General features: G+C 48.7%; 2 protein-coding genes across 7 annotated transcripts; one reads left to right on the top strand and one right to left on the bottom strand.

The window, feature by feature from the left end:
• The first annotated feature begins 53,672 nt into the window (after positions 1-53,672).
• On the top strand, positions 53,673-68,869 carry ETV4 (ETS variant transcription factor 4). Of its 5 annotated transcripts, none has more exons than XM_012786654.2 (13): positions 53,673-53,846; positions 54,364-54,474; positions 54,663-54,756; positions 54,976-55,023; positions 61,840-61,893; positions 63,093-63,219; positions 63,676-63,837; positions 64,061-64,329; positions 66,573-66,632; positions 66,805-66,873; positions 67,094-67,266; positions 67,589-67,690; positions 67,985-68,869. In XM_012786654.2, the coding sequence occupies exons 2-13, from the start codon at positions 54,415-54,417 to the stop codon at positions 68,207-68,209; spliced, it is 1,443 nt and encodes a 480-aa protein (XP_012642108.2). In that variant the 5' UTR covers positions 53,673-53,846; positions 54,364-54,414; the 3' UTR covers positions 68,210-68,869. The 5 variants fall into 5 exon arrangements, with proteins under 5 accessions (XP_012642108.2, XP_012642106.2, XP_012642110.2 ...); XM_012786652.2 differs by having other exon boundaries at positions 66,573-66,647; XM_012786656.2 differs by lacking the exon at positions 54,364-54,474 and having other exon boundaries at positions 53,674-53,846; positions 66,573-66,647.
• A 1,076-nt stretch (positions 68,870-69,945) lies between these two features.
• On the bottom strand, positions 69,946-103,087 carry DHX8 (DEAH-box helicase 8). 2 transcript variants are annotated; one of them, XM_075994587.1, is made up of 23 exons: positions 102,828-103,087; positions 99,577-99,662; positions 98,933-99,005; positions 98,460-98,545; positions 97,025-97,134; positions 96,239-96,604; positions 95,007-95,151; positions 94,713-94,916; positions 93,936-94,023; positions 92,657-92,754; positions 91,348-91,495; positions 88,771-88,952; positions 87,309-87,503; positions 86,171-86,356; positions 85,838-86,048; positions 85,292-85,473; positions 81,200-81,340; positions 77,717-77,872; positions 75,657-75,794; positions 74,838-74,966; positions 74,462-74,658; positions 73,813-73,992; positions 69,946-70,227 (listed from the first exon to the last, which is right to left on the bottom strand). In XM_075994587.1, exons 1-23 carry the CDS (start codon positions 102,973-102,975, stop codon positions 70,125-70,127), a joined length of 3,552 nt encoding a protein of 1,183 aa, XP_075850702.1. In that variant the 5' UTR covers positions 102,976-103,087; the 3' UTR covers positions 69,946-70,124. The 2 variants fall into 2 exon arrangements, with proteins under 2 accessions (XP_075850702.1, XP_012642105.2); XM_012786651.3 differs by lacking the exon at positions 69,946-70,227 and adding an exon at positions 72,102-72,731 and having other exon boundaries at positions 102,828-103,080.
• Between the last annotated feature and the right edge of the window lie 3,580 nt (positions 103,088-106,667).

The following is a 106,667-nucleotide window of genomic DNA, read 5'->3' as shown; positions in this document are numbered from 1 at the left end:
CAGGTGAGGGGAGGAGCAGCCTCTTTGGAGATGTTCCCGGGAGGGCCCAGGGGGCTGCACTCTCTTAGAACGTCTCATGGTGGCACTCAGCCCATCACCACGGCTCACCAGCCCACTCTCCCTTCATTCTGTCACCCCACAGCTCTGCCCCAGGGCAGGGGACCTCCCCCAGGACCCCATTTTTCCTCCCCAGAATGACCAACCCATGAAAGATCTAAAGCAGGAAAGACCAGACACAACTACACCTTCCCAGCCGCGGCAAGGTGCCTTGCAGGTGGCCTGCCAAGCAGCAAGGTCCCCTCCAGGAGCAGGGACCAAGTACTAAGGCTGTGTTTCTTCTGTGAGAGGGTGGGGAGGCCTGGTCCCCTTAAAACACTTTTTCATCCTCGGCCACTCCCCCTCACCCATGTCTTCCCCAAAAGGCCTGAGCAGAAGATATGACCAGGGCTGAGTAAGCTATTGGGGGCCCTGAGACCACTGCCGGGGGGTGGGGGTAGGGGCTGCCGAGGACTACAAGGCCAAGGGACCCTTCAGCCAGGACCAGGCTCTTTCTACTCAGAATTTGTGGCCCTTCTGGGGGTCGTGGCGCAGGATGCGGCACCTTCATCCCTCAAATCCCCTGCATGTCCCCCGACAGATCTCTGTGGAGCAGATGCCAGCGGTGGGGAGGAGGACACAATGCCCCTCTTTGTTGGGGGGATCCGGCCGGCAGTCAGGGGAGGAAATTAGACAGCCCTCCTGACAGTGGGCTCCGTCTGGGGTGTCTGTGAAATATGGGCCAGAGGGGCTCCTTCCCGAGACTGGCTCACGGCTGCAGGCCACCCCCACCCGCCCGCTGCTTTGGGCAGAGAGGACACTGCGTGTTTGGAGAGGAATGATATACGGCTCCCAGCTTCCTTCCCTCCTCTCCTGAGGGGTTTAAGGGAGCCCTGAGCTTGGGGAACTCACGGCTGCTCCTTGGAGGTGTGCATGGATGTGCATGAGTGTGTACACGTGGATGTGTGTGCCTGTGTGTACACACATGTATGGGCCTGTGGGTGTTGTGTTGTGTGTTTGCTGTGTTTGTGTGTATCTGCTCATCCCATGGCCAGAGGAGAGGTTTCAAAACATTGGCCACAGCCGGGTGTGGTGGCTCACGCCTGTAATCCTAGCACTCTGGGAGGCCGAGGCGGGTGGATGGCTCAAGGTCAGGAGTTCGAAACCAGCCTGAGCAACAGCGAGACCCCGTCTCTACTATAAATACAAAGAAATTAATTGGCCAACTAATATATATAGAAAAAATTAGCCAGGCATGGTGGCTCATGCCTGTAGTCCCAGCTACTCAGGAGGCTGAGGCAGCAGGATCGCTTGAGCCCAGGAGTGTGAGGTTGCTGTGAGCTAGGCTGACACCACGGCACTCACTCTAGCCTGGGCGACAAAGCGAGACTCTGTCTCAAAAAAAAAACACAAAACATTGGCCAAACCAACAAAAGGTTGGCCAAAGTGGCTCCCTTTTTAGTACCCTGCCTTTGCTCAGACCAGGCTGATGGCTCTTAGCATCCAGGGCCTAAACAAAATTACTTACAAAGTCGCAGGGGAGGGCAATGGGAGGGAGCACCCTGTCTACTGAATCCACCCTCCCAGCACCTGCCTCACAAGGTAGGAATTGCTGTCCAGACAAGGACATCTCCCATGGCCCGGAGCCTCCTAATCCAGCCGCAGCCTGCGGGGCCTTCAGTGGCCCCTGAACCATTTGTCTTCGAGAAGGAAAGGAGAGGATGTTCCCACCCACCCACCTCCTGTGCGGCCAGCCAGGCCTCCACATCTGGGCTGCAGCTGGCTGCTAGGCTGCCCTTCCAGGCCTGCTCTCTCCAAATGACAAGAAGACAGAGAGCTGTTGGCAGAGGCCTCCGGAAAACACCTTAACCCCCCAGCAAGCTGGAAGCCAGAAAAGATCAGCCTCAGTTTCCACATCTGTGAACAAGAGCCAAACCCTGCCTTCTGAAAGGTCTGTTGGGAGAGTTAAAGAATACAAAGTGTGGAAATACTCTGTATGCTCTAATGGGCTGTCCAGGGGTTGGGGACCGATATTTTTAACAACAGAGCCACCAAAGTCTTTTCAATATTGTTGTCCACCATAACCTGTTGAGGTGGGCAGGTAATCTTATGCCCATTATACAGATGAGGAAAGCAAGGCTCTGAGAGTGGAAGGAACTGTCCAAGGTCACACAACTACTACTCTGTGTTGGAAATGATGGCGCCTTGCATCCCGTCATCAGAGCTGTTGTGTGGGACTCACTCTAGAGCCCTCTCTGGTGAGCCAGGCCGATCAGCAACACTGAGCATCACCTGAGATGGGGACTGGACTAGGTGTGAAGTCACACGCACTGGAGCCCAGAGCTCAAGCTAATTATTGCCACGTCCTGACCAGTTTCTGACACTTGAGTACTTCCCTTCCTCTTCCCCTGTCTGCCCAAGGAGCTAGATCTTTGGAGCAAGAGCCCATGCTTCGCCTCTCTGTCGCTCTGTGTCCTTTGTCCCCTGAAGTCTCATCTGGGAAAGAATCCTGCCCAGGAAGAGCAGAGGGCTAACTCCCAGGAAGGTGTTATTTGGTACAGTGGGAAGAATCTGGCTATTAGGGTCAAACAGACCTGGTCTGAATCGTGGCTCCACCTCTTCCTAGTGTGGAAGCTTAGCCAAGCCACACTTTCTGAGCCTCAGTTTCCTCATCTGAACTGGACTCATCCACAACTCTGAGCTGCTGTGAAGATTAAATGAGCTAATATATGTGGAAGAGCCCAGCCCCAGGCCTGGAGCTCAGTCAGTACCCAGGGAGAGGGGGCTGCTGTTCTCTTGCCCCCACCGGGGAAGAAGTGATACATGAGAGACAGAAGATCAGCAAGTCCGGGGTAGAAGGCAGGCAGGGCCTCCCTGGCTCTGGCCAGGAAAAGGAATGAAGCTTCGGTGAGACAAAGACGTCTGACAAACGGCTGAGAGTCACTGGGGAAACCAGAGAATGAATGGGTATTTCCTTCTTCCTATCCTATGAACAAACATCCAGCTCCTTTGACCTGTGGGGAAACTGAGTCCCAGAGAGAAGGGACTGATTCAAGAAAGGAACTAAGGCCAGGGAGATAACCTGCTCCTCTCAATTGAGATCAGAAGATGAACAGGAGCGGGGCTGCACCAGAGACAGGGCCACAGCCTGGGCTCCTGCCCTCTGTCCTGGGCCTGATGGCCTCAACACAGGTCCGATCTGCCAGCAGAAGCCAACTGGCCAGCCCTGGCGGTCCCTATCTGTCTAGACTGCTTGCTGGCCCATCCTGCCAAAAGGCTCGACTCAAAGGGGGGCTAGGGTGGGCAGGATGGCCTTGGAGGTCCCCGACAGCTCCGGATGTCTGCGCACAGAGTCTGTGGAAGACTGAGAGGTGTTGTCTCTGCAGAAAAGCCGTCGGACATTTCCGTGTGACGGTGACACAAACCATGCCTTCCTCCATAATCACCCTTCACTGCAGCGCTGGCTCAGGGCAGACAGCCTGCCGTGCATGGACTTTATTTTTAAATCCTTCTTGCTTTTTTTTTTATATCCCTGTGAATGCCTGAACTCCCAGGCAGAGGAAAGCACTCAAGTCTGTCCTTGAGTGTGCTGGTGGTGATGTGATGTCCCAGACGGGACCCTCCGAGCTCTGCGGCAGGAACAAACCCCCCGCTGATGTAATTTAAAAGAATAACCTCCCAATTTTCTCATCTCCCTTTGCTGGATACACCTTATCAAATGACAGGAGAAGCCAATGTTTGGTTAAATGGTTCAGAGGTTAATACTCAACAGATGGAAGAATTTTTTTCTTTTTTTTTTTTTACCCTTCCAGGCGATCTGGTCTGCTCCTCTTACAGGATACAGGAGACTTTGGGCAGAGGGGAAGGAGACGGGAGAAGCCCAGGGACATTCTTCCATCACACCCTTGTGGCAGCCACTGACCCAGCCACCGATGGCCTCAGGGTCTCGGCTCTGTCCTCAGCCTCCAAAGAACCATACCGTGAGACAGGGCCAGCCAGGACTGGCTGCATTTGGGCAGGTAGAACCCGTCCACCCTGAGAGCTACCTCTGTGCACGAGGCTGTCTGCAGGCACTGGGCAGCGTGCAAAGGGCAGAATAAAGGGAAGGACAACAATACAAGTGAAAAATCTCAAAATCTCTCTCCATGGTTTGGGCAAATTATTGAGTTTCCCTGAAATTCTATTTCTTTATTCATAAAACGAAATGTAATAATTTATGTGACAAGGCTGTCGGGGAGATGTAAACAGGCTTCTTTTGGGAAACTAGACATTCACCTACTGCCGGTTTCACCCCAGATTGCTGCCAGCGGCAAAGAGGAAAAGGACGTTGTCCCTGGAAAGATCAAGCTTTCCCAGTCTTAAGCCAGTGATCAATTTGGCATCGCAAATTGCAGAACCATATGACGGGCTTCCCAGCGAGAGGCAATATGCAGTCCCCCGCATGGCCCAGAAGTGTGCTTGCCAAAAGTGGCAACTAACCCAACTCAAGTCTTCAGATCTAATTTCCGGTTTACAAGAAGGGCAGGGGAAGGGGGAGCGAGTTAACTGAGATAAGGAAACAACAGACAATTCCTATAGGATGCCTGGCCCAGTCTCTCAAAAAAAATCAGTGTCTAAAAAATAAAGAAACATGACAATCAAAAATATTGTGAGATTCTTAATAGAATTCTGGGTTTTTCTTTTATGGAGGAGAAATTCATATAATATACAACTAACCATTTTAAAGTGAAAGATTCAGTGGCATTTTGTACATTCACAATGTTGTGCAACCACCATCTTTCTCCAGCTTTGAGACTTTTCCATCACGCCAGAACATTCCATATCCTCACTCCCCATTCCTCCCTTCCCCCACCATCTGGCAATCACTAATCTGTTTTCTATCTTTAGGGATTTGCCTATTCTGGACATTTCATATAAAAAGAATAATAAAACATGTGACGTTTTGTAGCTAGCTTCTTTCACTTAGCACGTTTTTGAGGTTCAGCCACTTAGTGGCATGTATTACTACTTCATTCCATTTTGTAGCAAATAATATTCCACTGTGTTCATACACCACAACTAGTCTATCCATTAATCTGTTAGTGAACATTTGGGTTGCTTTTACTTTTTTTGTCTATTATGAATGATGCTGCTATAAATATTCATGTACAAGTTTCTGTGTGGACATATGTTTTGTTTGTCTTGGGTATACACCTAGAAGTGGAATTGTTGGGTCATATGGTAATTCTATGTTTATCATTGTGAGGAACCACCAAACTGTTTTCCAAAGCAGCTGTTCCACTTTACCTTCCCACCAGCAATGTATGAGGGTCCCTATTAATATTTCTCCTATCCTTGCCAACTTCTGTCATTTTCCATCTTTTAGAAATTATAGCCATCTTAGTGGTCATGAGGTGGTATCTCATTGTGGTTTGATTTTCATTTATTTTTTGAGACAGGCTCTCTCTCTCTGTCACCCAGGCTGGAGTGCAGTGGCGCCATCATAGCTCACTGCAACCTCGAACTCCTGGGCTCAAGCCATCCTCCTGCCTCGGCCTCGCAAAGTACTAGGATTATAGGCCTGAGCCACCGTGACCAGCCTGATTTGCATGTTTTTAATGAACAATGACGTAAAACATCTTTTCATGTTCTTGCTGCCCATTCGTATACGTTTGGAAAAATGTCTATTCAGGTTCACTGCCCATTTTTTAATTGGGTTGTCTTTTTATTGTTGAGCTGTAAGAACTCTATATATTCTAAATACTGAACCCTTATCAGATACATGATTTGCAAACATGTCCTCCCACCCTGCAGATTGTCTTTTCACTTTCTTGATAATGTCCTTTGATGCACAAAGTTTTTAATTTTCACAATGTCTAATTTATCTAAAATGTTTTTGTTGCTTGTGCTTTCAGTGTCAAATCTAAGAATCTATTGCCAAATCCAAGGTCACGGAGATTTATCCCTATGTTTTCTTCTGTTTTAGCTCTTTTATTTAGGTTGTTTATCCTTTTGAGTTAATTTTTGTACATGGAGTAAAGCAAAAGTCCAGCCTAATTCCATTGAATTGTACATTTTATATGGGTGGATTATATGAAATGTGAGTTATATTGCCATAAGCTGTTAAAACAAAAAACAAAAACATTCCAAGTTCACGGGCTGTACACGGACAGCAGGCTGGGTTGGCCTGGGAGCTGTAGCTTGCTAACCACTGGCCTAGATAGGAAAGATTTAGCCTAACAGGATCTGATGCACTGCATAATAAGTAAACAGTGCTCCTAGAGTCACAGCCTGAGGGGTGGGGGGTAGGTGGGGAGGAGATGAAAGGAAAGGTCTAGAGGGGCAACATGAGGACAGGCCAAGGCCAGTGCTAGATAGAGCTAGCTAGGGAGGCCAGGGATGACTAATGAATGTCTAGGTCAAGTTCAGCAAACTATGGTCCACTGGCCAAATCCGATCTATCACCTGTTTTTGTAAGGCCTGTGAGCTAAGAATGGTTTTTACAGAGAAACGTTTGCAATCAATTTGATAACAGGGAACACCAACTTTGAACCCCAATTAAGCAAAATGTTATCCTCTCCCCAGAATAATTCCATTTTTGTCTTTAGTAGACCCGTATTACAAAAAAGTACTTGATTATGATAATGATGATGTTTTTAATTTTGTTAATAAAAATTCTGTGAAAGGTTGTTTTTTCTATTGTTATATCAGTCTATACATAATACCCTTGATTTCATTCTTGGCCCACAAAGCCTAAAATATTTACTATTTGGCCCTTTCCAAAAAAAGCTTGCTGACTCCTGGCCTAACAATAATTGATATTCAAATCCAAGTGGCCCTTGCTTGGAAACCTTGTATTACCTCAAATCCAGAGTGCAAGACTATAAAACACACACCAGCCCTGTGATGGCAGAGTCCTGGGTTGGTGGGCAGCCTGTCACTTTCCCTGAATATTCTAGAGGAAGGTGGCTCTGGAGACAGGAGGGAACAGGGCTGAATCCTTCTGTGACCTAAATGGAGCCACACAGGGACAGGCAGTCACTACTCCACCAGGAGGTCAACCTGAGGGAAGGAAGTGTGTTGCTCACCTTTGTTTCTACAGCATGCCCACCCTGGCACATAGTGGGTATCTAACAAACATTTGATGAATGAATAAATCAATCATTAGACATAATTGACCTGAGTGAAAAGGTTGCTCAGATGGTGATTCCAACTAACCTCTGAGATGTGCTCCCAGCCACTAAAAAGTTTTAGCAGCATTGCCCAAACCATGTTCCTCAAGAATTAAAAGGTGGAAAAAAAAGTATTTTGAGGATATATTTAGAAAATGTTGTTTCATGAACCCTTTTCCTGGACAGTCCCAATATACACTGCTCAGAAGTCCTACACCTCTAGCTGTTCAGAGTACAGGGACCTGGGACTCTGTTTCTCAGATTTCCAACCAAACTACCTTCACTGAGCCCTCACGCATCTCCCCACAGGTTCCCAAGACTTTGGAGATCCCGGCAGTAACAATCAGGTCAGCTCTGAGGTGCCCAAGGCTGGAAGGTTGGCCTGTCTCCGTTCCATTGGCTCCATCTTCCCTCAACCCACAGACTTTTGTTGTGTATTATCTCCTTTCTGGTCTCCTTATTCTTGTGGGTTTATACCTTTAAAAGAAAATTCTATTGTTTTGGTGGGATTTTGTTTGGGGAAGGAGCAAAAGCAGATGTGGGTGTGTTCCTTGGCCCTCTTTAAAGGGAAGGAAAGCAGGGATCTGAGCAGGTCGCCCAGGTGGCAGGACCTGCTGGGGACAGAGAAGGAGAAGTAAAGCAGAGAGTTGAGAGCACACAACCTGCCAGGCTTCCTGGAAGTGCAAGGAACCCGGAAACACGTGGGACCCGGAAGCACTTGGGAGCGGAAATACGCGGCAGCGCCAGGTCCGGCTGATTGGCCGAGAGCTTCGCTAGGATGTGGGAAAGCAAAAATGTCGAGTATGGAAACAATCCATCCCTCAAGGAGCTGAGATAAGTGGATGGTTGGGGGAAAAAAAGTGGTGGGTAGACATGAGAGAGAGAAGCACAGGGGACTGACTATACGAGCCCCAGGAGGATGTCCAGCCAGTGTGTGTGTACGGCAGATCGCTCGGGCCCTGGGTGGCGGAAGGGCCCCGGGCCCACAGCACTGGAGTCTGGGAGGCCGCTTAGGCAGCTGTTGCAAAATCCAGTGGGAGACGCTGAGGACTACACGAGGATCACTGGGGACAGAGTCAAGGAGGAGAAATCAGTGGCGTGTGGGCCAGGGAGGAGGGAAGGGGAGGGGCCTCGTGGAAGCCTCCCAGGTTTCCAGCGCTGTTGGCTCCTGGAGAGGGAATGGATTATCCCTTCCTGCTCCCACCACCCCCACACCCCCACACCTTCACCCCCAGTCCAAAGCGCCTGATGACCCCCCCAGACCGTGAAAAGAGTGTGTGGGCCCCCCTACCTGCCCCACCATCCCTCCTCCAACTGATTGCCCGGAGTCCCCTGGGAAGAGAGCGAAGGAGATGAAATCATGGAACAAAGGGGATTAGAGCCGCATTTCTTCCCTTCTCTAGCATGGAAACTCTGTTTGTTGGGAGAGGGGAGCTTTGGGAAGGGGGGCCTGATGAGGTTATGGTTTTGAAATAGGAGCTGTCAGGAACCGCCAATCTGACAAGCAACAGGTTCTCATTTTTCTTTCTTCTAAGTAGGCGCCCTTCTTGGTTGCTCCAGTTTAGAGTCCCCTCTGCTGGGGTTAGTCTGTCCTATCATGTGCCCCCTCCCACCTGGCTGACCACCTGGCAAGGCACACAGGGGAGGAAGGTACCACCTCCTAAAGGGGAAAGGGTCCCCACAGCAGGCAGGGGATCAGGGGAGTAGGAAGAGCCAGATGTGGGGTTGGAGGATTTGGTTTCATGTCCAAGTTCTGCCTCCTTCCCACCTATGCAAACCCAGGCAAGTGTCATGGCCTCCCTGAGCCCCAGAGCCTTCATTTGTAAGTGAAAATGATCGTACCCAGCTCATGGGATTACTACTGCAGCTACATGAGGTTGTGCCTGTGGGGGGATAAAAGGGGATTTGAAAACCAGGCCAATCCCTAACAATTGCAAGGCCTTGGGGCAAGAGATGGAGGTCCACCTACATATGTCTAAATACTTAGGAGCTAAAAAATCAAGTTTAATAAACTTTTAAATAAAATATTTTATCCTCCAACCTTGACAAATATTCTATCATAACAACATGGAAAGCCAGGTTGGAATTTGGAGTTCCTGGACTTCTTGGAGTTCAACGTGGAACATCCTGGATGGGGAGAGGCCAGCCTTTGGCCCTTACCCATGGCCCATTCCCCCCTTCCTTTCCCACCACCAGCTCCAGCCTGCACAGCAAGGGCTTCATGCAGATGCATGAGGATGCCCCAGCCTTAATGCCTGTCCTCCACATACACACCCCACCCCAAACAGCTGTGGGCCCAGAGGTGCATACACCTCGGGCCCCTGGGAAGGATGGATTTTGGGAAGGAACCCGTGCAGATCCTGGAAGAGGACTCAGGGCCACCAGGGCAGGAAATTCCAGGGTCCCAGGTATGCCCAGCACGCAGTAGAGGGGGATGCTGGCTCCAGGTGGGCACAGCCCCTTGGCCCTGTGGACTCCTCACCCCATGGAGAGGGGCGTGGCTGGAGGAAGCCAGGGCAGGGCCTGTGAAGCTGGACAGGACACTTGGTCAGGGCCTCTCTTGCCTGGCCTAAGGCAGTAGGTTCCATACAAACTACAAAGTGACATTGAACAAGAGGGATTGTTACTCTCTCCCCAAGGTTTTGGTATTTCTTTCCTTACTCTTTCTCTGATTCTCCACTCCTCTCTTTTCAATTTTCCTTAGGAAGAATTTGGGGATAATGTACACACCAGGCAGTCAGAGAAGTGGGAGAGTAGATGTCTTTGGGGACAGATGAACCAGGATGCCAGGAACTCTTGGGTACAATCCAAGGCCTCTGCAGGAGCTGCTAAGCGTCTCTCTTCCCACATCTCTGGAAGGCTTAGGAACTTGTTATTTATTGTCTGAAAACAGAGCATCCTTAGAGCCTGAGACATGAGCAAGGCCAAGACCCTGGGGGGTGGGGGGGTGCTGCAAGCACTCACCAAGCACGATGAAAAATGTGGTGCTGGACGAGGAGATTTGGGGAGACACGGGCGCCCACCTGGACAAGAGATCCAGGCCAAGGCTGAGCTTAAAGGCGTCCTGTCCCATGCCCCACGCGGGGTGAGGCTGCACACCCAGGCCCCGGTGAGCCTGAAGTCCAGGGAAAAAGGCTGCAGCAAGCTAGGCAGACAGCACTGGAGTCTGGGCCAAGAATTGAGAACCAAGTGCCTGGGCCTGGCCAAAGGGTGGTGACATTCTGGGAAAGAAGAGCATGAACTAATCCTAGCTACCTGCTGTTTGAGCTCAGGAAGAGTCCTTCCCTTCTCTGAGCCTCAATGTCCTCATCTGTAAAATGGGGATAATGGTGTTTTAATTATCAAAGCATTTACTATGTTCAGCACTGCACCTGGAATGAGAAAGGGATCGGTGAGTGTTAGCCATGTGATTATTACTATGGTCACGGTGCCTGGAATATGTCAGTCAAATACTAGTTGAACTAATACAGATCATGTTCCAATTATGAGCCTTGGTTTCCTAATCCGAGAATTTCTTTTATTCTTTAAAAACATTTTGCTGTCAATGCCTGGAGTTCCCTAGACACAAATCGTAGCTAACACCTGCAGAGCACTTTGTGGGGGGCCTGGCACTGTGCAAGACACTTCCCACGATGATCCCATTTCATCCCCAGCATCCCCGTGGAGGGGCCTTCTATTACTATTATGCCCTATTGGGCTGAGAAGGAGCCCGAGACACGGGGCGGTTAGGGAATATACCTCATGTCACAACAGCAGGGCCCAGGCAAGCTGGCTCCAAAGTCCACATCTATCTTCCTCCCTGTCCAGATGTGGAGTGAGCCCCTGCTGCAGCAACCAGCCAGCATTTTGACAGAGCCCCCCAGGCAGTTCGGCCAGCTCGCTGGTTCATCTGATGTTCCCCCACCAAACTGACCAGTCATAGGTCCAAATTAGTCATCTTGGCCTTTGAGTCAATGAGCCTTCCTCGACTCGTTTAGACTTCCTTACAGTGACACAGTCCCTCCAGCTCTGGATTTCAAAGAACCAGTGATAGACAATCCTCATTTTGAATTAAAATGGAAAAACGGCCATTCCTGAGATCATTTACATCTTAACCCGGGACATGGACCCACCTCGTCCCGTGGAGCACTTGTGCTTACGTGGTGACATACACAGGCCTGGGATTGTTATCCCATTTCACAGATGAGGAAACCCGGCTGGGGGCAGAGGGGTGGAGGCAGTTGCCTGGGATCACACAACCTTGCTGGCAGTGGAGGCAGAAGCAGGATTTGAACACAGGCCTCCCAATGCACCGTCCTGTGTACACCCTGCTGTCTGGACTCGTTTTGTTAGTAACACCCTCTGCAGGGCCCCTGAGCCCCTGGCCACTTGGGACATCACCACAAAGGACGGGAAAGGCCGCAGACCATTTGGCGGGGAGTCCCCCATTTGCTCTGCCTTTTGGCACAGCTCTGCGAGGCTACATTAAGTGTTCTTTTCCGAGTTGTTTGTGGGCAGGAGAAGCCTCAAAATTGCAATGAACAGAGGCACCTGGCTCCCCGGGGACAGTTTCTGAGTCCATCTCCCCACCTTGTTTATTTGTAAAATGGGAACACAGACACAACTGGTGTATGTTTTACATTAAACCAAGTAGGAGCTTGTGGCATTTCTGTCTGCACTTGAGACATGTTTATACTGCTGGGTCCATTATGAATCTGTTTAATATCCTTCGAATTCTCCGAGTCCTTCCATCCCCGCAGCCAGGAAGTGGGTAATGTGCACACAGGGAAGAAATTTCCAGGTGCTCAGACCTTTAGGTAAATGAGGACTCTTTTTTTTTTTTTTTTCTTTTCCTTTCTTTAAAGAGGGGGAAAGCCTGTTGCAAAAAAAATATTAAATTCTTCCCGTTTAAAATGGTTTTTCCAATGATCCTTTCCTTGTAGGAAATTGCTTAGGTCCTAAAGAGATGTTAAAGGAGCCACCAGCTCTGGGGGCCTGGGGCTGGTAAGAATAGCATCCCTTTGGCCGGGAGAGTCTGGGATGGGGACGAGACGAGTGACCCTCCAGGGGCTGAGAAAGACATCAGAGGATCTGTAGCCAGGAGCAGCTCAAGGTCACCGAGGGCTGCCGTGTCTGCTGGGGGCTCCTGGGAGCCAGCGTCAGGCTAATCCTGCTGGATGGGAACAGGCTTCCCCCAGGAGCGCTGGCAGGAATAGCGCCCTGATTGCTGGCAGAACAGAGAGGTATTATTTTAAGGAGAAAAATGAGATTCCTGTTATTGCTTTATTCCTCCTGCAGAAATGTTGGTGTGACCCAGCCAGGGCCAAGATGAGAGGCAGTCAGTGCCAACAGAGGGTGAGCTCATCTCATGTGGGGATGTGCGGTGATTCCAGCAAGGCACAGTGTGGAAAAAAAGCTCCATGCTCAGGATCCCAAACCCCCGTCAAAGCAGAACCCTGGGACCCTCTCCTCTCCTCCGTCTATCAGCTAGTCTGTCTGTCACTGCCCTTCTCAATCACATCCTTTCTCCCTTACCTGAGTCCACTCTATCCCTCTATCTTCTTGTGTCTCTGACCAAACATGCCCCTTCAACACCCTTGAGCACCAATGGTGTTTTTATTCGGAGACCACATGAAGGAAGAAGCCCAGGCTTTGGAGTCAAAAAAACCTGGGTTCAAATCCCAGCCCTACCATTTACTGGCTGCTGGATGAGGGTCTTCGCCTCTCTAAGCTTTTCCTGTCTCATCTGTTACCATATTATTTTGCAGCTAGATGAGAAAGCAAATGGGAAAATACCTGGCACATAGTACATGCTCATTTAATATTTCCTTCCTCCTTTGTTTCCTTTGTGGAAGCAAAGGATATTGTATAATTAAGGAATTGTGAGACTTTGGAATTTACAAATAAATTCCCACAGGACTCTGGAAAATATGGGGTCACAGGTTATTTGTTGGAGTCATCACCAGGTCCCTGGGAATGGATGGGGTTGACACAAGCCACTCTGAACTGGGTCCAGAATGAGGAAGAAGGGTTGCAGGGAGCCAGGGGGAAATTTCCTTGTCTTGGCCAAGAAAAAAACAGCATAGCCAGGAGCCCAGGACAAAGAGGGCAGGAAATACCAGGATCTGGGTTAGAGAGAAGCATCTTAGAGTTGGTGTTACAGCTAAGTGTTACAGCAGGTGGTCCCGAGGACAAACCAAGTGGCACACAGAGCGTCGGAGAGTCAAAGGAGCCCACCAGCGACTAAACTTTGACTCTCTGACTCTCCGACGCTCCGTGTGCCCCTCAATTTGTCCTCGGGACCACCCACTGTCACACTTGCTGTAACGTTGGGGAGCAAGAAACTCCTTAAAGTGGCCCCAAAGATGCACTCACTGGAAATTCTAAAAGGTGAAGCTGAAAGGTGCAGAATCCATGGACTAAGTCACCTGTGGTAGGACACAGAGCTCCGCTGGCATTTTGGCTGCCTCAGGCAAGGGCCTGAAACATAACTGCAACCAGCTTTGACTTTCCATCTATGAATCACGACAGAGGTGTTATTAACAGGCCCTCTGGAAGCTTCCTATGGAAGGGCCAAATACCTTTGTTTCTGTGTCATGCAGGGGTGCATGTGCTATCAGTATTTTTTAATTGTACTAATATTTTAAATGTTGTCACCTTCTGCAATTGTTGTTTTAAATTTCGTATTCTCTAAATTTCCAACCCCCTGGGCAAAATCCCAAATCAGACCACCCTAGTCATAGCCTTGGTAGGTGAGGTATCTGTGATATAAACTTGATTGGTTTCTGCTTCATTTCTTGGGTTTTATTTTTTCTTTGACTACTGTTGTGAATTTTTTTTTTAATCCATCCTGTCTCAATTTTACTAAGAAAAATCAAGTAAAGGGATGTGGGTCCACACTTTGGTGAAAGGGTGGACCAGGGGCCTCCCAGGGCCAGGGTAGGGAAGGCAATGGGGTAGCAAGCAAGTGACTTTCTGTGGGCTAAGGTACAGGCCAAGATGCTGGAACAAATGGAAATACGGCACAGAAAAGGATTTTATTTTTTTCTCAACATGGGGCAGGCAGGCGACAAGGCAAACTCCAAGAGCTTGTGTAAACGCCCAGAAGCCTTCCATTGTGTGGCTCTGTCATCCCTAGAGGACATCCTCATCTTCATGGCCGAGGCCACCGCCCCATCCAGGTGAGCGCACTTTCCAGCCCAAGACAAAGAGGAAGGAGAGGAGGGCAAGCAGCTTCCTCACACAGCTGTCACCAGACGGTGTCTGCAGTGTTTCTGCAGCAGCCCATTGGCCACAACTTAATCACATGACCACACGAAGCTGCAAAGGAGGCTGGGAAATGGGGAAATGTGCCCATCTAAACCCTTGGGTGTTCTGTTACTAAAAAGAAGAAAGGGGCAATGGATAATGGGGACAATTGTCACTTTGTGCCATAAATGCCAAGAGGAAAGTGATATCAGGACCACAAGTAGCACTCTGGGACCAGCCGCCACTCTTCTAGAGATTCTCACTGGAAGAATTAAGGAGGTTCTGGGCTTTAAGAGAAGCTGTGGTTGGCTGTTCTTCAGCTTTTCCCTCTCACTTACCTGTGACCTTGGGGCAGGAAAGTGGGTGGAATATATTTCCCCACCCCAGCAGTATCGAGGTTGGCCATGTGGCCAGTTTGGGACAATGAGATGTGAGCAGTTCCAAGCCAAAGCCGAAAGGGGCACCACATGTTTTCTTCTCTTGTCATTCACCATGAGAAGGACATGTCCCAAATAGCAGCCCAAGAAAATGAAGAGGCACCTGGCATATATCTGAACATAAGTGTAGAGCCAAGTAGTTGTTGTCAGGAATAAATGACACGATGCCTAGCCTGTCACAGAGGCTCAACAAAAGGTAGTCCCACCCCCTTTCCACCACTTTATAGGAAATCCTATTTTTAAACAACTGGAGAGATTGCTATTTAAATACATTCTGCTCTGATTGGGTAAGTTTTTCAGTAATCATTCCTGAATCTCAAATGCCTGCAAGTTCAAATGCCAGGAAATGAGAGGCTCTTAGAGTTGGAAGTACCTTAGAAGGCACACAGTCAAGCTTGCCACCCAAAGCAGAACCTTCTCCACCACTTCTCCTACAGGGAAGCAGCTTCTGCTTGGATACAGCCAGTGACAGGGAGCTCACTACCTACCCAGGCAGTTCTTTCCATTATTGGCAGTTCTAATGGACCACAGCAGCTGAATGGGCCTCCATGCCATGTTTCACTGATGAGTCCTCCCCTCTGTGTCCACAATCCACATGTTCTTGGATAGGCACCTCTTCTTGATTAACAGCATGTCTATCCTCTGTCCTCACCTCCCATCTCCTAGTCCTTTCTGCTGTCCTGTGGTAGGCAGCCTCTTAGGAGGCCCACACAGCCCGTGTAATCCCTTCCCTGTGTGTGGGCTGGACCTGGTGACCAAGAAAATGAAGAAGCACATGGCGCTGTGGTTACCAAATCTTGTGACTTCCATCTTGCTCACTCTCTCTTCCTCTCCCTCGGAGCCCTCACTCTGGGGGAGTCCAGCTGCCAGGTGAGACCCTGGGCAGAGGACCCAGCTAAGCCACACCCAGATTCCTGACCCACATTAACTGTGAGATAATAAATGTTTGGGATTTTTCTTTAAGCCACAGCAATTGATAACTAACACAGTACCCAACATCGCAGTTCCTTCAGCCTCCATTTATTTGTGGATCCTTCCCATTGTTTCTCTGCACACACTCCAGTATATCAATGTCCCTCTTAAAATATAGTGCCCGGAATGGATCGCAACACTCTAGATGCAGTCACACGCCAGAACCATTTCCTCCCAGGTGATGGACATTGGCCATTATTCTCGCCCAAGATGCCATTAGCGTTTCAATGGACACATCTCACAGATGATTCATTTTAACCTTGTGACTGACTAAAACCCCTAGGCCTATGTCCCATGAACTGCAAGGAAAGCCTAGTCACCCACCATTGTGTACTCGTGCTGTTCATTTCTTAAATGTAGAATTTTACAGTCGCTCTGGAAAACAGCCAATCTTCCTGTCCCGCCCAGGTGGGGATCCTGTGGGCTCAATCCTGCCTCCACTCTGCTCATTTACCCTCCCAGCGCTGGGCCACCTGCCCACGTGCTCAAGCATCTCCCAGGCCTGCTCCTCTTGTTGATTAAAATGATCAGCAAATACAGAAGCTTCTCGGCCTTGTGGCTAAGATCAAGGTCAGAAGCTGCTCTCAAGGGTCTCAAAAAGTCAGGAAACCCACACTGACTGAGACTCATTAATGCCTATCACTTTGCCAGGTGTTTTTATGTAGGATATGCATCTCATTCTCAGCACAACCCTACAGAGAAGTCACTCTTTGCAGATGAAGAGACTGAGGCTCAGAGAGGAAAAATAATTGTCATTTATTCCAAGGAAATAAGTTTTTATTTTATTATTTTTTTTTTGGGGGGGGGGAGACAGAGTCTCACTTTGTTGCCCAGGCTAGAGTGAGTGCCATGGCGTCAGCCTAGCTCACAGGAACCTCAAACTCCTGGGCTCAAGCAATCCTCCTGCCTCAGCCTCCCGAGTAGCTGGGACTACAGGCATGTGCCACCATGCCCGGCTAATTTTTTTCTATATATGTTAGTTGGCCAATTAATTTCTTTGTGTTTATAGTAGAGACGGGGTCTCGCTCTTACTCAGGCTGGTTTTGAACTCCTGACCTCGAGCAATCCACCCGCCTGGGCCTCCCAGAGTGCTAGGATTACAGGCGTGAGCCACCTCGCCCGGCTGGAAATAATTTTTTAAAAGAAAAAAAGCTGGAATCAGGATGCGATTCCTCACTGTGTTGGTGATACTAATCAGATACAACCTCAAAGTACACCTGTGACTCTGGGCAAATAACTTGCCCATTCTGAGCCTCAGTTTTCTCACCTTTGATATAACACCCGTCTCACAAGTTTTAGGGGAGATTTGATGAGAACACACAGGCAGCGTGCCTGGTACAGTGCCCGACACACAGAAAGCCAGCAGTCAACAGAAGGCATTCTTAGCTAACTCAGCTTTGTGTAAGCAAGCGGTAAAACCTCATGGAGGGAATACCAACAGAGTGGTGTCGTTGAAAGGCTTCAGGCTTAATATCTAGCTCTGCCTCTCGTTTATTGTGTAAACTTGGCCCAAATGCCCACCTAGCTCACGTGAGGGCCAGGCACAGTCGTGTGAAGCACAGGGCATATGTTGGTAACTCTCATCACTGGACTTCTAGGCTGTGGACGATTAGCGTCACTACCATAGCAATGGACACCTTCTCGCTGTAGTGCTTTTCTTCTTTTGAATTATTTTCTTGGGACAAATTCAAAATCCTTTCTCCAACCCTTTCTGCAGTTGTCAGATCCAAGAAAAGCAGGTAGCAGTAAATCCTGCAGCAGCTGAGGCCCAGGGCCGAGCGTGACAGCTCCCCTGCTAGGAGCGGCCTACACGGGGATGACCCGCAGCTGCTCGTTCTAGCTGAGGCCCATGTGCCAGAGATGACGTCATCAGGAAGGACAGGTCCTCAGCAGTGGGGGCTGCTGGAGCAGGGATAGCAGGAGACTTTATTCTCTTGGGACTGCGACCTCATCCAGAGTGGAGGAGGACGGGTACAAATGCAGAATGCCAGGCTTGCCCAGTAGTCCTCTGAGGATAGTCCAGAAAATTCCCGTGGGAGTGTATGTACCACCTCTCAGAGTAGAGCTAGAGGGGCCTGAGCGTTGGGGGGAGCCTCAGTCCTGGGATCTGTTATGTGAGAGGAAGTACACAGATGAGTGTGGTGGGAAAAAGCAAAGACCAGAAGAGGTAGCATCCAAGACCGGGGCTCTCCACTGCGTGGGTTTCAGAATTGTACGCAATATTTTGTGTGTATAATCCAGACGTCAGCTAAGACACCCAATCCTTTGAGTTCAAATAAAATCAGCACCTACCCCATCCCACGTGCATGCCCCAACCCCCAGGGATCCCGGGATCTGGCTAATGACTTCCCTGGTTATCACTGCTCCCCCATTTCCCAAGGTAATTCAGTTTGTGAATCATCCTGCCACCCTGCAGGTACTACTCATGTTCTGCTCTGGGTTGACCCAGACAGAAATCTGTCCCTCTCCATGACTTCATTCTGAAAAAAGAAAAAAAAAATCACTCAAGGCTGGGTGCGGTGGCTCATGCCTGTAATCCTAGCACTCTGGGAGGACGAGGTGGGTGGATCACTCAAGGTCAGGAGTCTGAGACCAACCTGAGCAAGAGCGAGACCCCGTCTCTACTAAAATAGAAAGACATTAATTGGCCAACTAACATATATAGAAAAAAATTAGCCAGGCATTGTGGTGCATGCCTGTAGTCCCAGCTACTTGGGAGGCTGAGGCAGAAGGATCGCTTGAGCCCAGGACTTTGAGGTTCCTGTGAGCTAAGCTGATGCCACGGCACTCTAGCCTGGGCAATACAGTGAGACTGTGTCTCAAAAAAAAAAAAAAAAAAAAAAAAGAAATCACTCAAACACAAGTATGTTGCAGACTTTCATTTTGTTCTTGATGTTGTTGCATTTGTGTGTGTTACATGCTTGTATTTTATCTGCCCACTTGTCCCTTTCACCATCTGGTAAAAACAGAGCTGCCTTTCTCCAATTCCATGTTTCTGGAAGTGTTGCCACATACAGTATCCCAGCCCACCCAGCCATGGGAGTAAGCACCTGATCCAGGCTGGCCCAATCCAGTTATGGTACCCCGTTCCCGAGGCTGGGGTCACTAGGCTGGTATGCAGTAGGCCTGAGCCTGCTGGGCCCCTCTTCTCAATCGAGTGGAAGAGGCCTCTCCACAGGGAAGGAGACTGAAGTCAAGACCAAAAGAAGTCAAGCCAAGAGAGAGAGGGGGACAAGAAGAGAGGTGTCCTTTGAGTCCCTGGATCCACTTGAGCCAAGTGGTGGGAGCTGCCACCACGTGAACAGTGCCCCTTTGAGTTGTGTGACTCAGTAGGACCATGACTTCACTGGCAACTTCCCTATTAGGCAAGCCAACAGATTCCATCTCCCGTGCTTTCTTTTTTAAGAAATTTGAGTCGAAGCTGGGTGTGATGCATGGGTGTAATACATGGACACTTGTAGTCCCAGCTTCTTGGGAGGCTGAAGCAGGAGGATCGCTTGAGCCCAGGAGTTCGAGGCTGGCTACAATGAGCTATGATCACGCCACTGCATCCAGTCTGGGTGACAGAGCAAGACCTCATCTCTAAAAAAAGAAAAAGAAAAGAAAAATTTGAGTTGAGATTCAAGCACTCCCTACCAGAAGACTAAATACAAGAGGGGGTTTCCATCTACTCTACCTGATGACCCCCAAACTTTTAGCCAGGTCTGCAACACAGTTTCTGCAAAGTGAAGTCGTGAAGAAAAGCCGATTTCTGTCTGGGTCAGCCCAGAGCAGAGCAAGGGCAGTGCCTGCAAGGTGGGGAGATGATCCACGGAGTGAACCACTCTTTTATGCAGAGCAGCATGTGCCTCCCTTGGTTCTGCTCCCACCTTTCGTACCCCGACCTGGGGCCCGTAGCCCTGTGCAGTCATTTTCCCAAACAAAGACAGTTTCACTCAAAATGGATCTGGGTGCTCAAATAGTTGCATTTTCATACTGTGAGTATATATTTTTCCTATGTGTATTTTTCTGAGGAGAGGATTGGTAGCTTTCATCAGATTCTCCAAGAGTTCCATGACTCAGAGAACAAGATAGAAGAAAGGAACGGGACGCGAGCGGGGCAGGGCGAGGCCCTGCTGCTAGAGCAGGACACGCGCTGCCAGAGGGGAGCTGGCGCCAGTCGCTAAAGGGCAGATCACAGACTGTTCCAGCCAGAAGGGTCCTCAGAGGTAGGTGTTCAGGCATTTTCAGCCTCGGCACCCTTTTGTTCAAACAAAATCTTACAGGAAACCCCAATCTGTGAAACACACTAAAGGGAAGTGGGCAGGAGGAGAGCGACCTTGACCAGCCAAGACCCCTGGGAAGCCCCAAGGAGGGTTTTGTGAGATCCTTACGACTCCTCGGTGTACACTTTGGAAAAATCCCTGATCCAGCCTCATCAACTCGTTTTACAGAGGAGAAACTGAGGCCCACAAAGAAGTGAGTTGCTCTCACTCGTGTTGCCCAGTGAGTGGTGACATCACTGAGGCTAGAACACAAGACTCCCCAGGATCTGGTGACCAGGCTTGTGCTCTTCTTCCTGCCTAGGCACAGGTAAAAACCTTCCTCTCAGCCAGGCGTGGTAGCTCACGCCTGTAATCCTAGCACTCTGGGAGGCCCAGGCGGACGGATTGCTCAAGGTCAGGAGTTCGAAACCAGCCTGAGCAAGAGTGAGACCCCATCTCTACTATAAATACAAAGAAATTAATTGGCCAACTAATATATATATATAGAAAAAATTTAGCTGGGTATGGTGGCGCATGCCTGTAGTCCCAGCTACTTGGGAGGCTGAGGCAGAAGGATTGCTTGAGCCCAGGAGTTTGAGGTTGCTGTGAGCTAGGCTGACGCCATGGCACTCACTCCAGCCTGGGCAACAAAGTGAGTCTGTCTCAAAAACAAAACAAACAAAAAGAAAACCTTCCTCTCTGCCCACAAAGCCCAGGTGCTCCGTCCCTCCCACAGCCCACAGGCAGGGCCAACCAGCCCCATAAAACGCCAGCCCTATGACCCTGCTGACCTTTCTGGGCAGGATCTGGGAACCCCCCAACCCAGGAGAGAGTTTGGAGAAGCCAGCGCTAGCAACGCCGATGGAGGCTGTGTGTCTCCTCTCTCGGGCCCAAGAGGAGCCCGCGTGATCCCGGGGCCCCAGGGAACAAGATCTGCTCGGGGCAGAGTCCCAAGATGTCTCACTTTACAAGGATGGAATTTCACGACTTGTGTATTTTAATTAAATTTTTATTTTTATGGAATTTTAGCAAAAGTTTCCCCAACTCCTGCAGCTTGCTCATTGTTATTAAAAACCGTGACAAGATGAGAGAGAGAGAAAAAAAAAACGACGCTGTCCAAGTGGCCAAAATGAGGCCATATTTTAGGAAAGGTCTGACCGCACTGAACACTTGAAACCCACCCCCCTCCGCCTTCCGACACTGATCCCGCCCCCGCGACTTCACAGATCAGATTTTAAGTCTCTGGCTTATTGCTTTCTGAGCCTCCTGGGGCTTATAGGATTATTCTGGATTTAATCCTTTAATAATTTTTCCTCCCTCCTGTCTGAGGTCTGGTTTTCAGCTGCAATCAGCCTGGGTGAAGCAGCCTGCTTCCAGCCCGGATGGCCTCCCCTTTCGGACTGCTGTCCTCTGTCACTATAAGAAAATTAAGGCAGGGATCTGTAGAAAGCTGACCACTTTTACAAAGATAAAGCTTAAAGTCTTTGTTCTGAAGCTCTGGTGTGCCTGAAGCCTAGCATATGTTATTCTGTTTATCCCTTACTGGGGCCTTGGAAGTGAGGGTTATTATCCCCATTTTACAGAAGGAGAAAGTGAGGCTCAATGGCAATAAATAACATGCTCAAGTCGACACAGGTGATCTGAAGCCTCTCCAGCTGGAATGCGAAGGCCCTGCCCTCTGAGCTGCCTGGCTCTTCCCTCCTCCACCCCAGCCAGTTATCCTGTTTCAGAAATGCACATATGCTGGCCCAGCTTCAGACCTATTGATTCAGAAACTGGGAGCAGGGGCCCAGCCATCTGTGTTTGAACAAACACTCCAGGTGGCTGGGATGCAGCCTACTGTTTGAGAATCAGTGAGCAGTAGGAACACAGAAGAGACAGTGGTCCTTAACCCTGAACGGAGTGATCAAGGAAGGCTTCCTGGAGGAAGACGCTCCTGCGGTGAATCCTCCAGTAGGAGGAGCTTGACGAAGAGGTAAAAAGATGTCCCAGGTGGATGAAGCTGTGTGTGCAAGAGCACAGGGGATGAGGAGTTTTCAAAGAACCATGGGGGTGGGGTGCAGGGGTGGAGTTGGCAGGCAAGTGGCTAGAGATGAGGAAAGAGGCTGGAAAAAGAGACAGAAGGAATTAAAGATTTCAGAGTTTCTGAGAGAAGGAAGGTGAGAGTGTGCATGTGCGGTGCACCCCACTGAGCCAGCAAGGACAGATACTCCAGCCTCCTGGGGTGGGGGGAGCCGGGAAGCCCCCCATCTCCACCAGCAACTCCGTGGGTTAACCGGAGCGCATGACTTCATGTGTTATGGCTGCAAAGGCCCGGGGGAGGCCAAATCCGGTGTTTGTATTGAAATTAATTGGGGGCTCCGTGCATGATGGAGGCTTTGAGGAATGCACAGCCCCCCCGCATATGATCCCGCCAACAATGGTGTCACTTACGACCACCGCGGCCCCCAGCGGCCCACATCTGCGCGTCCACAGCCCTTCTCGATGAAATAATAATCGTAGACAGATACGAATATTTAAAATACAAAGCAGATACCTGTAGGGACTGACGATTTGGAGGACTCAGACAAGCACCCCAGAGCTATTTTTAGCCTAGGAGCCCCCATTTTGCCAGGGCAGCAGCTTGTCAATCAGGAACATCCCTCTGCTCCCCCCAGCCCTGATTTATGATGATTCAGAGGGGAGATGCTGCCAGGAACGGGCTGGGGCCAGGAAAATTTCATCTGTCTGGAATCCGACAGGAAAAAAGAGGCCTGGAAATTTCAGAGGAAGCTGGGATCTGGGCCGGTTACAGCGCCTCTGTTTGTGTGCGCTCAGCTGGCTCCTGTTAGCGAGTTAAGGGTCCGCTGAGGAAAAGCCGCCCCGGCCAGGTTTTTCCATCAGTGCACAACCTTGAGCTTGATCCCCAGGCAGCCGCTGCTCCTGCGACCTCCGACCCCAAACAACAGAAGCCTTCACCAGGTTTCCCCCCAACCCCAGCCCCCTAGCCCCGGGCTGTATCTTAAATCAACATCTTGGTATTTTTCTCTTTTTCTGACTACGAAAAATGATAGCAAAGTGATTCTATCTTTTTTGTTGTTTGTTTAACCAGACATTTAGCACGCTCAAGAAGCAGGGTTCGATATGAAAGCTAATTAATGCAATTTAGTTTTAATTTCCTCCCCTGGAATGGCCCAGCTCTCCAAAGGCGGCCCTCTCGCCCGTCCTCTGTGGTGCTGGGCCGCCAGGAACCCTCGATCTTCAAACCTGATGCTATGAGCTCCCACCCCAAGCCAGGGATTAGGGCTGTGCTTACAATATTGCTGCATGGCGAATCCTAAAGGGGCAAATGATGATGGAGTTCAGATCACACTACCCCAAAATATGGCAGCTTGGCATTTAAGGAAATAGCAAAAGCAGAAAGGTCTCTTTGACTTTCTCCCTCCACTCTCCCCTGAAGCAGGCCATAAAAGAACTCTCTGAGCTTCCTCTAAAGTAGAGCATGAGACCGCATTCCAAAGGGGTCCTCTGTATACCCAGAGGAGAGGAACGAAGACACAGAAACGAATCTGAACAAACAGGCCCCCTAAGCTCCCTCCAGATGGTCACCATTGGATCACACCCCCTGTGCCCAATCACACTCCTACGTGACTCTCCACTCCTCATCAAACCTAAGCATAAACATACAGTTTTCCCTGTTTCTTTGGGTCTTCATTTCATTTATGAAGGCTCCCATGTCACATAAAACTTATTAAATAAATTTGTATGCTCGTCTCTTGTTAATCTATCTTTTGTTAGAGGGGTCTCAAGCCATGAACCTTATAATGGGCAATGTGTCCTTTCCATTCATTCATTCGTTTACTTGGTGCCTATTTTGTGGGGTGAGTGGGATGGGAGCAGGGATGCAGAATGGGCATGATCTGCCCTCGGGGAGCTCGCAGTTTGGTGGGGACACAGACCTGTAAGTAAATGTAACCACAGTCGTGGGGACAAACGGGATAACGGAGGGAAGCAGAGAGGAGTCACGCAGCGCAGAGAAGACTCTCGGGCTGGTTCCAAGGCAGAGGAGGGAGGAAAAGACATCCAAGGGAAGGAACTGTGTGTATAAAGACAGAGAAGCAGGAAAGAAAAGGGACAACCCTGCACACAAGGGCTCTGGTGTGACTGGAGCGTAGGATCTGAGGCTGGTCCCGCTCGAGAAAGCAGTTGGTTCTGTTAAAGAAAAAATTATTCATGACGTTTATTAGACAATACTAACATAATAATACATAACAAATAAAAGGAAGATTTTTTCAAGGGGGGATACCATACAGGGGTTCTGCAGTAGGGGAGAAAGATCGGGCTCCATCAACTCTGAAGACAACGAGGACAAGTGGGGATTTATAGTAAAGGAGCAGAGTGGGGTCAGTGGATGGAAAATTACTAAGTGGAGACACCCAGGCTAGGGGCTTCTTGCTGAAGGAAGGCCAAGGTGATGATATCAAGGGTAGGGGATGAGAAATTTGATCAGAAATCAAGGATGTGGGGAATTTTTGCCAAAGAACTCAGCAGGATTCTTGCTACGACTGGACTAGATGGTCCAAGGACAGAGCCCAAGGTCAAGGCGAAGTCAGAGAGGACCCAGAGAAGCCTGATTGGAGGTTGGCCAAGGCAAAGTCTGTCAGTTCAGGGCGCTGGGACTTTGTGCCAAGGACACTGGAGAGTTGAACTGGAGGACACTGAGATGAGATGTGTACTTTGTCCAGGTGACCCTGGTGACACTGTGGGAGCTGGGACGGGAAGGGGTGAGGCTGGAGGTGGGGGGGGTAGTCAGAGGAGAGAGCAGGGGCCAACAGCAGGGCCGTGGGGATACAGAGGAGGGCAGGGTTTAGAAGATAATGAAAAGCCCGATCCTGGCTGGGCGCGGTGGCTCACCCCTGTAATCCTAGCACCCTGGGAGACCGAGGCGGGCAGATCACTCAAGGTCAGGAGTTCAAAACCAGCCTGAACAAGAGCGAACTTCAACATATTCTGCAGAGGATGGGTGCTGGTGGACCAATTGAGCTCAGGAGTTCGAGACCAGCCTGAGCAAAAGCGAGACCCCCATCTCTACAAAACGTAGAGAAAGTAGCCAGGTGTCAGGCGTCATGGTACATGCACCTGTAGTCCCAGCTACTTGGGAGGCTGAGGCAAGAGGATCACTTGAGCCCAGGAGTTGGAGGTTGCAGTGACCTAGGCTGATGCCACGGCACTCTAGTCAGGGTGACAGAGACTAGCTTAAAAAAAAAAGTTCTGGGGAAGGGGGAAGAAGTGTAACGTGGGACAGGCAGAGTCCAAAGTGAGGAGGTTTTACAAGGTGGGAGAGAGTTGAGTAGGGTTTTGGGGTCAAGAGGGAGGAGGCAGTGGAAAGAGAGGTGAGATCCTGCCTTGGCCACACGGGAGCACTGTGCTCAGACCCCAATCCACAGAGGGCCTTGGTTAAACTAGTGGTTTCAAATACAGCACCTGTTTCCCATGTGGTGCTTGGGTTCCCTGGTCAGACCCCCAAAGCCCCAAACCCATAATCTACCAGAAGCACAGTGCAAACCATGCATGGGAAACACGCTATTTGTTCCAGCTCAGAGACCTGGGCCATCTCACCATCTTAAACATACTGGAGGGTGGGAACCAGCCCCAGGGGGGCAATACAGACTGATATTCTGGCTCATTTATCTGCAAGGAACAGAAACCCACTTAAGTCACCTCAAGGAAAAGGGAGTTTGCGGCAAGGATATACGTAGTCAGTGGTCTAGAACCAGAAGGAAAATGGGAAAGCCACTGGGAAGGCTGGTGGCATTTGGCCCGTCTCGTGGCCACTCTGCTTCTCTCTGGGCATCTGTCCCATTGTTCTCCTCTCTCTGCCAACCAGCTTCCTCCACTCTGTTTTCTCACCGCCCTTGTCCCTTTGGCTGGTGGGAGGTTCGGCTTTTCATCCTTAACCTCATGGAACCCCCGTCAGCCACTCTCCCAGCTGGGTCCGGCTGGTCTCCCAGGGAGATTCAAGACAGGGATCTGGTTCAGGGCAGGGCTTTGGGTCACCAGCCAGGGCACCATTGGCCATCCTTGGGTCAAGTGCCCACCCTGGCCCAATGATCAGGGGCAGTGAGCAGGGACCCTGTTTAGCCCCACACTTCCTACAGAGGCTGGGAGGGGTAGGCAGACCCCCAAGGCATGTCAGGTGACATAAACCTGTGCTCCTTTCTCAACCTGCTGCCTGACCACGTGGTCTGAATTGGGGCATTGACAGGAGATGGGAAATGATAAGGTCTCAAACCACCATTAAAGGGTTCTTGAGGCAACGACCACCTACTACACCTACTACAGACCTTCGAGGTGACCACATGAAGGCCAGGAAGTGAGTCTGCACCAGAGGATTATGAAGGAGATGGCTCCCATCCTGAGATGGGAGGGCTCAGCTGGCTGTGTGTTGACAGTCCCCTGCCGTGCTGGCTGTGCTGTGCTCTGCCTCTGCCTGGCCTCCCCCTCCAATAAATACAAGGCCTGGGGAGAGCTGGGGTGGAAACCTGAGGGTGTGTCCTGGACCTCTGACCTCAGGCCTACCCAGCAGGGTGTCCTGTCTCCAGAAGGGTGGAAAGGTCACACTGGCTTCTCCATCCTCAGTCCCCTCCTGCCGCCCCTCACACCTGCAGCTAACGCCTCACTTTAACAGCCAGCCTACAGAGGCCTCTCCTAGATGTCACTGGCTATCTTTCCAAAAATAGGAGAAATTCCAAAACCCAATTCCAAGTGCTGTCCCTCCCACACCCTCCCACCCTGCCCACCTCTTGGGTCAGAATTAGAAACCAGCAAGGGCGGAAGATGACATCCGTAGACGTTGTTCAGAGACCTGCAAACCAGAAGGGCAGCTGGTCTGCGGAGGGGGCCAAAGAGCAGGGACCTTAACTGACCCCTAGCCCCACCTGCCCTTGGCTTCTTTCTCCTCCAGCCCTTTCGCCCTCCAAAGACTTAGCTCCACAGGAAGATCCTGTCTTCCTTAAAGCCAGGTGGAATGTTCGCCTCTGTTATTAACAGAACATCCGGTAACATTTTAATTGAAAATTTAACTCTAGTTATTCCAGTTTACCAGGAACACAAGCAAAATCAAGATCAACTGTGATGTTGTAAATAGATAAACACACATGAAACAATAAATATGCAAATAGAAAAAGACAGAAGACTGGGGCCCCTGAACAAAGGGACCCCAGGACATTTATCCCACTCACAGCTTCAACACCATGTTTCTGCCTCCCTGGGGACCCCAGGCTACTACCTGGAGAACCTCCTAACCCCCAAACCTTCCCCAAGCATACCTCCTTCCCCACCACCCTTCCACTGTTCCTGGCCCTACTCTAGCCCAGTGATGGCTGTTTCTTGCTCACATCAGACCTGCAGTCAGAGATTTTAATGTGAATACACAAAATGACCAGAGACTGTCCTTCCAAACTGGCACTTCACTCCCCACAGGGCACATGGCAGTGTGCAAGAGAGTCCAAGAAGCCACAATAAATAAACATGGTGACAATATTTTACCAGAATGTTTGGTAGGAGGACCTTTGTTCTTACATGAAAACCGCTCTGCAAGGAAGATAGGATACAAGGCAGAAAGCAACACTTGCATGAATTTTAAATAAACCACCGTCTTCAAAATCATGTGGGCTAAATATTATATACAATGTGGGTTCCAGGATTAGATCCTGGAACAGAACAAAGATATTAATGGAAAAACTAGCAGGATCCAAAACGAAGACTGGAGCTTAATTACTAATGATGCACTGATGTTAATTTCTCAGTTTTGACAGAAGTATCATGGTTACATAAGATTTTTAAATGGGGGGAAATTGGGTAAAGGGTATACAAGAACTCTGTACTGTCGTTGCAGCTTTTCTGTAATTCTAATATTTCAAAATTAAAGGTTTATTTGAAAAAAAAAAAAAAGCATGTGGCTGTTTCTGGCTTCCCGCTCCCCAGTGACAGAGTGCATGATCCTGTCCCCTCTGTCAGGGTACCTTAGGTAGCAACCACTGGGAGCCCCACAAAGATGAGCTGGGACCAGAGGCTGGTGTGCGGTCCCGGGAAAGTCAGAGCCAGCCCAGATACAAGGTGATCAGTCTGCAAAACCACAGACAACACAGAGCTAAGCCCTGGAATTCCAGATCATTCCAGATCTACAGGTCATTTGTTCATTCAATAAGTATTTGTCATAGCACAGGCGGAGCACCATGCTGGGCGGCCATGAGAATAGATGTGGGGGAAGAGGGCTGCAGGTGAGAGACACAGAGTCTCCTCCCTTAAGGAGGAGCTGGTGAGCTCCTCACGCAGGAAATGCTGGGTGGGGACACCCATGAAGCCTGCCAGGAGTGATCAGGGAAGGCTTCACAGAGGAGGTGGTATCAGGCCCAGCAACTGGAGTCCAGGGGCTCCTCAGGACCCAAAGGGAGACACACCTGATTCTCTGGCTCAGGCAGCTGGAGGGAGGAGCTGAGAAAAGGGAGGGCCATGCTCTTAGCAAATATCAAGTGCTGTGGGCATCATAAAATCATCATCATCATCACCATCACACTCTGATGGCTCAGTGGGAGGCCCGGGGCTCTGAAGGGAGCCCAGGGTGAGGGGAGAACAGGCCTGGAGGAGGCAGTTGCCCCGGGCAGGACAGCCTGGAGTTGCTTCCCTGTAGCTGCTGCTAGCAGCCATGGGGGCAGGGGCATGTTGACACAGCTGGGGAAGAAAGGCTTTGTCCCCGCCTCATTAATCACTCCTGCACAGGAGCTCCAAGGGAGGGGACCCCCAGGGGCCCTGGGCTAGCTCTCAGGGGCTCCTAGGGGCAGAGAGAGGGGGCCTGGCCTCAGGCCCAGGAGCCAAGGGAAGGTCGGAAGAGGGCAGGGTGGCACGGAAAGAGGCTGCCCAGGCCCTAGGGACCAACAGGCCAGGGGATTTCCCAGCCCGGATGTTTGTCGTGGAGCAGAACCTTCCTGCCCAGAGCTCAAAGCTTCCAGCAGGCGCTGATAACCCCCTCTACCAGGAAGGTCCCGGGACAGGCTTATTTTTTTTTTCTTTCTCACATGCAGGCAAGCCAGTGTCAGCTGCTGGCCATGCCGTTCCTGACCCTCCTTAAACCCTGCCTGGGCCTCGTGTGTGTGTGTGTGTGTGTGTGTGTGTGTGTGTGTGTGTGTGTGTGTGTGTAACTCACAAGATAATCTGGAGGCATCAAGGGGAGGATGGGAAGCAGGGGAACAGTTTCTTCCTCCCTTGCTTAAGATCCACTCCTCAAACACTTACAAACTCCCACTATGGGCCGAACACTGTTCTAGGTGCCTGGGGACAGAGAAGAACAAAGAAAGAGTGGCTGGGGGGCCAGGGTGGTGTCTCACGCCTGTAATCCTAGCACTCTGGGAGGGCCAGGCGGAGGGATAGCTCCAGGTCAGGAGTTCAAAACCAGCCTGAGCAAGAGCAAGACCCAGTCTCTACTATAAATAGAAAGAAATTAATTGGCCAACTAATATATATAGAAAAAATTAGCCGGGCATGGTGGCACATGCCTGTAGTCCCAGCTACTCGGGAGGCTGAGGCAGGAGGATTGCTTGAGCCCAAGAGTGTGAGGTTGCTGTGAGCTAGGCTGACGCCATGGCACTCACTCTAGCCTGGGCAACAAAGCAAGACTCTGTCTCAAAAAAAAAAAAGAGTAGCTGGGAAGGCCAACGCATAGAGCCCAGACCAGAGTTCCAGAAATGCCTTCTGTGGGCATCCTCTTCCTCTCTCCCAGCCCCGATCTGCACCTGTGGCCCAAGGTGGGCTGGCAGCTGGAGGGCAAGCAGGACACCCCTGGATTGATCGCCTGTCTGTTCAGAAAGAAGGCAGTTCCAGGCAGCTCCCTCCCAGTTTAATCTTAAACCCTCTAGACTAACAGGTGGCCCAGGGGCCTCTTCGACCTCCCCCACCACCTGGGGGGTTGGCGCCCCTCTGCCCCTCCCTCTCTCATTTCCTCACTCCTTTCTCTGTTCCCTCCTGCATTCTCTTTCATTCTTTTTCCTCCTTTCTTCCCTCTCCTCCCTCCTCCCCACCCCCTGTCCTCTCTCCCACTCCCCCCTCCCCTTCTTCCTGTCTCACATTTTCCTGCCCAGGAATCAGACCCCAGACAGTACCTAGGAAGTCTGCGGCCTTGCCTAATAGAACCGTAATAGTCCTCAGGGAGGCGCGATAATGACATCCTCCTTAAATAAAAGGACTTAATGGAGATTTCCCAAATTTGAAAACCACATTTCCACTAGCAACCCATTCAGCAAGCGAGTGCTCTGGAAAGGAACTCGTGGGAAGCTGTGGTGGGGAGGGGGCAACGCGGGAGGAGGGGAGGAGTCTGCGCAAAGAATGTTCTGTGCATCGGGACTTTCCCATGGTGGCAGGACAAAGAACTGGGCTGGGGACACAAATCACAGAGTGGGGGCAAGCCCCCAAAGAGCGGACGCTCAGAATCAGGACATCCTGGGTGACCCTGGGTGAGTTCCTTCACCCCTCTGAGCCTCAGCTGCCTCCGCTGGGCGTGGGGCATTAGCACTTACCTAGGTCCTAACGAGTAGCAGACGCCCTGAATCAGCAGCAGCTGGCCCAGCTCCTTAGCAAACACAGCTGGACAGGTGTGCTCCCGGCACAGACCGCCCACCGCCCTTCACCCTGCACTTAGGAAGTACCAGACTATTGCTGGGGTGTGGGAGGGGGGACAGTGGTGTTCTCATTGCCTCTGTCACTAGGATACTAGTAATCCATAGGTGCAGGGTGTATAGTCCAATCTTGGTACTCTGGGATCCCACAGTTTATCTCAGGTAATGATGTATTTTGGGGGTCCATTGGCACCTCTGAAAATGGAGATGTGAAAACTGAACCGAGGGCTCTCAAGCCCTTGCCCACCCGCCCCGTGTCCTGCCCTCCCCCACTGCAGCTGAAGGACAGAATGTTGGAAAGAGCAGGGTGGCAGGTGGCAAGTGGCTGGCACGAATGAATCCTTTAGGGTCCCCGATCATAGACACAGCTCTGCCACCAACTCGCTCTGTGATCTTGGGCAAAACTCTTCCCCCTCTGAGCCTCCATTTCCTGAGGTGTAGAATCATGGGATTAGGTGAACTCTAAGAGTATTCCCATTCTAAACAGAATTAAAACTGGGGGGAAAATTCTTCCCCCCGGGCCCCTTAGCAGCGGAGGAAGGGTGTGCTTGCCAACACTGCCACCTTGTGGCAGCAACACACAACTCCCAGCCAAGGCCTCTGGTCAAAGCCCACAGGGCCCTCAGTATTGGGGTACCCTGACCCCACCCCATTCCACAACTGAAAGGCATGCCTATCAGCAGGGAGGCTCAGTTTCAAAAAATCTCTCTCTCCCAGCTTGTTACATGGCATATTCATTTTTTTGCAAATAAGATCCTATCTTGGAAGAGAAAAAGAACTACCGTTTCCAAGCCCCTATTTTGTGCCATAATAAATCTGCTTTATGTACATAGTCTTGTTTGATCCTGAAAAAAACCATGTGAGGGAGATATCATTGGCCCTCATTTTACAGATGAAGACATTAGAGCTCAGAGAGGTGGGACTTGCCTAAAGTCACATAGCTCAGACTTGCCTAAACTCACACAGCGAGGAGGAGATGACCCTAAATCTCTGAGAAAGCTCACCTGACTCCAAGGTCCAGGCTGCCTTCCCAAGAATGGTGGTTCTCTTTCCTCAGCTATGTCAGACTCATGCTCACAGGCATCTTAAGTTAAGGGGGCCACTAAGTTATAGGGGACGAGGGACAGAGGTCTCTGAGGAATACCCCTGCCCCACTCCCGGGACAGGAGTGACGGACACTCACCCAAAGCTCTGGGCTCACCAAACAAACTTAGGGCATGTCAGAAGCTTTCCGAATGTTCCCTGAAATGCCGAAGAGAAACCACCAGATCCTGAGGAAGCCATGACCCCATGACCCCATGACTCAGAGGAACCAGGAACTCAACTCCTGTGTCTGTGGCATATTTGTCAATTTATTCTGTGACCGCTAGTAGGAACCTCCCTGCAAACTCCCCAAGGCCATGACCAGTCTGAGGTGGCAAATGAAGACAGAGACCCATCTGGTTCTCATACTCTCAGAAAAAGTGTGGTTCCCCCCCTGATGCGTTCCTATGCCATGGGAACAGGACACGGCCCACTCCAAAAATCGTATTTTCATAAAGTTGCCTATAAGTGACCTCCACAAACACATCAGCACATCTTCCACAACCCCTGTCAAATGTAACTGCCCCGGTGCCCATCACAGCTGACGTGCCATAAGCACTGCACGCATGGGTAGGACACCAGCAAGGACAGAGCCGCAAGGATGATCTCTAGCCCCAGTCTGGGGATAGGGTCGTGATCGTCTCATCCAGCAATCGTGCCTGATTCTTGTGAGCTTTGTGACCTCTTGAGGCATGCACACCCACCTGTCAGCCCTGGAAATGTCCCAAAGAGACCAGGAAACTGCCAATATCTCCCCTAAGCCCTCTGGCATAAATACTATGGCTCTAAAACTTTGCCTCTTCCAAAATGAGACTGTAAAACTCAAAGGTTCAACAATAGCAATAATAATAACATGGAATAGGAGGACAGAGAGTTAACCAGCAAAAGGCTCTGTCCAAAGGCCAATGAAAGAAGGAAAGACACAGCCAAGGTCTTGTTCCTCTGTCCCAAGCCAGTCCCTGCTGCGCTCACTCCCATTCCATATAAACATGCCCCCTTTTAAACTTTCATATTTATTCACGATGCATCAGCATGCCCAGATGTCCTTTACTTAAGACGTTGCCACTGTCTGTTGATACAATGGTGACGATCATTAACAGCAGCCTTGGCTGTGTGGGACACGCTCAGCCGCTGCGCAAGACACAGACTAGCAACGTGGCGCTGACGGTGATGGCGGGCGTGGGACTGGGGCCGGGCGGGCTGTGCAGCTCCTCCAGAACCAGCACGCACCATTCTCAGAGCTGTCCCTCTTGCCTATATGCCCCCAAGTGTTTCTGGGTTAACACAGCTTTACCCTGAAAGCCACCAGCCCACCACACTGTCTCTTGTGCCTGGCCCTACTTGATGGCAGCAAACTGGAAGAGCACTTTACCTTATCCCAGAGGGGGGCAGTTTTCGTTTCCTTATAAACTTTAGAGGAATGACGCCCGCTAACTGGCAGGGTGGTGTCAAGAGGCCTGGCCTAGGGTGAGGCCAGAGCAGGTGTTGTAACTGGAGGGGCAGAGACCTCCAGCTCGTTACCATGTGTGGCTGGAGAGGTGTCATCTCTGGCCAGCACCTGTAGACAGAGTTTCAGACCGGCCCCACCTGCTGACTACGTGGGGGGGAACACATGTGCCCCAAAGCGCTGGCTTGCAAACAGGCAGGCAGCACAAAGAAATCTACATAGCATGTGCTCCTCGATACTGTCTGGGGAGACCCAGAGGCCGAGCAAAGCCGCAGAAGCTCCAGGCTCCGCTGCCAACTGAGTTGGGGCAGAGGCAATCGAGCCTTGAGAGGGTTAAAAACCTGCTCCCGGATGCATGGCTCCGTTCCAAAGGGTCTCCGTTAACACCAGAGGTCTCCTGATATCTCACTCTCTTTAATAGATTTTTCCCATTGACGTCTCAGTTTATTGACTATCATTTCCTTTTCTGCAGGGGAGCTATTTTCTGGGTCACTGATCCAACCAACTTAAAAGGGGTTGCATTGATTAGGTTTTATTGGTGGTGACTTGCACAGAGATGGGCTGACTTGCTCCTACCTGCTAACAGCTCCTTTGTTTCCCCCTCCCAGCCCCCACGCACTCTGTTGACTTATGGGAGGGACGAAGTTGGAGCACTAAGGTGGTGGGCTTTATGGAGTGATGGGGAACTTCTGGCTGCATTGCCTCCAGCTCTCTGTGGAATTAGGGTAAAGTCCACACACACACACAAAAAAAAAAAATACCAAAAAAAAACCCAGAATGAATGTTAGCAGAGCTTGAGTAAAGACAGAAGCAAATCCAGAAAGCCACCCATTCATTTAGTGAGCATTTACTAAGCACTCGCCATGACTTACTATGTGGGATAATCACAGCACCTTAGTGACATCTGCAGATTGCAAAACTCCTTTGAATTGATTATCTCATTTGAGCTCGCCACACTGAGTGATACATAGGATGATTATTATCCCCTCTTCACCGATGAGGGAAGCAAAGAGAAGAAGCAAAGAGAAGAAACTTGCCCTAAATCACACAGCTAGTGGCAAACTCAAAAATTGACATCTAGGGTTGTCCAACTCCAGATTCCCTCTGCTCCTTTGCTGAGAGCTCGAGGGGCTACCAAAAGGAATGAAGCGAAATTCATATTTAATGTAAGCATACAATTACTTACGTATGCGCAAGGCATGTGGCACTAATTGACATGCGGGGAAGGGGAGGAGAGTAGAACTGGAGAGGAAGGGGGAGGCATCTAGTTCAAGCCCCCACAACTTTTAGGTGAGAAAAAGTGAGTCCTACATAATGTACTCAAGGTCAAACAGCATTCACACACTCATTCATTTATTCATTCCATGTGCAGGGCCCTTGTTCTCTCTGCAGCTTAAGAGGCTCCCGCAGAGGAACAGCCAGTTGCCTGCAGAAACATTCATTGTATAGAGATAGCATCTGTCTACACAGCCTTTGATCCTTCTCTCGGTCACTGATCTAACCTTTTTCCCTCCCCGCAGGCCCTCCCAACCCGGCCCCTTACCATTTGCAGAGCAGCCCATTTCTGGCCAGAACCCAGGAGCTCCCAAAGTCCCCGACTTGGTCTTGCTTCCACATTGGAATGCCCCTTGGGTCTCTCCTTTCACCCTGATCTTGTGTTGCTCGAGACTGAGGTAGACTTTGTCTTAAGGGACAGCCACCACTACCCAGACCCCTTCTGGAAAGCAAAGTGCCAAGGTGAACAAGAATCAATTGCTAGAACTTAATTCACCCCAAGAGTTGGGCTGGGGAGCGTGCATTTGCATGGGTGAATATTTGTGTGATGGCGTTAGCACATGAAGGGCGAGATGGTGAGGGACGGTGTGCACGTCTGTGTCTGCGTTTGCAGCTTTGGAGTTCATTCCAGTCCATTCTCCTGTTTGTGTGGTCATCCACGCATTTAGCAAGCTTCCATTCGCCCAGCATCTCCTATGTGGCAAGGCTTGCACTGGGATCCGGTGACTCAGAGATGAACAAGAAACAGTCTCTACCCAGGAGAAACTCAGGGCTGAATGTGGGAGAAATACACATGTGCAAAGAATTACGGCTCAGTGTGGTAAGCACCATAGTCAAGATTTTTGCAAGGGAGAGGAGATGGGAAAGCATGTCATAAAACACAGTGTCTGAGCTGGGGACATCATAAGGACAAATAAGGGTTCACCAAGTAGGCCAAGGGTGAAGGAGGATGTTCCAAGCAGTAGAAAGAAACATGCAGGGGCATGGTGTGCTCTTGGCACTGGAACAATCAAGTTCAAGGGAGGGGGAGAGAGGTGCCCGCCTGCTGTGGGCGGGGTCTGCTGCTGAAGGCTGGGACAGGACAGCTCAGTTAGCAGGGGCAAGCAGGGTGACAAAGGGTGGAAGGAGAGGAATGTTCTTTCTCAGATCTGGCCAACAATACCTTGTCCTTCGGGCTACAGTAACTCTAGGCCTGAGTGTGAAACGCGCTCCCTTGGAGAGAAGTTCTCTCCCAACTCTGGCTTCAGCAATGAATTTCAACCTTCCACACCTCTCTCTCCTCCACTCTCCCCTTCAGGCCTCTATAATGCAAAATCTGTGTTTTGCTCCTTCTGAATGAGACAATTAAATCATCTGAATCAAATAAATTAAGTAAATTTCATCTCCAAGGCAGAAAGCTTGGCACGTTTCAGAGAATTCCAGCAAATTCTCCAGAAACAGAGAGAGGGGGCCTGAGATCCACCCAAATGAGCAGCGGCTAAAAGGGTCGGCCAGTTACCAGAACCCATTTTCTCTGCATAAATCTGCAGCAGTCCGGGGCCACGCGTGTTACAGAAACACATAAAGGCTGTTCACCGGGGGAGCAGCAGGGAGTGTGTGCCAGACACTCGCACCAAAGAGACGCATCCCAGCACCCCCACCACGCCACACGCTACACACTATGCCCACACGGGCCCCTGAGAAGTCCCAAATCCAAACTCCAAAGGGAGAGGAAAGTTTCTGGGCCCTGTTTTAAGATTCTCACACACACACACACACACACACACACACACACTCAGATACAATCATACGCACTTGTATATACACATATCATGCACACATATACACAGTCACATCCGTGCACGGGTATACACACTCACAGGCCCACTCACCTGTACATACACACGTCCACACGTCTACACACTCACACACCTCACACTCACAAACACAATCACAGCCACGTATACATACGCACAGCTCACACGCCATGTACGCTCACTCGATGCATACACAAATATCTCACACAGTCACTCACGTATACTTCCCATTCACAAACACACTCATTCATACACCCCCCACTCCCACACTCCCACAAGCCCCATGGCTCGCACATGCGCACAAACATCTCACACACGCCACACATATACGCTCTCCCACATACATTTACACACATACACTTACACATTTTCTGTGTTCCAGGGAAGCAAAACTAACAAGCTGCAAGGTGTGCATGGGTGAGAGGACCGTCTGTCTCACCTGCAAGGCTTGTCATAGTGTCCTTTGCCGCCCAGCAGAGCAACAGAGCCTGGGTGACATCATCTCTGCATTCCTGTTCCCGAAACTAAAAGTTAACGCCAAAAGTTCACTGTTTTTACCAAGATAGCTTTGGAGTTATTTTTTATGTACATTTCACTGGAGTAGAACATCTGCCCAGAAACGTGTCCAGCGAAGGTCTGATGCCTTTTCACAGAGGTCACGCCTAGGACAAGAAGCAGAGAATTTCCTCTACCCCAGAAGCCCGCACGTGCCTCCTTCAGGGGTATCCTCTCCCCTGAGTTCTAACACAGACTAGCTTCGCCTGCTTTTGAACTTTCTATAAGTGGAACCAGAAGTTCACTTGGATGCCCCGTAATGACACCCACATAAAGAAATTCATCCCACTGATGCTGCAGGACAAGGGGAGACGAGGAAGCAGGAGTGCAGAGGAGCGTTTGTCTATCTGCATGGACAGAGATGAGAAGGCTTTGGAAAGTAGCAACTCACTCGCGGGTCCTCTGACCCATCAGGCCAGACAAGTCACCCAGCGGAAAGCTGCAAGACTTCTTGCTGCAAGCCATGGGCCTTGGAAAAGAGGACACTGAGTACAATCAGACTCTTCCATCTTTGAGCATGTGTTCCAAGTGCGTTGAGACTCAGGAAATCAGGGCCAGAGTCCCAGCTCTGCCCCTAGATTCCTGGTGACCCTGGGTAAGTCACTTCACCCCGCTGCTCCTCTGCCCCTAAGTCTGTACAGTGGGGGTGTGAGTGACAGTAGGACAATAGCAGAGCTCTCTTGAGCACTGCTCCAGCTCATTCACCCTCTGGGGCTGGGGGTCAGCAAACTGGCCCCCACCTGTTTGCATATAGCCTGCAAGCTAAGAATCATTCTTACATCTTAAATGATTTGAAAAAAATTTTTAAATAACACTTGGTAATACATGAAAATTATGTGATATCCAAAAGTCAGGATTCATAAATAAAGCTTTGTTAGAACACAGCCATGCTCATTCATTTACATCTATGGCTGCTTCCGGAGCAGCTGTGACAGGGACCTTATGACCCACAAAGGCTAAAATATTTACTATGTGGCCCTTTACAGAAAAAGGTGGCCGACCCCTGCTCTGCAGCGTGCTGTGACTCCCCCCTCACCTTGGCACTCTTTTTATCTTCCCCATGGCTGAGATACAGAGGTTAAGTAACCTGCCAGGGGGACCCAACTGCGGGTGGTAGCAGGCAGGCTAGTTCCTGTCCGCTCCCTGGGGAACTGCCCTCCCTAGGTGACGTGCTCTGAGGCATTGGGCATGGCATTGCTTTGCAAACTGCAAACAAATGTGAGATCCGTGCCTCCCTTGGCAGGCATCAATGACTGAATCTACACTCGTGCCTCAGACCAAAACACCCAACACACCGCACACGCCACATCCAGCCCCAAGACCTTCTGATGTGATTACCGATTTTCTCCAAACTTCGAGTTTGGAAGCAGAGGCTTGAGTTAACCATTAATACTCTCCATTCATGGCCTGTTGTCATAACCAATCTGTGGGTTTGGTTTTTCATTCATTCATAATTCATTCATTCCCTTTTATCCCCATACTGTATTTCCATAGGTCAGTGTCTATCTTCCTGTTTGCGGAGTTCTTGCAGTGTGGGTAGCTACTTCTGAGGCCTGTGGGTTTGATTTACATCAATGGTATCGTGTTAACATCTCCTTGTTTCCTACTTTTTTCCCCTCCACATCATTTTTTGCTCTTTCCTTTTTAGGTATAACACATAACATGTGTAACATGCACAGACAGTAAGTATAAAACTCAGTTTTTTACCCATGCACACCTGTGTGACCAGCATGCAGACAAAAATATAGAACATTGGCCGGGTACGGTGGCTCACACTGTAATCCTAGCACTCCGAGTGGCTGAGGCTGGAGGATAATTTGAGCTCAGGAGTTCAAGATCAACCAGCCTGAGCAAAAGTGAGACCCTGTCTCTACCAAAAAAAAAAAAAAAAAAATAGAAAGAAATTAGCTGGACAACTAAAAATATATAGAAAAAATTAGCTGGGCATGGTGGCACATGCCTGTAGTCCCAGCTACTCAGCAGGCTGAGGCAAGAGGATTGTTTGAGCCCAGGAGTTTGAGGTTGCTGTGAGCTAGGCTGACGCCACAGCACTCTAGCCCAGGCAACAGAGCAAAACTCTGACTCAAAAAAATATATATATGGAACATTTCTAGCACCCCAGAAAGTTTCCCTTGTGCCCCTTCCCAGTCAATAAACTGTCCCCTTCCCCTGCCAGAGGTCACCACTATTCCAGCTACTGTTACCACCCATTAGTTGAGTTTGGTCCTAAACGTCATCTACATGGACTCTCTCAGTGGGTCTTTCACATCTTGCTTCTTTTGCTAAGCTTATCTGGGAGATTCCCCTATATCGTTGTGAGTAGCCGTAGCTTGGGTTTTTGCTGCTGTGTAGCACGAAGTTTATAAGATCTACCCACGTGGCTGTGTGCACATCCAGTCTGCTGCTTCTTGCTGCTGCCTGGTGCTCTGTGGTGCATCCATTTGACTTTTCCACTCTCCCAGCGAGGGACACCCAGGGTATCTACAATGAGGCTGTCATGATCATATCATCTTCATCCATGTCCCCTTATGGAGCTATGTGCACATATCACTGGAAATATCCGGGAATGGAATTGCCTGGGCACAGGGAATTGACTGTGCCCCAGCAATTGACAAACTGCTGAAATTGACAAACTCCCTCCCTGACTACCACAGCAAAAGGAGCAGGGAGAAGGGAGGAAGAGCTGCTCTGGTGGTCCTGCTATGACCCCCTCCCATCCCCTCCCCACTTCCTCTCCAGGAAAACCTTTCAGCCCCTCCACCTGTCCTCTTGCAGGCCCCAGCTAAGCGCGTTAGCTTCCTGAATGTCACTGCCTTGGCGGCAGCCCATGCCATCCTGCCGCATTATAACAGGACGATAATCAATGAACTGCTAACTCTATTGCAATAAAGCAGCGAGCCCAACCTTATATAATTCTTTTTAATTGTTTTCTCACATTACAAGGGTTTTTTTTTTTTTTTTGCTAAACTTATTCTGCCATAAGTTATGTCGTTTAATTTCTCAAAGTGCTAATAATTTAATTGCTTCCTTCCTGCAGACAAAGTGCCTGTACTGTCCCCCCTCCCCAGCACTGAGATTATAAAACGAGGTTGGCAGGAATACCTAAGAGGAGAGTCTTTTTGGCGGCAGGATTTGATGGGAAGCAGCTTTCTCAGAAGTCAGTCTGTGGGGCTGGGAACCTGGCTTGAGACTTCAAAGGGACAGGGGGCCCAGCCAAGCCTGCCCGGGAGTTTATGATAATCACAGGGAGGGGGAGGGGAGGGCTGAGATTAAAGAGGCGGGATGAGGCAGGGAGCTTGGAGCTCCCAGCTTCCCTGTCCTGAGGCTGTCAGGGAAGCTGGGATCCATCTGCAGCAGGAGGAATTTACATCAGATTGGGGACATTCCTGACAGTCAGGACTCTGAGGTGCTGACTAGAGCCAGGACAGGGTGGGGAGGTGACATCTGATAGCACATTTATGGAACCCTTACTGAAAGCCTGCCTCCCCTAGATCATCTCATTATATCTTCACTCCCAGCTTTCTGAGGTAGGTACGACTGTTATTGCTGCTTTAGGAAACTAAAGCAAATAAAGGTTCACTTGCTCAAGCCCCATAGCTTGCTGGTGGCAGAGCAAGAATTTAAGTCCAGGGAGTCAGCCTCCAGGGCCCATGCCTCCACCTGCCACACAGCAATGCCTCCACCACCTGTCTGGGCTGAATGATGGCGAGGGGGTGGGGAGTCTAGGCCTCAGGGGACAGGATCAGGGATGAGCCACTCCTGAGGGTTCCAAGGCACCGCCCTTCTCCCTCCTGCCCAGAGTCTGATCCAATCAGAATGGCTTTAACCCCTCCCTGCCCCCCATGACCCTACAGGATACAATCCAAGCTCCTAAACATGGTCTGCAAAATACTCACACTCCCCAGCCCAAGGGTAGGAATTTTGAGGAGTATCCCCAAACTTATCACCACCCTGGGATTTCCTTTCTGCCTCCTAAACCTTTGCAAATACTGCCTCTTTAAACCTTTTTCCCTCTCCTACAGATGAAATTTCACTCAGTCTACAAGGCCTGTTTCAAATGCCTCCTCCCCACTTCCCCAAGCAGAGTCCTGCCCTCGAATCTCTCAAGACATTCAGAGCACACCCCTGTCAGAGGGACACCTGGCCTGCGGTGTTATTGGTATGACCTCAGTCACTTGACTCCCCTGGCTACTTACTAGCTCTGTGACTTTGGGAAAGTTACCTAACTTCTCTGAGCTCTACCACACGTGATGTGGAATAAATGAACAGCACATGGTGAATGTTGAAAGAGAGATTCCCTGATGGTTTTTTGTTTTGTTTGAGACCAGGTCTCACTTTGTCGCCCAAGCCAGAGTGCAGTGGCCCGATCATAGTTCACTGCAGCCCCGACCTTTAGGCCTCAAGTGATCCTCCTGCCTCGGCCTCCCAAAGTGCTGGGATTACAGCTGGGCACAAGCCACAGCACCTGACCTGGATGCTGTTTTTGACTGTCATTTACCTCGTATTCCCATCTGCTAACACAGTGCCTGGCATGTAGCAGGTGCTCAATAAATGAATGAAATGGATACAATAACTAATTAATTACCTTCTGCCTTCTCCTCCTCCTCCCCAAATCCCAGCCCAGGAATGCTCCTGTTTGTCCAACTTGGGACCCCAGAGGTAACACCTATTTGCTGTTTCCATTAGCCAGGCATTTCCTCTAGAAGGTAGGACCCCAAGGGTTTGGCATAAATTAACACCCTATCTCCCTCCTCAAGCACCTCATCCTAAGGAGTGGGCAGCAGAGTGCATCCTGATTCAGCGGCCACCAGGCCCAGGCCCTTGTCCAAGAAGGACATCCTACCTCCAGACATGGAGAAGCCAGAGCTCTGCCACCAGCAGTCCCTTTCCTTTTCACTTTCCTTTCTCTGCTCTAGTTGTCATCTCTGTTATCTGGAACCAGGAGTCCTCAACTGAGACTCTGCCTCCTAGCCCTGCTTCTCTGCATGGGGTGTCCGGGCCAGACCTTGGATCTCCTGTTCTCAGTCCACTAAGCCCACTGATACACTAGACAGAGATCAGAGATGTTCAGGCTCTAACTGCCATTCCTGGCTGTGTGATCCTGGGCAAGTCACTTGACCTTTCTGAGCCCCCAAGTCATGGTACAATAATCCAGAAGGCTGGGTGAGACCCAACAGTGCAAAGCTGCACAGAGGCTACTCTGGTGGGCTCCCTTCCCTGTGACAGCTGCCTGCCCTGGGAGAGGGAATCGGGCAGGTCGCAGCTGAATGCCTCGGGGTCTCCAGCATTTCGGATCCTGAGGGAACCAGGGAATAGGGGTGGACTACAGAGCCACCACCATCACCCTGGCCACAGAAATGTGGGTGACTTGGAGGGGATGGGCAGACGCCCTCCTCCCATGGGACAAGGCACCAGGAGTGTGGTTCGTGGTTGCCATGTTTCCCCCTCACATGCAGTTGCTGAAACTGGGTTTGGGCAAAAGGCACAACCGGCTCCCCCAGCCCTGCCTGAGCAGAGAAAGTAAGTTTGCAACTGCCGGAGGGGGGCCAGGAGAACCCAAAGTCACCAAGGCCCCTCCCTCCACCCCAGGGAGACCCTTAGTGTCAGTAGAGCACACACACACCAGTGGCCCTTCTGCATGAAACCATGGTTCTGAAGTCTCCATCCGAGTGAGATCCTGGCACCCCAAACTGTGGGACTTCAGGACAAGCCACTGCTACGCAGAGCAGGAGCTCAGAGCCTCTTGGGGCTAGAAGGAAATGCCTCTTCTTAAAGTGGCTTCCCCCACCCTTGTGTTGACATATGCCTCCCCCAGGTAGCCTTTGGTGCCTCAAACTTGAGACATGAAAAATGTTATTACTATAACAGGATACTGCCACTCCCCACCCACCTCCCCGACCAAACAGGAAGCATCTGGCAAGTAGAGGCCTGTTTTACACCCCTGTGGAGAAACCCCTCCCCCGGCACCCACTCACTCATTCCTGCATTCACAGATATTTCCGAAGCACAGACCTAGTTGCCAGCAGATGCGGGCTGGAGGGCTGAGGCTCATCCTTTGGGGGTGTCAGCTGCTAAACCTCCAAATCGCGCCCCCGACTGGTCTCCCAGGTTCCCAAAGTGAAAATTTCCCCTACTCCATCCTAGAAGGGAACAGTGGGTCCAGCCGGGTCCGGTAAGGAGAAGCCACAGCTGCCTGTTTGCAAAGGAACACCAATCCCACGTGGTCATCCCTCGGCACCAGGGGTGTGTGATGGCCCCATGGAAAGTTTACAGGCAGGATGTGGAATCTCCATGGAGAAGCCAGCCCAGGCCCCATCCAGGGGAATCCCTGCCACCCAGGCCAGGCCAAAGCCCTGGGAAACCTGTCCAAGGCCACCACTGTGCCTACGCCTGGACAACCAGAGCCCCCAGCCAGCCAGAGCCTCTCTTTCTCTCCCACGGGCCTGGCTTTCTCTCTCAGCTTAGTGTGCAGCTGGCAAAGACATCAGGCCACAGAGCCAAGATTCCAAAGAGAAAATTCCAAGGCAAACACCTCAAGGGTTCCCCAAGGATTGTGTCTTCACTTCCCCAAAGTCCCTTCCAAACCACCCTGGAGTCTTCTCCTTCCCCTAAGCCAACCTTGTGCTTCCCAGACTCCTGCCTTTGACCCTGATACCTTCTGGGCCTGGAATACCCTGGCCCAGACCAGTACCAAATCCCACCGACCTCAATGCCAGCTCCAAGCACCTCCTCCGGGAAGTCTTCCCCATCCTCCCAGGGAGGAGGGTCTCTCTCTCTCTCTCTCTCTCTCTCTCTCTCTCTCCTTCCTTTGATCACCCAAGTTCAGGCCTCCTCTGTGGCTGTAGTCAGGGCTTTGGCTTCTGAAAACATACAAGGCTGGCTCATAGGCTGGCTCTGCCCCTTCCCAACTGGGTGACCTTAAGCAGGTTCCCTTCCGGCTTCCTGCTGGGCTGCCGCTGCCCCAGCCTGGCTCAGGGATGCTCCACCTGCCCCTCTGGCAGCCTCCAGTGTGGATTCCCAGCCTCTGCGGATTAGGTCCTCCACCTGCTCTTCAGAACAGGTTTCTGGGCCGGGCGAGGTGGCTCACACCTGTAATCCTAGCACTCTGGGAGGCCAAGTGGGAAGATTGCTCAAGGTCAGGAGTTCGAAATCAGCCTGAGCAAGAGTGAGACCCCCGTCTCTACTATAAATAGAAATAAATTAATTGGCCAATTAAAAATATATAGAAAAAATTAGCCGGGCATGGTGGCGCATGCCTGTAGTCCCAGCTATGTGGGAGGCTGAGGCAGGAGGATCACTTGAGCCCAGGAGATTGAGGTTGCTGTGAGCTAGGCTGACGCCATGGCACTCAACCCTGGGAGGCAACAGAGTGAGACTCTTTCTCAAAAAAAAAAAAAGAAAAAACAGAGCAGGTTTCTGTTATGGACCAGAGAGCAGATATTTTAGGTTTTTCAGGCCACACCGCCTCTCTTGCTACTACTCAACTCTCTCATTGTAGCACAAAGCAACCAAACATACCAAATAAGCATGGCTGTGTCTCAATCGAACTATTTTTGGACATTAAAATTTGAATTTTTCATATTTTCCATGCATTAAAAATACTATTTTTCTTTTGATTTTTTTTCAATCATTGAAAAAACCCTTTGTAGCTTACAGGCTATATAGAAACAGGCACCGGCCACACTTGGCCCAGGTTCCATTCCTTCCATGTCTCCCCCGTAACATCCCCTGGCTGCAAACTCAGTTCCAGAGACCGCACACAAAGCAGCTGCCTCCGATCCAGCCTCAGCAGGCAGTTTGCAAAGCCCTGTGTGTTCCAGGGCCACCCAGGGCCTGGGTGCCACTGGGGCACAGATCAGAGTGAGGCCCCTACCTGCCCTTGAGGAACTTCAGTCCAAAGGGGTACCCAAGGCAAGTCATCAGTAACTCGAGGTTGGGGAATATCAGCATCATGAAAGAGACCTTCCCTTTTCCAATGAATAAATAATTTATTTGCAACTTACACTGAGAAAGCTGAAGGACAGCAGTGGCTCCTCGTGACAAGAAATGCACTAGGAGAGACTTCACAGAGGAAATGGCATTAGACGTGGACTTAAAGGAACAGGAAGTTCAGGGCTCGGCTGTTGCCCTCCACTGTTTCCACCAGCGAAAGGGGGCCCTTTGGCTTTCAACGAAACCGTGAGGACTCGTAGCTACACCTCACCCCTACACACGCAGATGCCACCACCAGATGGTGGCTCCTCACTCAGGGCAGGGCCTTTGTTGTTTCTGAGCCTCTGGACACCGGCACGTGTTCTGTGTAGAGTGTATTTTGGCAGGTGCTTGCTGAGACTGAAATGAAGTCGGGGTCAAAGGAGAGGATGCCAAAGACAATTTCTGATGCAAAGTGGACCAAATGGATTCAGTTGTTCCCTCCATTTTGTCCAGCTCCCCCCACCCCAGAAACACATTTCCCAAGGACTGTGCCCCTTAGAGGGGACTCCTTATTCTGGAGGGAGTTCTGCAGCCTTCTGACTTCTTGGAAATGAGAAGTGAAGCGGTGACTGTTACAACACACACACACACACACACACTCATACACTCCTCCCTCCTCTGACAGCCGCCTCCTGCCTCTTACCTGGCACCTCCACTTCTCTGCTGAGGAAGGTGGGGCCCCTTGTCCCTAGAAGCTTAGACAGCCCAACAGCCACGGCAAGCTGTGCCCTGGGGAACTCAAAGCCACCACCCCCCAAAATCCAAATAAGCCTGGCTACGCACACCCTAAATCAGAGGTGTCACCCTGGCTGGCACACCCAGAGCTAAGCAGCTGGCACTTCCCCAAGATGGCGTCATGCAGGAGAAGTTGGGGGGTTGGGCGTAGTCAGAACCACCCCCACCCCCACCCCAGCTGCTTTCTCCTCCTCACCCTGGCAGTGGCCCAACCAGACCCATCTCCTCAAGGAGGAACTCTCAGGACTTCCTCCTCCTCCCATCATCATCCCCACCTGTGAGTAGGCACTGCTCAGAACACCTGACCCATCCAGATAGCAGCCCACACTGGCAGCCAGAGAAGTGTGAATGAAGCAGGCAGTTCAGTGAGGTTGTGCAAGGGGCAGGGGGCAGGGGGCAGGGGGCAGGGGGCAGGGGGCAGCCACAGAGAGCTTGCGCTTTTGTGTGTGGACACACATGTACAGAGAGAGACTGAGGGGGCATGTTCCCATTGACTTGGCATTCACTACACATCAGCCCTAGTCCCTGCTCCTACAAGGTAGGTATTGTTATCCCCATTGTACAGATGAGGAAACTGAGGCTAGGAGAGATTACCTGACTTACCCAGGTCACAAAGTCACTCAAAGGCACAGCCAGGATTTGGACCTGGGATCTGTCGGTCTCAAACCCATGCTGGGTAAACCAAGACTGAGATTATGTGCAGGGCTCCGGCAGAGCAGAGGCACCAGGTTTTTTTCTTCAAAATACTTTAGTACTGGTAGTCATTATGAAACCAAATCTTGTCTGGACTTCCTCTAATTTGTTCTGGAGTTTTCATTGTTTTTATTTTTAATTGGGCAGGGGTGAGGACAGGCCTGATTGTTTTAACAGTACATAGAACAACCTAGAAATTCTAATCCAGCTGCACAAATTGCTTCTTGAACTATTTGTTCTCTGGTTATGCTGGGCTCTGCTGGAGGATGTTTCTTTAGCTCTTGATATGTTCACACCACCATTTGTGTAACCCCAGGAGGGAATTAACTTACTTTAATGTACAGTTACGAGGGCTGCATTGGCTCATGCATGTATGTGTGGACTACCTCACCAAGGATGTACCAGGAACTGCACGTTGTATCTGCTTTTGGGAAGGCAAAACAAGTTGCCCGGGGAAAGAAATAGGAGAGATTATAAAATTTCACTGTAGAGCATTACATGACTTTTAAATTTTGTACCATGGGTGATATCTTACCAATTCAAATAAATAAATAAATGTTATGCAACATTGACAACCTCGTTTGAAGCAAAAGCGACATAAAAATATGAATTCAGTAGCTTCTGTCTTCAACCCTGCAGACACAGCGCAGACAAGACAACAAAGGCCTGGTGACTACCTTGTAGAAGGGCAGAGAGATGAACACAGAGAACCAAATACAATTTAAATTCTCACCAAATGACTCTGCGGAATAAGGATCCCGGCTGGAAAGAGACGAGGAGTCAGAGAAGCCGGAGAGGGAAGTGGAGGAGAAATGTCCCTACCCGCTGGGGAGGTGGGGGGAGGGAGCCCCCAGGCCCAGCCCCTCCCAGCAGGAGTTTGCTGGGCAGGGGTGGCATTTAAAGGAGAAGAGCAGCGCCTGGTGACTCCTGCCCTGTGATGCCCATCAGCTGGAGGGGAAAGAAGGTGGTGCCATGGAGAACGAACCCCCATCTCCGCCTCAGCCACCCACATGTCCCCAGTACTGCAGGGCCCCTCCCCAATCCGAGACTCAGTTTCTTTGTCTCCACAATGAAGGGTTTGGCCCAGACACCTCTCCAAAGAGCCTCACAGCTCTAATATTCTCTGATTTGATAGCTGCAGCCTTCTGCAAATGTGCATAAAATAGATTAGTTTTAGCAGTAGTAAAAACAAAACTGAAAATCAGATTTATCATTTTAATTAAATATACTTTACATTCTCAATTTCTAGGGAGCAAAATGCTCCCCCCCACCATCGGTTTTCCCTTTGTGGGAGACATTCATGTGTGATGCGCAATTTAGGAAAATGCCAAACCACCCCCTGAAGGTACACAATTAGCAAGACCGATCAGGTATTTCTTAACAGGAAAGTGGGACTTGTTGGGAGGAGCGAGAACTCAAAAAGGAAATGTCTTGGAGTGGAGGGTCAGATGGGGTCAGGATGTCCCAGGACTAGGGAGAGGACTGGTAGGAACAGCTTGCTATTGTTTCTGAAGCCACTGCCCCTGCAGCTGGGTAGAGCCAGGTGGAGCTAGGTGGTCCCTCTCCCACCCACCGCCACCATCCCCCAAGAGCCAGGAGGCAAACTGCTCTCTGAACTTTAGAGTGCTCCACTATAAAATCAAACTAAAAATACCCACTTTGAGGAACACTGGGAAAATATAATAAGATAACATATCTGAAAAGACTTAGGAAAACAATAGAGTGCAAAGCACACATGCAGACACCATATTTAGGAAACTCAATTTGGGATCCTAAAGGTCTGGTCCCCGTCTGATTAGGTATTGTGTACTCTTAGCACGAGTCCCTCTGATGTCCTTCCTTTCTGCCATCCTCTTTCCACCCTGGCTGCGCTCAGGGTCCCCGCTGAGTGGGGAGAAAGTGGCGCCCTCACCCACAGGGAGCATGTTTCCAGGGTTCCGGGTTCCACGCCAGCCGCATCGCAGTTGTGAATCACCAGATAAATCTGGGCTGGGCTTGCCAGCAGGGTAGGAGGGAATCAACAGGAGAAGTAAACCCACAGCAGCAGCTCCCCCGGTTGCAGGAAAACCCCAGCCTCAGGGGCAGGCAGGGGCTGGGGACACAGAGGAGTTTCTGTTTTTGAAAAAAAATAAAATAAAACTCAGAAATAAAACCAGAAATTCTGCCTCCCCCATTTTCTCCCCACCCCACTACCACAATTCACCCAGAAAGATTCCAAGCAGAGTCAAGTCCCCAGGTTTCTGCCGGCTCTGGGGTGTCCCGCCCCTGCCTTAGCGACTGAGGACTCCTGACAGCGAGAGCAAATACAGACACTCTCTAGCGCAGCCTTCGGCTTTCAGGAGAGAAATCGCCTTCCCTCTGCAGAGCCCCACCCGGCAGGAGCGATGGCCCCTCATAATTCAAATCTGCACTCAATTAAAACGGGGCTCATCCTGGACTCAGCCCACCTGACACCCATTCCATGTCATTCTTCAAGCTGCTGTCATTTGTCCGTTTGTCTCTCTTCGACAGAAAGGGAAAAAGATGGAAAGGAAAGAAAAAAATCTTATAATCCTGCAGCCTTCAGACAGGGCCTAGCCTTGAGCTGGGTGCTCCATCTAGAAACAGAGAGGGCTGAAATCTGACAGGGGGACACAGGACAAGGAAGGCTCAGCGTTTTGGGGGGAGTTCAGAGCTGCTGCAGGCAGCAACTAGGAAAAGATGAAGTCACCAGCACCTTCTAAAAATAAAAATTGCTTTCCTCGGGACACCCTTGGTCTCTGGCCTTCCAGTGTTAGGCTCCACATTTTCTCCTGGAACAATATTCCAGATGAAAGGAGGACACAATTATTCAACCTGGTTCAAAAATATTAAAGCTGGAGGAGCGGGGAGAGGAGTGGGGGGAAAATATATATATTAAAGCCGGGCATGGTGGCTTGAGCCTACAGTCCCAGCTACTCGGGGAGGCTGAGGCGGGAGGATCGCTGGAGACCAGGAGTTCCGGGATGTGGTGTGCTGTACTGACTCAGTGCCCCAGCAGGTTCAGCACCAATATGGTGACCTCTCGGGAGTGGGGGACCACCAGGTTGCCAAAGGAAGGATGAATTGGCCCAGGTGGGAAACGATGCAGGTCAAAACACTTGTGCTGAGCAGTAGTAGGAACGCACCTAAGAATATGCACTCTTGCCTGGGCAGCATAGCAAGACCCTGTCTATATAAATTAATTAATTAATAATTAAAATGCTGGTTTCTAAAAGTTTCCAATTACAGCTCCCCAAAAGGTGACACATTCCCCCCCCTACAAAAAAAAATCCTAAAATAGTCCCTCCAAGGGCTTGGCTTGGCCTGACAGAGGCCCTTGTGCTCATCCCTCTACTCCTGGAGATGATATACTGCCACACAGATGGGCGTCTGGGGTCGAGGGAGGTGGGAGGGGACAAGGACCTGCCACCTCAGATTTCTCACTGCAGCTGGGTCTGCTCTGTCTGCCAAGGGAGAAATCTTGGCAATCGGTCTGGGGTGATCATCTCCCCGATGTCTCCCAAGGCTCTTGAGGACACCCCACGCTACGCCACCCCAGGGAAAGACGGGCCTCATCTTTGGAGCTTTTCTCCGGAGACTATCCTCCTCCCCCAGGTGCTGCTGGGGGAGACTGAGCTAGACATCGGCTTCACCTGTGTCTTTCCCCTCATCCCGGTCCACTCCCAGCTGGCAGGCTGGAGAAGAACCCCCCGCCCCGTTCTGTGGGGTCTCAGGAGAGACCTCAGTCTAAGTAGACAAGGAACAAGGGGAGCAGAGTGGCTTTCCCCCCTTTCAGTCACATTCTCCAAAAGTGGTGCCTTTCCAGCCACGTTTAGGCTAACAGGTATTGACAAGATATTTGGAAAGACATCTATGATAAAAAACATTGGGGCAGTGCTTCCTACCTAACCTGGAGCAGGGGAATCAAAGATCTACTCTGTGATGACCCTGATAAAACCTACGGATCCTCTTCTCAGAAAAATGAACACACATGCACCACAAGGCAGGCAGTTACTTTAGGGGGCACACATCTATAGACACCGCACTGGGAACCCCTGCAGATTAAAGGGAGCAGTGTTAATGGGGGACGGTGACACAGGACAAAGGGAAGTGTAAGAGTGGCCCTTTTTGGTCATCCTGATCCACCAGCACTTGGGGAAGGCCTCCAGCCCCCCCCCCCCAGCGCCACCACCTGACCCTGTGGACTGGTTTATTCCCCTGGCTATGGCTTTAGGCTGGGAAACCCTACAGGGACATAGGATACTACCTGAACCTATCTGTCTCGTCCACCTGGCCTTACCAAGGTGTCTCCCTGGGTTACCCTCTGAATTCCACCCTTTATGTTTCTGGATCTCAGCTCTTCCAGATCCTGAGGAAGCCAGGCCTTGAAGGCATGTCCCTTCTCCCCTCAAGTCTGGCTGCACAGATCACCTACAGTATGTCCCCAGCTAACCTGACCCAGAGGACCAAATCCAGCCTTCTGCCACACATTCTCTGAACATGCCCTGGGAAGACACTGCTTTTCTGACTGGCTCAGGTCCTGAACCCCCTTGTTGTCTGATCCAGAGGCCTCCAATAGCTTCATTCCCTCCCATCCCTGTGCTCTGATCCTCCAGCCTCCTGAGCAAGCCTCAGGCTGCCTTTGTATGAATATTTGCATATTGAAAACCCACATTTACATTTTATAACTTAGATCCCTGGGAAACAGGCCAGAGTCCAGCCCCCAGTCTAATAGAGGAAGGAAGCATTTACCTGTGCAATGCCCACCAAAGGTGTGTCAGAGAGGGAGCATGTGTGAACTCTATAACACTGTGTGTCCAGCGGGGACCGGTACACATCCTTAATTTGAGTGTGTCCATGTGTGCGCTCTGGCTCAGGTGTGTCCTCCATCTGGCCTGTGTTCCTCAAGGTGTCTGCATGCCAGTGAGTCTGTTTTGGGTGTCCTTAGTGTGTTGTGTGGGCCCTTGCGGTGGATGTGTGTTTGTGAGGCCTATATTTCCTCATTTGTACAATGGGGGTGACAATCATAGCACTTACATCACGGGATCACTGTGAAGGTTGCATGAATTAGTGCAGATCATGTGCTTAGAACAGGGCATGCTGCATGGGGCTCACTCAGTTTGTGGCAATTACTGTGATGTGATTTCCCAATAGAAACCTCCAGCCTCTCTGTTCCTTCCTCTTCCCAACTACCTCAAGCCCTTGGAAGAGGTTTTAATGTTCCCCTTGGAGATGTCACTGCTCTGAGCCTGGGCATTGAATCATAGGACTGTGACAGCACTGGGAACAGCAGCAGTATCTTCTTTCACTCTGCCTGCATGCTAAGTCAGAGCCTAGGGAGGAAGGTTGGGGAATGGGAAGGGGACACTTATTCTCTAGGAAGCCAGGGACCCTCCAGAGAAAGGTAAGAACTCAGAAACATAAGGGCATCACTACAGAGGTCCCGACTGGAGGACTGTAGTACCCAGTCCCAGCTCAAAGACCCACCAGAATCTTCTTTACTGTCATGGAGACCACATCAGAACTGTCTTCCAGGAAAAATCCTCTGTCCTCCTCCCCTACTTGTCTTGGTCAGGGCTCACACTCTTCTCTAAACTGGTTCCATCCAGCCCAAAGCTGGGATTTGCCTGGGCTTGTCCCTCCTTCCTTGTGCAGGATTCCTGCTAAGCTCGATTAGTTTGGTCTTTATTGTGCCTATTCATTGCACAAGCATTTCATGCCACATTCAAAGCATGAAGCAGGCTCAGGAGGACTTACAGAGGCAAATGAGACCTCCTCCGGGCCCTGAAGAGGTCTCCATTCACAGGGATGTCTATACCATGAAGCAGAATGAAAGACACCCACACTAGAGATATAGGCAAGAATGTTGTATGGGGCCTTAATTAACTGATTCAAGCTATCGTGGAAGGCTTCCTGGAGGAGAAGGACAATAGACACAAGCCTTAAAGAACATTTCAGCAGAGAAGAGAGGGACATTTCTTTTCATTTGCCCCAACCGATCTCATGAAATAAGCCCTGAATAGGTGCCAGCAGTTGGATGTTCTAGACTTAGCTCTGACCAGGCTGGCTGAAAGAGATTGCGTGTGTCATTTCTTCTGAAATTCCACTGCCTCATCCGTAAAGTGGGAGTGTTCCATTAGATGAATTTTGAAAGCAGCCCCTACTGCCCTGGTGTTTGGGCAGTCTCTTGTGTGTATCACAGACGGGCAGGCTGCAAAATTAGGCTCTCCTCAAAGGGGTGTGTAGACTGAAGATCCAGAGAATTGTCTCGGAAAAAAAGCCTTCAAGGCTTCATGTCCTGTGTGCCCCCATGCCTGCAGCCACACAGTCCCGTTCCTGACAGTCTTGGTCACAGCTGCCTGCCTGGCACCCAGCACTGTGTCTGGCACAACAAATGTTTATTGATGAAGTGGTAAATGAATGAGGTGACAGACTATGACCAGCTTCTTGGCCAATACTGAAAGGCATCTTGCCCTGAGATCATCAGGCCATTTGGGGCTTTTGCTTCCTGATACTACATCCTTGCTCTAGGATAAGAGGGAAGATGGCTGAGAGAGAGCCACAATTTCAGAAATTGTCTATCCTGGGGCCTCTGGTTTTGGCTGCAATCAACAAAAAGTGGATCACAAAATAGCTCTGCAGAGCACAGATCCTCGAGAAAAAGCCTGGATTCCATGCCAGTTTACCGTTATTGACCTACTGTGTGTCAGGTGTTGTCATATAGCTTAATTCATTCAATCATGGCCTCAGAGGGCTGTATACCAGTGTGGGGGATTTAGAGCTCTAAACCCTAGTGGTGCTGACTAGCTGAGTGACCTCAGACCAGTCACTGTCCCTCTCTGAGCTTTCATTTTTACTGTCTGTGAGATGGAAACAATAGATCCACTTCTCTGGGTTATGGGAACGAAACGAGCACGTGGAAGCGGAGCGCTTCATAAATGCTAGTTATTATCGTTCCTCTGAGCACACAAGCCCACATGCTTTACCCCAGGGCGCACACACAGAAGTGTTCGTACTCCCACGTACACGCAGATGCACAGGGACGTGTGCAGACGCCAGCCAGAGAAGACCGCGGCGGTTCTGACCCAGAAGCGAGCCCCCAGAGAAGCCGCGGGTCCTCCGCTTCCCTCCTTTTCTCTCAGCTCTTTATGAATGAACTCCGGCCGCGAGGAGTTTATTTTTTTATGAATGGGAGCCCGAGCAGTGAATGAAGCCAAGAGCCAACCCCTACATTCTGATTGGTCCCCGCTTCTGGGAAACTCCGCCTCCCGGCTCGGCAGGGCGAGTCTCCGGATTGGCGGGCGTGCCCGGCCCTGGGGTTTCATTCACAAAAGTCAATGAAACAAAGGGAACTGGGCGGGGGGAGAGAGCGCCGAGGCCGAGGCTAAGGAAATGCACCAATCAGCTGCTCCCCCGGGCTCACAACTGTCCGCGGCGCCCGGAAAACAAGCCGGTGCGCTGGGGATGCGGGGCCGGGGCCGCCTCGCTCCGGCCTAGCCCGGCGGCCCTGGGTACGGGCCCTGGGGTACGCTCGGGACGCCCTCGGCTCCAGCACAGACGCCCCGGCCTCAGGTGAGGCTGCGGGAGGGAGAGGGAGGGACAGTGTCTGTGGTTCCCCTCCTCGCCTCCAGCGCACCACACTCACCGCCCGCCTCCGCGGATTCCAGGGCGGGGGTGGGAGGCGCTGGGATTCGGGGTTGGAGGGGGCGCCGCGGTGGGCGTGCGGTGGTGTGCGCCTCGCCCGCTCCTCCGCGCGCGCGCGCACACACACACACGCTCACACACACACGCACACATATGCACGTCTTATGTAACCGAGCCCGGGCAGAGCAGGGCTGCAGAAAGCAGAAAAGACAAGCCCGGCTCCCAGGAGCAGGTGGGACCTCTTTGGGCCCGTGGAGGGAGGGGAGTGGTGCTGGCGCACTGCCCAGCGGGCGGAAACCTCCCCATCGCCCCAGTGAGTCGGAGAAGTTTCGCCGTCGGACCCAGAGCCTCGGGACTGCCCCTCTCCGCCACCCCTCCCTGCCCCCCACCGCAGCCCTCCCGGGACGGTGTGCGAACGCAGCCCCCTCCGCACCCCTCCCCCCAGGTCTCGGCCCCCGCGCGGGGCCCCGGCCGTACGGCCGGAGGGAGCGGCCGGATGGAGCGGAGGATGAAAGGCGGATACTTGGACCAGCAAGTGCCCTACACCTTCTACAGTGTGAGCGCCGCGCCGGCCTCCACGCCTGCCCCCGCCCTGCACCCAGCTCCTGCCCTCCCCACAGCCCCGTCCCCGTTGTCCCAGCGGCGTCCTGGACTGCCCCGCCCCTGAGTCACCCGGGACCCCAACCCAGCCCTCCAGACTAGGCGCCTCTGGGTGACTCGGGGTCGTTCTCCCCCTCCTCTCAGAAATCGCCCGGAAATGGGAGCTTGCGCGAAGCGCTGACGGTCCCGCTGGGGAAGCTCATGGACCCGGGCTCCTTGCCGCCCCCCGACTCCGAAGGTAAAGAGCCAGGGAGACGAACCGCGACCCTCCCACACACACACCCTTAGGGCCGATCCTGGAATCCCTGCCCGTTTCCCAAGAAGACTCTTCCTCCGAGGGACGCTGGTCGTCCTTCTTGGCCCTTTTCCCCAAGGGAGGACTCTCCAGGACTTGCCCGGGCTCCCCTTCTCTCACCATCCCTCCCCTCACCTCCCAATTCCATTATTCACCCCCCAGATCTCTTCCAGGATCTAAGTCACTTCCAGGAGACGTGGCTCGCCGAAGGTGAGTAGTTTTGTGACCTTTTCCATCATCAGGGGCTGGGGGTTCTCTAGCCTTCAGTATTCCGACATTGCCCACTTCCCTGCCCCGCCTCCCACCCTCAAGGAATATCCAAGGCCCCCTCCCCATGTCCCTTGCCTCTCCGCTCCTCCACGCCCAGCGTGGACACTTAAATTGATATTTATTTTCTCTGCCCTGAGCCAGGCTTGTGTAACTAGGCCCGGGGATGAATCAGACCATTGTGTGGGGTATTTGCTTATTTGAATGGAACTTGGCCTCAGGCCCATTTTCCTGGTTGAAATTTTCACTTGCAAAGTTTGTTTTGCAGGAGCTACCAGGCCTAGGTGTGCGTTGGGGTGTTTCTGGGGGAGAGCAGTGAGGGATGGGGAGGATGAAGAGGAGCGCTTAGTTCCTTACCTATCTCCAGGAGGTGCCAAAACATTGATACTTATCCCCGTGGCTTCTCTTCTTCCCAACCCTTAGCGCCAATTTACTGTCCAAGCCAAAAGAACAACAAAAGTTTAAATCTTTTCTGCAGCCCTTTGGCACTGAGGGCCCTGGGCTCCCTCCACAAATAGTCTTGATTGTAATTCTAATGGCAACTGTCCTCCCTCCTCCAGCCCTCCTGAATGCCTCCCCCACCCAGGCTCAATCCCCCTTCCTGTGTGCTGGGGCGTTAGCTGAGGGCTGGCTGGGGTGGGGTCAGTGACTGGATCTATTCTGGGTGGGGAAGTGTGTTCTGGGGGGGGGTCTCTCGGTTGGATTCATTGGTGTGTTTTGCTGGGACCTTTGGGTGTCCCTGGTGGGGCTCCAGGTCGGAGGCATAATGGTGTTTTCAGCAGTCTCAACAGAGAAGGGTTAACCACCCCTATCTTAGGGTCCCTTTATTTTAATACTTTGAAAACTGAGAAACTGAAACACTAGGAACCCCTTTTTGTGGCCATTTCTCTTTCCTAAGATCTCCCCATCCGTCCACCCTCGGTATTTTTCTTTGGTAATTTTTTTAAAGTTCCAGTCCAGCTCCTCTGGAACCCTCTGTAGGAGCTTAGAGCAGAAGCAAAAGATCTCTAACTAGATCCTTGGAGCCAGGGTAGGTCTGGTCTGTGTCGCCCACTATGGAACCCCAAAAATGTATATGTTGACAGCATGACTATTTAGCATAGGCCAAGCACTCAAGGCCAGCACATTAATTTTGTGCAATTAATGGCTGAATGGCTTGGTGGGTGCAGGAGGAAGCTGGAGATTCCGGAGGGCATTGCGTGCATCTTCTCAACTCTGCGAGTCCTGGGCCCAGCTCCGAACTGTCCGCCCATCCTCCTCCTAAGGTTCCGGAGCTGAAGAACGCAGAGGTGTCAGTTTCCAGGGTCTCTCAAAGACTTCCTTTCCCAACGCCTTATTTCTGCCCAGCTCACCAGGCTCCTTTCCTTGTCTGTCATCTGAAGGTCCCCACAGTGGGAGCTAGGAGTGGGCTCAGGTTGGCATTTTGGCAGCAGCTGGTCCATTTGTGCCTGGGTTTGCAATGGGAGGGGGAGGAAAATGCTCTCATCTCTCAACCTTGAAAGCCCCACCCCTTGGCCGTGAGTCTGGAGATGGTACGTGTGTCTGTCTGCATGTGTCAGTGTGACAGCGTGTGCATGTGCGAGTGTGTGTTACATGCTGCTGCCCTGGGAGTCCCTGTACATTTAAATCCAGTGGGTGGGGAGGTGGGGGTGGGGATTGCAAGGCGGAGGGGGGGGCGCTAGGAGCTCCTTGGTTCCCTCTCCTTCCTTCTGAGGGAGCAGCTCAGGTTCCCAGCTGGCGATGGCCGGCCAGGCCTGAGGGGGGATGCTGAGGCCGCTTGCTCCTTCTCATTCTCTCTGCGGAGACAGATGCAGCTGCCGGGGCCCTGTCCCCCTGCACCATCCCAGCACCACCCCAGCCTCCTCTCCTGCCTCTTCCCACCAGGTCAGTGTCCCCAGCAGCCCAGAGGGAGCTTTGGGGTGGCAGGGAGGGACAAGCTCCTTTGGAAACTTGCCAGCTGTGGGGCGCATCAGGAGGGATGGGGGCCAGAGCCTGACCTCCCTCCCTGGGCTTGGTTCCTTCCACAGCCCCAATGTCCTTGTAGTGTGGGTGGGGCTGTGAAGATTTGGCATTTGAGGGATGCCCAGGTTGGACCCGGACAGGTATAGAGAGACACCGATGCGGTTGCGGTTTCAGTGTCGTGTGTCTGGGCGTTGGGGGTGAACGAGAGTGGGGCTCTGTAGAGGCAGCTCATATATCTTTGGGGTTGGGGTTTTTCTGGGGGACAGAGGGGAATGAAATGAGGCTAGTAGGCTATGAGGGCGTGTCTGACGCCAGGGTGCCTGGGATCTGTTGAGGTGTTGGAGAAAGGATCAAGCTGCTACAGGGAGACCCAGGCTCAGGCAGGCTGAGCCCAGGAAGTGTGTGGCTATGGCAAAGATGTGCTGGTTCTGGTCTAGTGTTCCTGTCCGGGCATGTCAGGAGCCCTAAACCCCCCGGGAACAATGGCTTTGTGGTCTATTTGGTAGTAAGGACTATTGACTCTGGGCCATGTATGTCCTTTGCATGAGGCTGGGGTCTGTGGCTTTCCAGAAACCCTGTACATGGCTTGCAGAGGTCCTGGGTCCCTGCGACACTGTGTATAAATTGTCGGGGGTGCACCACACGCAGAGGTGTATGGATTTTTCTAGGAAGAGAATGATCCATGGCTTTCATCAGATTCTCGAAGGGATAGGTCTGTGCTCCGCTATCACAGGAATCACCGCCCCCACCCTCCCCCAAGGGTCCCACCCTCACCCCTTGCCCTTTGGCTTTTTCCTGTCATATTGGTGGGTCCCAAAAGAGACCCCTTGAGTGGAGGGTGTGCGTGGAGGGGTATGTCACCGTGTGCTGCCGTGTGACCACAAGAGTGAAGTGAAAGGAATTAGGGTGTGTGCATCCCCAAACGCGTGAATCTGTGGGCGCTCCCTGTGCCTCCGCTCGTCTGTGGGGAGAGATGAGGTTAGTCCCCTCTCGAGCCTTTCCTAGCTACAGTGCCGCCTTCTCCATCTTTCTGTCTCTTCCCCTTCTAGAAGGCTCCTGGGGACAAATGTCCCCTCCACAGACAGAGAACTGGTTCCTTCCAGTACAGAGGCTGCCAGGGTGGGGGTGGGGTGAGGGTGGGAGAAGAGGCCAGCAGTGACACAATGAGCCGAGGCTCTGGAGAAAGCCTCCACCCCTTCACCTTGCAGTGGGACCCTGGGGAGAAGGTGACAGGGCATGTATGATGTGGGCGGGCGGCTACCCTAAGGTGGATCTCACTGCTTCTGTGATTTAACCTTCCAATTCTTTTGGAGCCCAGCTTGGGAGGCCTCCAAGCCCCTCCTCTTCTTTTACTGATCTCCGTGTTGGAGGGACAGTCTCTAAAATTCTCTGTCCCTGGGCATTTTGCTGGCTTGGCACATTTCCCACCCCCTCCTTAATCATCTGCCTTATCCCCAGGCAGATCAACTCCACGTTAGTGCCAGGATGAAGCTGGGGACAGACCCTGGCACACTAGCTTGGCAGCCAAAACTCAGCCAAGTCAACAAATAAATAGAGAGTGGTATACACTCAAGACCAAACATGGTAATTAAAAAATTCTCTTGCTCTCCAGGAACTCGAGGCTCTGAGTTTCGACTTCTAGCCTTGTTGACAGTCTCTGGGTGACTGAGGGCCCTGGACTACCCCTTTGGGACAAGGCCAGTGTTTGGGGGAGGCTTGAGCGGGGACAGATTCTCCTAGCTCTGGGGACAGAGGATGGCACCACCTGTTTTGGGGTGAGATCTGCGTGCTGGGGGCGGTGGACTCCTCTGGGACTGCTGGGCATTTGGTTCCGGTCACCCCTCAGGCCTGTGCCAGGAGGAAAGGCAAGATGACCCCTAGGGCTCTATGCTCCCCAGAGCCAGTGAGCCGGTGACGCCAGTAGGAGACGCCCCCAGCCCATTACTTCAATGGAAACTGTCAGTTAATGAGGCCCCAGGAGTGGGCCCAGAGTACATCAGCGTCAGCCACCCCCTCCAGTTGTGCACCCCCCGCCCTTGGGACCCTCCTTGCATGGGTAGCAGGGAGGGAAATGTGACCCACTCTGCTGCTGTCACCACCTTCCAACCATCTTTGGGGGTGTCACCTGGGAATGGGCACAGCAGGGATGAGGGGACTGGGCCTTGCACCCCTGGGCAGCTGAGCGGATTTTGCCTCCTTCTGTTTATCTAATGCTTCCCCCAAATGCCTGTTCTTAAGGGCCACCAGGTGCTGGCCCTACAGTGGGCCTGTGGAATGGGAGTCTCGGGGAGGAGACTGGGAATCTGTTTCTAACTGTGTCCAGGCGATCCTTGAATCAGGACAGTCTTTAGACGGCTGCCTTTGTGTCGGGCTCCTGACAAGATGTGTGCCAGCTGTGTGTGTGTTTGTTTTGGCCAAGGGACTTCATGTCCCACGGATTGATTTGATTTATTTAATCACTTTAGAGTTGTATTACGTTGACTCGTCATAAGTTCTCCATTAGCTGCCAGGGGCTCCAGATCCGTAAACTCCCTCTCCCCGATCTCTCCGTCAAGAAATCAACTAACTCTAAACCTATATTTAAAAGCATTTGGCACCTCGGATATTTAAAGCAAGTCGGTGAAGAATCTTCCGGCCAGGCAACTTATCACAACCTAAAATATCCCCATCCCCGTAAGCTGTGCTTTCCCAGAGAGGACCTGCCTCTAGTGTTACCTCGGTGTGCTGCGAGGGGGGAGCCCAGGGTGAGGGAAGGGCTGGCCGAGGACAAGGGGTCATTGTGTGTTTGTTCACATAGTCAACGAATAATGCATTGAGTGTCTGCTCTAAGCCAGACCCTGTTCTGGGTGCTGGGGGGTCAGATGAACAAGACAGATGAAGCTCTTGCCCTCACAGAGCTTAACGTTCTGGTGGAGGAGATGGACAATAAAGACATAAACATAAATTAATAAGTTCAGGCTGGGCGGGGTGGCTCATGCCTGTAAGCCTAGCACTCTGGGAGGCTAAGTCAGGAGGATTGCTTGAGGTCAGGAGTTCAAGACCAGCCTGAGTAAGAGTGAGACACCATCTCTACAAAAAATAAAAAAAAATTAGCCGGGCATGGTGGCACATGTCTGTAGTCCCAGCCGCTTGGGAGGCTGAGAGGAGGATCATTTGAGCCCAGGAGTTTGAGGTTCAGTGAGCTATGATTAGCCAGGGAGACAGAGAAAAGTAAAGAAAAAGAAACAAAAAGCAACAATAAGAACAAAATAAAAATAAACAATAAGTTCAGGGGGCTATGTGCTAGGAAAAATATCAAAGAGATGGGGTAGAAAGCCGGGAGGGACCGCTTTGGTCTGGGTGGTCAGAGGAGGCCTCATGAGAGATGTCACAGCATGAGCTAAGACCTTGATGGCCAGAAAGAAAGGTCAGGCAGGGATCTGGAGCTGAGGGAGCAGCCCGGCAGGTTTGAGAATAGAAAGGACCAGGGCACTGGAGGGCCACAGTCAAGGAGAGGCAGGTCAGAGAGGTAGGCGAGGCTAAGGGAAGGAGTTTGGATCTCATGCTTAAGCAAGAGAGAGAGAAGTGATTCAATTTCTGTTGTAAAAAGATCACTCTGACAGCTACATGCAGAGCAACGGACTGTGGGAGGTGAGAGTGGAAGTAGGGATTTGGGATAAGAGGCTGTGGCTGAAATTCAAGTAAGAGCCATGAAGCCTCGGCCTAGGGGAGGCAGAGGAGGTGGGGTGTGTGTCTGTCCAGGGCTAGGGCTGTGGAGGTGCTGTCCTGCCATCTCACCAGCCATTCTCTAGGGGTTTCATCCATCAGTTTCCCCATTGTCTAATGTGAGAAGTCTCCAGGGAATGAGAGTCCAATCTCCTTGAGCTATAAGTTCCTTTGCTTCACCTTAGAACCACTCTGTTCCCAGGCTATCAGGAAGTTCCTCTCAGTGTCTACCCTCTCCCTTTCTGCTGTGATCTATTTATTTTTGAGAGAGGGGCAAAAGGGGCAAAGTCTCCGGGATCAAGGAGGTATTCAGCTGTGCAAGAAGGCTGCCTCTGGGAGGCCAAGATAAGAACTAGAAATTGGAGTCCGATGTCCAGCTCAGGACCACGGATGAGCTGCTGTTCTTAGTTTCCCTGCCTGTTCCCAAACCCAGACTCACCCGCCCTGGCGCCCTGGGAGAGCCCCTCATAGCTCCAAGCTTGGGAAGCCTCCCCTCCCCAGCTGCACATCAGGGCTGAGACACCTGTGTGCCCGGCCAATGTAGGATGTGCCTTCTACAAGGGTCCCCAGCCCCTAGCCTCCCGCTCTCTCACTGTCATCCTCTTTCCCCCTCTTGAATGTCCCTCTGTCCTCCATTCCATCTCCTTTCCCAGGCTCTAGAACTCTTGTACATCTCAGAATCACCTGGGAGGGCGTGTAAAATACAGATTCCTGGGGCCAACTTAGAATCGCCCCCATGTGATTCCAAACACTCTTTGTAATGCCTGCCCAGCCCAGAGGTGACTCTGCCCTGAGCTCCGAGGGAGCTTTGTAAACTCTGAGGGGTGGAGCTGTTTTCCTTTCAGAAAAATGGAGGAAATAAAGACAAAGCATCTAGGAAGACTCTGGAATCTGCTCAGACAGGTTCTGAGATGCCGTCTTCTCTACTGGGTCTTAGTGGAGCGCAGACTGGAGGGCACTAGGACCTGGGTGGAGCTGCCGTCGGTCTAAGGAGGGCTGTTGTCCCCTTCTGGGCTGGCTGCAGTAAAGGTGTCTCCCAGGGGCCTCCAGCCAGGGCCCCCACCCAGACTCACTGCTGACCTCTCTCTGCAGCTCAGGTACCAGACAGTGATGAGCAGTTCGTTCCTGATTTCCATTCAGAAAACTGTGAGTAGAGGGCTCGGGGGAGAGGGGCTGGGGCAGGGAAGGGCAGGAAGCCAGGCTGGAAGGTCAGCTTGTTCTCCCCTAGAGAAATAGGGAAGGGGCTCTCAGGGCTCTCCATCCTTGGGCTTGGTCTCAAAGACCAGGGCAGCAACTGGGAGGTGAAGACCTTGGCTCAAATCTGGGGCTTGCCCTGTCCTAGCTGTGTGACCTCAGAACAGTCACCATTTCCTTATCTCTGAAGTGAGGGGCTTGGGCCAGCTTCCCAGGGTCCCATTCTAATGTTCTAAGTTACTTTCATGTAACTGGTGGCGATTTTGCCCACCCCCCCCCAGGAGACATTTGGTGATGTCTATAGACATTTTTGATTGTCACCACTGAAGGCAGGTGTTACTGGCCTCTGGGAAGAGCCAGAGATGCTGCTAAAAACATTGTACGATGCTCAGACAGCCCCTCACAATATAAACAACTCTCTGGCCTAAATGTCAGTAGTGCCACTATTGAGAAACCCTGCTTTAGTGTCAGATGGTCTGCTCTCAACTGTCTTCACCAGTGACATGAAACAGGGCACAAAGAATTTAAAACAGCAGAGAGAGAACAGTTGGTCACAAACAGGGTGTTTGACTGGGCTGCAGTCAGCTGGAATCTGACTCACTCTGGCTTGGAAACGACTGCCCCTGGGCCTGGTGGCAGGAGTTTGAGAACCCAGCAGGGGCCACAGGAAGGGCCAGTGTTCTTCACAGATAACTAGGAGCCGGGTATCACGTTATTCAGCTGACGTTCAAGTGGGCTAATACCCAACCTTAACCAGAAAAAGAAAGACTCTTTATATCCCCCATATCCAAAACCATTTTTCTCCCTTGGAATTTTCCAGGGCACTCAGGAAAGCCACAGGCCCTCGTTTGGAGGTGCTCACTCCTACAAAGGTGTTTGCTGGGGTTTGTGGTTGCATTAAATGTCGAACTTAAGACAGTTTCTTTGGTTCATGTTGGACATGAGCCTGATGTATAAAACTAGACATAATGTAAACAGCCAACATGTTCGTAAAAGTGTCTAACTACGGATCCCAGAACACTGATGTCCAGAAAGGGGTGGGGGCTGTTCAGTCACCCTGCTGGTCCTCAAAGAGCAGAAGGTGTCAAGACGCCCTGCCTGCCTCTTCTGTGACATGCTGTGGCCTTGCTCTGTCCCCTCCACCCCCGCAGTAGCTTTCCACAGCCCCACCACCAGGATCAAGAAGGAGCCCCAGAGTCCCCGCACTGACCCGGCCCTGTCCTGCAGCAGGAAGCCGCCACTCCCCTACCACCATGGCGAGCAGTGCCTTTATTCCAGGTGAGTCCCTGTAAGGGTGTCAGGAGGAGGGAGGCAGGGAGGTGCCCATGAGCAGAGGCAGCAGTGGAGATGCAAGTTAGACAACAGAAAGGACTTCCTAGCCCCTGTAAGGGAGCACTACAGCCAAGGATTTCCTCTACGTGGTCAGGATGGGAAATGCAGCAGCGGGCCTCAGGGACTTGAGTTAAGGCCAGGGCAGGGTGTTTCCACCAGGAGGCCCACTGTCCCGCTCAAACCAGTTGCTCTGAGCTAGGGAAAGGCGTTCTCAAGATTAGGCCCCGTTTCAGAATCAAATAAGAGAGAAAAAGAATTCACTAGGGGCTGAGTCTGTGGCTCCTGCCATTCCCTTCTCAGCCACATCTGAGCTTCCCTCTCCTATAATCCCTGGGGTGAAAGGGATCAAAGATGCTCCCCAGCCTCTCTGCCCTCTCACTCCCGTCTCTCCCTCAACTCCAGTGCCTATGACCCCCCCAGACAAATCGCCATCAAGTCCCCTGCCCCTGGTGCCCCTGGACAGTCGCCCCTGCAGCCCTTTCCCCGGGCAGAACAACGGAGTTTCCTGAGATCCTCCAGCACCTCCCAGCCCCACCCTGGTCATGGGTACCTCGGGGAACACAGGTAAGGAGATGGGGAGACCCACCCACCTGTGGGCAAGGGCTCATCAGTTTTTCCTCAAACCCTGAGTATTCTCCATGGAGACCTGGCACAGGGAGCAGGGAGGGAGGAAGGGATGCTGACATCCATTGCCCCAGAGCCCCCTCTGCAAGCCTGAGAGTGACAAGCTTGAGGAGGGGTTAATTTAAGATTCTCTTCTTTTCCTTCTTCATCCAATCACATCCAGCTCCGTCTTCCAGCAGCCCCTGGACATGTGCCACTCCTTCACATCTTCTCCGGGAGGGGGCCGGGAGCCCCTTCCAGCCCCCTACCAACACCAGCTGTCGGAGCCCTGCCCACCCTACCCCCAGCAGAGCTTCAAGCAGGAATACCATGACCCGCTGTACGAACAGGCGGGCCAGCCAGCCGTAGGCCAGGCTGGGGTCAATGGGCACAGGTACCCAGGGGCGGGGGTGGTGATCAAACAGGAGCAGACAGACTTCGCCTACGACTCAGGTAAGAGACTCTCCTGGGGATGGGGCCGGCACTAAGTCATGTTTGTGGGCTTGCCAGGTGGCATGTGATCAAGTGAAGCCATTAAGCCTAGAACATCTCCCCATGAGTTTTTTTTTTTTTTTTTTTTTTTTTTTGAGACAGAGTCTCGCTTTGTTGCCCAGGCTAGAGTGAGTGCCGTGGCGTCAGCCTAGCTCACAGCAACCTCAAACTCCTGGGCTCGAGTGATCCTTCTGCCTCAGCCTCCCGGGTAGCTGGGACTACAGGCATGCGCCACCATGCCCGGCTAATTTTTTATATATATATCAGTTGGCCAATTAATTTCTTTCTATTTATAGTAGAGACGGGGTCTCGCTCTTGCTCAGGCTGGTTTCGAACTCCTGACCTTGAGCAATCCGCCCGCCTCGGCCTCCCAAGAGCTAGGATTACAGGCGTGAGCCACAGCGCCCGGCCTCCCCATGAGTTTTTAACCTTCCCATACGTTTACCAGTTCACATATCCAGCCCACCCACCCACTTTTTCCCCATAAATTTAAAAAGGAATGGTCATTTTTCTATTAGCAAACTTATATTCAAATAAAAAGATAAGGGGGCTGTAGATCCTGCCCTTGGGTAACTTGTGACTCAATAGGAAAGTTAAGGCATTGCTTTGTATTTAACAGGTGTTTGAGGTTTTAATTACTTACTAAGACCAAATTACTGTGCCAGGAACATGAATGTTGGAGTTAGAGGATATTAAATACAAAGATGCATAGCATATGTCTTTGGTCCCTATCCCCACTGAAGTTTAAAAATACAAAGGGGTTGAATGAAGAGAAACATGAACTTGAAACTAGCCAGGCTCATCATTCCTACTAGCTCCCAGCAAGAACACAGGGTTAATGTGTGGTTTCCACTTCCTGTTAAAGCCTCCCAGTGATTGGGTGACCCATCACCCTGTCTAAAGCTGGGTACCAGAAGTAAGGACTGCTTTAAATTCTAGCTCCACCTGGCTGCTGACCAGAGTCGAGGTGCACTCAGCCATGCTCATAAATAGTTACAGTTCAAGGCCCCAAGTGCAGAGGGAGGACCATTCTCAGGAAGGACCCAGAAAACCCTGCCTTCTCTTCTTTCCTCCGGGCTTCTGTAACACGGTTGTTATCCCCAAATCTGAGTTCATGTGCAAAATTGCATTAGAAAAATAAATTAAGAGATTAGAGTAGGCTCAGGGTGGCTAGGATTTTAGAATTTCTCTTTCCTGGTGCCCACACTCTCAAACCCTGCCCCAGTGAGAACCGGATGGGTGCTGCTGTCCTCAAACCTGGGGCACAAGCCTGAGCCAGGCTTGGCAGTGAGATGGAGAGAGGAGGAGGGAGGCACTCTTGCCGCTGACCTTCAAAGGCCGTAGACCGGAGGGGATCGTGTTACATGCCCTTGAACTCCTGCCCCTCCCCCTCAGCTTCTTGAATGGAGTCAGGAATTCCATTCACAAAATGGAGGCATGAATGAGCCCACCCTCCCGCCTCCTCCCAGAGGTGTCGGGTTTCACCATCTCCTCTTTCATAGGTGGGAGTGGAGGGGGGAGGGCGGGAAGGGGCTGGAACTTCAACGGGTGGCTTCACACAGCCGACTCCCCGAGGTGGAGCGGGGAGGTTTCTATCCTATGGAATGGAACGAAATGCAGTGGAATGTGCTTTGCTGTTAAACCTGAAAACACACAGTCTAATGCCCAATGCCTGTTCCCCAGAAGCAGGCAGGCGCACACTCTCTCTGTCTCTGTCCCTTTCTCTGTCACACATACACACACACACACACACACACACACACACACACACACACACACACACACACAGGCACAGGACTGGGAACCTGACCTGCTGACCGGACATTTGCCCATTCCGAGGGAGTCTTAGGCGTGGACACTGAGCCCTTTCCCCGGAGGTTCATCTCACCCCCCCTCCTCCCCCTGAACTCACAGGAAACAGCTGCTCCCTGGAATCTTGGGCCTTGTGGAACAGCTTGCCCAGCCCCAGCTGCTGCCAGCCATGCCCTCCGCCTCAGCCCTCACACCGAGGGGCTCAAGCCTCAGACTCCCTCTGGGAGAACTTCCCCTGGGGTTTGGTGGTGGGCAGGCAACTGGGAAAAGAACAGTGGCCCGGAAAGCAGGCTGGCAGGAAGAACTTGGTGAATGTGTGTAGGACTTCCTCCTGCCCTGCCCCCCCAGCTCCACACCAGCCACTTGTAACATCACTCTTTCTTCCCCCACAGATGTCACCGGGTGTGCGTCAATGTACCTCCACACAGAGGGCTTCTCCGGGCCCTCTCCAAGTGATGGGGCCATGGGTAAGGCAGCCCCCTCCTGCCCCTACCAAGCCCTCTAGGTTGGGGGAGGGAGCCCTGCCATGAGGGAGGCTCTCCCTGGCCAGGAGTCCCTCTGGACTCCTTGGGGTCTCATATCAGTGAAACCCCAGATCTGAGCACCCCCAACTTCCTCCACAAGGCTATGGCTATGAGAAACCTCTGCGACCATTCCCAGATGATGTCTGCGTTGTCCCTGAGAAATTTGAAGGTCAGAGAAGTGGCTGTTCGTGGGAGGGCCAGGGTCTTATCCATGCCCTCTGACTGCCTCCCTGTAGGAATCGCTTGACATTTCATTTTGTTTCCAGAGGGTGGGACACATGGGAAAGGGCCTGGAGAGACCCCTTGGGGAAACCCCTGGGGAGAGGGGAGGCGGTTGCTTGGGGACCTGAGGATATAAACCTCAGGCCTCCTATTTCCGTGTTCCCCAGGAGACATCAAGCAGGAAGGGGTTGGCGCATTCAGAGAGGGGCCACCCTACCAGCGCCGGGGTGCCTTGCAGCTGTGGCAGTTTCTGGTGGCCCTGTTGGATGACCCAACGAATGCCCATTTCATTGCCTGGACGGGCCGGGGGATGGAGTTCAAGCTGATTGAGCCTGAGGAGGTGGGCCTCCTAGATGTCCCCACCCCTCCTCACCATCCCCTGCCGGCCCCGGGGGATGAGAGAACCTGGGAAATGGTGGCACATGCCCTCACCACCATCCTTGCTTTACCTAACCTGAATCCTTGCCACACCTGAGTCTGTGGGCCGGCGCTTAGTTGTAAGGCTGGCTTGGCACTTTGTTTTGTTTCGTTGTTTTACTTACTCTTAATCTCATGCCAGATTAAGCACTTGGCACCAAGGCTCTCAAGTGCTCTTTCTGGCCTGCCCCCTACTTTTCCTCTGCTGAGGTAGCATCTCCACCTCAAAACTGCTTTGTCCCCAGGTCGCCAGGCTCTGGGGCATCCAGAAGAACCGGCCGGCCATGAATTATGACAAGCTGAGCCGCTCGCTCCGATACTATTATGAGAAAGGCATCATGCAGAAGGTTGGGGACTGAGGGTCCGGGACAAGAGGGTGGGGACAGTGGCTATGGGAAGGTGATGCAGAAGAGGGTCAGGAAAGTGTTTCTCAGCAAGTTTATAGAAGCAGATAAGGAGCCAGTCAGCAAGACAAGAAACTGTGGACAACCCAAGGTCCCCTCTCCCAAAAAAGTGCTAAGCAGTAACGGAAAGGCCCAAAGCATGGAGAGGTCGAGAAGGGAAGTGAGCAAGTCTGCCTGGGCCAGTAGGAAGGCTGCATCCCTCACCCTGGGTCGACCAGCCCCTCTCTCTTCCCGTAGGTGGCTGGTGAGCGTTACGTGTACAAGTTTGTGTGCGAGCCTGAGGCCCTCTTCTCCCTGGCCTTCCCGGACAATCAGCGTCCGGCTCTCAAGGCTGAGTTTGACCGGCCGGTCAGTGAGGAGGACACGGTCCCTTTGTCCCACTTGGACGAGAGCCCCGCCTACCTCCCAGAGCTGGCTGGCCCTGCCCAGCCCTTTGGCCCCAAGGGTGGCTACTCCTATTAGCCCCCAGCGGCTGCTCCCCTGCCACAGACGGGTGCTGCCCTGTGTACATACAGATGAATTCGGGGAAACCTTCACTTGGAAACCCATGACGTCTCCGGGGCAGATCTCCACTGTCCCGTCAGGCTGCTCCCCAGAGTCACTGGAAAGGAAAAGTGGAGAAAGGGCAAGTCTAAAGGTGGCATCTCAGGACTCCCTGGGGGTTCCCCTTTGCCCTGGGGAGTTCAGCTCAGCCTCGTCCCAGGTTCTGCTTAGAGGCCCGAGCTTCACTCCCTTTTCCCAACCACAGAGAACAAGAGTTTGTTGTGTTCCAGGGGACACAGAAGGAGCTTCCCTATTTTATCCTGGCAGGGGGGTGAGGGGGTTCATTGAGCTCCCCAGATCCTCCACTGTGGGGAGACTGAAGCCTTGAACTCTGCACTCTGCCCCAAGCTGTGGCCCTGGGGGGCCTCAGTTGTCAGTTCTTGGTGCTCTGTTCCCAGAGGCAGGGGGAGGGTGAAGGAAGGAACCTGGGATGGAGCATGCTGGGTGGAGGTAGGGAGAGATGGGTCCCTGCTCCAAGGGGCCCTGGCCTCCCCTCTACCTTCGCCTAGGCCCAAGCCTGGGGTTCTAATTCTACTTCCATCACACCTGCCAGACCTTAATAAAAGCGCCTGCTTCTCCTGTTAGTTCTCCTGTGTCCTATTTGCTGTCATGGAGGAGGGACCTGGGGTGGAAGAGCTCTGGCCTTGGGGGCAGCTAACTGGTTTGGAGCCTGGCCCTGATACTTCCTATGTGGATTTAGAGAAAGGAAGCTCCCCTTTGACTTTGTTTTTCCTCTAAAAAAATGGGCCTAATGATAACCTGCTCTTCTACCTCCTAGGATTAGTGTGGGAATTCAGAAATGATGGATAGCACCCGTGGGCCACCTTCAGGGTGGTTCCTGCAGTGATCTCCCTGCCCATGAGGGGCGGGTGGGCTACTGAGCTGCAAGGCCCTCCCTCCTGGGGTTTCCTCACACGGAGTTTTGGTCTTTGGCTCCTGTGATCCTAGAGCATCTAAGTCCCATGACCATGCTGCTCCACGTGTAACCCAACTGTGTGTTCTCCCTCCCACCCCTGCTCCAGGCTGCTATTTTTGCTGCAGTTGGGAACAAGTGTTTGTCTAGAGAACGAGCCAAAGGAGAAAGGCACCCAGGCAAGAAGGTACAGGGAGAGGCTAGAGCAGGCTCTGGGTTCTGGCCAAAGGAGGAGACTAGGTATTAAGCTGGGGGAGTAGGAAACAGCATAGATTCTCCTTGCCAAATTTGGGAGAGACCAGCATCCCGGGGCTGAGTTTTTAAGAGGTGCTAGAAAAGGCAAGGCTGAAAAAAGTGCCACCTAGGGAGGGAGTGTGACTGGGTAGATGTGACAGAGGGCAGCTAAGGAAGGAGGTAGGAGGGGCAAAATGGGTGGTTCTAGATTCTACAGCCAGCCCCTGTGTAAACGGCTTCCCAAGAGACCAGGGAGACAGACTCAGGTCAAAACAGGCGCTCTCCTGTTGCTGCAGCTGTGCTGGGGTTGGGCCGCCAGACTCTGTTAATGCCCGAGCCTCCCCTGCCAGCAGCCCCTGCCCAGCGCTGACCCAAGACCACGGCGGCCCTTCCTCTCAGCCACTACCTGTAAATAAAAGCAACATTGTTTTTCCCTAGAAACAAAAACCATCAATGGACTGACATACAATTTAGAACAAAAAACAGAAAATCAATTTTAAAAAACAAGTTTTAAAAAATGTACCATTTAATTTCACATTAAAGCCAGGCTATCATGGTGGGAAGAAGGTGTAAAATTCAGAGGGCTGAGAATGCACACTTGGAAAAAAACGGAGTTGGATGAGAAATAGTGTCCCAGGTAGGGTTTCCCCAGGCTGAGATGTTTGCCTCTGCCCTCTGAACTGTTCATTAACAAGCCATTCCTAACAGCTCTTTGTTCAAATCCTCAAACTTGGAGGGGCACTGCTCCAATGAGACAGCTACAGCAACCACGGGGAGGAAATTCTTTGGACTGCAGGAGGGACAGCCAAAACCAAACCATGCTCTAGACTGGATGAAGCAAACCTGGCCCAAGCAGCCTGACTCAGCAGCAGAGCTTACCAGCACCCCAGGGGGACGGTTCCCCACTCGCACAAACACACAGACTCAGCACACGTGCGGGGGCAGGCAGGCAATGCCTGAGCTCGGCTCCTGCTGGGTTGGGGTGAACAGTATACTTTAATGGCCAAGAAGATTCCAGCTCTCTGCATGAGACCCACATCCTGTCACTCAATCTCAGAAACACTGGTTCAAGGAAGAGAAAGAAGGGCCCCATTGTGTGAGAGCAGTAGGCGAGCTCCCCTCCCAAATCTGGGGAGGAGCCCCCTTCTCCCTCAGATCAGGCGTGGCTCCCTTGCCAAGACACTGCTTTCCTGATGGACAGTCAAAAGGTTGGCCCCAGCTGTGTTGTCACAGCACACAAGTGACCCCAGCTCCAGGGTAGAGATGGTCAAGGAACACCCACAGAGTTGGGATCCTTCTTTTTCCTCACTGAAGCCAGAAAGAACACCAGCTCTGCCATCCCTCCCCCTTGGCCTGTTAAACACCTTTTCAACCTCAGCTTAAATCCCAAACCTTCCTCCTCGGGTGCCAACACGGTCAGTGCCAGGCACTCAGTTGGGAGGGGCTGGGCCGCCATGCCCAGGAATTTGTTCTGAATGGAGAAGACCCAGGCTGGAAATAAGACTGGGGAGTTGCCTTTTGGTTTCACCTGTCGGTCGCCCCACTGTATCTCCCCACAAAGCGTTCAGGTTTAACACACAACAATGTCCTGGTACTTTGACTACCAGCCTGGGCTCACTAAGGCCACACTCCAATGGAACTGGGGACACTCACTCCCTTACTGAAGGGGCAGGAACTGCAGTCAGCACGCTCCCTGGCCTATATTCCTCCCCCTTGGATTCTTTCTGAATTTTGTCTTTACTATGGTTTATTTGCTACCCAGTAACAAACCACATCCCGCTATATCCAAGAATGTCACATAGTCTCTTTTAGCATCTGTCATAGCAGTTCCAGTATCTACTTAATCTCAGAACTTACCAATGTGGGGGTGGGAGGAGGCAGTGGGGGTGGCACAGTAGCAGGATGTGCCCATCTCCCAGGGGCTTCCCTATGCGATCCACATCCAGCTTTCCAGAAGTTCCGCAACCTGGCCTGGCAGGACCTGCCTCATGTTCCTCCAGGTAAAGAGCCTCCTGGGGAGCTGTGAGGGGGCCACCATGAGGTGGCGATTCCCCATGGAAGTGCTAGGAAGAAACCACTAAGAACAAGCCCTGGAGCACAGACACTGGGTAGCACAAGCTCACAGGCTCACTGGGTAGCACAAGCTCGTTAGGGGTGTTATGTTATTTTTCTACTTGGGGTTGGGGGAGGGAGGCCTTGACCATAAAATTCCTTTGTTAAAGCCCATTGAGCACCTGGGGGTAGGGGATAAAAACAAAATAAAATACAAGTGTCATTGCTTAGCATGTTTCAAGAGGAAGTGGAGCACACTGCACATTGTGCGAGTGGCGGGAGGCAGCGAGGGCTAAGCCTTCTGTATTCAATATGTGGCATCTGTAACCACTTAGGAGCCCAGACAGAAGCGCTCTGTGGAGTGGATGTGGTCAGTCACACAGTGATCCTCCGGGGTGCTGGGCTAGCTCAGATGCTGTGAGGCGAGGCTGGAGGTCTGGGTGGTGCGTCATGTCCGAGCCCAAAGAGGCCCTGGGCCCTGGTTTCAGGGCATTCAGGGGATTCTCTGTCAGGTGCACCAAAGCCACAGATACTAAATCTCCCTCACCCTGACTGAGCCCAGGCCAACATCCCAACCTTTCAGCTAAAAGAAACAGTCACAGAAAACCATCCTTTTTGTTTCCTTAAGAAAATAAATATTTCCAGGGAGTTAAGCTGAAATACAGGGGTTGGAGAGGGGGCACCAGGGCCCTCACTGTGTGTCCCTGTGCCAGGTGCTCAAACTCCCCTTCCTATCCCAGGGCTGCACAAGTTGCCCCTTTCTTAAAGATGATGCAGTGTGTCTCCGTGTTAGCTATGAGCTCCCAACTGGTCCCAGGACTTGAAGTGGTGGAGGCTGGAGGCTCTGGCCAAAGCCAGGCTTAAATCCCTGGGTCAATTTACAATCAGGGAAGGAATGAGTCAAGTTTAGAAAACATCCAGTTGAGATATTTGGCCAAAAGACAGCTGAAGAGCTTTTCATCGATGACAGCAAGTCCAAGCCTAGGCTGCTGCTGCAGGGAGGCAGAGGATGAGCTTGCCTTTCAGCGCCGCCGGAAGGCCCGGGATATTCTCCAGGCATTGGGCTCTTCATAGCGGTTGTACAAGGGTTCAAGCCGCTGCTGCTTCTTCTGCTTGCTTAGCTTGGTTGGGTCAGAGACCTTGAAGAAGGCTGGGGCAAACTCCACAAGCCACCGGGGGTCGATGGTGGTGACTTCACGCATGTATTCCTTCGTGGTCAGCACCAGTTCATGGTACACCACCCTAAGGAGGGACAGGGAAAGGACTCAAGCCTCTGTCGCAAGCCCCACTCCACAGTCAACCTGGTCTCTGGGGCCTCAGCTGAGCTTGCAATTTGCCCTCTCACCTCTTCCCTCTGACCCCCTCCAAAGACCGCAGTCTGTTTACGACAGCCACACCCAATGCTGAGGAACCTGCAGACCTCTAACATAAGAAAGTTCTCTCGAAAAATGTGTTCTAGTTCTGGCTCTGGTGCTAACTAGTTAAGTGACATGCAGCCAATCACATCCCTCTTTAGACTTCAGTTTCTTGACCCATAAAATGGGAGGGTGGTTTTTCAGATGGTTTCCACAGAATTCGAAGGCCCTGACGAGGAGCCTTAGACACTGCCACAAGGGGATGGGGAAGGCCGAGCAGGCAAGGATCTACTACTACATCTCCAAGCCTTCTACTGTGGTAACGTGGTGGTTTAAATCAGTTTGATGTATTAGATTAGAGTTCTAAGTCCAGTTTTTTTTTTTTTTTTTTTTTTGAGACAGAGTCTCGCTTTGTTGCCCAGGCTAGAGTGAGTGCCGTGGCGTCCTAGCTCACAGCAACCTCAAACTCCTGGGCTCGAGTGATCCTTCTGCCTCAGCCTCCCGGGTAGCTGGGACTACAGGCATGCGCCACCATGCCCGGCTAATTTTTTATATATATATCAGTTGGCCAATTAATTTCTTTCTATTTATAGTAGAGACGGGGTCTCGCTCTTGCTCAGGCTGGTTTTGAACTCCTGACCTTGAGCAATCCGCCCGCCTCGGCCTCCCAAGAGCTAGGATTACAGGCGTGAGCCACAGCGCCCGGCCCTAAGTCCAGTTTTTTAAAGTGCTACTTTAAATAAAGTTTTTTAAACCACCTCACTAGATAAGATCTTTCCTAGTTCTCACCCCTGTCATTTTATTCCTCTCAAAAGAGCTTGATATACTGTGCCTACTATAGGCGTCTGCTGCTCTAGAAATATAAGCAGTGTTAGAATAGGAAGTACTGAGGGTGGTGAAGACACAAGCAAAGTGCCAGATTTATAGGTTCTGTCTGCCCAGGAAAGCCCCAGGACCTGCCCACCTACCATTCCGGCTGTCTGTTGAAGAGAGCACTGGAAGGATGGATGTAGACCACCTGCTGGTCGATCAGTGTCCGGTAACCCTCCTGCGGGTCTTTCTTGGCAGCATTACGGAAGAACCCACTGCAGATAGCCTTCTGCACTCGGACAGTGGACTTGCCACAGGAAACAACATCCAGCTTGTGTCTATCAAGACAGGACAAAGATGTGAGTCTACTCTGCTTTCCGAGGTTCTATCTTCCAGAATGGCAGTGCCCAACACCCCCATCCTGGGGTCTCCAGAGTAGTCACCAGGACCTTCCTTCCAGCCCTAAGCGTGATGCAGAGGCAGGTCTACACAGAGGGCAAGATGGAGGCACTGAGAGCCAGATGCTTCGTAAGAATTCAATTCCAAACTAATAATGTTCCAGAGGCTTTTAAACAAAGAACATTTTCAACAACTAATAAATCACCTTCCTCTTAATAACTTTCTGAAGTGATTCTCAGCCATACCCTTGCTGGGGGAAGAATATAACAGAGATGGAAAAGCTGGAGGAAAAAGGCCCTGTGAGGAGCAAGAGAAGAGGTGCCTATGGCTTCACAGTACACATGGGACACAGACATAATACTCAAGGGGGTTCAACCCAAACGTGGGAAGTCACCAGATTCCACTTACCTGTCCATTATGCCTAACATCTGTTTGCGAATGTCCTGGGCCCGGCGCAGGGAACGAGCTTGGATAAAGTTCTCATAGCACCATGGGTTGGAGAACTTGTTGTTCTTCCAGGAGTTATACACAGCCAGCAGGGTGAGGTGGTCCCCCTCGGTCTGGTGAAACTTGGCCTTCTTCTGATCTGCAAGGGCTTGCTTATCCTGCCAAGCAGTAGGACAAAGGATCACTTCCCACTCAACAGCTACTACCTGAATACCCAGCAGTTCTAGGGAGCCCTATATGGCCCTATTGAGTGTCTGCATCAAACACCGGAAGGGCAACAGGCTGACTTCACCCAATTTCACAGTACCCCATCTGAACGTGGGTCTGAACTCCCTACCTTGGGCCTGTAGAAGACGTTCTGCACAGACAGCATGGAAACGATGGTCAGCATTTCCTCACTGCAGCCCAGATGCACAGACATGATGAGCATTTTGCAAAGCATTGGCTCCAGAGGGAACTCTGCCATCTAGAGGGAGAAAAAAAAACTACAACTGCTTCCTTGTGGAAGACACATCTGGATTTGCCAGAGCGACACTGGTCAGTGTGGGTAACAGCATACACTTCCTCATAGCATGATGATGTGTAATGCCTTCTCTATCAGAAGAATGCTGTTGTTTTTTCATTTCCCAAATCAACCCCAATGAAATGTACGTGACTAAATACATAACTACTGTTGGGGTAGTTGGGAATTTTGCAAATGCTTTTTATAAAATATATTCTAGGGGCACAGTGTGATGGCTCATGCCTGTAATCAGTGCACTTTGGGAGGCTGAGGAGGGAGGATCTTTGAAGCTGGGAGTTCGAGACCAGCCTGAGCAACACAGCAAGACGCCATCTCTAACAAAATAAAAAAACTTAGCCAGCTACTCGCAAGGCTGAAGCAGGACAATCGCTTGAGCCCAGAAGTTTGAGGCTGTGGTAAGCTGTGATGATGCCATGGCACTCTAGCCCATTAACTGTGAATAGAATCTCTTCTCTATAAAGAAGAAACCATTTAAGGTGATAGTGGAACTCAGGTTTTAAAAAACAAAAAAATCTAGAATTCTAATCAAAGCTTATCCAAAGCCTTAGAGCTTGGTTTTGCATAGATCAAAGAATGTGAAAGGCTGACCAGGGAATCATCCCAAAAGCACAGGGAGTTAAGTTTGTCCCCTACCCTGCGGCCCAGGCGAGTGAGCAGGCCCTCGTCATCCAGGGCCCCCAGTGTGTACAGCTGCTCCATGGCTGTGATCAAAGTTTCCATTGGTGGGGCATCCATGAAATCAAAGGACAGCAGGTCATTGATACCCATGGCCTAGAACAGAAGGGAAGAAAGCATGTGACAGCAGGGTCAGTCTAGCCAGTGTTAATAGGTGAGGGAGGCTATTTATCATTTTCTTTCCTCTTTCTTCAACTGCATTTAGGAAGCTACCAGTGAGATTAGCAGTAACTTCCAGGGCTGGGCCACACAAAACTCAGACTATTAAGCATGTACTTTCTCAGGAAACTTAAAAAAAAAAACACTCCCTCAAAATGGCAATATATACAACTCAATAATAAAATAAGATATACAAATGGCCAAGAAGCACATGAAAAGATGCTCAACATCAGTAGTAATTAGGGAAATGCAAATCAAAACCACATTGAAGGCCGGGCGCGGTGGCTCACGCCTGTAATCCTAGCTCCCTGGGAGGCCGAGGCGGGCAGATTGCTCGAGGTCAGGAGTTCGAAACCAGCCTGAGCAAGAGCGAGACCCCGTCTCTACTATAAATAGAAAGAAATTAATTGGCCAACGAATATATATAAAAAAAAAATTATCCGGGCATGGTGGCGCATGCCTGTAGTCCCAGCTACTCGGGAAGCTGAGGCAGAAGGATTGCTTGAGCCCAGGAGTTTGAGGTTGCTGTGAGCTAGGCTGACGCCATGGCACTCACTCTAGCCTGGGCTACAAAGTGAGACTCTGTCTCAAAAAAAAAAAAAAAAAAAAAGATAGTAGACCACCTTGTTCTGTCTCTTGCATACACCATCTCTACTATGCAGCTATGAAGAACCTCATCTCATGTTAGGTGGGAGGGGTATAAAGATGACTAAGAGATGGCCCGCATTCTCAGAGAGTTCACAGTGGGTGAGAACCATGTTCACAAGACCACAATACAGTGCAGTCAACATGCCTGGCACATAGTAGGTGTTCAATAAATTTGCTAGCTAATTTGATGAATAAAAGAAATGACTGAATGATGTACTACTATTCAAGTGTGTATATGAAGGGTGATGTGGTAGAACCTAAGCTTTTTATTTCTTTCTCATAAAGTGATCATGACCATAAACACAGATGTTCAATAAATGCTTATTGTATGAATAATAACTACGAAGAATTATGTTGGCAATCATTAAGCACTGTGCCAAGCGCCTTTACCTGCATCTCAATTATCTTTGCAACAGATACTATTAACAGCCCTCTTTTTGAGATGAGAACAGAGAAGGCAGAGTAGACAAACTTGCCCAAGGTCACACGACTCAGAGCTGAAGCCTGAGCCACATATACCTCTCTGTTGGTTCTCCAGAGACTGGAGAAGGTTTTTTTCTGAAGCTCTGTTTAGCCTCTCTGGCAGAGAATGAATAATAAATGACAACAGAGCACTCTGCACCAGCAAAGTGCCAGGGCTCCGGGGTAGCATCAGTGTCAGGGGAAATGCCATCAGCTGGGAAATTACTCATGCAGCTCCTCCTGCCAAAAGAGAATGAAGGGCCTCACTGGGGACTGAGAGAGGAAGAGCAATGATTCAGAATGAAAACCAAGCCCCCGAGGGCCAGTCTGAAATGTCACTGAGAGTTCTCTTGAAAAGTTTTCAGATAGGGAGCTTTCCTCCCATTCTAAAAGAACAGAATTGGATCTGAACATTAAAATGGTTGAGGTTAAGTGTGCTTGTCCACAGTCTGGCATTGATTATATCTTTCTAATTTCTTTTTAGAAAATGCTCCTAGCTAAACCCTTTTACAAACAAATGTCCTGCTGGTTATTATGGTAAGAAAAAATGTGTTCACAGCAGACATGCCAACTTAGCCCCAGCCCCACCGTGAGAGGCTGTTATCACAGCCATTTGCATTTCACTCAAAGGACTGGCTCCATGAGCTTACTGAAGTATTTAACAAGGTTCATAAAACTGAGATTCATTTGCTAAGGCCATAGGATTGGACTGTTCCACCAACCCACTCTAACAAGACAGTGATTTCTACCTTGAGTGACAGCACTGTGCTGGCTAAGTTGGTTCTCTGGATTTCTGGCACGTTGGTGGTCAGCATTTCATCTCGGTAGGCACGCTCCGTGTACAGCCTGTAACACTTCCCTGGGCCTGTTCTCCCAGCTCTGCCAGCTCGTTGCTTTGCCTGAGCCTAGAGGGGTGAGCACATAAAAGTAACTTATCTTTTAAATGCGGCTTAACAGCTTTACCCAGGAAATCTGTTAAAAGGGGGACACTTAGCAACTGGCAAAATCGGAAATGAGGTTTATTTCACTTCCTTTAGGACCATTTCCAAGACTACCAATGCTCTTCTCATCTGCTCTCCATATTCAGCACTTCAGGGAAGTTTGTTCAGGGGAGGCAAATATAAGCAGGGTAAATGGAAGAAGTATTACAAAGATCTCAGAAATACACCTTCAAACTAGTGTGGCACACTATAAAAGAGAAAGCATAAAACAAGATGACAAAACACCATCCTCAGTTTTGACCAACAATGGAAGTGAACTAAATAAATTATGTTGATCATACCAATGATGACTTTGCAGCCATTTAAAAGTCAGGTTTGAGATGTTCCCTGACAAAAGGGAATGCTCCCTTACAATAAGTGAAGAAAAGCAAATTACACAACAATACTAATTTTATTTTCTTTAGACCCTAACAAATATTGAACATGTACTATTTTAATAGTCAGGAAAATGAAATACTTAAAAAATATACACAACTGCATAGTTACTTGACTACTAAAATTGCAACCAAGAAAGAAACATGAAAAAAGACTGGAAAGAAAAAGAGCAAAATGATGACAGTGGGGTAGTAGGATTATGCATAATTAAAATGCTTTTTTCCCCCCATTTTCCAAAAATAATGTAATATTACTTCTGTACTTGGAGGGGGGTAAGAACACTAATTTTTTTAATTAAAAAAATTGTAGGCCGGGCGCTGTGGCTCACGCCTGTAATCCTAGCTCTTGGGAGGCCGAGGCGGGCGGATTGCTCAAGGTCAGGAGTTCAAAACCAGCCTGAGCAAGAGCGAGACCCCGTCTCTACTATAAAATAGAAATAAATTAATTGGCCAACTGATATATATATAAAAAAATTAGCCGGGCATGGTGGCGTATGCCTGTAGTCCCAGCTACTCGGGAGGCTGAGGCAGAAGGATCACTCGAGCCCAGGAGTTTGAGGTTGCTGTGAGCGAGGCTGACGCCACGGCACTCACTCTAGCCTGGGCAACAAAGCGAGACTCTGTCTCAAAAAAAAAAAAAAAAAAAAAAAATTGTAGTTTAGCCATAGGTTGCTAGGAAACAGTGAATAGCAATATGAAAAGTGCAATTTTCTGACAAAACCATCTGTTGTTACAAACAGTACCAGGATTTACAAGTTACTATGCCAGCCCCAAACCAAAGCATGAGGTATGAAAGGACAGCTAACCACACAAATCCAGGCAGCGCTCACACACAGTGGCAGGACTCCCCAGCATTCTACAGATGTCTCTCTCCAAATCGGGGCAGGCATATGTAACTAATTTTTTTATCACTGTGTGTCACACACTGCCCTGAGAAGTGGTACAGAGCACATAGCTGGAGCAGAATCACCCAGCTTCAAATTCCAGCTCCATCAGCTTGTGATATTAGGTAAGTCACTTTACCCTTCTGTGCCTCAGGTTTCTCATCTGTGAAATGGGGATAATATAACAATATCTACCACATAGGATTAAAGTGAGAACATAGTCAATGTATGCAAAAGTATCTAGGACAGTGTCTCATACTTGGTAAGTAACCTACAAGTGTTAGCTAATATTAATATTATTAAGTTTCAAAATAAAAATATGGTTTTTACAGTTTATGAAAGTAATACATACCCACTGTAAAAGATTAAAACTATACATAAAACTATAAAGAAGGCCGGGTGCGGTGGCTCACGCCTGTAATCCTAGCTCTCTGGGAGGCCGAGGAGGGCAGATTGCTCGAGGTCAGGAGTTCGAAACCAGCCTGAGCAAGAGCGAGACCCCGTCTCTACTATAAATAGAAAGAAATTAATTGGCCAACTGATATATATATAAAAAATTATCCGGGCATGGTGGCGCATGCCTGTAGTCCCAGCTACTCGGGAGGCTGAGGCAGGAGGATCGCTCGAGCCCAGGAGTTTCAGGTTGCTGTGAGCTAGGCTGACGCCATGGCACTCACTCAAGCCTGGGCAACAAAGCGAGACTCTGTCTCAAAAAAAAAAAAAAAAAAAAAAAAACTATAAAGAAAAAATGTACATCACCCAGCAGCACCACCCAGAAATAACCTTGGCCAACATTTAGACTACATACTTCCAGTCTCAGTCATGCATCACTCACATACACTCTGCAGAAGTGCACATCATCTATTTTTAAACAAAAATTGGATTATACCATTTGTGCTGTTCTGTAGACTCACTTTTTTCAAATAAAATATCAGTTACATGCTTATGTCATTAAATATAGATACACACCACCATGTTAATGCCACCAACATTCTATGGCATGGATATACCATATTTTATTAAACTTTTGAAGTGCACTTAGAATTTTTCTAGATTTCCCCTGATATAAATAATGCTTCAACAAACATCCTTTTTCATTACCCTTGGATATGTGTTCAATCATTTCTAACTTGCAGATATATTCCTGGAAGTGGAACAGATAGGTTAAAGAGATGAACTTTTTTTTTTTTTTTTGAGACAGAGTCTTGCTTTGTTGCCCAGGTTAGAGTGAGTGCCATGGCGTCAGCCTAGCTCACAGCAACCTCACATTCCTGGGCTCAAGCAATCTTACTGCCTCAGCCTCCTGAGTAGCTGGGACTACAGGCATGCACCACCATGCCTGGCCAAATTTTTCTATATATATTAGTTGGCCAATTAATTTCTTTCTATTTATAGTAGAGATGGGGTCTCGCTCTAGCTCAGGCTGGTTTTAAACTCCTGACCTCGAGCAATCCGCCCACCTCGGCTTCCCAGAGTGCTAGGATTATATGCGGGAGCCACCGCGCCCAGCCTAAAGAGATGAACTTTTATATTTTGTATATAATGTTGCCAAACTCCCCTCAAAAAGGTGACCGGGTAATTTGTTTTTTAATATAATTTAAGCAGGAAATTATTCCATAATTACCAAAGAAACATATAATCATCTCATTTATTACTATCCCAAATATTTGTAGCTAAGTACAGTACATTAGAAAATATATTCTTTCCACCTAAATTGGATAATATAGGGTGCCAGGATTCAAATATTTCTTTAAGTTCAAGTTTTATGGGGCATTTTAATATTAAAACACAACCCTAAAGATTAAAAACAAACAACACAAAATTTTCCTATACCCCACTAAAGTACCCAGTATCTTAAAAGTTCATCTTTGAAAACAATAAAGTTCAAAATACCAATTTTTTACAATCATAAAAAATTTCAAAAAGGCCCTACCCAGGATTTTCAGGAAAGCTATTGGCAGAAGCCAACATACCTGAGAAATAGGCGTCACCACAAGCTGGTCAATCCCTGTCTTCGAATTGTAAACTTTCTGCTTCACAAATCCAGGGTCCACCACATAGTAGATGCCATCTATAGTCAGAGATGTCTCTGCGATGTTGGTGGCAATCACAACCTGCAGGTGAGAGGAGCACAGCTGGAGCGAGCTGCCCAGGCTCAGCCCTGGGGTAAGAAACAGGTCTTCTGAACTCAACCATCTTCCCAAAGGAGCATGAGGCTATCTCCCTCTCTAGAGGGTCTAAATGATAGTTAATCCCAGCTCAGCCTCCAATGGGCAGAAGGGGAGGTGCCTTCATCTTAAGAGTTAGGTTGGAGAGGGGTGGTACCTGAGAGGAGAAATGGAATAGGAAAAAGCTAAGGCCAATCAAAGCCAATTTCATTTGGTGCAAATGGCTACATATCTCATTTTCTAGATCCAATGTTGATTACTACAATTTTAATTTTCTAGCACCCTGGGAAAGCAGAGATCCTGGCATCACACGTGCCAGTGCAAAATGAGATTTTTCCTTCCCCTACCGAGACATCTGGACTACAAAATGGGCTGTTCATATTTTGTAGAATGTATATGTGGAACAAGAGGGAGATTTTTTTTTTTTTTAATCATAAAATGAACCACAAGGTGATAGAGGAATTTTACAGTTTGTGTGTGTGCAGCAATCTATGTGATCTGGAATATTATTAGTCTCAGCTTGGTACTGCCACTGTTCTTCCACCCAGAGGTTCAGCTAATAAAACACAATTGCTTGGAAAAATCATTGCTAGGAGGCACCAGAACATCTCACATCATGCCAGCATCATACTGGCCCTAAAAGGCTTCTATTAAATACCTGCCACAGAGCTGTAGAAGCCCTACTTAGAAAGAAGTCCAACCACCACTAGGAATAGAACGGAGGAGGAATTCACCATCTTTTCCCCCAAATCTGCTCCTCCTACTGTGTTTCCCTCCTGAGCACCATCTTCTATCCAGCCACCCCAGCCAGAAACCTGAGAGTCACACCTGACTTTTCCCTCACCCTACTCCCTCCACCTCCTGGCACCACCTGTCCATTTTAACTTCTTAATGTTACTCAAATCCGTCTTCCACTCCTAGGTATATACCCCAAAGAAATGAAAACATACGTCCACATAAAAACTTGTAAACAGGCTGGGCGTGGTGGCTCACGCCTGTAATCCTAGCACTTTGGGAGGCCGAGGCGGGCGGATTGCTCAAGGTCAGGAGTTCGAAACCAGCCTGAGCGAGACCCCGTCTCTACCAAAAATAGAAATAAATTAATTGACCAACTAAAAATATATATACAAAAAATTAGCCGGGCATGGTGGCACATGCCTGTAGTCCCAGCTACTCGGGAGGCTGAGGCAGTAGGATCGCTGAGCCCTGGAGATTGAGGTTGCTGTGAGCCAGGCTGACGCCACGGCACTCACTCTAGCCTGGGCAACAAAGTGAGACTCTGTCTCAAAAAAAAAAAAAAAACAAAAACAAAAAACTTGTAAACAAATATTTATAGCAGCAATGCTCACGATAGCCCCAAAGTGGAAATAACCCACATGTCTGTCAACTGATGAATGGATAAACAAAATATGGTACACCCATACAATAGAACAGTATTTGGCAATAAAAAGAAATGAAGTATTGATACTACAATGTGGATAAACCTTGAAAACATGCTAAGTGAAATAAGCCAGTCACAAAGGACCACATATTATATGATTTCATTTAGATGAAATGTCTAGAATAGGCAAATCCACAGAGATAGAAAGTATAGATTAATGGATTCTAGGGGCTAAGCAGAGAAGTAAATGGGGGACTGACTGCTAAAGGATACAGGGTTTCTTTGGGGGATAATAAAATTGTACTAAAATCAATTGTGGTAATTGTTGCAAAATTCTGTGAATGCAATCAGCCCTCTGTATCCACCAATTCCACATCAGTGGAGTCAATCAACAACAGATCAAAAATATTCAGAAAAATAATATAATAAAAAATAATACAAATTAAAAACTAATACACACTCTGGGAGGCCGAGGCGGGCGGACTGTTTGTGAGCTCAGGAGTACAAGACCAGCCTGAGCAAGAGCAAGACCTCATCTCTACTATAAATAGAAACAAATTAATTGGCCAACTAAAAATATATAGAAAAAATTAGCCAGGCCTGGTGGCGCATGCCTATAGTCCCAGCTATGTGGGAGGCTGAGGCAGGAGGATCGCTTGAGCCCGGGAGTTTGAGGTTGCTGTAAGCTAGGCTAATGCCACAACACTCTAGCCCAGGCAACAGTGAGACTCTTGTCTCAAAAAAAAAACAAAAAAAAACTAATACATCCCATCTCACTGTGCTGTCTGTGGAGAAAAAAAAAAGAGGAAAAATTAAAAATCCCAATATAGTTTAACAACTATTTACATAGTATTTATACTGTATTAGGTTTTTTTTTTTTTTTTTTTTTGAGACAGAGTCTCGATTTGTTGCCCAGGCTAGAGTGAGTGCCATGGTGTCAGCCTAGCTCACAGCAACCTCAAACTCCTGGGCTCAAGCGATCCTCCTGCCTCAGCCTCCCAAGTAGCTGGGACTACAGACATGCGCCACCATGCCTGGCTGATTTTTGTATATATTTTTAGTTGACCAATTAATTTCTTTCTATTTATAGTAGAGGCAGGGTCTCGCTCTTGCTCAGGCTGGTTTCGAACTCCTGAACTCGAGCAATCCGCCCGCCTCGGCCTCCCAGAGAGCTAGGACTACAGGCGTGAGCCACCGCACCCGGCCTGTATTAGGTATTATAAGTAATTTAGTGTAATTTAAAGCTGTAGTCCCCTAACCACCAGACTGCGGCTCAGTACCGGTCTGTGGCCTATTAGGAAATGGTCCTCACATCACCGCCTGAGCTCTGCACCACCCTCCCCCAACCCACAACACCCCACCCCACCCCACCTAGTCCGTGGAAAAATTGTCTTTCATGAAACCAGTCCCTGATGCCAAAAAGGTTGGGGACTGCTGACTTAAAGTATCAAACGAGGCCAGGCAAGGTGGTTCACGCCTATAGTCCTAACACTCTGGGAGGCTAAGGTGGGAGGATCCCTTGAGCCCAGGAGTTCAAGACCCTATGTCTACTAAAAATAGAAAAATTAGCTGGGCATTGTGGCACATGCCTGTAGTCTCGGCTACTCCAGCGGCTGAGGCCAGAGGACGCTTAAGCCCAGGAGTTTGAGGTTGCTGTGAGCTATGACAACACCACTGCACTCTACTGAGGGCAACAAAGCAAAACTCTGTCTCAAAAAATTAAAAAATATAAAGTGCCAAACTGGAGTATACACATAGGTTACAAGCAAATACTAAGCCATTTTACATAAGGGAAACTTGAGCATTGTTGGATTTTGTTACCTGTGGGGTAGGGGGCTGTCCTGGAATCAATTCCTTACAGATACCAAGGCAGAAGTATATACTAAAGGCCATTGAATTATACACTTAATTAGGATAAATTGTATGGTATGTAAATTATATTTCAATAAAGCTGTAATTCTAAAAAAATCCATCTATCTTCTTTTCTGTTGTCTCATACACATAGTCACACACTCAGTTACAGCTACTGGAACTACGCTGCTCCCTGAACTGGCCCTGCTCACTCGCCTCCAGACCATCACAGATGGTGCCATCTCCAAGGGACACACATCCCCCTACCTTTCTCGAGTTCTTCAGGACCAGCTTAGATCCTTGTTTCCTCTAAAAGAGACTGGGCTGGGGGCTCCGCTCTGGGTACCCAGAGCACCAGCAGCACGTTCACACTGTGTGCTAAAGGTCTGTCGACTGGTGGATGCCCCTCAGCAGACAGCAGCTTATCCTGTGCTGCAGTCCTGGTGTCCAGCCCAAAGCCTGGTAGATGCTCAAAAAATATTTGTCAAATGAAGGAGGAGAGGAAGAAGAGCAGAGGTCACATACAAGACCCTTGTTCCTAAACAAACTGGTTGGACCAGTCTCTAAAGGAGACTTGCATATCCTTAAGTGATCCCCATGGAGGCAGGCTGCACACACCATACGGTTTTAGGGCGCACGGAAGCTTTGCTTTTGCCCAGTGTTACCTTTCTGCTGCCTGGTGGAGCTGGGTCAAAGATTCGGGTCTGCATCTCGCTGGGAAGAGCAGAGTACACAGGGAGGATAATTAACTCTGGAACATCAGGTCCCAGGGATTTCATTCTTTCATACAGGATCTCGCAAGCAGTATCGATCTCCTCCTGACCAGTCAGGAAGACCAGGATGTCACCTACAAGGAGAGCAGAGCATTAATTCACTTTCTAACTGAATGCATGTTCTATACAAAAGCTGTAGTGACATTAACAGAACTCTAAGTAACAGAAAATACACGTTCATATTCTCACCTCTAAGTAAACAACAGAAGTTTGTTTATATAACAGTATATAGAAGTTAACATCTATCCATGTTTAACAGCTGCATTTAAAACCTGCACACTGTTGTTATTTATATTTTCACTACCACCATTTCAAACATGCAAGCCTGAGATTACAGAGAGACCAATATTTAAAAGGCATTTTTAAAAAGATTAGCAAAAAAGATACCCATATTAGGACCTTTGGCCTAAGAGGAAAAAAAATGTTCTTTCCCCTCACCTGGTGGCTCCGTTAAATGGATCTGCATGACAGTTATCAGGCTGGCATCCAGATAATCTGTCTCGGGCTCCTTTGTGTACAGTATTTCCACTGGATACGTTCGACCTGGGATGGTGAAGATGGGAGCTTCATAGAAGTACTGAGAAAACTTCACTGCATCCAAGGTGGCTGAGGTGACAATCAGCTTCATGTCCTGCCGTTTTTGAACTGTCTGAAGAGAAATGCAATGTGGCTTACTAAAAAGAACCACCCAAAAAGGCACAGGTACTCAAATCCAATTCCCAGAACTCAGTTTCCAGCAGGTAGAAGGGTCACTGAAGAGTGCCCAGTTACCTTTTTCAACAATCCAAAGAGCACGTCAGTGTGAATTGTCCTCTCATGTGCCTCGTCCAACATGATGATGGCATACTGAGTGAGGTCAGGGTCAATCAGGCACTCTCTGAGCAACATCCCGTCTGTCATGTACTTGATGACTGTTTCGGGACTAGTGCAGTCCTCAAATCGAATGGTGTAGCCCACCTAAAGCAGAGCAAAAGTAGAAAACCTAAGACACAAACATCTCCTTTTCATAATCAATAGAAAAGGTTTTGGCCCAGTCAGACTGTTACTCATAATCTTAATAGATAAGAATTTTGCTGGGTGTGGTGGCTCACATCTGTAATCCTAACACTTTGGGAGGCCGAGGTGAGAGGATTGGTTGAGGCCAGGAGTTTGAGAACAGCCTGAGCAACGTAGCAAGACCCCTTTTTTATATTTCTATAAAATATTAAAAAATTAGCCAGGGCCGGGCACGGTGGCTCACGCCTGTAATCCTAGCACTCTGGGAGGCCGAGACGGGAGGATCACTCAAGGTCAGGAATTTGAAACCAGCCTGAGCAAGAGCAAGACCCCATCTCTACTAAAAATAGAAAAAAATTAATTGGATAACTAAAAATATATAGAAAAAATTAGCTGGGCATTGTGGCACATGCCTGTAATCCCAGCTACTTGGGAGGCTGAGGCAGTAGGATTACTTGAGCCCAGGAGTTTGAGATTGCTGTGAGCTAGGCTAATGCCATGGCACTCTAGCCTGGGCAACAGAGTGAGACTCTTTCTCAAAAAAAAAAAAAAAAAAAAAATTAGCCGGGCATGGTGGTATGGGCCTGTAGTCCCAGCTATGTGGGAGGATAAGGCAGGAGTATCACTTGAGCCCAGGAATTTGAGGTTGTAGTGAGCTATGATGATACCACTGCACTCTAGCCTAGGCAAGAGAACAAGACTTTGTCTCAAAAAAAAAGAAAAAAGAATTTGACCAAGATGTACAGTGATTTCCTCATAGTAAGTATGCCTTGGACTTGACCCTAAACCATGAGAACCCTCTCTTGGGAGTAACCTAAAAAAAGGTAGCATTATTTCAAATTTGTAGATATAGAGATCTGGGCCTTTATACTTTTCTTCTGGCATTTTCAAAGCAGCTTCACTATCTACTTACCTCTTGGCCTAAGCAACAACCAAACTCTTCTGATACTCTTTTGGCCACCGACATGGCTGCCACTCTTCTGGGCTGGGTACACCCAATCTTGCCCCTGGAAGTGTAGCCTGCCTCCGCCAGGTACTGAGTGATCTGCGTTGTCTTCCCAGATCCTGTCTCTCCGATAACAATCAGGATCTGATTGTCATGGACAGCCTGAAAGCAACAGAATATAAATAGGTCATTAAAATTTGCCACATATTACTCTGGAATAAAATAATTAATGCTTACATTCTAATACTAAATTAAAAAAAGGGGGGACATACACACACGGTTAAAGAATTCAGCAGCATATTAAAAGGATACATGGAAGTGTTCCTGGCCTGGCGTGGTGGCTCACGCCTATAATCCTAGCACTCTGGGAGGCCGAGGCGGGCGGATTGCTCGAAGTCAGGAGTTCGAAATCAGCCTGAGCAAGAGCGAGACCCCGCCTCTACTATAAATAGAAAGAAATTAATTGGCCAACTAATATATGTATGGAAAAAATTAGCCGGGCATGGTGGTGCATGCCTGTAATCCCGGCCACTTGGGAGGCTGAGGCAGGAGGATTGCTTGAGCCCAGGAATTTGAGGTTGCTGTGAGCTAGGCTGATGCCATGGCACTCACTCTAGCCTGGGCAACAAAGTGAGACTCTGTTTCAAAAAAAAAAGAAGAAGAAGAAAGTGTTCCTTCCCACTGCAACTCACAAATATCCAGTACTTTTCCCCCAAAAGTTATTTTATTTCTTATTTCTACACCGTTTCTAACAGCAAAGGATTGCAATCAACCTACATGTCTATTAATATAGGACTAGTTAAATAAGCTACAGCCTATCCACAAAACCAAGAACTCAAGAGGCATTTAAAAAAAGGAATAATCTGAGATATACCAAGTGGAAAACGATTCAGAACAGTGTATATAATATGCTACCATCTATAAACACATACAGTATACATATAAAATATGTGTGTGAACATATACATACATTGTACTTGCTTGTATACATGTTATTGTTGAATGGTTTCACTGGAAACTAGAAAACTTGGTTACCTCAAGGAAGGTTTGGTGGTCTTAAAAGCAGAACTCCAGAATATGGAAATAAGTATCTGAAGAGAAGTCCCTGCCTATATAGGTTTGCTGGCTGAGTAACCCCATTTTTAATCATGACCAGAGCTACTGGCCCTTGGAACACAATACTCTGCCTACCTGGAACTGCTCTAGGGTCCTGAGGGAAAAAAATGTGTAGACTAATATATATATAGTTTTAAAAAGTTCCTGGAAACATTTTTAGTTTTTTTCTTATCCCTTTTGGAAAAACCACTTCAAATAAGCACATACCTGTCCTGCTAATTTCAATCTTTAAATGTCCCTCTTTAGAGTATGTTTCCCTCTTTTAGAAAACACCCCCACTACCCCAAGAGTACATCCTAAAAGGGCTTCTCACCTGGACTAGCTGCTCCTTCAGTTTGTAGATGGGCAGGCTCTCCCTCTGCTCAAGGATTGACATCTGGGTCTTTTTCCCATAAGAAGCTTTGTTGCCCCCAAAGGCATGCTTCTTCCACTCAGGAATGTCGTTAGGCATCATCCCAATGCCCCTCATGTTGGCAGCAATCTGCCTGCCTTCCGCTAGAAAGGAGATCAGGCAATTTAGTATTGTCCTCAAGCCACCTCATGATGGACCAGGGGAGAAAACAAAATGGCGGGTGCACGCCACACATGCAGTATTTCAGTTCAATCTGATCCTTGACCAAGGGTGCTCAAAGAAACAAATTAATGTGAAAAAAAGAACACAGAAGGGGCAGCAAGGCACAGAAGAAGGAAAGAGATAATAATAAGTGGTGCTATTTACTTGTGCTGTCTCCTGATAGAAAAAAGGTTACTTAAGAGAAGTGAAGATCTGATCGTTTAACCCTGGGTTTCTTTTTTTTTTTTCAATAACCATTATACTGAAATGTAATTCACATACCATGTCCCCCTGTCCAACTCAGTGGTTTACTGTATATTCATAAAGTTGTGCAATCATCACCACTACCTAATTTTAGAACATTTTCATCAGCCCCACAAGAAACCCTGTGCACATTAGCAGTCACTCCCAATTTTTCCCTTTCCCCTGGCAACTGCTAACCTACTTTTTCTATCCCTGGGTTTACCTATTTTGGATATTTCATATGAATATGACATGTCATCTTTTGTGTCTGGTTTCTTTCACTTAGCTTAAAGTTTTCAAGGTTAACCCTGGAATTATGGCTTGAGTGAAAAAATGAACAGAATTTTAGTGGCTCTCTAGAATATACAAATATTTTATGAATTTGATGAGTGAGTTTTGGCAGAGGCCAAAGAGGGTCATGGGGAAACTTTCGCTAAAAGAAGGGAAGGAAATCGGGCTTATTCTGAAGAAATGGAGAATTATATTTTTAAACAATGAATGAATATTTCCAACCTTCTGTTAATCTAATATTCTGAGTCTTTATTACATGCAGCCAAACTGATACCCAAACTAACACAATTCCCAAATTCTGTCTCCAGTCCAGACCTCTCTTCTGAACACTTACATTGAACTACATACTAGATACCTCAACCAAGATGTCCTCCCGTTACCCCAGATACAAGTCCAGAATTAAATTCACCATCTTTCCCCCACAAACCCATTTTACTCACCCTGGTGCTCACACCAGAAACCAAGAAGTCGTCTTTGACCACTCCTACTCCCCCGTCCCCTACATTCAACAAATCACATTTCTCAAGTACATCCCTTCTCTTTCTACCTCCACATTCATACTACCACCCTCTCTCTGAACTATATAAAAGCCTCCTAATTCATCTCACAGGTCCACTCTCACACCATCCAATCCATTCTGCAGGGCACCCTGAATTATCCTTTGGAAATACAACTCTGATCATGCCATTCCCCAGCTTAGAACTTTTCAGCATTTTCCAGTACACTCAGAATTGAGGCCAGATTCTGAATGGTGTCTACAAAGGCCCAGCCTGCCACTCCTGCGTCATCCCCCACCATTCTGCCATCACTCTCTGTACTCCAGCCACAAAAGCCTCCTTCCAGGTCCCCTTTCCCACCCCATGGCCCCAGCACAAACTACTCCTGAGCCTGAAACACACTCCCCAACCCCATTCCACCCCCCCTTCACAGACTTCAGTCCCATTTGTCCTTTGGGTCTCAATTTCTCTACCATAGTCAATTACACTACCTGTAAAATTTAAAAAATATATATTTTAAGAGATGGAGTCTCTTGCTCTGTTGTTGCCCATGCTGGAGTGCAGTAGCATGATCATAGCTCACTGAAGCCTTGAACTCTTCACTCAAGTGATCCTCCTGCCTCAGCCTCCCAAGTAGCTGGGACTACAGGCATAAGCCACTTTGCCATAAAAGAATAAAATCTTCTAAGTAATTCAGAATAGAAACTCAGCCAGTCTAATGATTTGACCAAGGTTTTCGGTCAAACATTTTTGGTTTTAAACACATGTTTAAAAAATAAAACAGGCTGGGCACGGTGGCTCATGCTTGTAATCCTAGCACTCTGGGAGGCCAAGGTGGGCGGATTGCTCAAGGTCAGAAGTTTGAAACTAGCCTGAGCAAGAGTGAGACCAGGTCTCTACTATAAATAGAAAGAAATTAATTGCCAACTAATATATATAGAAAAAACCAGCCAAGCATGGTGGCGCATGCCTGTAGTCCCAGCTACTCGGGAGGCTTGAGGCAATAGGACCGCTTGAGCCCAGGAGTTTGAGGTTGCTGTGAGCTAGGCTGACGCCACAGCACTCAATCTAGCCTAGGCAACAAAGCGAGATTCTGTCTCAAAAAAAATAAAATAATCTTTGCTTTAAAATGCTACATTGAACTAAAAAAATAAATAAAATAAATATAAAAAATAAAACAAATACACTCTAACTGAAGTGAAAAACCAAAGCTAAATTTACAGTGTATGCTGCCAGAATCCCCTCCCTGTGTACTGGAAGGCTCAGATTTTTTAAAAAGGCCCACACCCCCTTCCAAGGGTCCTACCATCAGGCAGAGGATCAACCCAGTGTTTGTTGAGTCCCATGGGAATAGAATCCATCTCAGCTTCCCGCTGTGCCTGCTTGAGTTCCCGCCTTTCTTTGGCTAAGGCACTCTGCATCATCGCTGCTTGGGAAAGGGAGCCATCTGGGTTCTAGTGCAACAGAGAAAAAAGCAACATGCATTAAATGTCCAGGAAATAAAATATATACGTTAAGCCACTGTAATCTAAAGCATGAAACCACGCCTGGAATAAAGTTCCTATCAATGTACCAGACTACATGAAAGAAATGGATAAACTGTAGCACATTCAGATAAAATAAATGAAGGCAATGATAAATCATTGAAAGTATTGGGATGTTTAGTTCGAAGATGAGAACCCCAAGAAGCACAGAAATGATGCTATCTTTAAATGCTTGAAGGTCATAAGAAAGGGATAAGAATTCTTTTGTATGACCCTAAGAACTAAAAATTAAGACCAATGTGGACACTTCAGTGGACAGATTTCAGCTCCACCTAAAGAACAAACAATGAGATCTATCTAAAAATGGAAGGAAAATGTACCTACTGGGTACAATGTACACTACTCTGGTGACTGGCACACTATAAGCTCTAACTTATAGTGTCATTATTCAATTCATCCAGGTAACAAAAACACTTGTTCCCCTTTAATATTCTGAAATAAAAAAATAACAGAATCTGGAAAATAAGTAAATAAAAATGAAAGAAATGTCTCTCCTTCAGGATTGGTGAATTCTCTGTCACTAACAATGTCATGCAGCTGTGAGATGACCATGTGGGAAGAATATCACAGAATTATATGGGTAGATTATAAACATTATATGGGTGGCTGGGCTGGAAGACCATAAAGATACCCTTTCTATAACTGAAATCTTACAACTGTTCTATGGATTCAGGTTTGAAATCTCCTCACAGCTCTAAACACCACAATACCCAGTGCTATAGCCTACTATGGGGTTCACGGAAACCCTTCAAAACTGCCTTTGAATTTGTAAGACTATGATTCAAACCCTAAGGAACCTGGGCAAAGGCAATGATGGTAGGTAGATCAAGCACTCCTACTTATCTCTGCTTCCTCCCAAAACACACTAAATGAGCACAAGAGTTAAAAAAGCAAAATCAACAAAGCCAAGCCAATCTCCATTTAACATAAAAATATTCTAGACTCTGGTTCAAAGCCAAGACTGCTTTCTGTGGCCTGAGTTCTGCTTACACAAATCTAATAACTTGACCTATTACTTTAGGAAAAGAAGTCCACTTGACATTTCCAGGTGAAAGTCCCAGCACTTCTCACCTTAACAATTTTAATGGGGCTCATGTCCATGCTTTGCTTGGTGTGCCCTCTCAAGAATGGGGGCTCTTCCTCAACCAGTTCGATCTCCAGGTCCTCATCTAAAAGTTCCCCAAAAAGAAGAATTATCCATAAACAAAAGAAAGAAATGATCAGTCATTTCCATGGGCACCAGCAATCTTTATCAAAAACAGCTTCCAAGGTCAAAAGGAAAGCAATGTCGGGCTAGGCATGGTGGCTCACACCTGTAATCTTAGTATTCTTGGAGGCCGAAGCGGGTGGATCACTGGAGCTCAGGAGTTTGAGACAAGCCTGAGCAAGAGCGAGACTCCATTTCTACTAAAAAAATAGAAATTAGCTAGACAACTAAAAAAATATATATAAAAAATCAGCCCGGGCATGGTGGCACATGCCTGTAGTTCCAGGTACTTGGGAGGCTGAGGCAGAAGGATTGCTTGAGCCCAGGAGTTTGAGGTTGCTATGAGCTAGGCTGATGCCACAGCACGATAGCCTGGGCAACAGAGTGAGACTCTGTCTCAAAAAAAAAAGGAAAGCAATGCAAGTAAAACTCTAACCCAGGTGATCATTCCGCCACCTCCCACCCCTGCCCCAGCCATTTCTAGAGCATTTGTGCACCAGCCTAAGAACTGATCAGAGCTACTTTCAAAAGAAGTTATGCCTGTGGAAAAATGTGAGTTTTTTGTTTTTATTTTTAAATATGAAGGGGTAGAGGATGGTAAGGAGGAATGTTCAGTTGCTTTGTTTGTTTCTGTTGAGACAGAGTCCCCCTCTGTCACCTGGGTACAGTGGCATCATTATAGCTCACTGCAACCACCAACTCCTGCGCTCAAGTAATCTTCCTGCCTCAGTCTCCTAAGTAGCAGGAACTACAGGTATGCACCACCACGCTTGGCTAATTTTTAAATGTTTTGTAGAGAAGGGTCTCACTGTGTTGTCCAAGCTGGTCTCAAACTCCTGGCCTCAAGCAATCCTTCCATCTCAGCCTCCCAAAGTGCTGGGATTACAGGCATGAGCCAGCATGCCCAGCCTTATATCCTGAAAATTTATTATAAGCAACAAGTATAATAATATATAAACACTTGTCAGAAAAATCAGCTTCTTCCTTCCATCATGGAGAAACCCTTGTTCTTTGAGAGATGACTCGGAAGACCTAAGAATAAATGATTAAGAGCCACTGGGTTAAACTACAAAGCACCCAGTCCAATGGCTCAACTGCCAATTATCCTTCCAATCCATTATCCTGCTCAAAGTGGCTAGTTACCTTCTTCATCATCCACCTTAGGAAGAATGCCAGTCTCTTCATCAAAGTCTGGAAATTCTTCTTTGGAAAGAACATTGGCAGCAATCATCTAGCCAAAGAAGAGAAGGCAGCATTTGTAACCTGCTAGGATCAAAACTCTTCTTTTCTAAGGAGTTAATTACAGAGGTTTTATGAAGGAAACCAAAGTTGTTTTCTCCTCTGACCCAGAATGTCAGGACCTCAAATGTCATACATATATACATCCCATCCCTAAAGGGCCCTACAACATGGTGCTGAAAAGCACAGGCTCAAAGATGTCATCCTTGGAACAATTACCTGTTGTTTCCCTTGTTTCCAAAATGCACTTTGATATATTTCTTATATAATATGTAACCCTTCACAATTATTTATTGAGCTCTCTTCCACTAGACTTTTGAGTTCCTTAAGAGTATGCTATACTCATCTTTGTAGCCCTGGCATCTACATGGTGCTTGACACACTGCAGTTCTGAAGTCTAATGAGGAATGATGAAAACAATAATGAACACTTACATAGCAATTACTATATGCCAGGCATCAACCTAAGATTTTCATCTGTCACCTTGTTTAATCACCACCTCAATGGCCCTGTTTTACAGAGGACACTGAGGCACAAAGAGGTAGAGTAACTTGACTAAGGATTACAAAGCTAATTAGTGGCCAGAAGTCATCCCAGGCCATTGTGCTCCAGGGCTCACACTTGTAACCACCATGCCACATGCTGAATGACTATGTGGCCACAAAGGCTAATGGCCCCAACCTGTTTGATCTCCCACTTCTCTGGATCAGAGATGCGGGTGAGGCGCTTGCGCTCCAGTGAGTCATCCTCTACTTCAGGGGCACTGACGAGGGACAGGTGAGTGGGTCTGTCCGGATTCCTCATTGAGGTCTCCTCATTAGTCTCCCCAACAAGATTTCGTCGTCGATTTGGGTTTAAATCTTCTCCAGTCTCTTGGTCCACATCCTAAGGCACAAAAACAAGGACCAGCTCACTTGCTGCCCTCTTACATTCCCTTGGCCATCAGATGTGGGAAGAGGCTGAAACGTCACCTACCTTCATGCTCAGGCTAGTCTTGGTCCCAGTGAAGGATAGCACTTTGACTTTGACCCTCTGGCCTTTGCTCACCACATCAGCCACATTGGCCACTCGGCCTTCCCGCCGGAGCTCAGAGATGTGCACAAGGCCTTCCCATCGCTTCCTGAGAGAGAGTCAGACACATCTGAAACATGCCTAAAAATACCTTTTCCCCAACCAATTTCTGCCCTTGTTGAAAATGAACAAATGAAAATGGTCTTAATCACTAGAGGAAAATACCAAGAAGTTGGTCAAAAAATAAAACAGTATTACCACCCTCTCAGAGAAAAGACACTGAAGGGGGACAAATCCTGTCTGTCACAACCAGCAAAAGGCAGATTTGCTAATGGCAGAAGAAGGAATAAATGGCTCTGAAAAATCAACCTCTAAGAGCTAAGTATGGCTGATTTGATTAAAGCATCGATAAGTATAGTAACTTTTTAGAATTCGAAAACCCCTACTGATAAAAGATATCCTATCGTTGGTAACTTTTTAGTTTTTTGTTTGTTTGTTTTTGAGACAAAGTCTCACTGTTGCTCTGGCTAGAGTGCCGTGGCGTCAGCCTAGCTCACAGCAACCTCAAACTCCTGGGCTCAAGCAATCCTTCTGCCTCACCCTCCCGAGTAGCTGGGACTACAGGCATGTGCCACCATGCCCAGCTAATTTTTTTCTATATATATTTTTAGTTGGCCAATTAATTTCTTTCTATTTTTAGTAGAGGCAGGGTCTCGCTCTTGCTCAGGTTGGTCTCGAACTCATGAGCTCAAATGATGTGCCCACCTTGGCCTCCCAGAGTGCTAGGATTACAGGCGTGAGCCACTGCGCTTGGCCTGTTTGTTTGTTTATGACAGAGTCTCACTCTTGTCGCCAGGCTAGAGTGCAGTGGTGTCATCATAGCTCACTGCCACCTCAAACTCCTAGGCTCAAGGGATCCTCCTGCCTCAGCCTCCCAAGTAGCTGGGACCATAGGCGCACACCACCACGCCCGGTTAATTTTTCTATTTTTAGTAGAGACCAGGTCTCACTCTTGTTCAGGCTGGTCTCGAAACCCCTGAGCTCAAGTGATCTGCCTGCCTCAGCCTCGAAGAGTGCTAGGATTACAGGAAAGAGCCACCATGTCCAGCCATTACAACTTTTTAGAATGTGAAAAATCCCCAGTGATAAAAAAAAAATTTGCCTATCACTGGTGTGAGAAGAGCACCAAACATTACCTTAGTCCTTCTAGCTGCACAAAGCATCCAAACTGCATGATGCTGGTAACTTTGCCATTGTAAATGTCCCCAATGGCAGGCTCTTCAGGGGGAGGGCGGTCCACATGTTTATCCCGCCATCTGTCCATATTTCTCTCCCCATATTTGTCCCGGTCCTTTCGGTCTTTGGGGGGACTCTGACTTCTGCTTCTGGACCGATATCTAGACTTCCCTTTATTCCTTTCCCGGGTCCTGGAACGTGACCGAGAGCGGGATCGGTGTCTCCGCTTATGGTCTCTATCTCGGTTTCGCTCTCTATCTCGATCTCGATCTCTGTCTCTGTCTCGATCTCGGCTTCGACTCCGTTTCTTCTTCTTTGTCCTGTCCCTAACAAATCGACAAGCACCAGTTTGAAAAAGAAATGCGCCCAAATTCATCTTTGCATCCCCAAGCACTCAGCATAGTAACTTTGCATCCCCAAGCACTCAGCATGTGCATGCACGTGGTAGGTGCCCACTAAGTGTGGAACTGAATTAGAATTTCATTAACTATAACATCCCTGCAGGCAAATAAAAAAACCAGACCACAAACATATTCAGCCTCTTTCAACCCTGATTTCTAGCTTCTGAACATATTAGCATTTGCTGCAAAGTATTCTTGGCAGGGAGCAATGAAAATAGATCCAAGAATATGGTACATGGCCAGTCCAGACTCTATAAACTTGCCCAAAATTTTTTGCTTGGCTGGTTCACAAAATTCAACTGTCACAGTATCCTAAACTTCCAGAGGATAGCACTAAGGACAAACCTGTGCTCAGCATCTCTCTGCTTTTCCTGGCCTGCTGCACTAGGCATCAAAGCTTCCAGTTCTTTCAGGACATCCACAGCAACTTTCACATCGTCCTCGTCCAGCATGGTCTACAAAGGCAGAGGTCAGCAAAGTTAAGAGAAGGGGAAAAAAATGTAAGAATCTATATGAACTTTAGGTGTATCTACAAATCACTAACCACTTATGTGAAGGAAACAGAAAAGAGAGAGAGATTTCCAACATAGCCGTTATCACTATCCACTATGTTATCATACTATTTGTTCATTGCCAATCTCCTCCAGACTAGACTGTTTACATGTTTATTTCTTGTTCTCCTCCCCAACACTAGGATATAATCTTCAAAAGGCAGAAACTCTTGTCTGTTTTGTTCACTGTTATAATTCAGGTACTAAGAACAGTGTTTGGCTGGGCACAGTGGCTCATGCCTCCCAAAATGCCAACTTTGGGAGGCCAAGACAAGAGGATCGTTTGAGGTTAGGAGTTCGAGACCAGCCTGTGCAAGGGTGAGAACCCGTCTCTACAAAAACTAGAAAAAAAGTAGCCAGGTACGGTGGTGTGTGCCTATAGTCCCAGCTACCTGGGAGGCTGAGGCAGGAGGATTGTTTATACCCAGGAGTTTGAGGTTGCAGTGAACTATGAAGATGCCACTGCACTCTAGCTGAGGCTACAGAGCAAGACCCTGTCTCAACAACAACAACAAAAGAACAGTTTTTGGCAGTAAGAACAGTAAGTACTCAATAAATATTTGCTAAGAAGAAATTGTAAAATGTAGAAAAAGTAGCCAGGTGTGGTGGTGCATGCCCATAGTTCCAGCTACTCAGGAGGCTGAAGCAGGAGGATCGCTTGAGCCTAGGAGTTTGAGGTTGCAGTGAGCTATGAGGACACCACTGCACCCTAGCCGGGCAACAGAGCAAGACTTTTGTTAAAGAAGAAGAAAAGAAAAGAGAAAAAAGAAGGAAAAAAAAGAAATGAAATTTCTAAATGAAAATTTAGAATTTTCTAAATGAAAATTTTCTAATTTCATTTAGAAAATTTTCTAAATGAAAATTTCTAAATTTCTAAATGAAATTTAGAAACTTTAAAAATCAACACTCTAACATGTAATGGAGCAAAAAAATCTAATCCCACACATCAAGCATCTGTTCCAGAATATTAAGTTATTTCATATGTATTTTATATCCCTATTCACTGCTTTCCTCAATTCTCAATCTCATTTCCTTTGAATACCATTCTCAGAATCCCTTAACACTATTCTATACATAGTACATGTTCAGGGTGTGATCAAACACTTTCACTCTGAAAAAATGTTACAACAAAGGCAAACTTAAAATTAATAAAATTTCTAATGAGACAAAGAAGAGGGATGGAGGAGAACACATAATTATAGTAGACATTCTCAAACTGGTATCAGTACCCGGACAGAAGGGTTGTCTGGTTGGCAAAGGACTGGGAAGAGCTCCTTCAGCTTTTCCTTTTCAGTTTTTGGTTTAACAACTGGATCTTGGTTCATTAAAGAGCATGAAGGGATTAAAAAAAGATATATTTACTATTATTAATGATTAACTTCAACATTAGATTTATATCACACTGAAAAAGAACATGGCATTTTGTTACATACTAATCATACACATTACTGTAAACATAATTTAATTTTCTAAAAACACTGATCACAAAATCCTCAACAAACTATCTGGGCACATAGCAGGGAAGAGATGCACAGTACTCATTTGGTTATGTATTATAATTTAATTTTGTCTTATGTCATTTGAAAAATTTTACTAGAACATTTACTTGCTCAGCAGCTGCTGAGAGGCAAACAATGCAGTTTACAGGATGTTCACAATCTAAGCATTCTGGAGACTAAGTTCAGCTGGAAGCTCTGCTCACCTTTGCTGGTAGAAGGTTTTGCTGGAGGCCGCATGGTTTGTATGAGACGCAGCAAGTTACTAATAAGAGAATCCTTTGAAAAGTAACATATAAAAAAATTGTCAGCTCCTAGATCATTACTTAAATACACTTACAAAAAGCAAAAGGCAAAGAACATTCTTTAGGGAAGGGTGGTTATGCACCAGAATTTAACTAACTGGAACAAACGGAGCATAGAGTGTAAACCTGATACAGCATGAACCTCGTAAAGTAGCTTCAGAGAGAGCTGATATTTAGGACTCTTTGGAGAGAAAAGTTATTTTGCTCCTTGCAACCATCTTATTTCCTATGGTTTAGAACTATCCCAAAAACCTAGACTCTTGTTTCTGACTTCTTCACTCACAGAACAAGAATATAAATATCCACTAAAACTTAATTACAGATATTCTGCCCTGTTTTCCTAGAAAGGTGTCACAGGAAATCCGGTTACACCACCACTTTTAATGGTATGAAACATTACCCATTTAAAATTTAAATTCAATAGTGACATTAAAACAGAAATTATACACACAAAACAAGTCTAAGAAAAAAATAATAAAAAAGAAAACAACCCCATAAGTTAAAACATTAATATCTAGAGATTAAAAGTTTCCAGATATACATACCGTGAATTCTGCACCATTTTTGACCAGAGAAGCCTTAAACGTGTCAAAGGTAGTATTTTTCTCAGCAAGACTGATCACAAATTCAGCTGCAAATAAGAAAAGAAATTAAAACAAGAATGGAGACTTGAGTAAGAAACCAGTTTCACAGTGGCTCATGCCTGTAATCCTAGCACTCTGGGAGGCCGAGGAGGGCAGACAGCTCAAGGTCGGGAGTTCGAAACCAGCCTGAGCAAGACCCTGTCTCTACCAAAAACAGAAAGAAATTAACTGACCCACTAAAACTATATACACAAAAAATTGGCCAGGCATGGTGGTGCATGCCTGTAGTCCCAGCTACTCGGGAGGCTGAGGCAGCAGGATCGCTTGAGCCCAAGAGTTTGAGGTGGCTGTGAGTTAGGCTGATGCCACGGCACTCACTCTAGCCCCGGCAACAAAGTGAGACTCTGTCTCAAAAAAGAAAAAAAAAGAAATCAGTTTCAAGTATGCTGAAAACAAAACTAGGCTATCCAATAATGACAAAAACCAAAGACCACCATCTGGTAAGAGTAAAAGAAAATTTAGACTGCTGTGATTATCCATGTTTGTTTTAGTGAGTTTTTATAAGTGAAAAGAAAATATTACTACAAAATAGCTCAAGTTGGCCCTTGAGTGCATTTGAACTAGGAAAATCTATTTGCCCCAGATCATTGTACCCTCTTCTCACAAAAATACTAGCTGAGCACACTGCAACACAAACCCTAAAGGTGACAATGTACAAAATCATAAGCCTGTGCATAAACACACAGACAAACGGAATGCTTTCTACAGTTTACAGACCCAGTCTATGTATGAGGGCCAGGCAGCTGCTGGGTGGTACGATCTCCAAGTTAATGAAAGACTTACTTGCTCCTCAAGTTTTTTTCCACAAAATTAGATCTCAAGAGATCTAATATGAGAGCTATTTACTAATTAAGAGACTTTCAGGAAAGAAGTACATTTTACCATAGATTGAGATAATACACCTCACACTGTGAGTACCACAAAAAATTTGTAATGATTACATTTGGGTGCTAATCCTTAAAAATTAAATAAATAAATAACATAAAAGAGCTGGATGATTAATTTATAAACTGATACTACCATCCCATTTCCATGCTGGAATTTGCCTTTATCTTTTTGATGACATTAAGTGAAAGCCAAATGCCATCAGCCTACATGGACATAGTTTATGTATAACAAGTTAATAACAACAATGACAATGGTTAATACTTTTTCAACATTACTATGCATCAGGCACTAACTATGCTATGTGCTTTCCTCATGATCCTCACAACATCCCACATAAATAGGTGCCATTACTCTCCTGTTTCACAGATGAGGGGGCTGAGGGTTAGAGACACTGACCTACCCAATAATTGGTGGAGCCAGGATTGCAGCCCAGGCAATCTGACTTCAGAGCCTACATTCATTATAGAATGTGGAGGGAGAACTAAGCTACATGCTGCTAGGCAGGACAAACAAAAAGCGCAGCCCAAAGAAGTCAGCAGCACATTCACACTGCCAGTCACTGTTAATCAGTGTTTTTAATTTTCGGAATTATATGGAGCATCATTAAATTAACTGGATCCATTATTAAAAAGGGATTAGTAGTTAAAGACAAGTTCATTGTTGAAAACAAGAAAAACAGTGACATTGATTTAAATGATAATCCATCAGGTCAAAATCAAAAGAATCCAGTCATTAAATAAAACAAAAGAAGCAAATATATTCCTTTCTGTTATTAAACTAACTCTGGCAATTTAGTCTCAAAAAACAACACTATCACATTACACTAATGTATTTTTAATGTTATTGGCTTTGTAATTCTGTATTTAACAGAAAAAGTATATTTGTGGTTTACGTGCAAATTAATTGAGATATTTAATTACATATAAACTAAAAGAATATGGAGTTTTACTCCCCTTACTTTTGTACATAATGAGGTTAATGTCGAAACAAAATACTAGAAGGTATCAATAACTTTTTGTTTCCTCTAAAAGGGGCCAACGAATTAAACAAACAAAAATGAAGAGAAATGTAAGCTCCCTGACAATAGGAACCTGTCTTTTCCTCTGCTGTATTCATATTCCTAGTCCCCTAACTCAACATTTGCTGAATGAAGGAAACATATTACCCAGATAGTAAAACTAACAAGAGTATCACCTCATTATCAACTCAAAGAGGGAGACATCCAGGAAAAATTATACAGGACAGACACATCTTGACTGGGAAGCAAGAGAAAAGTGAACTAAAAAACACTGGCTGCAGAGCATCTTCCTAAGCGCTACTTGGTAACCCTGTGAAGATACTATCATCCTACTTCACAGAAGAGAAAAACAGCGCTTCAAAAAAACTAAGTATCACAAAAAAACAAAAACAAAAAAACAAACCTAAGTATCTTACCCAAGGTCACACATCTAACCTCCCTGACCGCTTCTGTCACCTGCCTCTTCCCTTCTATCTGAAATCCCTTCAATTGGTGATTTCACTTTACCTTCATTTAGAAAATAGAATTCATCTTCCTACCACCAATCTCTAAACCCATTTGCATCTATAACCATATTCTCTGTCCTCCCTCCTGTTACAATAGATGAAGCATCTCTGTACCTATCACGGGTCAATCCCTCCACTAAGACCCTTGAATGTCATCCATCCCTGTTTACTTCATAAGGACTCCATCTGCCTATATGGCCTTACCTCTAGGACACTAGACTTATTCCTCAAATTGACTGAGTTTCCAGCTGTAGCTGTCCCACAACGTCTGACTGGTGTTTAAAAGGTAGTTTAGCATGAACGGTCAAGAACACAATTAGAAGCACAGACGCTGACTACCACCTTACAGAGTTGTATGAAGACCAAATAAGATAGTGTAAATAAAGAACTGAGAATAACATCCGGCACATAGTGAGCACCCAATAATGTCAGCCATTATCATCATCATCATTGCAGCGGCTACCGCCTTTGTTAAAGTTGTTTAATTATTTCAGTCTGAAAAAAAAAAACAAGCGGAGATGACTGCCCCGGGCTTCTTCGCTGACAGCTCTGAGAAATGGTTTCTAACAGCTCGGCTTGGAGGGCTCTCAAGCAGAAGCCACGGCAGCAGGTTCCCTAGGCCCGGGTGTCTGTGACAAAGAGACACTCACACGGACAAACACACTCGGCCCATCAACCTTTTTTCCTTCCACTTCCCTCAGTCCCAAACCCAGAGGCCGCAAAGACCTCCCCAGGCTCACCTAGATCCTTGTCGTTGATCCCCAAGTGATTGTCCAGCTCAGTGCAAACCTTCGACACCAAAGACAGATACTCGAGTTTGGCAAGTTCTTCCGCGGGGCCTGGCTCCGAACCGATTCCGGCTCCCGCCAGGGCCACGGCAACTGCCATGGCTACAACTTTCCCCGGACCTCCTTCCTCACTGTCGGCGCTCGGAACTGCTCTGGCAGGGTTCTAGCTTTCACTTCCGGGTCGGCGCACGCCTCTTTTGTTTACTGTAAATTGAAAACTTTCGGAACTTGTCACGTAGCAACTGGATGGATCATAGAGATCAGACAGGAAGTGCTTAAGGAAGGGACGGCAAGAGCGGGTTACTCTGCACGCCGACTGGTGCCCTCTATTGGCAAGAGAAATCTTCGCCCGCCCTCGGGCCTGTTCCCTCTCAGCGCGCTCCCGCTCTCCGTCAGCAGAGGGCGACCGTCGCCTGCACAAGGGACGCCTGGAGGCAGCTGCGAACTGTCCACGTCTGCGTTTTTAGAAGATTTGAAAATACCTTAACGCAAGTCTGGAAAAAAGCAAAACTGGCTTTGCTGTGGATCCGCATATTCCCCGGGGCTCGCCCCTTCGTGGCTTCTGTTGGATTTCAAGCGACTCTTGACAAACCAGCAGGTGGTGGACTAACTGCTCTCATGTTACAGATGAGGAAACTAGCATGTCCTATCCAGCTGGGTGGCCTTAGGCAGATTAATCTCCGGTGGCTTAGTTTTCTCATCTGTAAACTGGGATAATGTTACTCTAATTGGGTTTAGGTGAGAACTAAATAGATAACTGTGCGAGGAGCCCTGCACACGGCAGGCATATTACGAATGGCAGTTATTGTTATATCCCAAGGCCAAGACAGTGGTCAGTCTGGGACCCCACAGAGCCCCCTGCCACCTCTCTGTGATAACCTCCTTCTCAGCCCCCAGTTTTCCTGATTCCTACACCCTCAGTCCTCTCACAACTTGTTCCCCCAAATATTAGCTGCCCTGTGAACCCAAGGTCATAGGCTCAGGTCTCCAACTTGTACTTCAAGTCCCTTTTTCCTTTGTGGTGGGGATTTTCACACTACAGAGCTCTACGATAACTAAGAGACTGGAGGTGCCCCAAAGTGAATGGCTCCCCAGTCAAAAGGGGAGGAAATCTGACTCTTCTGCTGCTTCTTGCTTTGGCTATGTGACATTGACATATCTTTGGACTCTGCTTCTCCAACATCTCACCAAGGACTAAAGAATAGCAGGAGGAGAAAACCTAAGCAGTCGTTCTCACTGCCTCCAAGGACTCCATGTTTCCAGGTTCCTAGGACTGTACCCTCTGAGCTCTTCCCGCCCCTCCCCTTTCTCTTCCTCCTTCCCATGAATGGAATGGAAAACCCTGCACTTGATTCCACCGTTTAACTTGCCAGCTTGGAGTTGGGACTTCAGGGACTTATTCCACTTGACTACATTTCTCTGTGCCTCTTGGCCTTTCAAAAGTCATATTTCTATTCTGCTTTCCTCCAGTATTTAACTGGAAGGGAGAGCCGATATGGAGTTTTTTTGTTTTAAAAGCTCTGTCAGAAAAGGGGCTGTAGAATCATAACATGCAATAGTAGTAGCAAGAAATACTGTAAGAGCTTTTAGAATTACTTGGGAATTATTGAACATATATCTCAATAGTAAATATTAAAAGCAAAATATATTAAATTTTGTTTAAGTATGCCATTAACTGCACATTTTCGGAAGTGACAATTTTATGCAATATAGCTATTTCCTGTAACACCAGGAATTTTTTTGAAGACAAAGGAAAACAAATATATAGATACAGATAATTTGACAGCCCAAACACAGATGCACATGAAATCCTCCTACTCTGTCTCCCCATAAGAGACACTGAACCAAATGCAGTTGGAAAATAAATGTATTCTGTCCTTTGGATAGAATATATATATGTTTAATATGTCAGATACTAATTACCCATTGTAACTTTCTTTGGACAACCTCCATGTGGCCCTTTAACATAGCCATTGATAAGATAGCCCAGTAAATAATTTACCTCCACAAATAGCTTATACTCGGTCACTACCTACACCACTACCCATGATGGATAAGAAATTATTTCCCACCACTCTCCTTATAGTAACAAGGGTGTTGCTTTTCTGTCTGTTCCTAGATTGATATATATATGTTCAGCCCTACCCCCAATTCCCACATTATTTCTGCTTTGTTCCAGAGACTGGTCCCAGCTCCTGGCATTTGAGTAAGAACTTGGGAGTTGAGGTGAGATAGGAAGCAGAGAAGAAAGTACTGAACCTTAGCAAGCCTAGATTGGGTGGGAAAGGGTAGAAATAATCTAAGTATGTGTGCCTGAAAGGTAGCATCCACAGGGATGTTGGTAAGTAAAATCACAGGGCTTCCTGTCACCAAAACAAAATAATGTTGCTGCAGTCAAGACAGCCCTGGCCTTCTCTGCTGGGGTAAAACTGAAAGCTTAGGGGAGATATCTCTGCTCTAGAAGACAAAATCAGAATGATTTGCTTCTAACATGTGACTGCCACCCAACTGTCATTGTCATTCATGCAGAGACTTCAGAAAAATAGCCCTTTCTTCACTGCTCCACCGGGGCCCTGACACAACCAAAGAGCCTGGGAACCATCCTAAAGATGCTGGTGGGAATGGCCTCACTGTTATCTGAGGCCCTCACTGCTGGGCACAGGACCCCAGAGAAAGGGAAACACCCTCTTTTTTTGCTCTTTGACTTTCCCCCAAATTCTCTGAATTTGAACCAACTTATCAAATTGGTATTCAACATCTGCTTTGTACCCAGGCACATGGCAGGTTCTGGAAAGGATCACAAAAGAATCTGAAAGGTAGTGAAAAACATCAAGGAAGAAGCAGAATATTCTAAATGCCACACTGGGCCAAGGGAGCTCCTGGCAGAGCTGTGTTTATAACTCAGGTCTCTCTGCTGCCTAAACATGAGGGCAGGTGATTAGAAGAAATAAAACAAAGCAGATCTGTCCCCTGTCATCTGAGGGCAGCCAGGGGGCAGAGATGCATGTGTGTGGATCTCAGAGGGCAACTTATCCTGTTGCAATCCATTATTTGTCTGCCTTATCTTCTAATGGCCAAGCACAGCCTCCTTTTGCACAAAACATCCCTGACCTCAAATTCCCTCTGTTCTTAGGCCATCACCCTGCCATCAGCACTAATGGATGTTTTGGGCTCTATATTCTCCAAGGCTTTATAGTATTAGGCAAAGAAACGTTCCTTCTCGGCAGGCTTTGTCTTTGTTACAGTCAAATTTCCTCTTTCTCCCTCATTTTAAGACTGTCTTTATAAAGTCAGGCCAAAACTTTATAAAGGCACCCAGACTCCACTACGATGTGAACTTGTCAAGAAAATGCTATTTCCTCATCTCTGCCTCTACCTGCTGTGGTAAAAGTGAGGGATTTTCACATATTTATTTACAAGTTACTCATTTTTAAGTGACCCTGATTCAGGATCTAATTGGTATTTCTTAGGCTTAGTTTAGGTTAGTTTTCTTTAAAAAGAAAACTTTTAAAATCCATATTACAAGGATGGATGACAAAGTAACAAGTTACATTGGGCTTCTCCTCTCTCATGATATTAATGTTTAGGCCCACCCTGGAGAACTGGGTATTTCTGTAGTCTCTAGTTTCTGTTTGAGGTAATGCTTCTGGAACTTTTTTAAAGCTTTCCTCAGGGGAGATGTAAAAATGAGAACCAAGCCAAACCAAGAAGTGAGTTGATAGGAGAAAGGGAGATAAAAGAGGGCTGATGTTCTGGTTCTGAAGTTCTATTGATGTCCTGTTTGCAAGCCAA

The sequence above is a fragment of the Microcebus murinus genome, chromosome 18, assembly GCF_040939455.1.
Source record: "Microcebus murinus isolate Inina chromosome 18, M.murinus_Inina_mat1.0, whole genome shotgun sequence".
Taxonomy (NCBI): Eukaryota; Metazoa; Chordata; class Mammalia; order Primates; family Cheirogaleidae; genus Microcebus; species Microcebus murinus.
This window is presented reverse-complemented; position numbering and strand designations above follow the sequence as displayed.

Coding starts and splice junctions, on each gene's coding strand:
- ETV4 (XM_012786652.2), top strand. CDS start 54,415: ATGGAGCGGAGGATGAAAGGCGGATACTTGGACCAGCAAGTGCCCTAC. Junction 63,838..64,060: donor GGGTACCTCGGGGAACACAG/GTAAGGAGATGG, acceptor AATCACATCCAG/CTCCGTCTTCCAGCAGCCCC. Junction 66,874..67,093: donor TGTCCCTGAGAAATTTGAAG/GTCAGAGAAGTG, acceptor CGTGTTCCCCAG/GAGACATCAAGCAGGAAGGG.
- DHX8 (XM_012786651.3), bottom strand. CDS start 102,975: ATGGCAGTTGCCGTGGCCCTGGCGGGAGCCGGAATCGGTTCGGAGCCA. Junction 74,659..74,837: donor ACGTCTTCTACAGGCCCAAG/GTAGGGAGTTCA, acceptor ACTGCTTGGCAG/GATAAGCAAGCCCTTGCAGA. Junction 72,732..73,812: donor TTCAACAGACAGCCGGAATG/GTAGGTGGGCAG, acceptor GTCCCTCCTTAG/GGTGGTGTACCATGAACTGG.